Source organism: Ruditapes philippinarum, unplaced genomic scaffold (assembly GCF_026571515.1).
Source record: "Ruditapes philippinarum isolate M1 unplaced genomic scaffold, ASM2657151v2 ctg1541_1_1_1_1, whole genome shotgun sequence".
In the NCBI taxonomy this organism is placed as follows: domain Eukaryota; kingdom Metazoa; phylum Mollusca; class Bivalvia; order Venerida; family Veneridae; genus Ruditapes; species Ruditapes philippinarum.
The window spans coordinates 1-126,145 of NW_026859086.1; the positions used below are offsets into that span (position 1 = coordinate 1).

General features: G+C 33.1%; 1 protein-coding gene across 1 annotated transcript; it reads left to right on the forward strand.

The window, feature by feature from the left end:
- The first annotated feature begins 4,903 nt into the window (after positions 1-4,903).
- On the forward strand, positions 4,904-74,463 carry LOC132755153 (uncharacterized). The gene is made up of 19 exons (XM_060745961.1): positions 4,904-5,004; positions 11,683-11,889; positions 12,078-12,446; positions 16,686-16,764; positions 20,398-20,570; positions 24,267-24,359; positions 24,563-24,610; positions 25,564-25,629; positions 27,070-27,126; positions 32,470-32,544; positions 33,509-33,565; positions 45,399-45,563; positions 52,725-52,796; positions 54,587-54,670; positions 57,418-57,489; positions 64,231-64,302; positions 64,516-64,587; positions 71,804-71,890; positions 72,702-74,463. The coding sequence occupies exons 2-19, from the start codon at positions 11,793-11,795 to the stop codon at positions 72,764-72,766; spliced, it is 1,803 nt and encodes a 600-aa protein (XP_060601944.1). The 5' UTR covers positions 4,904-5,004; positions 11,683-11,792; the 3' UTR covers positions 72,767-74,463.
- Positions 74,464-126,145: the final 51,682 nt, after the last annotated feature.

A 126,145-nucleotide genomic window follows, 5' to 3' on the forward strand; every position in this document is an offset into this window, starting at 1 on the left:
TTTCGAACATGCAAACTTTACCGCCAAATTTACAGTAATGAATTATATGTTAGGAAAAGACCTCTATAATCATGGTATGCTTTCGGATCTAATCCCTTTTTCAGCATTGTTTATTATGTAACTAATGGATTGTTATGTAATAAATGTTTGTGTGGAAATGTTTGAAATTAGAATATGTTTAAACTAACTAAAACTAATTTTTTTACACCCTTAGTTTTGTTTATACATCTAAAACCGCTTTAGAGGAGCACACAGACAATGTATCAAAACGATGCAATCTGCACCTAGATATACACGTACGGATATAGCGTTTAGCTCTTTGTGAATCTACCCGGTGATGAATATAATAGCTCAGAGAGAAACTGATATTTTTGGTGTCATCTCTGTCACAGCCCATGCAAAGATTTCAAGGGGGGTTGGGTGAAACAGGTGTTTTATAAAAGATTATTTTCAGGGTAATACATAATAAAGTAGAAAAAGAATGGTTTACAAGGATAACTAACGATAGCACAATGGAAAAATATATTTGTTACATTCAAAGTATGAAAACCTAGTACCTCTAAACCACAAAGCTTCATGTACAGTATATAGCATAAACACATGGTTAGGAAATTTCGTTTCAGTACTTCTATCTGACTGGTCCGCCCAAATACATGATATTTCGTATCAATTGATTCAGGTGTGAATTACCTAGTATTTATGAGAAGTTAAATTACATGATTATTTTAACAATGTTGAAAACAAAAAGAAGATTAAAAGAAAGATTTAAAAGTTAAATAACATTTAAATCTTAAATTTAATGTTGTATTTATAATATACATTCAAGTAGTTATTCAGACCGTAATTTTGTGTGCAGTTTTCATTCAATTTATATTGGTTTTTCGTAATTGGAGAGGGATGTCCACGCTGACCCTTACTTTGTGAGTAGATTTTTGTTTTTCATATTTCACTCGCGTCATTTTGGGTTTAGCCAAACTTCATGAAAATATAACATATACATGCACTTTTAAACGAAATATTTAGTTATTACAAAGATACCGACTCACTTTTATAGGAATAATCATTTAGTGTGATACAGGATCAGGGCGTAACACACCTCTTCTATTGTTTGTAACAGGTCTATATTTTTCGGATAGACCTGTTCAAACAATAGAAAATTCACTATAAGTATTGGAGGGACTATTCGTTTGCCAAAAATCCAGCCTTTGAACAGTTTGGTACGGACAAAACAATTGTATTTTTCTTTTGTATGTAAACTCCAATGTTGCAATCTTGGATTGAGTTTGCCGATTTAACATTGAAAACATGTGATTTAAAAAAACAACAAAAAAACATTTTGTTAAACGACAAAACATTAACTGTTTTTATGACTGTAGTAATACACATGGTCAACATAACATGCGGAATACTGATTGTTCGTGTATGCGCCGACAAAACAGAAGTTACTTTCTTAGCTTAAAAATGTCAAACCATCATGATTCGGATCAGGATAATCCAGCTTTACACGTTTTTCACTTGCATGATACCATTCTATGCCTTTATTCAATCAACATCAGCGGACTTGATTCTAAATACATGTAGTCAGGGAATACACCACGTTCCTATCACCTCCGAATGATTAAAGGCATATAAGTTTTGAAACGTTGTAGATACCAAATTTCCTAGAAAAAGAAACTAAAAAAAAAACCTCACCAGGTTACTTACTGTCTGTTGTGATATTTTTTCCAAGGAAGTTAAAAAATATTTATAAAGATTCTTTTTAACGACAAATACATTTTACTTAGGGGATTCCAATTTTCATAGGAATGAGTAACATTGACAGTTAAGCTGCTATCTTACCTCTATCAAATTTTCAAGTCAACATATGATTTTTGATACGACTAAATACTAATACAGACCAAAGTCTGGCTATTGTCTTTCCTAGTAGTAGTATATAAATAACACATGGGTTTTGTGGTAACAGTAATTAATATCATCCGAGGAAAATACGCCTCGGGTAACAGTATTTTTACGAGGGATGATTTTTTTTTTATGTTACACAAAAACCATGTGTTATTTATTTTATTACCCGAAACAAATACTGTGATGCATCTGAATTTGTAAACTAAATCTACTGTAACTGTAACAAAAATAAACCAAGAGTACAGTATCAATAACTAAACTGTCCTTACCTTGCAAATTTGGTCGCGTTGGGCTTTCTTTAGGGATTCTTATTTCACTCTATTTTATCGCCACATCAGCGTTGTTTGTGTCGTGTGGAGGCTGTAAAAAGTCGCCCCTTACATTCAATCAGGGATGTTATATTTTCGATCCTTAAAGATCGTTCAGCACGTGATTATTGTTGTGCTTGTGGTATTTTAGTTTTATCTATTCGGCATCTTGCTTGTTGGGTGGTTCCAGTATTCCTCACTTGAATACTGTTGAATCACCCTTAGGATATGAGGCCTGCTTTTTAAATTTGTCTTTTGACGTTATATCTGTGATATGCAGGCTTCATAACCTCAGATCCCCTTTCAAAATTCAATTTTACTTAGTTCCCCACATTGTTTTCTCGTTTAGGGCACACGCATTTTTTTACTTGGGGACCATATGCCGCTTTTTATGGAATGGCACTAACGTGTCACATTGAAGGTTCCATGATAACCGCCATATGAACACATCTGCGGATGTTTCGAAATTCAAAATTTTACCAGTTCATGTTAAATGATGAATTCTGCTTAAGCCGGTGCTAGGGGGCGTGGACGGTAGTTTGCACTTGACTGTACCGTCCATGAACAGGCTCAATCAAACCAAGCCTGCAACAATTTCAATTTTGTCGCGTTGGGCTTTCTTTAGGGATTCTTATTTCACTCTATTTTAAGTGTACTGTAGGCCTGCTTGAGAAGCTGCTTTTTTTCTTACTGTAGGCCTACTTGAGAAGTTGTTTTTCTTTTATTCTTTAAGCAAGTGATGATATCTACCAGTCATTAACATACAATAAGCTGTGTTTTATTTAGAAAACAAAACACTAACACTAACCCATTTATAAGGTTATGAACTGTGAAATTTGATCCTTCTGTATCCAGAATATTCTTCGCATGGTTTTTGACAAAGTGCATTTACAAAATAACGATGATATCCTACAGATGTCTGTCCACCAACTCTATCTGTAACGTTTCACTGGTTAAAATTGTTAAATAATCCTTTGTTGCATGCTTTAATCGTCTGCATGTTCCAGTTTGACACAAAATTATTCACATTACAATTACTTCCGTTGAAAACGGATGTTTACTTTTTGACTATTCAACAAAAAGATATTTTATACGCGAAAAGAACTCTAGGGTGCAAAGAACTAAATTTTATGAGAGTCATAGTTACTTTGGTGATGCCCTAGGCCCTATCGTCGAAAATAAGAATGAATCGAGAGAAAAATGGCGGCCATTTTATTTCATTTTATTTAGAAAATAGACCACGTGACCAGATTTTATACTGTTAAAAAATACTGTTACCTATGTAACAGTACAAAATTCTTAGTCACGTGGTACACTTGCATTAACAGTAAGAATAACTCCCAGAGGCCTATGGGAAATTAACATTACGAAAAAAGTGAGGGGTAATAACATTTACTATTACATTAGTAACCTTAATTCTAGCGTGTGACTTCACAAGAATTTTTTTAACAATAGAAAAATTAAAACCAAAGTTGCATGTACCCTTTCGTGCTTTCCTGAAAATTGGCTCCGCCTATTTATTTTCGTCTATTTTCGTGATAATTCCATATATGGAAGTTGCAAAATCGTTTACAAATGTTAATCTCGCGTTAGAATGTAAAAGGAAAATGTGGTGTTGTCAACCTGAGAGTATCAACTGATGCAGTTACATTCTCAACGTCATGATGCACAGCATTAAATGTGTTGTGTACGTTCTTTAGTTTACATTTCTACATGTCGCAAATTTGAAGTTATACATTTCTAAGTTTAGTTTGCAATTTATCTAAGTTGCATGTTTTTAAGAATCATTTGGCGAGGCCACGAACAACAGCACGCTTATTAGCGCCCTATAACAATAAATATTTCGCTTCGCGGTCCCGCCATTTTACAATTAAATGACGACTTTTCGCCGCGCGCCCCGCTATTTAGCGCTTTTTCGCTCCGAGCCCCGCGGGGCAAAAACACGAAATGGGACAAATCAGCCACCATAATAAACAATTCGAAAATCCACATTTTCAACAAATATAGAAACATACACACAATAAAACAAAAACATTGTATAATAATCAAATGAAATATTGAAAGGTATTAAAGGTTAGCAATCTATTCCAAGTTTAAAAATAAAATATCTGAATGCATATTATTATGTTAAGGAGTACATATAACAATTTTAACAATTTTCAACATTGTTCTTGATATTATTGCTGAATATTCAAAAATATACGATTATATTATATAAAGTGAAATTTAGGCATTAATATTATCTTTTGTGACTATTATGTTCAGAGTCTTAAGTTGGTAATTCACTTTCTATTCTTAATCTAAAGTGAAATGGTAATTGTTTCTAATTTTGTATATTATCAATCAAAAGGAGTGTGTTTTCATATCAGAACTCATCCTGCCGAAAATACAATATCACTTAAATCGTTGTTTGTTGTAATGTAATGATTAGGTTGCATTTTATTCATCAAAAGTTAAATGTTTAAAATTGTTGTTAGCCAGTCAGTATATGTTTATTTCTTGAATACTATAACCTACTTCTTTATGGTAAAGTCATTGTTTACGTGCAAATATCATAATAACCAACGGCACTGTCATGTGTCAGTTCTTGTCAACAATATATTTCCCTTACAAAGAAAAAATGATACTTTAGTCTTTCAGACATTTAAGTATTTTTTGAGTTTGCATTTGATGTTGGCATTTTCTGTTTCAGATTTTGGATTTCTTATCGTTAATGGTGTCGTGCAATTCTCTACAACATTTATTATACCAAAGGAAAATGACAAACTCGAAGAATTTCGTTTTTCAAAGCATGGTAAATACATTGTATATCAATACATACACGTGTATCAATGTGAAAATTCTTCGTCTTAAATTCTATGAGACAATGCTATAATGTGACAATGCGAAAATGTCACAATATAAAAAGCAATAACATGACAAAGTTTCACCTTGTTGAGCTCTGTGTTTCACGCTATTATGCCTTCTCATTTTTAATATTACTCCTTTTGTTTCGCGTTATAACGCTTTTATTCGCGTTATAACGCTAACTTAAAAGTTAATGCTTGGTTGCTGCTCGCCAATATGCGATTATGGCTTGAAGATGTACATAATGGCATGAGGGCCGCAGGTCCAAAAGACATAATGGGTTGAGGGCAATTATCAACAACAAGTATTAATGTCTTGAATACTTATGCCGGAAATACGGCGTTTAAACATCGCAGCTAACCTTTCAAAGAAACAAACAGTGGTCAATGTAAACAAATATCTGTCATTTAATTAAACAAATTAGCAAGAAACCTCCGATTAACTAAGGAAACATGATAGATCTAACACGAAAGAAAGATGCGAAATGCTCATATTTATTTTTGAGAATAACGTTTAGTGCTAGTTTTATATTCCAAATAATAAGGCTTGTCAAAGAGAAATCGAGATATTATTTGCATGGGCGTTGTCTTTTTCCGAGTCCAACCACGAACTGCATTTTAATATACGGACACTGCCAAGTTACACGTTGATGGAACCCCATATGTATCTGTCACAAGTCAGAGATGGCCAGAGTAGGTAGTTCTATCACCAAAATAACTATTTTACAGAAATACCTTTTACATTTATATACACATTTATTTATACAATAAAATTCAATACATTTACTATAATTCTATAATTTTATCAAATAAAGTAGTACTTATTTATAGTTATGAAATTTAAGTTCAACAAAGTAGTTAAGAAATATTAAGTTTTTTTTCATTTGAAAATATTCTTAGAAAATATATCAAAAATATATCAAAACACATTTAATGTCTCTATCCCACTTATTAGTTTATTTTGCCGTTTAAAACACTGTTTAAAATGCCTTGGACTGACCTACCGTAAATTTATTCAAACGGTGTGAATCCCAAACTCTCCTGAGGAGAATCCCGATACGCAAACAACAAATGGTTAAGGTACTGTACTTATCCCAGTCCTTTGGACTATCAGTACAGTACATAATCAACATCATCTTGATTGTCCCATTCTTTCTCTCACACAAACCATTACAGATTGGGTGATATGGTGTTGTTGTCAACTGCCTGAAAGACTGAAAATACTTACCTCTTTCATCATGTCCGAAGTAAACTGTGTTCCCATGTCAGAAAGAATTTCTTCTGATACAACTATTCTACAAAACATGTCTAATAAAGCTTCTGCAACACGCTCTGTTTCAATTAACGACAATGCAGCAGCCTCTGCATATCTTGTGGCGTAATCAATCAAAATTTAAATATATCTGTTACCTTTATCTGAACGTCGTGATTGTAAAGGACCAACCAAATCTATTGTCACCCGTTTAAATGGGACATCTATTAAGGCATTTGTCCAAGTGGAGCTCTGACAACTTTACCTTTTGATACTGTACGCTGACAGACATCGCAGTGTTGACTAAACCGTTTCACATCAGATGACAATAAAATTCAGACTAAACCTTTCCAAGAGTTTTTTTTGTTGCCAAATGGCGGGACAATACTGATTCATGCGCAAACCTTATAACTGTATTACGGAACTTTTCGGCCATAACTAATTGATTTAACACCTTACCCTTTTCCACACTTGGTGACTGAAACTTTCTGAATATCAATGACCCTTTCATGAAAAAGTATGTGTTACCATCATGTTTCCCTTTTGAAATCAGCCGCTATATCTTAGCTTAAGAAGAATCAACTTGCTGTTTTCTTTGAATATTATCAGGACACGCACTATCCTTTACAACATCTAACGATACTCAACATTACCCTTTTTACGTGATTGCTTCTTGTCAGAACAGCACTTACTTGAAGTTTCCAATTAGGATCTAGAGATTCAGGATTTCGAGCACTTGAGACATTACCAATTATCAAGTCGTCATAAATTGGACTTTCCATACACCACACTTCTACTTCTATATGTACATGCAATCGGCACCTCTATCTTTGTACCATAAGCTAAACCACAAACCTGTTTTCTATCAGTAATTTGTTTTTTTCTGGATGCAACTCCTTCCTTCGGCAACACCACTACAGCCAGTATCTCTTTAAACAGTCACAATTTCATTACCTTTGATTCCATGTAAAGTTGGCATTGAAAAAAACGGCATAAAGACATTACAAACCTTAACATCCTTAAATTCTGGTGTAAGTGATCTTGATCTTGACTAACTGTGCTCTGCTTTTTCATCAAAATGTACACTTCTTTTGTATCTGATGATTGATACTTGAAGTGAAGCAATTGGTTTTCTATTGGAAAGATTAACTCTGCAATCAGAGGCAATGTTACCTGTCTTACCGCAAAGACAACATCGTCTTACGTTTGAAGGAAATCTTTGTCCTTACCATGTACTAAATGAGAATTAAACTTTCGTTCAACACTTCTGCCACGTTCAAGTGGTTTAGTATATTTGACATGTTCATTACGACAAAACACGAATAAAGAAGCAGGCAAAAAACGTGCTTCACAATAATGGTCAGCTAATTTTGCCATTTGTGCTGATGAATTTGGTATTTTCTTTAAAAGAAACAAGGTCAGTTCTTTATTACAAATATTCAAAAATTGACCCCTCACCATTAGACCAAGAAGACTGCCAAAAGACTTATCTATTTCTGCCATTTCAATCCAGCGTTTTATATACCTTTTGTAGTCTTACAACAAACTGTGAACATGTCTCACCCTTTTCAGGAACGCAATATTTTCTTAAAATCCTCTTCTGTAATTTAGCTTTCAATTCATCATAATCAAGTGCATTCTCAGCAGGCATTCTGGCATAAACGTCTTAAGCTCGACCTTTTAATATTGCACTTAAATTTGTAGCCCAAGTTTCCATTTCCCAATTAACTGCTTTGGCATACCTTTCAAATCGTTAAAGATACGAGTCCATTTCATCATGAGTTTTATCAAAAGGGTGAATTTTCAATCCTTTAGTCAGACAGAATTTGGTAGCAAAAGAAGGAGGATGCATAGTCTCACCTACCTTCTGTTGTTTGTCTAACAGTTCTAGTTTTTGATCATGTTTCATTTGAATGAGTTTCATTTTAATTTGTTCTTGCTCAATAAATGCATTGTTATCTCTTACCTTCATATCTACCTCTTTAGCTACTTCATAAGTCTTATATAATCTGGGCCATCTTCAATTCATATTCTTCTCTTTCACGCTTTACATTTTGTTCCTTTTCTCTTTCATTTCCTCTCGCTGTCTGTCTTGTTGTTTCCGTCACGAATTCTCTAAGCTGCTCTCCATCATACCCCATCTGTCGACCTAATTCTGTTATTGCTTTTAAAGATTCCATGATAATAAAAAAACACTATAACATATATACAATATATACATTGACTAATTGTAGTCAAGAGATGGCCAGAGTAGGTAGTTCTATCACCAAAATAACTGTTTTACCATAAGACCTTTTACATTTATATACACATTTATTTATACAATAAAATCCAATACATTTACTATATTTCTATAATTTTATCAAATAAAGTAGTACTTATTTGATAGTTATGAAATTTAAGTTCACTAAAGTAGTTAAGAAATATTAAGTTTTGTCATTAGAAAATATTCTTAGAAAAATATATCAAAACAAATACAATGTCTGTATCGTTCTTCCCACTTAACAGTTTATTTTGCCGTCTAAAATACTAAGTAAAATGCCACACGAAGTTATCAACTTCTCCGACCTTGAAAAGGTTAATATTCAATCTAACTTTTAAAGTCCTTTGCACTGACCATGTAAGGCCATAATAATTAAATGTCACCACCGACCTATAAAGGTCAATACTGTAACATGAAATGTCACCTCCGACCAACAAGGGTCAACGTAGAAACAGCAAAGTAAAAGGTTACGATTCTGGGTAGATGATACAATTAATGTTGACCAACTCTCAGCATAGTACAAATACTGCATGATATTCAGTTGCTGGTCCTTCACGCTAATAAAACCATAGCACCACGCACACTTGTCCTTCAACACCATGACCTATCAATGAAGACCTTTTTCTTACTAGATATTTCACACACATTTAGTTTTAGTAACAATTATATAAAAGGAAAGTATAGGAAAATAAACCCATATTAACAATTTAAATTATTCCACTTTTATCAAATAATTTTCCATGTACAAAGGAATTTAATGAAAAACATTTACAGTTTGCAAATAATTGAATAATTCGTTTATCCTGATATCTAGGTAGACAGTCACTGTTAAATAAAGCTTGTCATAAGAATGGCTTTATAAAAAAACACCATTAACATCAAATTTAAATAATGAATTCTGCCAAGCTCTAACATCATAATTCTTCATAAAATTGAGCAAAACTGACTTAGTATACACCTGTATGAACTTCAGATAACAGTATTTTTTAGAACCCTAATATTGGCCGGTGAGTGATCACTAAGGTATGAAGAAAACTATTTACACTCCTTTGTAGCTAAATCTCAATAAATGTTTAAATCAGGGTTTGTCTGAATATTAAGCATCGGTCTGTAGTGAGATTTTGTAACATCTCTTTTATTAGTCTGTTTCATACGCATTGCATGTTTTAGACACCACAGAACCCACGACGGAAAAAATATTTTGATGAAGACTGCATAGAAATCCAAAACAAAATGGGTAATATAGAGGAGAGTCAGGAGGGCAGAATCACATTTCGATTTACTAATTGAAAGAAAAAGATTGAATTTTATATAAAAAAAAATGAAAACTTACCCAGCGATTGACCTAATATTACAGTCACATCTGGTGTTATGCTTAACATCTGGAGCTGCGGAAATTCACATATACTTTTTACCGATGTTCATTTTTGAGATACATATGGGGTTCCGACCCCGTGAGTTAGAAATTGTTTGGAGAGATAACTAGCAATGAACATGAGAAACGGCCCACTTTACCTGATAGATTACTGTTTTTGAACAATTTCTAAAGATTTCCTTTTTCAATAAAGAACTGAAGACACATAATTCCACTTAATTTGTCTCTTAACGAAATCGCGTTTTAAACCTGCTATCTTCAACAGTAAACGGTAAGCATTACCCCTCTAAATTTCCGGTCTCCTTTGGTTTAGTAGCGTGCTTATATTGAAGATCAGCGAACAGCTACGCATATTTTTTATCGGCCTCTCTCATTTCTAAAGCAATTATTTCAATTGTTTCAGTAAAATAATTTTTTTCAGTCTTTATATTGTCTAGTATTTGCAGATCTGGAGAGACCGGATAAGATTGCCATATTGCATTTATCAAAAGTTAAATTGATTATTTTTTTAAGATGATGTCAAAAAATGTCCATCGAAGATATAGTTTACAATACAAATTTAAGATAAATCGCTAGTATATGTTCATAGAGCTGCTGTCATTATTTATATTTCTGACTGAGATAAGTAACAAAATATCTATTCTAATTATTTTTTGAAGAACTGAAACATTTTTTTCTGATTATAACCGTTTTATCGATTCATACTTACAGTTTTGCTGATGAAGTTTCCGTGCGTAAAAATTAGGCGTATCAGTTTAACACAGTTAGTTAAATGGGTCAAACCGTCCATGCTTAATTAATCGGGCTAGTTTTTATGAACTTGTGTGGTTTCAAATACGGCTCTGATGTTGTCAAGACACATATTAGCTCTAAATGCCACGATCATTTTCCTGTCTTGTTGATGGTTCTTGCTCTTCCTTTGATGCAAATTGTCTGGTAGTTTCTTAATCTCTATCTTTAGATGTATCCCTAAATATGTATTTATATTATATACATGACTAGATCTAAGTCTCAAGCTTAATTATTGTTTTTAAAATTTCTGCTGTATTCGTGTCTATGCAGCAGATCTACCGTCAATTTGAAATCACTTAAGGAAATTCTTAGAGTCTCGTTTGGATTTTAAGATACAATTATTTGATTTGATCTTGAGTTTATAAATCTTCTATGAAAATGTTGATTGCAATTGATCATTTTATGTAAATTATAAATTTTGTGTGCAAGTGACTACAGTTAATTCAACGACAGCAATCATCTTGACAGCCACTGAGAGTTGAATAATTAATTCTGCACAGTTTTCTAACTTAGATGTTAATCACTGTAATTCTCGAGCAGGCGCACTCAATACGAACCTATCACATTCTCATTAAGGATCGGAATCAAGACCATGATCAAAATAAAACTAAAAAAATACCCTTTGTTTATTCAAATTATATTCAATATTAATATGATAGAAATATTCTTCAAATAGAATGTTTATGAAACTCTAGAATAAATCTATTCAATTTTATCTAAAAATGGCATTGTATCTTTGCAAAGTTGCATTATTTACCACTTACTATGTACCTAATACTATCATTTGTTGTTTTATAAAGCAATGAAAATAGAGTTATGATCACTTTGATTCTGATCAAGATTTTTTCCTTAGTGAACACGGGACCTGAAGGTCCTAATAAAATCTTACATTTATTTATGTGAACACTTAGTAATCAGTTTCTTTTATTAAATATTGTATTTAGATTTAAAACGGTTTAGAAGAGAAAAATGTGAAACACTGCAATACTATGATGTTTCCTGTCATGGGCTTTGTCCATATACTGAAAAGGATTGGGAAAAGAATAAAATATACATGAATTGTACAGACGGGCTGGCCTACCATTGCGCGAGGGATAATTCAACAAACAAATATGTTGAGGCATGTGCCGAAGCAGTTTGGTGCGATCGTGGTAAATATTTGTTTCATTGTGACAATTAATTCAAACTATGCAATGTGAAAAGGTTGAAAATGATTTTATATATCATTTATATAGCCTGACAAAATAGGATTGCAATAAAAAACGAGTTAACATAGTCTGATAACAGACATATTGTGTATGCTTTCATTCTGATGACCATGTGCATACGGATATTTCAGGTAAAGAACCTAGACTCATTTTCCCACCAGGGCACAATAAGAAGGCTCGTGTGATATGTCGGTATTGTCATGACGAGGATTTTTACAACCCAATAGAATTCAGGTTATCTAGCACATACTACGAATGTACCGAATACAAAATCCCATGTAGTAGATACGGTATTGGTAAGATACGGTGTGACGAGGATGGAATCGAGCGACATTGGAAGGATAATAAATGCAGATGTAATGAACGGAACATGTACATTGAATCTAATGCTGCTTGCCCAACTGACTTTTCGTGTAAGAACAAGACAAACTTTGATTTTACATGTGAACTGTATGACTGTGGAAAGACGTCTGATGGATACTGGAGGAATTTGACGAAAGGTTTCGTTTTTTAATTGTCTTCAAAGAATGACTTGAAATATTATAAATATTACATGTTTTGGTTTTTTTTCTTTTCTTTTCTTTTTAAGCTCGACTTAAAGAAATATTATTACAGTCATGTCGGCGTTCCCGTTACTTGGTAGTTGCCGTCCTCAAACTTTAACCTGCATCCTAACTTTTAAGCTCACATGTCATAAAGTGACATGATGAGCTTTTGTGATCGTTTTTCATCTGGCGTCCGTCCGTCCGTCATTCGTTCGTTGTCCGTCCGTAGACTTTTACTCTAAACGAGCCAATTTCATCCAAATTTTACAGGAATATTCCTTTGGTAGTCACCTTTTAAAATTGTTCAAAGATTTTAATTCCATGTAGAACTCTGGTTGCCATGGCAACCGAAAGAAAAAACTTAAAACATCTTCTTTTAAAAAAACAAAGAGCGAGAGCTTATATATTTAGCATCAAACATCTTTTAGTGAGTGTCTACCACGTTTGTACAAATAAAGGCCCGGGGTCTAAATTGGCTCCGCCCTGTGGTCTATAATCAAGTGAGCGATTTCAGGGGGGCCATGATGGCCCTCTTGTTAAGCCATTGGTGTATTGTCTTTATACTCGGCCACAACAACTTTTGGGACAAGACCTTCAAGTAGACCGGACTAAACTTGACCTTTTTTATAAATGACCTTGACCTTTAAGGTTAAATGTGTAAAGTTTGCTTAATATTTGTTAATTTGTTGGTATAAGTGGCTATAAATTTATTTTTGAATGGAATGTCTTCAAACTTGAACATAACAATTTTCTATGATGGATCTTTAATTAAATAGAAAGACTTTGACGTTCACACATAAATGACCTTGGCCTTGAATTACTGAAATGTTCATTTTTATGCTGAAATTGGCAATAACGTTGTTACTGATGATTGGATTGACTTCATATGAAGACACAACACTCTTTAGGATAAGACCTTCATGTATATCAAGCCCAAATTTACTTGGTCTAATTTATGACGTTAGGGATTTAGGGATTTTATTTCTCTCTATTTCATTTGACCTTGAAGGTTAAAATATTGAATTTTCACTGAATTTTGCTATAATTGACTGTAACTTGGTAATTTTTTAACGGAATATCTTCATACATGGACACTACAAGGTCTTCGGCTAGACCTTTTAAAAGGTTGATTTGACCTTGACATTGAGCTTTAAACACTTTGACTGTCAAGGTCAAATTATTGAATTCTGGTTAAATTGTCATAATTCAGTTATTGATGCACGGATTTAATTTATACTTGTACAAAAGAAGACTTGTTACCAAATAAACATTTTAAATAATTTAGATTTGACCTTGACCTTGAACTGACCTTGACTGTTAGCAAAGTGAAACTAATGAAATTCCTTTGTTTTCCCTGTAACTGGCTATAACTTTTTATCATTTATTAATGGTCTAATTTTCATATTTAAACACACCATCGTTTAGTCAGAATATCGATATAAATCAAACTCAAATTGATGTTGACTATGTATGACCTTTACCTTGAATGTCAAATTGCTGAATTGTCACACCACATAATTGATATAATTGGCTGTAACTTGGCACATAATCAATATATTTTTTTCATCTTCATACATACACAAAACAACCGTATGGACAGCTAAAACCTTGAACTGTCCTTGACCTTGAGCTTTGAATGACATTGGCCGTAAGTGTCTCATTATTGAATTTGATAAAATTGTCTTGATCTTGTTATTTATATACGAATTTGATTCATACTTGGACAAAATCAGACTTGTAGCCAAACAGAACTGTTGAATAATCTAGATGTAAGTTTGATCTTTAATTGACCTTGACCATCAAGGTTTATTTATCAAAATCTCTTTTTATGCTTAGGCCTAGGACCTTCAAACTTGGTATGGTGATTGGTCATGACTAGCAGATGACCCCTATTGATTTTGGGGTCAAGGGGTCAAAGGTCAAGGTCACATTGACATTGTAGGTAAAAACGGTTTCCGACCAATAACTAAAAAACGCTTAGGTCTAGGAACTTCAAACTTGGTATGGTGATTGGTCATGACCAGCAGATGACCCCTATTGAATATGGGGTCAAGGAGTCAAAGGTTAAGCTCACTTTGACCTTGAAGGTAAAAACGGTTTCCGATCAATAACTAAAGAACGCTTAGGCCTAGGAACTTCAAACTTGGTATGGCGATTGGTCATGACCAGCAGATGACCCCTATTGATTTTGGGGTCAAGGGGTCAAAGGTCAAGGTCACATTGACCTTGGAGGTAAAAACGGTTTCCGATCAATAACTAAAAAACGCTTAGGCATAGGAACTTCAAACTTGGTACGGTGATTGGTCATTGGAGCATATAGTCGTCGTGTTGTCCGTCCGTCAGTCCTTCCGTCAGTCCTTCCGTACGTACGTCCCGAATTCGTGTCCGGCCCATAACTTTGTTATTTGAAGTCGGATTTTAGAACTATTTCACAGAAATGATCACCATATTTGAACGACGTGTCGCGCGCAACATTAGGGTCGCTACCTTGAAGGTCAAAGTCACAGCATGACATTGAAGCAAAATAGTATCCGGTCAATAACTTCATTATTTGAAGTCTTTTTTGAAGATTTTAAAACTATTTCACAGAAATGACTACCATATTGAGACGACGTGCCGCGCAACATTTAGGTCGTTACATTGAAGGTCAAGGTCACAGCGTGACCTTGCAGCAAATCATGTCCGGCCCATAACTTCGTTATTTGAAGTCGGATTTTAAATATATTTCACAGTAATGATCACCATGTTGAGACGACGTGTCGCGCTTAACATTTGGGTCGCTATCTTAAAGGTCAAGGTCACAGCATGACCGTGCAGCAAAATCATGTCCGGCCCATAACTTCGTTATTTGTAGTCAGATTTTAAAACTATTTCACAGTAATGATCACCATATTGAGATGACGTGGCACGCGCAACATTTGGGTCGCTACCTTGAAGGTCAAGGTCACAGCATGACCTTGCAGCAAAATCATGTCGGGCCCATAACTTCGTTACTTGAAGTCGGATTTAACAACTATGTCACAGAGATAATCGCCTTATTGAATCGACGTGTCGCGTGCAACATTTGGGTTAAAACATTTGGACCATGGGCACAATTTAAGATGTAAATTTGATCTTTGGTATCAAATTACCTAGATTTTGAAATTTGATGTACAGCTATGAAATTTAAACCATAAGCACAGTTTAAGATGTTTAACTGAAATTTGATTTTAACTGAACTAGATTTTGATGAACTGGCTGACTTTCTTGTCTTTTTAGATATAGCTATGAGATACCATATGTACAGTATTAGATGTTAAATTAAACTTTGATGTCAGCTGACTTAGATTATTTGACGAAATGATATACTTCTTGTCCTTTGATACACAGCTATGAATTTTGGACCATGTGCATAGTTTAGGATGTGAAAGTGAATTTTGACATCAGCTGACGTATATGATTTAATGAAGTGGCCTTTCTTGTCCTTTGATGTACAGCTATGAAATTTGGACCATGTGTACAGTTTCATATGTAAAAATTAACTTTAATATCAGCTGGCCTACATTTTAAAGAATTGGCCTTCTTTCTCGACCTTTGTTTTAATGTATAACTATGAAATTTGAATAATGTGCACTGTTTCAGATGTAACATTAATCTTTGATATCACCTGACCTAGATTATTTGACGAAGTGACCCACTTTATTGTCTTTCAATGCAAAGCTTTGAAATTTGGACCATGTGCACAGTTTCAGATGTAAAATTGAACTTTGATACCAGCTGACCTACCTTTTAACGAAGTGACCTTTTTCTTATACTTTGATGTACAGCTTTGAAAGAAATTTGGACTATGCGCCCAATTAAAAATGTAAATTTGAACTTAAATATCAGCTGACCTAGATTACTATGAATTGACCTCTTTTCTTGTCGTTTGATGTACAACTATGACATTTGGACCATGTGCACAGTTTTAGAAGTAAAATAGATCATTAAAATTATGGTAAGGATTCATGCTTGAAATAAACAACAAGTGTGTCTAGACCTTCCTGTTGAAATTTTAAAAAAGGAAACGTTTTCTTTTTAAAGGTTTGTTTAAATCTTTTATTTGTCTGTTTTAAGAAAATGTAATAAAGTCGAGCTTTGTCCCCACCCGGCGGCGGCTTTTGTTTTCTTTTTGGTAATCAATTGATGATATTGTGTATTATTATCTATCTTCAGATTATTGTTGTGCATGTGAGGATGGCTATATAAGAAATGAAACGTCAAACAAATGCCATAAATCTTCACATGATGTTAGGTAAGCTCTTTTAAATGCTTCCCGAAGGGTGAGCATATAGTCGCCGGTTTGTCCGTCCATCCGCACTGCCTAATATGGATAGGGGCCATCTAACTGTAAACAGAACAAAAGAGAACAATAAAATTCATTCCGTAACAATAGAATAAGGGGCCATGACCTCTATTAAACAAAAGAAAATAACAATAGAAATGGCCCTTTATCCCTGTCTGTCACCTGTCCGTCCATCCGCTATTCTTGTTCGGAACATCACTTTGAAACAATAAGAGGTATCAACATGAAACTTTGTAGGTAGATAGATATTATTGAGTAGAAGTGCAGTGCAGAGAACCCTAACTCTGTCTTGCCTAATTTTGGAGCTATTGCCCTTTGTGCATTTTTACACTTTGAACTTTGTCCGGGACATAACTCTAAAACTATAAGAGATATCAAAATGAAACTTTTTATAGGTAGATAAATCTCATTAAATTGAAGTGCATTGCAAAAGAACCTTTATTCTGTCTTGCCTAATTTTTGAGTAATTGAGTAATTGTACATTCTTACACTTTGAATTTTGTCCGGAAAATAACTAAAATAGATTTAAACATGAAACGTTGTAGGTAGATATATCTCATTTGGGAGAAGTGCATTGTTAATGAACCCTAACTCTGTCTTGCCTAATTTTTGAGTAATTGCCCTTTGTTTATTTTTACACTTTGAACTTTGTCCGGGACATAACTCTAAAACTATAAAAGATATCAACATGAAACTTTATAGGTAGATAGATCTCATTAAATAGAAGTGCAGTGCAAAAGAATAGTTACTCTGCATTGGCTTATTTTGAGTTATTGTCCTTTGTTATTTTTTCACTTTGACTTTGTCCGAGACATAGCTCTGAAACCATAAGAGGCTTGTAGGTAGATTGGTCTCATTTAATTAAGTGCAGTGCAAAAGAACCTTAACTCTGCTTTGCTTGATTTTTAAGTTATCGCCCTTGTTATTTGTCAGGGACATAACTCTCACACTTCAAAAGGTATACTTTTCTGTGTCCAAAACCTGCTCGGGGAGCATCACCCGGTTCAACCGGTTCTTGTTATGATATGGAATCATGGTGTTTGTACTTTGTTAAGTCATATATGTCGCAGATCAATTATGTAACACGTGTGTCATATCGTCACCTTAGTGCAAAAACTCAATAACTGCATATAGATAAAGAAGCAATTATTGAGTTCTTGCACTAAGGTGACGATATATTACAGCGCTAAAATCACACATTCGATGATTTGACGGATGTGATAGGACTACAAATTATAACATCGTCACATCATAGCCGACATTGTCATCATCATCGCTCTAATAATAATATTACTACTACTACTACTACTAATTATTATTATAATGATTATTATCATCATCAATCTCATTGCAATTAAGCACGTCATTACCATTATCCTCGACGCAATTATTTCAAATATTAAGAAAACCATTATCATTATAAGGAACAGCAGCATGACGAGCTTTGTCTTTCTCCTCACTATCATTAGTACCATTATCGTCATTACCAGCGCAATATAAGAACTTCTGCTTGTCATCGTCACCATTATCAACAACATAATCATCAAAATGAACACAATTATAAAAAAGCATTGAAATCATTATCATAATTGCCATTTAATCATCATCAACACCATCATCGACATCATCATCAGCATCAGCAGCATCGTTATCACCGTCTTTAATATTCCCATCAAATACTTCTTCTCATCATCATTACAATTATTAATAGCATAATCATTTCAATTATTAAAACGGACCTCATTATTATAAGGTGCAGAAGCATGACGACCATCTTCATGATCATCGTTTTTATTTTCCGTTTAAGCAATCAGTAGTTCTGCTCAAAATGATATAAATTATAATCATCAATATTATCATGATCATTATCACTATTACTGTTTTAGACAACCGTCATCATTATAAAGAATAACAACATGACCATCATCATTACAATCAATATATCACCATCGTCTTCATCATTTCATTACCATCATTAAAATCACATCACCATCGGTCTCACTTTCTCATCATCATCAGCATCATTATCATCATCATTGCAATAAACGCTTGCTCATCATGATCATCACCATCTTTATTCAAATCACCGTTTTTCACATCATTATTTCACAACTACCATGATTATTATTATAACTATCATCATCATCATGATCAGTATTTGAATTAAAAATGACTATTTGTTTTGCCATTACCAGTCATCATCATAACTAAGACCTTTTGAATCATCTTATAGTCATCAAGATCTTTATCAACAGCATCAAGATAATTTAGCTCATTTTTTCAAGCAATCATTTTAATAAGAATCAATGTTGTTGTAAATAGCCTCGTTTCAACCAGACTCATAATCTTCATAACGATGACGGAATCGCGCTAGCTTAACTGTCTCATTACAAGGGAAGAAATGAACGTGACAATACCTTCTTCAATGAACTAAAAACTTTGAGAAATTAAAAAAAACTAAACATAACTAAACTGAACTTTCGTCCACTTATGTCTACTCCCGGTGGTGCCCTGCTGTGGTAGCTTGGGTGTGTCGTGGCTGCGTCTTGTGAACGCTGCCTTTACCTTGTTGATCTTTGTTTTCGTTTTTGCTACATAGAGATAATTAAATATAAGACGATGTCATCATTATCTCTTGCATGTATTGTATTTGCACAATTGCACTTGACAACACATTTTGTCATTTATTGTCTTTGTTGCAAACAAAAAAGAATGCCACATTGACGCTTTTAACAAATATCACTACCGCAAAAAAGTAATGCAAGTTACACCAAACTAGTGACGATTATCTAGAGATTTAATAGTGCTCGCCTTAAAAATAATGATAATTTTGATGCTCGCCATAATTGGTATGATGGTGTTGATGCTAGTAATGTAATAAAGATGATGATGATGATGATGATGATGATGATAGTAAGTACCATTTTAAAGAAGATGTTCAATTAAAATTGTTTACAAAACATTTTGCTTCAAAGATGACATTTGAGATTTTTTTCCAATTTCTTTTTTCTGGCGCGTGTCATTTTCAACTGGTATTAGAGACGTGTGAAATTGCAAGCCCTTGAAAATTAAATGATTGACATAAGCATTTAAAATAGTATCGGTCATCTGATAGCAAGTCCACACTATTTCAATAAATCTTGTGTAACCTTTTGGTCCTTATCACGTCAAGACACTCCTGCGGAAAAACAAAAGCAAACTTTTGCCGCATTTGTTTTTCAATAAATGACTGTTTCTTTTGGCTAGGCCATCTCCTTGGATAAAGTTTATAAATTTAGAACCGATTACTTTATTTCTACCTCTGTTTTACATAAGAGTTAGAGTCACCCACTTTCTTTGCTTGGAGCTAAGTATTATAAGAAAGGGACTCTCTGTTTATACTCTATTTCCTACATACAGGTACTCTGGTATACGAATTATTAGTATAAGTAATATACTAGTACTAGTAAGTGTTAATGAACATTTTTGTCTTTTTTTCTGTTAAAGGCGGATAAGATAACCATTTAATCTTTTCGGAAAAACTTTGATGGTGCAAAACACCATTTTGCAGATTAGTTTTCCCTAAAATTGAATCTTTTACAGCTTGCAAACCACGAACATATCACATCATCATATCAATATAACAGCGACGACAACAATCTTGATGTCATCTGAAGTTAAAATTAATATAACAGCATTTACAAAATTAACAACACACCGGAATATTATTATATCTTACATCCAACCTACAGCAACAGCAAGACCTTCACTATCAGGTATGCCTTCGTTTTTATACATATTGTACAATTTTAGTTCGACTATTCTAATAGTTGGGCTATCACATTTATCCGGGCGTTGGCGTCAGCGTATGTGTAACACTTTGGTTCAAGATTGTTAACATCATATCTCGTCAACCACATAGGATATTGGCTTGTAATTTCACACTTCAGGATCTTAATAGAGAGTCAAAAGCGAAGCCAATAATTTTGGCGTAGGTTTTGGCAAAAATTATGGTCCTTTGCGAACTTAAAATTCTTGGTGCAAATTCTATCTCAAAATCTTCTGTAGCTTTTCACTAAAAAGTTAAAGATCCTGTAACACATTTTTTTCATGGTTTTATTTCATAAATATGATGCTAAAATTAAGATTTGTCAGTATTGTTCTAATAAGCATTATTTATAAAGATATTACCCAATTTAACATTTTATGTAAATAAAGGGAGGTAATTAGAAATTCATTTTCTATAAATTCTAAGTCAAATTTTCAATAAGAAATGAATGCATGTAATTTATTGATTAAGTATAATGTGCACAAATATTTGCAGTACACATTTTACATATTCTTCGATGTTTGAAATTTTTTTATTTGCATAACTATATACATATATAATATTTTGCAAGTGTGGTATACACACAGTAACAATATCAATCACAAAACATACAGGATCTTTAACACATGTTTCGAGATCATAATTGGAGGTCCCCTAACTCTGGTATTGATTTTGACTGCATTATGACTTTTTGTGAACTTCATTGAAAATTCAGGATTAAAGTTTTAGTATTCAATCTTCCAAACTACTGAATGATATTACTTTAATCTTAATAATGTCTTTGTAGCCATAACTTGAGGTTGCTAACCAAGGCCTAGAACTCTGACATGATTTCGACGGCCCTTTGTTTGTAATTATTATCCAAAACAATACTGCTGATATGTATTTTCACCCAATAATGGTTCTTTCAGACACAGAAAATGTTTGGTTTAAGTTTCGCATGTACCAATCATACAAACTACTCACGTATTTCATGAAAAATTTCACGTTGCCGTCAAAACGCCACAACTCTCTGAGAACCCCCCCCCCCCCCCTGTTTTCACCCTTATAGCTCTTGCCTTACGGGACCGTTTTTATTATTTCACACATAACGTATCCCGCTCTTCCTTTCGTCGCCCTTGCATCGGCTCCCGGTTTTGGTTTGGTGCCTTCCTAATGCCCTGCTGTAAAAGCTTGGGTTGGGGGGGGGGGCTGCGTCCCGTGAACGTGGCCTTGTTGATCTTTATTCTCGTTTTTTTAATGTGGCAATTTGAAGAAAAAAAACAACTTTGGTTTATATCTAATACTCAGAACTCGGAACTAAGTCATGTACTTATTAAATGATATTTTCTTTTTTTATTATTTCTTACATGATTCAGACTCGTGTTTTACTAACAAGCAATGAGAACGGTCGACGTTTTGTCCTCCTGAAAGATCTCGTTGTATAATGGTGTCGTTTAAAACTTGCATTAATTTGGATAAACTAGAGAAAAACAGAATCCCTAAAGAAAGCCCAACAAGCAAAACTGCAAAAAAATGTCGCGGGCTCTGTTTGATTGAGCCTGTTCATGGACGGTACTAGAAAGTACAAGTTACAGCTCATGCCCCCATGGTCCGGCTTAAGCAGACTTCACCATTTAAACATAAAAATGGTAAAATTTTGAATTAAGAAACACCCGCAGATGTGTTCATACGGCGGTTATAATATGACACAATAGTGCCATTCCATGAAATGTGGCGCATGGTGCCCAAGTTAAAGAGTGCATTTGCCCTTAACGAGAAAACAATGGACAGAACTAAATAAAATGGAATTTTGAATTGGGATCAGAGGTTATGAAGCCTGCATATCACAGACAAGACGTAAAAAGACATATTTAAAAAGCAGGCAACGTATCCTAACGATGATAATATAGTATTCAAGTGGGAATACTGGCAACACCCAAGTTTAAAAAGGTCAAATATAAGAAACTAAAAATACCACATAACATGTACACACAACCTTAATGTCGTACTGAACGATCTTCAAGGATCGAAAATATATTTTCTTTGATTAAATGTACGGCTAGCCCTTTTACAGCCGCTACACGGCACAAATAACACTGATGTGACAATATTATGGAAAAAAAGAAAATTCATTAAGGAAGCCCAACACGGCAAAATTGAAAATGTTGCTCGGCTCGGTTTGATTGAGCCTTTTTATGGATGGTACTGGAAAGTGCAAGTTACCGTCCACGCATGAATTCGTATTCTCAAAACTTGGTCTTAGCTGAAAAGATCTCTCCGTGAACTTGTTAGACTAAATCGAAATGTTAACTGAACTCTGGCAAGGTTTTAATATCGCCAGGTGCCGATGATATGTTAAACTTATCAGGTCGATACTATTGAAAATAATTAAGAGGTTAAAACCGGAGGGTAATAATCGGCCAACAAAGTGAATAACGACCCCGAAGGCTTTAGCCCGAGGTCATTATTTATTCAGTGTCGATTTTTACTTTCTGGTCCGTCTCTTATGTGTAATAATGTCTTTAAAACACTTGATAGGTTGAATTGTTGCACAATTTTAATTACTTTGATATTTCTTTTGTTGAAATTCATGTCTCTGTACATAGTGTACAGTAACTCAGACAAAGTTACTTCCCTTATGTGTATGCAAAATTCACTAGAATCAACAAGCTAGCAAGTTTTATTTCTAAGGTATAAAATGTTGTATTCTTTTTTTTTATTTAATTCAATAAAACTGTGATTGTACCAATTACTTTTAGGTTGTGGACAAAAATTTAAGCGATCCACGCTTAACCCTACTTTCATTTCAGAGCAAACTGCTTTGATGGCGTCAAATGTGAGGCCATATGTGACGTAATTGTTACTGTTTTTGTACGTGCTCTTGTTGGGCGGGCCGATGATTATAACATTTTTCGGCCTGAGCAACTAACTCATAACTGGTAACGTGATATTATAATCAGTCGAAATAATAGTAAAATGTTTTATTTTTTATAGTAATCTTACGGGTATTCCTTCTTAACTTATATAAATCAGGGTGCTTTAAATAATTCAATATTCAAGGTGACGTCAGCGGTCTGATAAAATGTATAGTGACAACCTGAACCAGCACTAATATCTTTTTATCGGACTGCTTAAATTAAGCATTGAATTACAAAACACGCAGTGTGTATGATAACTGCTGAACATGTTTAGAATGTAACAATTGACTTAAATGTAACTCTTTTATGAATTTCACTTCTTTTCATAAAATCTCTAAAACCATATCGATATAGCAAAGTGACCTCCAAAACGTTTAATATACCCCAGCCAATTGCTTCGGTACATAAATATGGCAATATTGATTGTTGCTTAGTGTAGCAACTCTGCACAGTCAGGCTTTCCTTTTTGTTTTTCTTCCTTGAGGGAGGTTGAACAAATCAGTTGTAACAAGAGCTGTCCTAAATTTATGTTTCAGATTGATCTTCTGTAAGTTAGTGACACACTGTCAAAGGAAGAAACTGAATTTAAGGAACATTTTTCCTTTATAATGTAGATGCTAACAGGCATAATATTTAAGTTTGATGTGTCTAATGACATTAAGATCACTGTTATAGGGTAACAATAATTGTAAGATAAAATTTTTGTGACAGGAATGTTTTGTTAAACTATATTTTCATTTTAGGTGGAAAGGATATCATTTATAAAATAACTATTGTTGTCCTGGTCATACTCATCTGTATTGTTGGTATTATCTGCTACATACGTAAAAAGAGAGGTAAAGAAAATTTGTGTCTTTATTAATATTATTATCAATAATAAGGATAAAACTTTAAAAAGTCCATAGCAAAAAGAATGATTTTTAACGTAACTCTTAAATATTATAAAATCTAAACAAAAGTAAGTGCCGGTTATGACGATGATGTTGAATATAATGAAAAACTCAAATTCCTACTTTAAACTTGTTTTGCGTTTTTATAGGTCAAGATGAACCAATTGATAGCCCGCAGATTGAAAAACTGTTGGGAGGTATGGTATTCATAACATTAAGATAAATACATAATTATTTAATAACAGAACAATTAAGGGAAACAACTTTATAATATATGCGACCAGCAATTTGCAATCGGTACTTATCTTTTATATGATATCGTAATTTTTTAAAACATTTCATGGTGGCAAGGAACACACAGTCGTAAATTATAGATGACTTTACCTATATTCCAATTATAAATGCCTTATGACATATTCTGAGTGAAACATATTGATATGCTATTAAAGGACAAATCATCTCTCAATAACAATATTATTAACACTATTAAGTTCGTGCATTTTTAAGCCACAAAAAAAATCTTACAAAGCATGGTAAGTTCGTACCTATTGGTTGCTGCAACGCATAATTTTTGTGTATAGGGGTTATTTTTGTCGGCGTCGTTGTCGGCGTCCCTAAAGCTTGTCCGGAGCATGAGTCAGTCATTATAAGTTGGATTGACTTCAAACTTGGTATGCATGCTTCTTATAATGACTCAAAGTGCAGTGCATAAGAACCGGTACACTGCACTTCTAAATTGTTGAGTTATTGCCCTTTGTTAATTTTCATACTTTTTTTATGTATAAAAGTTATGGACTTGAAACTTCAAAGGATGATAGATCTCATTAAGAAGAAGTACAGTGCACAAGAACCGGTTCTCTGCATTTCTAATTTTTTGAGTTATTGCCCTTTGTTATTTTTCATACTTTATTTTTGTCTAGGCCATTTCTCCTAAAGTATATAAGCTATGGACTTGAAACTTCATAGGATGATAGATCTCATTAAGAAAAAGTGCAGTGCACAAGAACCGGTACTCTGCATTTCTTTTTTTTGAGTGATTGCCCTTTGTTAATTTTCATACTTTATTTTTGTCCAGGCCATTTCTCTAAGAATTTCAAATATCTTATACACGTTTTACAAATTTTGTGTACAACTTATTTAAATATTTCAGATCCAAGTTCGCCCAATAACCAGACTGAAGCAAGTTCTGCTCAACCACCAACAAGTCAAAGTGAGGGTGAGCCAATAGCTCTACATGTAGCTTTTCCTTCGACTTTTCAATTGACTAAAGATTTTCCGGTTATTTAGCCTTTTTTATTTATCACAATGTTTTTTTTTAAGTCAGATGTACGATATAATGTTTATAATTGTACTTGTTCCTTGAGTATACAAAACAGAAACTTGTCTTCGTACCTTTCTTAAAAAGAAATACTTGAATAAAAAACATCTGAAACAAATAGTAAATAACTAAATAGTATTAATCGTTGGTGGCGTATGTGATACTTTTAGATGTACTTCCTGTTCGCTTTGGTAACATTGTTCGACTGAAGGAAAGTCAAATTCCTGTATAAGTATCGATATTATTAAATTGGTTGACATTTAACCACCGGTTGTCTAAACATGAAGGAACAAAATAACTGCAATGACTGGGTCGACTGTAGCTTTTGACATATTACAAGGATTACATATTTTGTTTACCTTTTTTCCGATATTTCAGAGACAGTTTCATTCGGATTATTGGCCAAACTTGATTCTGAAATTTAAAAATATATGTAAACAAATTTGTCAAATTGAAATATGTCAAATTTAATAAACGATTAAAGTATTATTTCAGTTGTGTTATGACGGGTAGTTCATTGTGTCTTTGATATAAATATTCAGTGGTTGCTTTACTTTCTTTAATAACTAACCGCAGTAACAATTATAAAGACTGTAAACCAAAGCATTCTTAAACAATGAGCGGACAAGCGTTTAAACTAAAGGCCCTGGTGACCTTGACCTTTGACCAAAAGACCTGAAAATCAATAAGAGTCATTTACTAATTATTACTTGCCTTTTTTCGGATGAACACATCTGCGAATGATCTTAATTCAAAATTTTGCAATTCGTATTTCTAAACGTTGAATTTTGCTGAAGCCGATGCTAGTGAGTGTGGAGGATAGCGTCAAGTTACCAATACTGCCCATTATAAGGCTCAATCAAACCGAGCCCGCAACATTCTCTTTTTGCCGTTTAAGGTGGTTCTATAGGTTTCCATGTGGGACCATTATAAAGAAAGTCAAACTACCACTGAATATGAGATCATAAACATACGCAATAATTTGGTCTTTATTGATTTGAAATATATCAATTTGACAAATTTATGTACCACCTTTTTATGTTTGTGTCAAATATGGCCAATAATCAGTATGAAGCTGGCTCTGCTCTACTGCCAAGAACAAGTGATCCCAAATTATCTCAAAATGAAGGTAAGCCAACAGATCTGCATGCAGCTTTTTCTCTGCAATTTGGTGTAATTTATCGGATATTAAGCCTTATTTATCACAAAAGAGTTTTAAAGTAAATGATTATCCCTTAAGAAATTAATGGTATAGGAAACAAATGTACATATATAAGAATTTTTAATATCTGATACACGTTTTACAAATTTTGTGTACAACTTATGTAAATGTTTCAGATCCAAGTTCGGCCAATATCCAGAATGAACCAAGTTCCGCTCAACAAGATACCAAAAGTAACTATTTACTTATATTGTATATTATAAGTCATGTAAATGCATATTTTCTTTCCGATATAAATATTTATTTGATATATTTAACATCTCTTCATAAAGTTGTCTTTTGGAAAATGATATAGTAATGAGGCAAGCAGTTGAAAAAATTTGATTACCTTTACCAAATTTTGGCTCATATATTTTTTTCCTTTTTTTACTAAAATACTGTCCGGTGTAAGACAACTCGTCAAGTATGTCTTTAAAACAAATACATTGTTGTAATGTAAATTCGTAACCATGAAGATTAAAACAAATATATGTAAACTGCTACAACTTCTTCGACATATTGTAATTACGATTATGAATACATGTTTCTATATAGACATACTGTACTTTTTTGATAGACTTGTTTTGATTTTGTGTGTTGTTTGTTTTTTTCTTTGTTTTGTCAAGTTTTGATCGCTTTATTTTTTTTTAAAGATGAATGTTAAAATTAGAAAAGGAAATATTGTGTATACGAATAAAGCATCCATGAATAAATTTATTAATAGATTTTACCGCTGAAGCTAAATATTCAACTTAAGGAAAATCGTACTTATTAACTTTTTGCCATTCATGTAAAAGAACAAACGGTATTTCAATATAATCTCTTTACTTATGTATTTCTATCTGCTGTTTATACATCTAAGCATGATATATAAAATGTTGATGATAAAATCATTAAAAAATGAATATTATAGACTCCAGTCGGTAAACACAAACTTACAAATGAATCTTTAGTCAATATAATATGTCTTCAACTGAAATATGTACTTTTAATGTAAAAGGTTTAGCATCGACAAACAAACGTGACCGTGTTCTGTGTTGGCTTAACCAACAAAAATTTTCAATAGCGTTATGCAAGAAATTCATTATAACTCAAACACTGATGATACAGAAAATTGGTCGGCAAAGTGGAATGGAAAATCTTACTTAAGCGGAAATAGTACAAACAGCTTAGGCGTCGGTATCTTTATTAATACGTCTTGTAATTGTAAAATTTTAGAATATCAAGAAATTATTGTGGGCAGAATGCAACGAATTAAACTAGAAATCGAGGAAAAGGTGATAAATATATTCAACGTTTATGCTCCAAATAACGACGATATCAATTTTTTCAATATATTAGAAACCAATCTTGATAAATTTAGTGACGAAATACTACTAGTTGGCGGTGATTTTAATACTGTTATTAATCATTCTTTAGACAAACTAAACGGTAAAAGTGATACAAATAAACGAACTTCTAAAAAGGTTAATGAACTAATTGATACATTTGATCTTTGTGATGTTTTTAGACTACTTAATCCAGAACAAAAACTTTTTACTTGGCACTCTCATAATAACCCACCAATTTTCTGCAGACCCGACTATTTTCTTTTTTCCACTTGTGCTCTCAATTCAGTAACATACTTTCAAATAAAAAGCGGTTATAAATCAGATCATTCTATTGTGATTATGCATCTAAAGTTTATTCAATGTAAAAAGGGCCCAGGATACTTTAAACTTAACAATTCGTTACTTTTAGACACTGATTATCAAAATAAAATAAAATCATCAATACAAGAAATAGTGTCATTTAATGACTAAGCCAATCCAAACATATTATGGGAAATAATTAAGAGCAGAATTAGAGATGAAACTATCAAATACGCTAGCATTAAAAAGAAAAATGATCTTATAAATGAGCATGAAATTAATTCTAAAATTAGGGATCTAGAAAAAGAAATTGAGTTAAATACAAGTAATAATATTTTAATAGAAAATCTTAAATCTGAAAAAGCAAAACTTAATGATCTTATTGACAAAAGAACTAAAGGTATCCTGCTAAGAAGCAAAGCTGAATGGGTGGAAGGGTCAGAGAAAAAAAAATATTTTGCAAACCTTGAAAAGAAAAATGCTGAACAAAAAATAATTAGCCAACTAAAAGATAATAGAAATAACATTGAAACGAATCAAAACAAAATTTTGACTAAGATTAAAGATTTTTATGAACGTTTATATTAAAAAGACTTACAAATAGAAGATTGCGGAGATTCTATCTTTTTAGCAAATGAAATAAATACTTTAGAACAAAATAATGAATATGTAGAAAATGGTCATCTTACAGAATACGAATGCGGAATTGCTCTTAAAGACATGAAAAATAACAAGAGTCCTGGAAGTGACGGTATAACTGCTGATTTTTACAAAATATTTTGGAATGATCTAAAACAATATCTTATTAATTCTCTAAACTACTCTTATGATAACGGAAATCTTACGGAACTTCAAAAACAAAGTATTATTACTCTTCTTCCAAAGAAAGACAAAGACATGTTATCAATAAATAATTGGCGTCCGATCTCTTTACTAAATGTAGATTACAAAATTGCGACAAAAGCAATTGCAAATAAAACAAAAACCAAACTTCAAAATATAATCAGTCCAGAGCAAACAAGCTTTATTAAAGGTAGATATATTGAGGAAAATGTTAGAATTTTACAAGAGACAATCGAATATATTAATAATTGAAATGAAAAAGGGTTAATATTTTTTTCTGATTTTAATAAAGCTTTTGATAGTCTTGACAATAACTTTATGAAAAAATGCTTATTGAAATTTAAATTTCCTCAACATATTATAAATTGGGTTGGCCTTTTTTATAAAGATGCTAAATCGTGTATACATAATAATGGTCATCTATCCAGTTTCTTTAAAATAGAAAAAGGCGTGCGACAAGGGTGCCCTTTATTCCCTTACCTATTTATTATTTGTATAGAATTACTCTCAAATGAAGTTACCAAAAATGAAGATATTAAAGGCATTAAGATAGGAAACATTGAACTAAAACATACACTTTTTGCCGATGATGCATGTTTTATAACTGATGGAGAAAAAAGATCGTTTCTAACACTTATTTCAACACTAAATTTTTTTTTCAAATATATCAGGCCTTACATTGAATAAAGATAAATGTACTGTTTTAAAACTTGGAAGTTTAAGAATTTCTGCAATGACAATAATTTTAAATGGACATCTGAAAAAGCTAGCACGCTCGGTATAACTTTCACTAATAACATAGACGAAATGCTTAATACTAATTTAACACCTAAACTGAATGAGTTCGATCAATGTTTGCATAAATGGAAACGATGGAAACTAAGTATTTTTGGAAAAATAACCGTTCGTAAAACTTTTGCAATGCCCAAACTTATTTATCCTCTCACAGTTTTACAAAACACAGACCAAGAAATCATAAATAAAATAAAAAAGCTCATGTTTAACTTTCTATGGGACAACAAACCAGACAAAATATCAAGAGATAAGATTATTCAAGATTACCAACATGGGGGCTTAAAATGTTAGACATTGAAAGTTTTATATATTCCTTAAATGCTCCTGGGTTAAACGCATTAAATTGCAGCAACATTAAAAATGGGTTAAAGTATATAAAAAAATGTTAAATAGATATGGAAAACAATTCATATTTAAATGTTATCTAAACATAAAAGATATTTAAAATTTAGATATTAGATCTACATTTTTAAAAGACGTACTCAGTGCTTGGTCGTATGCAAACTTTAATAAACAAATAACTGATGTTGGTAAAGAAATTATATGGAACAACACGAATATAAAACTAAGTAACAAACCATTTGTTTTCTGTGAATGGATGGAAAAAGGCGTAATCTTTATCGAACATATATACGATTATAGGAAAAAACAATTTTATAGCTTTAACGAAATCCAAAACCTTTATGGCATAGCCCAATCAAACTTTTTAAACTATCATCAACTCATAAAATGCATACCAAAAGAATGGAAAATAAAACTAAAATCTGAAGGGATACAATACAAAGCTAATAACTACTGAATTGATAAATTAAAACCTCAAATTAAAACCTGCCGATTTATTTATACTATGCTTATTCAAAAGAAAACAACAACAAACAATTATCAAGAAAACAAATGGGAAGCTGCACTTTCAGGCAACTTTGAATGGAAAAATATATTCCATCAAATCATAAACATAACGATTGATACCAAACTTCGAAGTTTTCAGTATAAATGTCTTATGCGTATTTTGCCAAACAATGAAAAACTCTTTAAATATAATATGGTGGAGTCAATGTTATGCGATTTTTGCAACTCGGCACCAGAATCTAATGTACATCTATATTGGGAATGCTCAAAAATTCAACCATTTTGGTGTCAAATCAGGATTTTTTACAATCAAAATATTCTACAGACACAACTTTGGTATCATACGAAACTGTCAGTTTGTGTAATGTGAATATTAAAAATAATATGAAATCAAACTGCATTAACTATATTTTACTCTTAGGTAAATATTTTATGTTTAAAAATAAATACAAGAAAACCATACCAACCTTCAGTGAATTTTTAAATTTTCTTAGATATAAACTTAGTTTAGAAAGACTCGTTGCTGAAATGAAAAATAAGGTCGATGTCCATAACAACAAATGGAGCATATTCACATCATAAACATATGCGACTGGCTGGAGTCTATTAAATATTATTTTCACGCTAACTATGAAACGCTTCTTTTTTATTAATGAAAACATAACTATAAATAATTTAAATTACATATATTATGCTCTAGATTACTTTTCCATTTTTACAATCATGTTGAATCAGTTTAAATCTACTTAGTCTTTATTAAAGTTTTTTCTGATGTAACCATTGTTTATTCTTGCAATTAAACATTTGTAATATGTTTGTAAATTTGTATAATGTATGAAATGTATTGTTTGTACGAACTGGATAATAAAGAAAATTTAATAAAAAAAAAAAAAAAGATTCCGCTCAACCACTTACAAATCAATGTGAAGGTGAGCCAATAGTTCTACATGTAGCATTTCCTACGACTCTTCAATTGACTAAACAAATTCCGGATATTAAGTCTTTTTAATTTATCACAATTGATTTTTTTTGGTCAGATGTACGATATAATGGTTATAACTGTACTTGTGCCTTGAATATACAAAAAGGAAACTTGTCTTGATACCTTTTTTAAAAAGAAATACTTGAATAAAAAACATCTGAAATAAATAGTAAATAACTAAATAGTATTAATCGTTGGTGCCATATGTGATAATTATAGATGTACTTCTTGTTCACTTTAGGAACATTGTTCGACTGACGGAAAGTACAATTCCTGAGTATCAGAAAAAGTGAATATTGATATAATTAACTCGTTGACATTTAACCACCGTTCGTCTCAACATGAAGGAACAAAATAACTGCAATGACTGGGTTATTTGTAGCTTTTGACATATTTTAAGAATTACATATTTCGTGTACCTCTTTTCGATATTTCAGAGACAAGTTTTGCCAACAATCGGAATGCAGGTGGTTCCGCTCAGCTACCAAGTGAGTCATCTGCCTCAGTTCAAGGTGAGTTAATCAATCAACATGTAGCTTTATTTTGATTCTGTCAATGACTACTATTTCTTGGATGTTAAAAATGAGAGCAAAGAAGCATATTAAATCAAAATAAGTTTTTTCAATGAGAAGAAGAAAATGAATAAATAAATATCCCTGTAGAAAATAAAAGTGCATAAACGCTTATCAGTATCTAATTTTCAAATCTCCGATGCAGGTGTGCAAAGTGGTGAACCGACTAGACTCTGTTATGTTAAAAAAAATCGTCATCATCTCGCAAAGAGATTTTGTTCATCACAATTACGGACATATAACTAAACTGTGTACTTTCCATCAGTACCCTAGGCCTAGAATTTTGCAAAATTAATAAACGAATAATGACACATATAACGAGCATATATACGCTAAGATATTCTATTGGTCTTGTTCAGTCAATTTTCACTTGATAAAATATGTAGTTAACTGAAATAAGGTATGTGTATCAACATTTTTTAAAGAAAAAATGTTATATTACGACTCACAAAAATAAGCCTGCAAATGTAAATGTATCCGATGTTAATTACATTGTCTAAGCTCTAACGAGTTTGATTGGTCGCAAACTGGTATAGTTTGTGAATTTACCATTTACCAGCTTGCTATAATAATATGAATCATGTTTTAAACAACAATATATCGATGTTTAAATACTGAAGAAACGAAATAATGATAATTTTTATAAAGCGTTTGCTGAGTTTCTGGTACCAGACTGACTTAAATCAATTCGCATATACATAGAATGAACATAATTATATGCATATGTGCTTTAATTTAATATTTACAATAAAGTCGTTTATAAATATTACATTCTGCAAGACGGAAGCTTGAAAGTTCTGAATGTTCGTAAATGAGTCAGCCCAAACCGTATTTCAAGCTTTAGTTTAAATAGATATGTTTGTCATCGTATATATGATATAATTAATTAGTTATATATTTAAAGGCAAACTGCCGGATGAACTACCAAAAACATCTGATCTACTTACAACTCAAGGTGAAGGTGAGCCAATAGATCTACATAATTATAGCATTTCCTTTGACTCTTCAATTCACTAAAAAAATCAGATATCAAGCCTTTTTATCACAATAGGATTTTCTAAATTAAAATAAATAGTGAATAATTTAATATCAATAAAGAAATCTCTGGTGTAATAAAATATATGTACACATACAAGAATTTCCAATATCTGGTGCGCTTATACACGGTCGTGAACCGGCTCAGGTTTTTTTGTATGAAACAATTGTTTTCATGCTTTTTTTTTATTCAGCAAATCACTTTTAATTAAAAGTAAACTAAATTCAAATTGATTATGGCATAACTATTCACCAAGCCACAGAAAAGTTCCATTTATATCCTATACATTCAAGCTAAAATTTCCGTAAACATTCAATCATCACATGATCAAAATAGTTCATGGAAAGTGAAAATATGTACATAATTGCTCCTATGCACGTAACATCTTCCGCTATTTACATGCAATATGATTGACGTCACATCCACTATACGTTATGCTTATATATTACAATAAAGTAACAAACTTAAAAAGGCGAATTCTTATACTTCACTATAACGATGCTCAATATTGGTGCCGTGACCAAACCTCAAGAAAATAGAGAGACTTATTTTTATCAGAGAGGGGCATAAACAGTTATTCGTCAGCAGTTGCAGAGAATTAAACCGGCTAATAAAGATCGGACGTCGACAGCGTTAAACACGATTTTTAAAAAAACATCCGTTTGAAATTGCAAGATGATGAAAACATTGATCAGAAAATTATAGAAATTATTTAGCCTTCTGATATTGAAAAAGAGATTCTGCAGACAGAGGAATAAACATTGAATGTAAACACAGATAAAGGTGGTTTGGAAGATTTCAGAAAAAAAAACAAGGCGATACAACCCAGTTAACCAAGATGGAGACTTATACCGACACACCAGCGAGCGAGGATAATCATGCAGTTTTATCCTTACAGCGATACATTGTTCGAGATGTAGTGTAAATATTATGTTCCGATGAACAGTTATTTTCAAACCTCTTTTATAAATTTCTCACTACATGCAAATGTCAAATTGTTAAGATAGAAAATATTTAATTATTATGCGAGTTTGATGAAATTTACATCAGTTTAGGAAAGGCACTCTCGAAATGTGTTTAATTTTCGGAGAAGATAATATTGTTGTTTTGAATGGAGTTTTGTTGATCTGTTGAAGTTGGTTGAATATAATTTGATCTGGGTTCATTATTAGTTATATTTAGTTGTTTTGGTTGTTGCATTATATTTGGTTGTTGAGTTATATTTGCTTGGAAAGATATATAAGGTTGATATTCAGTTGAATTGGGTGATTTGTCTTGTCAAGATTCTCATAGTTAATGCTTTGGTTTTGAAGACATATGTAGATATTTTGTGATGTTAATTTCATTTTGTGCAGTTAACATTTTGGTTGAATGTTTGATGCTGTTTACTGTATCCTAGAGTAGTAAAATTATTAATTCAAAATGCAACATCTTATTGCAAATGAAGCAAACCTTCAGTGCCTGGCTTCTGCTGTTCTGTCGGCAGTCTCTGACTAAATGTTCCGCCTTTTACAAATAAAGCATATTTTCATCGGATAATGTCTGTACTCCGTCTGTTTGTCTGATGTTTCTGGTATAATACTCCTGCCTAGCTGCCCTAATTTTAGAAGAGGAGTACCTCTGGCTTAAACGTAAGGCCCCCCTTTATGTGCTTCTATGTATCGCTCTGCAAGGCGATTTAACCCTTCTATTAAGGCCAGCACTATTTCTTTTAGGAAGATAGTCAAATCAGCGGTCAATCCCTCAATACATTGTCCCTTGATCAAGAACTCATTTATTCCATGAAAGGCCTGCTCTATTCCGGCCATACCTGCCCTTCTTGTAAAATAAGTCTCAACTTCATAATGAACTGAAAAAGAGACTCATTGGCTTCTTCAATAAACAAACTTGTAAAAACTTCAATACCTTGCCCTGATAGTAATGAGCTTTAACTCATGGCCCAATCGTCTATTTCCCAATCTTGACTGAAGCAGACTGCTCTAATCTCTCCAGGAATCTATCTCATCATTTGCTTCATTGCATTAAGGCGCTCTTTAGAATTTGCTGCGCTGCTTAGACTTACTGCACAAGAAAGACTTGTTGTGCTGCGCTACGAGGACTTGCTTCTTTCCTGGGTAGCGGACTGTTCTAATACTTGCTTCTTTTCTTGGAAGCTGACTTCTCGAAGACTTGCTTCCTTTCTGGAAAGTGGACCATTCTTAGGCTTACTTTTTTCTGGGAAGCGGACTTCTAAGGAGGGATCACTTTATTTCCAGATTTTTATACTTCACAACAGCAGGTGTCAAGTGCAGTGTGGCAGCTGTTAAAAGTTGCCCCGTACTTCACTTCAATGTTGTTTTATTTTTCTGGTCCTTCAAGAATTGAATACCGCTCAAGCCGGTGCTAGGGGGCATGTGGGATGTTGTAGTTATTCATTATCCCTCATGTACAGACTAAATCAAACCGAGTCTGCAATTCTTATGTAATTTTGTTGTGATTTATGCTTCCGAAGGATCACTTTGTTTCAAGATTTCTAAGATTTGCTTCTGTTCTATTGTTTGATTCCTTCCTTTAACTTTGAGTGATTACAAAAAGGAGGCTTGCTAAAAATAAGCTTTTTGACAATATTGAAGTTTCTTTCTAAATCATTTTTTCTCTTCTCTTTTTATTTCCAAATTCATTTCATGTAAATACACAACGCGCGAATCAGAAAGAACGCCGCAATTGTGACGTCACATCATAACAAAAAGTAACAAAAGATAGTGGATATTTTTGTTGTTTACTTTCTAAATATAATGGCTATTTTGACAGTAACAAAGCTAACATCATCCGAACCTGTTCCTACCATACCTCCCAGTTTCAATACAGAAGTTCTGAGAAAGGGCAAGTTTTGTCTTGATTTCAAACACACACTTCTATCAAAATAACATTCTTAAGAAAGTTATTTACACTATTATCATCAATGTCTGAAAACCACTTTTGTTTAAGAACATCAGAAACTCATTGTTTGGTAAAATAAAATTCTGGGCAATTTTACGATTCAGAAAATTCCCATTTAGTTCATTTACTATGAACGCCTAATTTTTGACACCATTTAAACACTGGTAGATAATTATCTTGTAAACACACACCACCATGATATAAGATTTGGGCACTTTTTACCAATATTTTATGAACGTTACATAATTATACTTAAACATTAGAAGCAACATTCTTTACCTGCTGCATTACTAAAGCTTGCTTTAAACTTAAATTTAACCTGCAAAATTTCAAATTTAATGTCTTGGTATCTTAAGACTTTGAAAAACACAAGACTAGGCATGCTTAATTTATGATAAAACCAACAAAAGGTCAATATGTTGTATCACATGAAAATAGAGAAGAAAAGAAATGGAATCCTCAACGGCATAATTCTAAATATTGCTGGCAGTACTGTTAGGTTCAAGCTACCGTTCCTGTCCCCCCTAGCGCTGGCTAAAACAGAACATGAAGTGGTACAATTTTGAATTTAGAAACATCCGAAAACGTGTTCATACGGTGATTATCACCTCCTTTGCCTTAAAATTTACCTTAAAGGCCTAGACGAACCAGAATGTAGAGACTGTTGAAAAATTGTAGGTTCAACACTGAATTTATTGAAAGAGTTTAATAAAACTATAAAATGTTAGCCTCTGACGAGCATAATATTATCTTATTCAACGATGTCAATTAATTAAGTAATGAACTTTCACGAATATTATATTCTATTTATCATGTTTCCAAAATCAGAAATATTTACAATAAAAATGAATCACTTTTTCATTGACGCGCTTATAGAAAAAATGATAGGTTGATGAGGCGATGGAGAAGGTATAATCGGTGAGCGAGAAAGTGTATACACTCCTGGTAAATGATAGAGCTCCCTCTTTCGGAGGTAAACGGTAAATTGCTCTATCGCTACTTCTGAGCTTGTGCATTTCGCTAGAATCAGCTGTCAAAAAAGTTTAGTGTTTTCTTTTTTCATATATTTTGTAAACACTACAACAAATATAAATTCTAAGAATGCTATACCATGTAAATTTGATTTAAGTTTCCTGGAAGCGTAAAGTTGATAAATTTGTGTTTGAAATGTAGTTGAAGCGGCTTTCCCAGTCAGCGAATTGAGCGTTGAAATGGACCGTTTTATCATGAAAGAGATGATTTATACTCCTATTTTCATTAATACAGAGATCCAAATTAAAATCGAATACGTTTCATGTAGATATTAGGTCTAGAATACAAAAAAAAAGTTTATCGTAACAAAATAATAGTTATTAAAGTTAATACTCGTATGTGATATTTATTCTGCGAGACAGCTCTGTCGGGAAGGAGGTAGTTCTGTCGCCAAGGAGATAGCTCCTGCACGAATTTCTCGTTTGTTTATTTTGTCCCGTTCTGATTGTATAAAAAATACACACGAAAATGATGTAATCTTGAGTTCCACATTTATCGTCCTTTTTTATGTTACAGGAATTAATAATAGTGGCATTGCATTTGTATGTGGTAGAGGATGGGAAAGCATTATAATAGCTCTTTATTCTTCTTTATCATATTTTAATGTCATTTTTATGTTGGATGATTAGCATACTTCTTTGCAGTTTCTAAGTTATTACGGCTTAATTTTAGTGGGGACAGAGTGACTTTTTCATAAGTGAAGATTTAAAAAGTATGCAATTTTTATGGATTATTTTTTTCGTTTTTGTTGAGATTTCAGTGTACTTGCTTTGAATGGTTTCTTAAGAGGCTTTCCTTTTTTATATTTTTTTAAATGTTCAGGTTGTTCCCATTTTATGCTGACATATCTACCCTGTTTTCTTCTGGTTAAAAAGCTACGTTTCTATTTTTCTTTTAAAGCAGTCATCTGAGCGAAGCAATATTTACTTAGAGTATGTATTCACTTACCAAGTTCTGCACAAAAATTGAAAATATTAACATGTTTTTAAGTCAAGATATTAAAGTTACGTTGCAACAGGAATGCAGATAAGATATTGAATGAGTGTATTTTCAATACTTAATTAAAATTTATTTTTTTAAAAGCTACAAAAATATATATAATATGATGTTTATCACATGTACAAAGTTATTGTTAACAGTAAAAAAAAATATTGGCTTGCCTTCAGTGTAACGAAGTATCGTTGTTTTATTATGCAAATGACGTCACGTCATGTAGTAATTATACTAGAATAATATTCTTTTTATTAAATTTGTGCTTCATGATTTAAGTGATGAATGAAATATATACAAACAATCGGATAATTTTAACGTAACCACAGAGCTATCTCATTGGCGACAGAACTACCTCCTTCACGACAGAGCTGTCTCGCAGAATAAATATCGTATATTTTCTTTAATAACTGTTGTTTTGTTCCGATAAAAATCTTATTTGTATTCTAGACCTAATGTGTACATGAAACGTATTCGATTTTAATTTGGATCTCTGTTTTAATGAAAAAAGAGGATAAATCATATCTTTCATGATAAAACGGTCTATTTTAACGCTCAATTTGCTGACTGGAAAACGCCTTTGATGACACCTGATTTAAGCGATAAGCACTAGCTCGGAAGTAGCGATAGAGCAAGTTACCGTATACCTTCGAAAGAGGTAGCTCTATCATTTTAGCGAGCCAAAATTCACTTTCGCAGCAAACTGGATAAACCTTCTCATATTTTTATCAATTAATTATTTAAATGGTTTTGTTCCTATTATTCCCCAATAAAACAGCATTATATATGTAGTTTTGTTTTGCTACTAACCATGTGACGTCATCATATGATGTACTGACTGTAGATAGGCAAGGCTTTATCCAGCTGATAAAATAGACAGAAACAGGATAAATAGTGTTACGTTATCATTTAGCTACAGTATGTCTAAACGATACAGTATGTTTGTATAATGCAAATGACGTTACGTCAAAATATATACATGGCCTTGCAATACCAATTTTATGGAGTCGCAAAAATCAAACTTTTGATTTTTAAGTCTGTAGTCAAATTTCTTCACACATTATTGTTCATATCAATACAACAGATAACCGCATCAGTTTACAAGGGTGCTACTTTTATGACGTTAAGATTGTTTTGGGTTAATTTATTTTGACAAAATTTCAGGTTATTTAAATGTATGAAATTGATTTATTTTAACTCCTTTCAAGAGACAATTATTATATCCTAATTTTCAACGATAAATAAAAATATATGATAAAAATCTAAAAAGCTAAATTATAGGTGAATTTCATTTTTAATTTTACATCTTAATTGTAAGAAGCCATAAAAATATCATTAACGGGATCGGTCGACAAATGTCAATAAGCGGACTGAAGAGTGGCACAATAAATTCAATGCTTTTATAGAAATCGATCTAAAACAATCTGGTCAAAACTCTTCTATATCGAAGAAACATTTTGGCGTATATTGGTATAGTTGCCTGTTCGTCCGTCTGTAATCAGGTTTCATGTCCGGTCTTGTATCTTTTGAACCGGTGGAAGGAAATTAAATTTACTGGACAGAAAAGTTTACCATAATGAGATGATTTGCGGAGGTTTGACATGTCTCAGGTCAAGGTCATACTCATTTTGCAATAATTTCAAAATCTTGTGTTGGAACTGTTTTTAACCAAAATGAAAATTAAAACTGTTCGGCAGAAATATCAATTATAATGAGACGATGTGCAGAACACAGTTTCGGGTTTCTTGAAATCAAAATTTGTCCCGGGGATTAATTTATTTGTATAGACTTATATAGGAGTTTTTGTGTTCGATCTGTATCTTGTGAAGGTCAATGTGACACTTAGACACAATGCATTTATTTCAATATTTTGTGTCCGTTCTGTATCATGTAAAGCAATTTTAGAAAATTTAACCTATTTGGCAGAAATATTTTTATTACTGTGGTGATGGAAAAAGCGCAGAATTGGGCTTCCTCGGGTGAAGGTCACAGTGTATCTTTAATTCAGTCATCAACGCTGTACAAACGTTTAAAAGAGTTGTTTACGTGACGTCACAATGTAGCGCCAAATATCGCGTGCAAACCAAGACGCATCTATAAATAATATATAACTGCTCTCTGTACAATTGCAGCAAGCAAGGTGGTTGGTAACCATTTTTCTTTGATAATGAATATAAAAGGTTATTTTTTCGTTTTTCGTAAAATATGGTGTATATTTTCACTCAACATGATAAAATGCCTCATATTTTCAAAAAAATATGTGACATTTTATCATGTTTCGTAAAAATGTATTCCATATTTCTCTCAAACGAAAAAATATCCTCTTAGTATTAAAAAACACACAATATTATGCCTAAGAATAATAAAAAATCCAAAATGTTATGCTTTCAAATAATTTTCTTTTTCTACATGTATTACACCCCTTAACATTTATAACATTAATACTCACACAAATATTTATCTTATGTTTGTTATTTGTATAAAACTGGTAACTCTACTTTAATAAAGCCAACAAAGTGACGGTACAAGCTCAAAATATATGCTCTGCAAGTTGTGGGTATGAGGAAAAAACATTGAAGACATGAATACAACATAAATATGTGTTTTAATGTATAATGAACATGTACAACATCAGTTTTAATTAAATCACATAAAACCATGATATTCTCAATAATTATAATCTAAACAGAAAACAAATCTAAGAATATATAATTTGATAAACACGCCATAACAAAATAGATTCTTGGAAATAAAGGGAGGTAGCATACATATATACTGACAGGAAACATATCAATAAATCCATTCTCCATTTGTAACATACATGCGTATAAACAAAAAAAAAAAGAATTTGAGTCACTGTGACCTTCACCCGAGGAAGCCCAATTCTGCGCTTTTACCACCACAGTAATAAAAATATTTCTGCCAAATAGGTTAAATTTTCTAAAATTGCTTTACATGATACAGAACGGACACAAAATATTGAAATAAATGCATTGTGTCTAAGTGTCAAATTGACCTTCACAAGATACAGATCGAACACAAAAACTCCTATATAAGTCTATACAAATCAATTAATCCCCGGGGCAAATTTTGATTTCAAGAAGCCCGAAACTGTGTTCTGCACATCGTCTCATTATAATTGATATTTCTGCCGAACAGTTTTAATTTTCATTTTGGTTAAATTAGTTCCAACACAAAATTTTGAAATTATTGCAAAATGACTGAGTATGACATGTCAAACCTCCGCAAATCATCTCATTATGGTAAACTTTTCTGTCCAGTAAATTTAATTTCCTTCCACCGGTTCAAAAGATACAAGACCGGACACGAAACCTGATTGCAAACGGACGGACAGGCAACTATACCAATATACGCCAAAATGTTTCTTCGATATAGAAGAGTTTTGACCAGATTGTTTTAGATCGATTTCTATAAAAGCATTGAATTTATTGTGCCACTCTTCAGTCCGCTTATTGACATTTGTCGACAGATCTCGTTAATGATATTTTATGGCTTCATATAATTAAGATGTAAAATTAAAAATGAAATTCACCTATAATTTAGCTTTTTAGATTTTTATCATATATTTTTATTTATCGTTGAAAATTAGGATATAATAATTGTCTCTTGAAAGGAGTTAAAATTTATCAATTTCATACATTTACATAACCTGAAATTTTGTCAAAATAAATTAACCCAAAAAAATCTTAACGTCATAAAAGTAGCACCCTTGTAAACTGATGCGGTTATCAGTTGTATTGATATGCACAATAATGTGTGAAGAAATTTGACTACAGACTTTAAAATCAAAAACTTGATTTTTGCGACTTGATAAAATTGGTTTTGCAAGGCCATGTATATATTTTGACGTAACGTCATTTGCATTATACAAACAAACTGTAGCGTTTAGACATACTGTAGCTAAATGATAACGTAACACTATTTATCCTGTTTCTGTCTATTTTATCAGCTGGATAAAACCTTGCCTATCTCCAGTCATTACATCGTATGATGACGTCACATGGTTAGTAGCAAAACAAAACTACATAATTATGTTTACAAGAAAATATGTGGGTATTTTTCGCTTTATTTTCGTTGTTTCCATGCACTTCGATTGATATCAACTATCTTAATTACATGGTTTTCGGTGGTTTATAGAAGTATATCATTGGAATGTAAAACTGAAATTTTACTGTTTGTAACAGTGAAAATATCAATTTGATATTTTCCACTGTTTTAAATTTAACCCGTTGCATTGTTTCAGTGATAGACCAACTTAATGATGTGACGTCGAAAATGAAGTCATGTTGTATTTTTTATTTAGTATTACGTTAAAATGTCCTAAACGTTTCTTTGCATATAATAAAAAGAAAAATTGTTAAGTGTAAGATCGAAATATTTGACATCGTGAAAACAAAAAGTTCATATTGAGTTACTCAGGGCTCAATTTTAGGACCCCTATTGTTTCTTATTTTTATAAATGATATTGTCGTTGACATTTTGCTGACGATACCAGTTTATATATTGTTGTTGAAAACCCAAATGCTGCTGCAAAACTCCTCCAATGTGATATCCTAAAAATAACAGAATGGGCCGATACGTGGTTAGTTAACTTTAATCCGAATGCCAATTGCTAAGTAGAAAAATTCATCAGCAAAACCACCCATCTCTAAACATGCATGGCCAAATTATATCGGAGGTAGAACACCACAAACATCTGGGTATCATTCTGTCAAATGACTGCTCTTGGCACGAACATATTAACTTTATAGTAAATAAAGCATGGAAACGGGTTCACATTATGCGTAGACTGAAATTTATTCTTGATAGGAAATCTCTTGAAGTAATATACACCTTTTTCATCCGACCAATTCTAGAATATGCTGATGTTATATGGAATAATTGCTCTATGGCTGAAAAGGATATGCTTGTGCTCGTATTGTATTGGGAGCAACCAAACTGGTCTCTCTCGATAATCTTCAACAGGAAGTGAATTGGTCATCCCTAGAAGAGGGACGACGCGTTCACAGGCTTATAATGTTCTATAAGATGATAAATGGTCTTGCACCAGAATATCTAACAAATCTCGTTCCCCCAAATAATGGATCAACGTCTTCGTACAACCTTCGAAACCCAGATCAGTTGAGACCTGTACATTCCCGAACTAACCAATATTACAATTCTTCTTACCCGTGACAATTCGCGATTGTAATAACCTATCAACAGATGTAAGAAATTCTCCCACTTTAAAAGTTTTTAAAAGTAAAGTTATGCCAGTCGGTGATAGTACGCTTGCTTATTTTTACAGCGGATCACGAATGGCACAGGTCTTACATGCTAGGCTTCGCATGAATTGTAGCAAACTAAATCATTACCTTTTCACTCGTAATATAGTCCATTCTCCCCTTTGCCATTGTGGACAACCTGAAAACAACTATCACTATCTTCTCGAATGCCACTTTTATAGTTGCCACCGTACATGCCTTCTTACAAAAGTGCGTCAAATCACTCAAAATGTCTCTCTTCATACTCTTCTTTTTGGGGATGTTTCTCTTTCTCAATCAGACAATACGGATTTAATTCTGGCCGTCCAAAAATACATAATGGATAGTGGGTAGTTTGCATGACGAGTAAATGTTGCAAAGTACTGTCTACGACTTAACAATTACTCTGGTAAACACTTTAAAAAATAGTTTTTATACTGTCTAAGTGCTAAAAAATCATTTGTCTCTTCATCTCTAAACGTTGGTTTTCATCTTAATATTCCTTCTTTTTTCTATTTCTTTATTTTTTTTTCTATTAATATATTATATTAAAATATCTATCAATTAAAATAATGCAAGAGCCTTACCACATAACCTAGTTTTGTGTATTTTTTCAAAAATATTTTGTATACAATCAATAGAAGCGGTTGTGGTACACATTTGTTATATGCTCTTTGCTTGCTCATCTACCAGCCATGTATTAGTTTTATTGTAATTTATCAATAATGGAGATTGACTTTAATAAGCACCTAGTGTTTCCATCAAAATCCATTGCGTGTATTATGTTAGTATGGTTATGAAACTGTATGTATAATGTATGATTAAAATATATGCAATAAATATGTTTAAACCAAAAGTTCATATTTCACTCGTGGCTGCGCAACTCATGAAATATATCTTCTGGTGCTTACTCGGTGGAATATATTTCGATCTTACACAGAACTAAAGAACGAACTATCCTGTATTTAATAAATATTCAAGACAATGAAACATATGAAAACCCATTTATTACACTCATAACTGCATGAAAACTACTGTTATTTAAAATTTCTATTTTTACGTTTCTTCAAATTTTGCGCAATTTCACCCACTGTATATACAAAAAAATCGATTTTGCAGTAATTTTTAATAAGATCTATGATTCTCTCATTATGTTTTGTTAAATTAAAGTGACATTATGTTCATATTTTCAAAGTCAAGTTGAGCTGAATTGACTTTATATTTCAAAAAGATTGACTGTCAAAATGTTGTTTGACCAACAGTTGATATTGAAAATGTTTAGGATAAAATTATAAATCTGCCTAAATTTAAAAAAGACTGCCCCACTCTTTTTATAAAATAAGCCTTAAAGGTAAATTCTAATGGATATTTACAGAAATTTTATTTGGATCTGCGCGTTATTTATTGTTCATGTGAACTTAATTATTAAATTAAAAGGAATTATGGCCAAATGAAAACTGAATTTGATATTCACCCGTTCACTCACTATAAACCTTTGGATGTGCATAATGTCACTTTAAAGAATGTAGAAATAACTTTATTTTTCATATCAGATTCTACTACGGGGACCACACAAAATATAACTAGTACAGACATTATTAAGCTTATAACAGAAATTGAAGACATCGAAGAGCAGCAAAAGCAAGCTATATATAAAAGATTGGAGGATAAGCGGACTAAAGAAATTGCGGACCTGAAGAAGTTACGACAACAAGAAGGTTTGAGCATTAGATCTACTTAATATGAAAAGTTTTCAGAATATGAAATCAACATAAATGAAACACACAGTCACGAATTAAATATAATTTTATGTTATCAGCAGTTTGGCATCTCTTTCAAATATATATTATTAGTTTTTTATTAAATGCTGTGATTTTTGGCATACTGTGTGATTCGTTAAAAAGAACTCATGATTATATTAGAATTGAATATACCAAACAAAGTATGTCATTGTCATTAAATTTCAGAGCGGGTTGGTCATTTTTTCGTCATATATATTTTACATATTGCCGATCAAAAGAGGCTTTTTTGTTCTGATGATTGAAATTTTACTAGTATAAACTAACAGTGCTATTGTAGTATCAAAAGTAAAAGTCTTGCGTTATACGAATCCGAGCAATATGTCAACTGTTTTATATTTTATATCATAGTTATAAAATCTATTGGTATAACGAAATGTTTTGTCTTGAAACTGTCCTATATGGTTGAGTAAAATATCTACACCTTTAATGTTCTTAAACATTTCACAGCAAAAAATATCTATCTATCATAAGGTAATCTTCTTTCCTTTGATATAAGGTGTTAGATGGTTGTTTCTGTTTTTATCATATGTCCAATCTTTTGTATGTTTGTCTGTGATGGGGTATACTTTGTTCGTATGTGCGGCATTATTACATACATATGACTGTTCTGCGCCTTAGGTAAATGACGGCAAGTTATAAGCCATCTATTATTTTTATAGCTTTTATTCAAAATTAAACAGTCTTAACAAACTTTGTTTCTTACACAACTTGGTATCGGGAACAATGACACCAGGGTGGGTTATGATTCTTATTGTAGCTGTCTTGATCAAAAATTATTACCCCTGACTTAAAACGTTCTACATTATGGATACTGTGCTTGCACCTTACTTTTTTATCAGACTAAAAAACCACAGTTGATGTATAAAAAATAGAGGAAAAAACAACAAAACAACAATACCGAAGCATTAAAGTATTCTTTTTATATTCTTATTATAACATACTGAAATGTTCTCCTGATACTCAAAGCCTGTCCACGAAATATCAGAAGATATGGTGACAAAATATCAATTTGTTAATCATATTCTATAATCTATTTAGGTATAAGATTCGGAACCTCTTTTCTGAAGAATATGTATTTTACTGAGGAAAAATAGTTTAAATAGAGCGTGGGTTCAACCTCACTTGGCACTGGAGGGAGCATTATTTTTTTCACTTTTTTCTTTTTAGGTTATAGTCAAATTTTAGTTTCCTTTCTTTTTCTTCTGAGAAAGAATCTTCAGTTAAGAGATACTGGCAGTTTGGTGTATACGTTTTTGTATGAACTGAGATAAAATATGGTAGCTTAAGCATTTAAAATTGTTTTATTGCCAAATCCAGATGATTATCCGCCTTCTTTTTGTGCCCCTAAAGTGTGTGTGTGTGTGTGGGGGGGGGGGCATTTAGATTTACCCTTGTCCGTTCGTCTGTCGATCCGTCCGTCTGTTCTCATTTTGTGTCGCATGTAACTCAAAAAGTATTTAACGTAGATTCATGAAACCTTCAGCAATGTTGCTCAGCATGTCTAGTTGTGCACCTGGGTATTTTGGTGTTGATCTATTTTGTATATTTTTAGAGTCACTTACTTGACTTACTAAACATTTGCCATTTTCAACTTGTGTCACACATAGCCTACAGTCATGAAACTTACAGGAATGTTGATCAGCATGTGAAGTTGTGCACCTGGGGTTTTGTATGTGAATTTATATGTTTTGTCAGAGTAATTGCCCTTGACTTAGTATAAATTTTTAATTTTCAACTTGTTCATGCTCAAAAAGTATTGACCTGTAGGCCTGAAAGTTTACAAGAATGTTGGTCAGCATGTGTACTTAAGTCCCTTGGGGTTTGCTTGTTGGTTTATTTAGTTTTTGTAAAGTTCTTGCCCTTTACTTAGTAAAAGATTTTTAGTTTTCAACTTGTGGCACATGTAGCCCAAAAATATTTGACTTTGAGTCATAAGATTGACAAAACGATGGAGTGTGGGGGCACCCGTGTCCTATGGACACATTTTTAGTTATAAAATGCTTAAAATTGTAAGTGGATGATAATAGAGATACTCCTTCAGGATGGGATGAAAAATCTGACATTGTTTGGACCAGTCTTTTTTCTATTCAATCAAAATTGACAGATACCCGTTTCAGTTTACTAAAATCAGTTTTATATTTTATTATTTCAAAACGTTTATATTTTCTAAAGGTCGATAAAAACTAAACAAGTTTAACTGATGAAAAACACATGTGTTGTTGTTGTTTATAAAATTGATACAATTTCATACTTGAACGGAAGATAGCAAGAGTACCGTAAAATAAAATAAAAGGGTGAAGTGGTTATTGTTCCTAAAAATGAGACTGAATCAGACTTAGATGTTCACCTATTAGATTGTTGCCTATAGTCTTGAAAGATCTTTCTTTTTCTGAATTTTTATTAATGCAATGAATGCGACAATTATATATAAACATGTGTTTGGGTTTATGTGTTTCTGTAATTGTGAAAAACAGTGAAGAAATAACTCTCTTAAATATTATCCTTTCCAAGGAGCAAAATCGGTTTCTGACCCTGTTGTTTTTTCGTTGTCACTCTATTATTATTATTTAAGTTTACTCATGAAATATGGTGCTATATCAACCAAATATTTATCATATTTGTGAAAAAACAAATATGAAAAATAAATATGAAAGTTGGTGGAGCCAAGACTCCTATTATATTTTGGACTTCTTTCTGATATTCAGTAGATTCAGCTATTCATTTTATCATCGGAAATTATCTGTTTATGTTTTTCAAAACTGTTCATGATGGCCATGATAAAGTGTCGTCTGCATTTGAACCATGTCAGCCACCAATAATTAATCAATGTATTACTGTGCGCTGTACAATTGCAACTTCATAGGAAATAAGTGTTTTTGTCAAGAACCTTTTTCCTTAAAGGTAAAATTGAATAACAAAGTTTTCGTTTTTCGAAAATTATGGAATATATTTTCACTTAACATGATAAAATTCTATATATTTCACTCACTGTTTCGGCCTTTGAAAATATATGGGATTTTATCATATTTCGTGAAAATATGTTCAATATTTCACTCAAAAGAAAAATATCCTTGTAATATACGTCATCAATTAACGTTCCCACATTTTCTCAATACGTTACGTCATTAAATATCTTCATAATTGTTGATTCCAACACGACAATTTTCCCTATTGAACATAGAAGGACGGCAAATGAGCGTTATTTAAGAAATAATAATAATAATTATAATCACTGTTTGAAGTTCGGATGCGAGAAATTATATCACGAGGGCGTAGCCCGAGTGATATAATGATGCACATTCGAACGACAAACAGTGATCTTATCAAACGATGAAATTACCGATTTGGATATATTATTTTGATTTACAAATAAATGCTGCATACCTGATTTTGTTACTGTACTTAATTTAAGCGCATCGAATTTTTAATGGTTACGTCAGATGTATAATGGTTACGTCACATGTCTAAATATGAAACGTCAACAGTATTTTTATTGCATAATAGCACACACTTTAGGTTTTTTATGTTCAATAGGGAAAAGTGCGGGCCGTGTTAGAATATCCAATAAATTCACTGTTGACATTCTATATTAAGACATGTGACGTAACAATTAGACATGTGACGTAACCGCTAAAAATGCGACGCGATTTGACTTGATATCAGGTACAGCAGAGTTTATTTGTTGATGTCTTGTTAGAATCGAAATAATATAGTTATAATATTTTATATATGTCGTTCGGATGCGAATCATTATATCACTCGGGTTACGCCCTTGTGATATAATTCCTCGCATCCGAACTCCAAACAGTGATTTTATTTAGTGATAAAATCACTATTTGGGATATAACTCTATTATTTCTTAATTACAATTTCGGCTGATGATATCAACAAAAGCATTGAAATGCTTCCGAAATAATTAAAATTATGGCGTTTGTTGTTATCTCTTAAATATTTGTAAGAAATAGATCTTAATTTTGAATGCTCTATGTTATAAATAGCACGGTATGGAGTTCAAATGCGCAGTAACATACTCACGATGGTCGTGATCGTTTGATAATTAAACTGATTCAAGTATTAAGCACATCTTATGATAAATTGCAATAAGAAAATTACATTCATACTCATCTTATCTATAAGATAAAGAATAAAGATAGAAATAGACGCCGCGACAATACCAACTTCCTGTACGTAACCGTTTTGCTATATCCTTTTCCCGATATGGAATTATAAATCCCGAAATGGAGTTATCAATCCCGAAATCGGATTTTCAGTGAATTTCTGTTATCTGACGGGTGGATTTTATTAAGATATCATATAAAACATGAAATGGACTATTTCGAAAGTAAAAATCTAGTAGATGACCCTTATTGCTTTCACGTCACTAGTTCGAAGGTCAAAGTCACAGGAGCCTTAAATGTCAGAATGGTTTCCCCATATTATCTTGAAAACTATTTATCACAAAGCCTTCATATTTCACATACTGATTGGTCATAACTAGTAAGTGACCCCCATTGATTTTAGGATTACTATGTCAAAGTTCAAGGTCACAGGGTCCTTGAATGGTAGTATGGTTTCCGCTCATTATCTTGAAAGCTATTTTTCACAAAGTCTTCATATTTCTTATATTTATTGGTCATAACTATTAAATGACCCTTATTGATTTTTGGTCACTAGTTCAAAGGTCAAGGTCACAGGGGCATAAAATGTCAGAATGGTTTCCGCTATTTTTCTTGAAAACTATTTCAAAGTCCTTATTATTTTTCTTTTTTTTCCATAACTGAACACTTCAATGTTTCCATTTAGGGCAAGTTTCTGTAGCAAAATAACCAATAATCTGAGTCAACAGCTAGAAAGGGGGGGCATATGTTTAGTTCGACATTTCTTGTTATAATTTCTTTCATAAGGAGCTCGCTTTGAGGCTTCGCCTTATTCATATCATTTTCAAACGAAATACAAACTATTTATAGCGAAATAAAAGTGATATTTAACTGTTTTGCAACATTGAAATAGCGTTCTTTTTTTGACGGTTATTGCACATGCTGTTTGGCACTGCATAGTAGTGACGCCACGTAAATTTAAAATATCTGTACAGTGTTAAAGACTTAATTAAAGATATTGGTGTTCGGATTTATTTTCTTAGTTAGACCGTTTTCTAATATTCTAGACAGTTTTTAGAGCAAAATTCAAAAAGAAAACCCTGTGCATTGTGGTAGTATAACGCACGTTACCGGTCTACTTTGTTAATATAGAAAATTGCCGATAGTCTTAGAAGTTTTATTTCAACACTGTGCAAGGAACGTTTATCATATTTTTAACCAGGTTTACAACGAAAATCGGGTTATTGTAATACCGAAGTCGGCGGGCGGTCGAGCTGGCAGGCGGGAGGGCGTCAACTTTTGGTTTCCGCTCAATAACTTGAGCTTGCTTTGGCCTATTGACACCAAACATGGTGTGTAGGTAGTTTATATCAAGGAGCAGCTTGGAATTGTTACCAAGGTGTCTGTGATCAAGGTCAAGGTCACTGTTACTAAAATAGAAATTTCAATTTCCGCTAATAACTTGAGTTTGCTTTGCCCTATTGAAACCAAACTTTGTGTATGAATAGCTTATATTAAGAGGCAGCTAAAAATTGCTACCCAGGTGACTGTATTCAAGGCCAAGGTCACTGTTACTAAAAATAGAAATTCAATTTCCGCTCAATAACTAGAGTTTGCTTTGGCCTATTGGCACCAAAGTTGGTGTTTAGGTAGCTTATATCAAGAGGCAGCGTGCGATTGCTACCCAAGTGTCTGTGATCAAGGTCACTGTTACTAAAATAGAAATTCAATTTCTGCTCAATAACTTGAGTTTGCTCTGGCCTTTTGTCACCAAAATTGATGTATTGGTAGCTTATATCAAGAGGCAGCTTGGGATCGATATCAAGGTGTCTGTGATTAAGGTTAATGTATACAGTTTTCACGTGATAACTTGAGTTTGTTTTGACCTTTTGACACCAAACTTGTGACTGCTTTGGATTGCCACTTAGATATCTGCGAGCAAGGTCAAGGTCATCTGCTTACAATAAAATTCTCAGCTTCTTCACAATAATTTCAGTGCACTTTGACCTATTGATTGCAATGACATCAAAACTTGGTCGTTGAAAACCTGGTTTTGGTCGTATTACGGCGCTTCTTGTAGTGATATTAACGAGGCAAAGCCTCAAAGCGAGCTCTTTGACAGAAATTATAGTACAGTCGAGACTGCCTTAGCGACCCCCTGATTTTAACGACTCCCTGTCTTATCCGACCTTGTTTGGTTTATACAAATTTATTTTAGTTTGATTGTGTTGGAAGCTGTAAGCTTATTGAAACACTCTCTACCTTGTTTCAGTCCTCCCAACATATTTTTCTATATAAATGGTCTTAATTATAGGACCTCGATGTAAAGGCTGTAGGGGCTATTTCCGGGAAACGCTGAACAACAGTGGTTATGAAAAACTGTTGTTGTTGGAGGCTGCATCTCGGCCTTACGTCTCAATATTTATTTGGTAAAGTAAGACCCTGGATGTCGCCCATGACCATTTCCCCATTACAGTCTAGTCGCTTTTCTATGAATATAATTTATATTGATTGAAAAAGATCAGTATAAAAGATGTTATTTTAGCCAAAAGCATAAAAGGACGCAATATATCAATAGAAATGCTCTTATTTGGCGACCAAGCGTCATTTCATGAACGTTATGACATTGTTATACTTAAAAGGTTTTGCGTGGGTATTAGGGTACTGTGTCGATGAGGGAGGCCTAAAATAACTTTAAACTACCATGCATAGTTTTATGCCCTTTTCGCCATAATATGAAAACAGATATTTGTCTTCATACGTTTCTTAAAAAGAAATACTTTAATCAAACAACATCTGAAATAGATATTAAATGACTTTGAAAAAAAAAACGTTAATAACATATGTGATAAATTTGTAGACAGTTAATCACTCGTTTAAACATCATTGAATAAAATAACTGCAATAACTGGGTCGTTTATATCTTTTGACATATTTCAAGACTGACACATTTCGTGTACCAATTATGTTGATATTTCAGGGTCAAGTGTGGTCAAAATTCGAAATGCAGCAAGTATCAACCAACAACGAAGTGATTCAGTTTGTTCTCAAGGTGAGCCAATCTATGTACATGTGTTTTTTTATTCTGCCAATTTCTTGGATATTAGAAATGATAGTAAATAAGCATATATAATCAAAATAAGGTTTTCCTATAAAAAAAGTGAAGGAATAAATACCCCTTGTAAGTAAACAATCGTATATGAAAAATATATTTGCTTATGAGACTCTTACTTTCAGATCTCCGATGTGATAAAAAGACTAAGACTGTTTTTGATAAAAAAAATATCGTTTTTATCCAGCAAAGGAAATTTGTTCAACACAAAAAGGGCAGATAACTAAAATGGCCTTGACATTTGCAAATTTTCTAAAATCAATTAACAATGGCACATATACACGCTTAAAGATGTCATTTATCTTGTTCTGTCAAATTTTACAGGATCAAACATGATGTAGTTAATTGAAATAAGGTATGCGGATGAATAAATCTCGCAGTACGACTAACTATACCTGCAAATGTAAACGATGTTATTAACATTGTCAAACGAGTTTTATTGGTCAGGAACTAGCAAAGTTTGTGAATTTACTAATTACCAGTTAAAATCCTGTCTTAAAAAACAATTTATCGATTTTTTTAAATACTGTAAAAACGAAATAATAATGTTTTTTAAGTTGTTGCTAAATTTCTGGCACCAGACTGACTGTAATGAATTTGTATATACATCGCATGAACGTATGCGAGTATGTTTTTAATTCAAATGTACCGTAAGGTCATAAGTAAATATTACATTCTGCTAAAGGTGGTGAAAGGAGGAAGGCGTAGACGTAATACTGGAAGCTTGAACATACCACCGCCGACTATGAACAATGTCAATAAACCGAGCCTGTAGACTTGTGGTTTTTGCCCCTTTACTAGTTCATCTTACAATCAGTCTGAAATCTCTCTCAGATCAATGTGCTTGAGACTTGCATATACTGTTATGCTTGCGTTTGCCATAACAGGCTGTTGCAGTTTGCAGTCAGTTGAGCAATATAAAGGTCATGATTTTCAAGTTGTATTTGAAGACCCTTAACTTAAGGAAATACACATCAAGATATTTGTCTACGTATATTTTATAAAAAAAAATGCTTAAATAAAAAAAAAACTTAAATAAAACATGTATTAAATAACATAAAAATACGTTGAAGGCCATTCAACACGACATCATTGTTGCGTTTATTGTATTTTTGGTTTCTTCTACAATTGTTTTTGATTTACATCTTGTTCCGTGGTTCGAGTACTTTTTACTTGAATATTGTTTAATCACCCTTAGGATATGTTGCCGGTTTTTAATCCCCTTCCGCATAGCAGAAAGGGTATTATAGGAATGGTCTCCGTATGTCTGTCCATCTTTCTGTCCGTCCGTAACACAATCGTGTCCGCTCCATAACTTTTAAACCGCTTAAGATTTTGAAATAACTTGGCACAAGTGATCACCATAATCAGACGATGTGCAGAGCGCAATAATTGAGTTGCTACCCCAAGGGTCAAGGTCACAGTCAAAGGTCAAATGTTAAGATGTCTTCATTTCATAATAAAAAGTCTACATTTCGTGTCCGCTCCATAACTTTTAAACTGTACACTTTTTTAATTACTTGGCACAAGTGATCACCATAATGAGACAATGTGCAGAGACCATTTCCGAGAAATTCAAACCACCACTGAATATGATGGGATCGTAGACAGGTGTAATAAACTACCCGTCTAAAAACGACTAAACGAAATAACTGGAATAATTTGATCTTTATTGATAATGACATATTTCAATTTAAAAAATGTATGTATCACTTATTTTAATGTTTCAGAGTCGAGTTCGGCAAATAATCAGATTGCACCTGGTCCCGCTAAACTATCAAAAACAACGGCTCTACTTAACACTGAAAGTGAAGGTGAGTCAATTGATCTACATGTAATTTTTTCTTTGAATACAATATCCCGGACATTAGCCTTTTTTCACCAAAAGTTTTGAAGTAAATAAATATCCCTAAAGAAATAAATGGTATAGTAAACGATATGTACACATATAAAAATTTCAAATATCTGATGCACGTGTGCACGGTCATGAATCGGCTCGAGCTCGTTTTTATGAAACAATCGTTTTACTATTTTTTATTCAGCTAAGCACTTTTTTTATTAAATTCACATCCAAACGGGGCAGTAAGCTAAATTCAAATTGATTATGGCATGACTATTCCGCGGAACAGTTGCATTTATATCCTAAGTATACATACAAGCTAAAATTTCCGTGTTCATTTAATATTCACATTATCAAAATAACGCATTGAAATAAAGAAACTTAAGTTAGCGCTCTTATGCACGTTACGCTTATCGTTCTTTAAACGTTTCGTTGTAAACGTCACATCCTGTTTACTTTATTTTTACATATTACAATTAAGGTACGCACCTGGAAAAATGTACATTCCTATACTACATTATTACGATTCTCGATACTGGTTCCGTGAACAAAATTCAACAAAATGGAAAGAATTAGTCTTACTAGAGAGGGGCCATATAAGATCAAACGCCGACATCATTCATCACGGTTTTACAAAACATCTGTTTGGAATTGCAAGTCAAAAATATTGATCAGAAAATTGAAGAAATTATTTTTAGCATTCTGATATTGAAAATATAATTCTGCAAACATAGGAATAAACATTGGATATAGACATAAAAATAAGTAGTCGGTAAGATTACAGAAAATCTAGGGAAACAATCCAGACAACCCAGATGGAGACTTACACCGACACACCAGCGAGCAATCCCCTCTACTGATGCCTGGTATACAGACTTTCCAACAAGTTAAATATTTCCTATGTCTAATAAACTTCCGAAATTATCGTTTCAAACAATTGCTGGGGACTTATTTCAGTGGCAGTCTTTCTGGAATTTTTATGATTCATCCGTGCATAATAACCCATCCCATAGATGTAAAGAAATTAAATATTTGAAAACTCAGATAGAGGGAACAAAAATAACATTAGGGCCACTAAAATGTCCGTCGACAATGCATTGCCAAGCGACTTACAAGTGTCAAGAAAGTTATGTACCTTATCTTTTTTTTCAAATCCTGTGGAACTGTTCTTAATTCCTGTTTCTAGAGTCCGTTCTACCACATCCAAGTTCTAGAGATATCGTGTTAAAAAGAAAATGGAAAAGTACTTCAATAAAGTTCGTCATTCGATTGGTTTGAAAGGCCTGTATTTTCTGCATGACAATGCTGCTGCACACAAAGTAGTTACTGTAATTGATTTTTTTAGGAAAACAAGGCACTGTCCTTTTACACCCATCTCATTCTTATCTTTCATTGTCTAAAACCCTTAAAGCAGTTATTGCTGCAAAGTTTGGTCGTCCTTTTTCAATTATTTAAGGGTTTATCTATGGAGGACTATGTTTAAAAATTTGTTTTGTTAACTTGGTTGCCCATACTGTATTAGATATTGACCCACACAACTCTTTTTTCTCAGCTATTATGTGCCAGCCCCTCAAAACATCGAAAACGAAAGTAAAAAGATGTAAGTAGATTTCACCCGAGGTTATGTTTCAACTTATTTCTCCATCATAACTAAATCGATTTTTCCAAACTAAACAATTTTGTAACTCAAGTTGATGGGGGAACACTCAAAAACAAATAGAGGGAAGTCTATATTTTGTATCAAAGCAGCAGTTTGATACAGAAAATGTGTTTTGGGCTTGATTTAGTGGTAAATATCAACACCGTTCGCAAATGTCAACAAATACGCTACATTCTATCACCAATTTGATAAAAAGTATTCAATTTGCAGAAAAAAGCAAATACTTCTCTAAAACCAGATGTATTCAGCTTCACAAAATTATTTAGTTTGGAAACATCGATTAAGTGATGATTGAGAAATAAGTTGAAACATTACCTCGGTTGAACTTGATGTAAACCTTATTACTTTCGAATACGTTTTATGGGCTATTTCCGGGGAATGCTGTACAACAGTGGTTATGAAGAACTTTTGTTGTGGGGGCTGCATCTCGGCCTTACGTCTCAATATTTATTTGGTAGAGTAAGACCCTGGATGTCGCCCATGACCATCATATTTCCCCTATTACAGTCTAGTCGCTATACTATAATATGAAATTATATTGATTGAGAAAGATAAGCATAAAATATGTCATTTAAGTCAAAAGCATAATAGGACGCAACATATCAATAGAAATGCTTTTATTTGGCGACCAAGCGTCATTTCATGAACGTCAGGACATTGTTATACTTAGAAGGGTTTGCTTGGGCATTAGGATACTCTGGCGATGAGGGAGGCCTAAAATAACTTTAAACTACCGTGCATAGTCTTATGCTCTTTTGCGGCATAATATGAAAAAAGATATTTGTCTTCATACGTTTATTTAAAAGAAATACATTTGGAATATATATTAAATAACTTTGAAAAAAAGGTTAATAACATATGTGATAGTTTTAAGTGTACTTCTTGTTTACTTTAAGTACATTGTTTGACTTAACGAAAGTCAAATTCATAAATATAAATTTGTAGACAGTTATCCACTCGTTTAAACATCATTAAATAAACTGCAATAACTGGGTCATTTATATCTTTTGACATATTTCAAGACTGACACATTTCGTGTACCAGTTATGTTGGTATTTCAGGGTCAAGTGCGGACTATATTCAAAATGCAGCAAGTATCGTCCAACTACGTAGTGATACAGTTTGTTCTCAAGGTGAGCCAATCTATGTACATGTGTTTTTTATTCTGCCAATGGCTACTATAGAAATGATAGTAAATAAGCATATTTAATCAAAATAAGGTTTTCGTTTATGTGGCTATTTTCTTTTGTGTGGCTAAAAAGAATAATACAGAGAGTAGCCACATAATTAATGTCCCGTTAGCACATCCGTCCGTCCGTAACACTTTCGTGTCCGCTTTATAACTTTTAAACTGCTTAAGTTTTTTAAATAACTGGGCACAAGTGATCACCATAATGAGACGATGTGCAGAGCGCAATAATTGGGTTGCTACCCCCAAGGTCAAGGTCACACTCAAAGGTCAAATGTAAAAATGTCTTTATTTCATAATAAAAAGTCTTCATTTCGTGTCCGCTTCATAACGTTTGAACTGCTACCATTTTTTTTTTAAAAAAACTTGCCACAAGTGATCACCATAATAAAATAATGTGCAGAGCGCAATAATTGGGTTGTTAACTCCAAGGTCAAGGTCAAACTTAAAGATCAAATGTTAAAAATTCTTCATTTCATAAGAAAAAGTCTCCATTATTTGTCCGCACCATAACTTTTTAACCGCTGAAGTTTTTAGAAAATAACTTGGAACAATGCATTACCATTATAAGAACATGTACAGAGCGCAATAATTAGGTTGTCACCCCCAAGGTCAAGGTCAAATTAAAGGTCAAATGTATAAAAGTCTACATTTGGTATCCTCTCCACAACTTTTAAACCTCTGGTTTTTTAAAAGCTTGGCACAAGTAATCACCATTATGAGGCAATGTGCAGAGCGCAATAATTGGGTTGCTATCCCTAAGGTCAAGGTCAGAGTTAAAGGTCAAGTGTTAAAAGGTATACATTTCGTGTCCGCTTCATAACTTAAACCACTGAAAAGTTCTTTAAATAACTTAACACAAGTGATCACCATTATGAGACGATGTACAATTGCTACACCCAAGGTCAAGGTCACACTTACAGGTCAAATGTTTGAAAGTTTACATTTCGTGTCTATCCATAACATTTAAACCGCTGCAATTTTTTTAGATAACTTGGCAGAAATGGTCAACATTATGACGCCATTAGCAGAGCACAGTAATCAAGTCACAATCCTAAAGGTCAGGGTCACACTCAAAGGTCCAATGTAAAAACATCTATTTTTCATGTCCACTCTATAACTTATTGACAATTCAAAGGTTTAAAATTACTTGGCACAAATAACCCCACCATGACACAATCTGCAGAGCTCAACATCCAGGCTTCTACCCCCAAGGTCAAGGTTATATGTTCTTCATAACTTTTTTTTACTTTATGGAAGATTTTAGATAACATGGAACAAATAATCACCATCATGTGCTTATGATATTACGGTGGCATAGAGGGGACATCAGAAATATTTTATCTATCACGTCCGCACGCGATGGGGGACATCAGAAATATTTTATCTATCATGTACGCACGCGATGGGGACATCAGAAATATTTTATCTATCACGTGCGCACGCGATTGGGACATCAGAATTATTTTATCTATCACGTGCGCACGCGATAGCTACTACGTGCGCACGCGATAGCTACTACGTGCGCATGCTACTAGCTACTACTAATACGTGTGCACGCGACAGCTACTATGTGCGCCCGCGACAGCTACTATGTGCGCACGCGTTAACTACTACGTGCGCACGCGATAACTACTACGTGCGCACGTAATACCTTCCATTTCTAAAATGGACAGGGAAGTGCTTATTCATGACTTGTTTGAAATTAAAAGCTATCGCGTGCGCACGTAATAAATTGAACGTGCGCACGTAGTAGCTATCGCGTGCCCACGTAGTAGTCATTGCGTACGCACGTGGTAGCTATCGCGTGCGCACGTGGTATTTAAATATTTTCCGATGTCCCCCATCGCGTGCGCACGTGACAGATAAAATATTTCTGATGTCTCCCATCGAGTGCGCACGTGATAGATAAAATATTTCTGACTTCCCCTCTATGCCACCGTATGATATGCATGGCATAACATCAAGGTCGTGGCTGGTAAATGGTCAAGATGTACACATTCATGCTCACTGTGGAAGGGGATTTAGCTGTCCTTCAGAATGCCTTGTTTAATTTGACTTTTGATGTCTTACATGTGATATACAGGCTTCATTACCTGTGGTCCCCTTTCAAAATCCATTTTATTTAGTTTCGTTCATCGTTTTTCTCGTTTAAAAATCCATTTACTTGAGAGACCAATCGCCGATTGTAAATGTACTGCACTTCGTGTTACATAAAACATTCCATAAAGATCGCCGTATGAACACACCATTTCTGCGAATGATCTTAATTAAGAATTTCGTTATTTCTGTTTTTAATGTTGAATTCTGATTAAGGCGATGCTAATGGGTGTGGACGGTAGCTTCCAGTTATCACTACTGCCTTTGATCAGGCTCCATCAAACCGAGCCTGCAACATTTTCAATTTTGCTGTTCCGGGCGTAATATAGGTTTCCGTTTTTGACCATTTCAGAGAAATTCAAACCACCACTGAATATGATGAGATCGTAGACAGGTACAATAAACTACCCTACTAAAAAAGACTAAACGAAATAATTGGAATAATTTGATTATCTATTGATTTTGACATTTTTCAATTTGACAAATTTATGTACCACTTATTTAAATGTTTCAAAGTCGAGTTCGACAAATAATCAAATAGTACATGGTTCCGCGCAACTAAAAACAACAACGGCCGCTCTTAACACTGAAAGTGAAGGTGAGTCAACAGATCTACATGTAACTTTTTCTTTGACTCTGAAATTGGCTACAATTTTCAGGACATGACGTTTTTTTTCACCAAAAAGGAGTTTTGAAGTAAATAAATATCCCTAAAGAAATAAATTGTATAGTAAACGATATGTACATATTTAAGAATTTCAAATATCTGACGCAAATTTGATACATTTTATGTACTACTTATAGATAGTCCTAGAGAAATCAATGGTGTATGAAAAGATATGTACACATATAAAAATTTCAAATATCTGATGCATGTGTGCACGGTCATGAATCGGCTCGGGCTCGTTTTTTTATGAAACAATCGTTTTTACTATTTTTGATTCAGCAAATAATTTTTTTATTAACTTCACCTCAACACGGGACAGTAAGCTAAATTCAAATTGATTATGGCATAGCTATTCACCAAACCGCCCGCGGAATAGTTTCATTTATATCCTATACATACAAGATGAAATTTTCGTGTACATTCAATTTTCACATGATCAAAATAACGCATTGAAATAAAAAAAAAAATTAACAATATATGTACGTTAGCGCTCTTATGCACGTTACGCCTACCGTTATTTATACGTTACGTTGTAGACGTCACATCCTGTTTACGTTATGTTTTAATATAACAAATAAGATACGAACCTGGAAAGACGTATTCCTATACTACACTATAACGGATCTCGTTACTGGTTCCGTGAACAGAAATCAACAAAATGGAAAGACATATTCTTGTTATACCTCAAAACGAAGTTTGGAGAGGGGGGTATATAGGAGTCACCCGGTGGTTGGTCGGTCGGTCGGTCCAGCTGTCCGTTGCATTTTCCTTGTCCGGAGCATAACTTGAAGACTAATGGTTGGAATTCAGTGCAACTACATACAATTGTCAAGCACATTGAGAGAAAGTGCAGTGCACAAGTACCATAACTTCGTCTTCACTAATCATAGAGTTATTGCCCTTTGTTACTTTTCCTTGTCCGGAACATAACTTGAAAACTACTGGTTGGTATTCAAAACAACTTCATACCATGGCCAAGCACAATAAGGGGAAGTGCAGTGCACAAGAACCATAACTCTATCTAAAGTTATTACAGAGTTATTGCTTTTTTGTTAATATTCCATTGCTTTCTTTTGTCCGGACCATTACTTGAAGACTAATGGTTGGAATTCAATATAACTTCATACAACGGTCAAACACATTGAGAGAAAGTGCTGTGCACAGGAACCATAACTCCATCTTCACTAATTACAGAATTGTCGCCCTTTGTTACTTTTCCTTGTCCGGAGAATAACTTGAAAACTACTTGTTGGAATTCAAAATAACTTCATACAATGGTCAAGCACAATAAGGGAAAGTGCAGTGCACAAGAACCATAACTCTATCTTAATTAATTACAGAGTTATTGCCCTTTGTTACTTTTCTTTTGCTTTATTTTGTCTGGACCATAACTTGAAGACTTATGGTTGGAATTCAATATTACTTCATACAATGGTCAAGCACTGTTCCTACATTACTATTTTAATATGGTTTTATATCATAGATCTGATGCTCTTGGACCTCTACATTTTTTTTCAAATTAAGCCCTCATGTCAAAATTGGCCCTGTCCAGGGGAACATTGATTTTCACTTTAAAGTAGCCATTTTCTTAAATATCCTGCAACTGAATATTTTATGGTTTTATATCCAAGGTCATTCAACACAACATCATTGTTGTTCTAATGGTATTTTTGGTTTCTTCTAATTGATTAATATCTTTTTTATTTACTTGAATATTGTTTATAATATGAAAAAGGCAAAGCCTCAAAGCGAGCTCGATGTACTTTTAACTTGAAATACTTCAAATGGTATGAAATAATCGCTCATTTTTTTAAATTTTCCGTTTTAAAATTGTCATTCGGTATTTTATACACTGCTTCCGTTTATTCTGGTTCCCTCCTATTAAATAAATATAATTAATGTATTTTATCATTTGCGCTACGTGAATTACCTTAATTTACAGGAAGAAAGAAGGAATCGGCTCGACTGTTGTTTCAATGTTTGTAAACAAATGCAGTGACGAGTGCGTGTGACGTAACACGTACTGTGATGGCTTTTCTGTGTTTTTTCTAACACGACAAGAAAAAATATAATTATTATTATAATGTTGGACTTTATGTTTGGGTGGTTAAATTTGTTTTCGCCTCAGAGTTTCCAATAGAAACGTTCTTTAGAGTCTCTGTTCCAGTGGTATAAAAAAGGCTGTTTCAGTGGTATGAAAAAAAACTGTCGTTAAATCTTACGTGTGTAGAATAACGAATTTTGAAAACGTTGATAAAACTTTGTTTGTTTATTTTATTTCACTCTATAATTTTTCAAGCGAAATAAAGATTATTAAAAGTGAAATAAATGTAAAACTAAACACGTTTGCGACATTAAAATAGCGTACCCGATTTGATTGTTTTGCACGTGCTGTTAGGCGCTACATTGTGACGTCACGTTAACAATACTTTAAACGTCTGTACAGCGTTAACGACTGAATAAAAGATATGAGTGTTCGGATTCATTTTCTTAATTAGTCTATTTTCTTTCATTCTAGATAGTTTTCACATCAAAATTCGACAAAAAATTGTTTGGATTTATCAGATTTTTCAAACAAAATGGCGCCCTCAATGTAGGGAGATAATAAGAACGGCGAGTGCATTGTTGTCGGGCCTTCTTTGTTTATACGATAGTGTTAGACTGTTTTGTTTGTTGAAAAAAGAGGAGGTAAATGTACATTTAATGAAATCCGGCAAAACCTATGTACGGGAAAAGTCGGTTAAAGTAATCGTTTTATTTTCATTTTACATTTTCCGTTTTAAAACTGGCATTCGATATTTTATACACAGCTTCCGTTATTCTGGTTCCCTGTCCAATTATGGTTCCCATAGAAGTGCGCGGGTGACCAGTCTACACATCCGTTTTCAGTCAGAATTCCTCAGTTTTTATCGTTATCTTTAAATTCGAAAAGTTGCGATGTGTCATATCAGTACTTCGGACGAAAGTTTTCAAAACCATCACTTAGCAGGTACTCGCGTTACCGTAAAGCTCGCTTTGCGAGCAGGCCCTTCGGGCCTGCTCTTCGAGGTCGCTATCAACCTAAGCATATGTTGCCTGCTTTTTAAACTTAATTTTCGATGTCTTATCCATGATATGCGGCGCGTCCGTGGCAGAGTGGTTAAGGTCGTTGATTTCTAACCACTTGCCACTCGCCGCTGTGGGTTCGAATTTTGACAGGGACTCTTGGATTCTTGTGAAGAAGCTATCGAGCTAGCTTACGGAACATCGGTGGTTCTACTCAGGTGCCTGCGAGAAATAATGCACAGAAGGGCACCTGAGGTCTTCCTGCACCAGTAAAGTTGGAATGTGGCCATGTGATCTGTACTGTGTCGGTGTGACGTAAAACCCAATCAAACAAAAAAATCTATGATATTGACATGCAGACTTCATAGCACCTGGTCTCCTTTCAAAATTCCATTTTATTTAGTTTCGTACATTGTTTTTCTCGTAAAGGGCAAACGTATTTATTTACTTGGAGACCAATCGCGACTTGTAAATGAATTGCACTGCATTTCACGTTAAACTTTCCATAAAAAGGCTTTATGAACATATTTGCGAGTGTTCTAAATTCAAAATTTTTCTATTTGTATTTTTATACATTGAATTCTGCTTAAGCGATGCTAGATGGTGTTGACTTCCAGTGCTTTCAGACTGAATCAAACCAAATCTGCAACATTTTCAATTTTGCCGTGTCTAGAAATTATATAGGTTTCCATGTGGGACCATTTTAAAGAAAGTCAAACCACTGAATATGAGATTGCAGACAGGTTCAATGAACTACCCGTCTAAACGAGACTAAACACAGTATCTGCAATAATTAATAATTCGATCGTTTATATATTTTGACATATTTCAAGTTTGAGAAATTGTGTGTACCAACTATTTTAATGTTTTTAGCCAATAATCAGAATGAAGCTGGTTCTGCTCAACTACCAAGTTCAACGCAACCTTTCATCGATCAAAATGAAGGTGAGCCAATAGATATAAATGTTATTTTTCTTTGACTCTGCAATTGGCTACAATTATCAAGATATTAAGCATTTTAACACAAAAGAATGTTAATGTTAACGAATATCTTTAGGGAAATTAATAGTATAGGAAACGATATGTACATATTTTAGAGTTTCAAATATCTGAAGCTAGTTTGTCAAATTTTGTGTAAAATTTACATTATTGTTTCAGACTCAAGTTTTCCAAATACTCAGAATGAAGCTGTTTCCGCTCCACTACCTCCACCTATAACTGAAAATGGCGGTGAGCCAATAGATCTACATTTTACTTTTTCGTCGCTATAACTTGCCGGATATTAAGCATTTTTCAACAGAAAAGAATGTTGAAGTAAAAAATAGCCATAAGAAAATTAATGGTATAGGAAACGATGTGTGCATATATATTATATAAGAATTTCAAATGTCTGATGCAAGGTTGACACATTTTGTGTAAAACTTATTTAATGGTTCAGACTCAAAATAGGCCAATTATCAGAATGAAGCTGCTTCCGTTCAACTGCCAAGAACACCTGATCCATTTATATCTCAGAGTGAAGGTGAGCCAATGTACATGTCCATGTACATTCAATCTTCACATGATCAAAATAACGCATTTAAATAAGGAAACTGCGTTACCATTTTTCTGATTTTGATCAGATTTAAAAATTTAAAAGAAATAATAATGTTTAGTTCATATGGCGACGCTCCAGCTTTACTAGTGCAGGTGCCCTACCATGTATTATATCAAGCACGAACTCGTATGAGTCCATCGGAGTATGTTTCTCATTCAAAGGTTTATAACATTGGTCTTACTTTTACAAAGTGTATTCATGTGCAAAACCTGTGAAATCTATGCATAACTCCCTGTTCTTAGTTTATGAATTGGTCCCTGAGACTAACAGGCGAAAATTAATTATTAAAAAAAAATAAACCAATCTGATGTTGAGATATTCAGTTCAAAGAAATGTTATTAGACAGATATAATCTTAGATAACTTAAAGAAGTTGAAGAGTTTAAGGAAAATGCAGCCCGAAAAGCAAACCTGTCACACAAGTAGGGAGGGTATTTAGAAAGTACATCAAAAGCGAGAAGGGCACAAGGGTGGAGACATGTCAATAACTATTACTAAAAACTATTTAGAAATTAGATATTAATAAGTGAAATGATAAGAACTAAAACGGCTAATACGGAAATTATAGGGACAATGCTTGAGTGTATTGAAAGGGGTGGGGCACAAAATAGAATATAAGTGAAAATGGAAAGAAAGTATTTAACGACAATGTAACAGGATAGGACACCATAGACCGTGTCAACGTACAAAACATGTAAACAAAAATACACAATTATACATAAATGTGAAGGAACAATAGAGATTTTCATTTCCGTAACAATTAAATGTCTAAACTGGGATCTTTAGAAATAATTCTGTTTTTAAGGCCAAACAGAAAAGGGGTGCGTAAATTTTAATCCATTTTAATTCAGCTATGCGTCTATGTTTTTACTTTAAAACTAGACAATTTATCAGAATCGTAAATAATTTCTTTTACTGACTTAGTTGTTACATGTTAGAAAGAATGACCAAAGTTTCTTAAGTTTTGATACAAAAGAGTAGAAAATTGGCTTAAACTATTTTTGTACGATTCTGTACGTGTTGTATTATGCCCCCGAAAGGAGGCATATTTAAATCGCACCGTCCGTCTGTCCACTCTCAATAATGAGGCTAGAGGGACTATAGGTAACTGTTCTTTCTCTTTGATGTCATTCATTCCGTAATGATTTTATGTGGCTTTTTATACCCCCGCACAACGAAGTTGTAAGGGGGGTATACTGGAATCAGCTTGTCCGTCCGGACGTCACCAGTCCGTCCGTCGGTTTTTCCTTGTCCGCCTAATAACTTGAGATTTCTTTGGCATACATTCTTCATATTTGGCAAGGAGGTTAGTCATGATTAGTAGATGACCCCTATTGATTTTGGGGTCTCTGGGTCAAAGGTCAAGGTCACAGGGGCCTTGACTTTAAAAAGCTTGTCCACCCAATAACTTTTGATTCCTTTAGCCCACATTCTTCATATTTAGCATGGAGATTAGTCATGATAAGTAGATGACCCCTATTGATTTTGAGGTCACTGGGTCAAAGGTCAAGGTCACATGGGCCTTGACTAAAACAACATTGCCCGCCAAATAACTGGAGATTCCTTTGACCCACAGTCTTCATATTTGGCATGGAGGTTAGTCATGATTAGTAGATGACTCCTATCGATTTTGGGGTCGCTGGGTGAAAGGTCAAGATCAGGGGCCTTGACTCCAAAAAGCTTGTCCGCCCAAAAACTTGAGATTCCTTTGGTCCACAGTCTTCATATTTGGCATGGAGGTTAGTCATGATTAGAAGATGACCCCTATTGATTTTGAGGTCACTGGGTCAAAGGTCAAGGTCTCAGGGACTATGACTTGAAAAACTTTGTCCGCCCTATAACTTGGGATTCCTTTGACCCACAGTCTTCATATTTAGCATAGAGGTTAGTCATGATTAGTAGATGACCCCTATTGATTTTGAGGTCACTGGGTCAAAGGTCAAGGTCACAGGGGCCTTGACTAAAAAAGAAGTTTTCCGCCCAATAACATGAGATTCCTTTGACCAACATTCTTCATATTTGTCATGGAGGTTAGTCATGATTAGTAGATGACCCCTATTGATTTTGGGGTCTCTGGGTCAAAGGTCAAGGTCACGGGGGCCTTGACTTTAAAAAGCTTGTCCGCCCAATATCTTGACATTCCTTTGACCCACAGTCTTCATATTTGGCATGGAGGTTAGTCATGTTTTAATAAATGGCCCCTATTGATTTTGAGGTCACTTGGTCAAAGGTCAAGGTCACAGGGGCCTTGACTAAAAAAACTTGATTTTAGAACTTTCACATTTGAAGCATGGAGAATACATATCTTAGCAATGCACTGGCTTAGTAACCTCAGATTTTGCAGGGTGGTTGTCCTTGAATTCTAAATGGCAACTGTTGATTATGACAAAGTGGTATGCGGGGGTATTCACGCCATGACAGTGGCAGTTCTAGTTTCTTTTGGGTGGCTAAAAAGAACAATAGAGAGAGAGAGCAATAGAGTAGCCACATTATTACTGTCCCGTTAGAACGTCAGTATGTCTGTCTGTCCGCACTACCGAATAGGGAAAGGGGGCAATCCAAGTGTAAACAGAACAAAAGAGAACAATAGAATTCATTCCGTAACAATAGAAAAAAGGGCTGTGGCCCTCTATTTAACAAAAGAAAATAACAATAGAAATGTCCCTTTATACCATTTTGGTCGGTCGGGCGTCCGTCTGTCTGTCTGTCCGTCCGTCTGTGCGTCCCCCACTTCATTCGTGTCCGGACTTTAACTTTGTCATACATTGAGGGATTTTTAAATAACTTGTTACAAATGTCTACCACATCAAGACGATGTGTCGCATCCGAGAACCACGTCCCTAGCTCAAAAGTCAAGGTCACACTATCATTTTGAAGTTTCACATGATCACAATTAGAGTAAATATGTTCACTTATTCGTGTCCGGACTGTAACTTTGGTCATGTATCGAATGATTCTAAACTTACTAGGCATAAATGTCTACCACATCAAGACGATGTGTCGCGTTCAGGAATAACATCGCTTCCTCAAAGGTCAAGGTCACACTAACATTTTGTAGTTTCACATTATAACAATTAGAATTAATAGGAACACACAACCGTGTCCTGGGTGTAATTTTGTCATGCATCGAAGGATTTTAGAATAACTTAGCATTAATGTCTACCACATAGAGACAATGTGTCGCGTCCAAAAATTATGTTCCTACCCTAAAGTCAAGGTCAATCTTACATTTTGAAGTTTCTCTTTATAACACTAATATTTTATAGGTACACACATTTGTGTCCGGACTGTAACTTTGTCATGCACGGAAGGATTTTAAAATATCTTGGCATAAATGTCTACCTCAACAAGACCAATAATCATCTCCCTACCTCAAAGTTCAGGATCACACTACCATTTTGAAGTTCACTCTATCACAATTAGAGTTTATAACAAACATTTGTGTCCGGACTGTAACTTTGTCATGCATCGAAGAATTCTAAAATAACTAGGCATAAATGTCAACCACTTCAAGACGACATGTCGGGACTAAGACCCATGTTCCTATCTTCAAGGTCAATGTCACACTAGGAGTTTGAAAGTACTCATTCTCTAGAGAAGAGTTTGATACATTCATGTCCGGACTGTAAATTTGTCTTGCATGGAAGGATTCTTTTAGTTACTTGGCACAAATGTCTACAAGACGATGTATAGCGGCTAGGGCTCATGTCGGTCTGTCCGTGCGTGTGTCCCCACTTACACAGCAATCTTGTCCATACTGTCACTTTGTCATGCATTGTGGGATTTTGAAATAACTTGTCACAAATGTCTATCTCATGACAATATTCTGTCGCGTCCAAGAACCACGTCCCTTCTTCAAAGGTCAAGGTCACTTATATTTCGAAGGTTTACGCTATCACAATTAGAGATTATAGGGACAATAATACAAAGAACAATATTAAGGAATCAGTTACTTTCATTCTCTTTTCTTTTCATAATACCTGCATGCTTGAGAAATCTGTTCACATGTGTGACAGCTCTTGTTTTCTATCTGCAAATGATCACAATAAAGGGGTACCACATTGACACGAGAAAAGCACACCATTATTTGTCTGTAATAACAAATACAGTAAGTCTATTTTAAAGTTTCAAACTGGTCCGATATCAATGTATAATACATTAGCAACTTTCTATAATAAAAAGAAACCTGTCTCAAAACACGAATTTATCGATATTTCAAAATATTTGAAGAAATGAACTATGCAAGTATGATTTTGATGAATATTTGGCATCGGAAACTTATTTTGACAAAAAGGTATTTGACCTTGAGGTTTTCGTTGGTAAGAATATGAAAGTCTCTAGTAGGAGATTGATCAAAAAGTTCTTGACCCGATGTACTTCCGGTGGTCAGAGAACCCAACTAATGGTCTAACTTTTCAATATAATCTCCCTTTTCATCAATGCACTTTGCCACCTGTTCTCCAACTTTTTTAACCCTTCAAAACATAGAACTCTCTATTTTGGTCCTCAAAGAACTAATTGACCCCCTCCATGACACCTTCATCGCTTCCAAAACGTCTTCCACGATGCTTCGTTTTCAGTTTTGGAAACAGGTAGAAGTCAGAGGGGACCAAGTCCAGAGAATATGGGGAATGCGAAAGCATTTCAAAGTCGCAGTCAGTTGCAGCAGCCATCGCAAATTGTGATGTGTGAGATGGTGCGTTGTCGTGCAGGAGCAAAACGCCTTGAGTCAGTTTGCCCATCCTTTTACGCGCGATTTCTTGATGCAGACGTCTCAATTCGTCTGCAAAGTATGTACCCTATATGGTACGACCTTGCTCAAGATGTCAATCATAATTATCCCCTGACTATCCCAAAAATTGAAGCCATCATCTTACCTACTGATGGCACCCTCTTGAATTTCTTCGGAGGGGGTGAACCAGGGTGCTTCCACTGCATGTTTTTTTTTATTCTGGATCGAAGTGATCGACCCATGTTTCATCCTGAGTTATGATTCCGTAGATAAAGTCAGATTCATTCATCCTCTGGCGAGACAAAAGCCTGGTCCGTTTCTGGTCGTCAGTCAACTGTCTTGCGACTAATCTTATGGAAACCTTTGACATGCCATAGACATCAGTTAGAATTGCCTGTCCTGAACCAAAGCTTATAACCACTTCCCTTAAAATGTTTGGTAGGTCTCTCCTTCTGACGTACATGACCAGATCGTGCACAGCTTCGGCAGTTTCATCGTTGGTGACCTCTATTGGCCGCCCATGCCGCTCATAATCTACAATGCTCTCCCTGTCCCTCTTACATTCAGCTACCCATGTTGTCACAGCGCTATAGTGAAGAGACTTCTTCCAAAGTGTATCATTGAAGTCTTCATTGATTTCCTTGGGGGCATCCCTTTCTTACAGATGTACTTAATGACGGCTCTGATTTCAACTTTCTCAATTTGGTCTAAATGACACACCCCGCTACTGATCAATGTGTGATTTGTGTTACTTAATCTGTGTAAACCCAAACAGGATCTTTAAATAAGCTTCCTTTCTACCAAGTTTGATAACATTAAATCATTTTTAAGTCTTGTTATTGTCCAGAAACCATTTTTATATTTTAGTAACAGTGACCAAATGCGATAGTGGCAAAATCAGAGGGTCCAAATGCAATACCAACCCAAGTTTTCATATAAGCTTACTTAAGAGCAAGATTGATCACAATATCTCATTCCTAACTACTCTAGTTATTGTTCAAAAACATTTTTAGTAACGGTGACCGTAACCTTTATCCGTGAAAGTACAAACACAATTTCAACCAAGGTCTTCATGTAAGCTTGCAAAATACCAAGTTTCATTACAATATCTCATTTTTGTCCCTTGGGGTCCAAATACAATACAAACCTTGGTCTTTATAAAGCTTACTATATTGCAAGTTTGATCACAATATCTCATTCCTAACTATTTTTCTACTTTCAGAAACGGTGACCTTTACCCTGACCCTAGGGGATCCGAATGCAATTACAAGTCTTCATATAAGCTTTCTAAATACCAACTTTGATTACAATATATATTCCTACGTCTATTTATTGTCCGGAAACCATTTTTCTCTTTTAGTCACCTTTACCCCAGGGGACCCAAAAGCAATACCAACCGGGGTTCCACATAAGGTTGTTATAAACAATATCTCATTCCAATCTCTAGTTGTGCATTTTAATTACATAACAATAAGTGCCCCCCCCCACACACACACACACCAGAACCCCAGACCCTGGGGCCTTGAAATTCACAATTTTGGAAAATACATCCTCTGTTACATAACTATGCATTTATTTCGTTTCCTAAATACCCAGGAGCAGAGGAAAAGATGTTTTAAGATATATTGTACTTTCACTATATATTGAATAGTTATAAAGCACCCTGCCCTAGCACCAGAATCCCTGACTCTGGGATAATGAATTTCACAATTTGGTTGAGGGCTTTATGCTAATTACGAGCATGTAAACAGTTAGACTGCTTTGTGCCCAAATTGCATTAACTTTTATGGTTTAGCCCCCCCCCCCCCCGTATGCCCCAGGGAGGCAGGGGACATTAATTTCACAATTTTTGTTTCTTTTTACCCATAAATGCTTTATGCCAAAATTGGTTGAAATTGGTTAAGTGATTAAGTGGTTCCAGAGAAGAATCTTAAAATGCTAAAATGACAACAGGCACGACTTACAACGCATGACGACAGAAAAAAAGGATAGCAATAGGTCACCTAAGTTTACTCAGGTGATCTAAAAAATGCGTGTCCCTAAACGAGAAAACAATTGGCAGAACTAAATAAAATTCAAGGTTACAAATTCTGTGTACCATCTATGTATATGTTTCAGAGTCAAGTTTGGCCGCCAATAATCATAATGAAGATTGTTCCGCTCAACCACCAAGACCAAGAATTTCAGGTGTAACTGAAAGTGAAGGTGAGTCAACAGATCTACCTGTAGCTTTTTACTTTGACTCAGCTATTGGGCACAATATTCCGGATATTAACAGTTTTTGTAGAACAAAAGAGAATTGAAAAAAATATATATTTAAGGAAATTAATGGTATAGGGAACGATATGTACATATATAAGAATTTCAATTATCTTTTGCAAGTTTGACACATTTTGTCATAACTATTACCAAGCCGCGGAATAGTGGCATTTCTATCCTATAAATGCAAGCTCAAAATTCAACATTCAATTTTCACATTATCATAATAGCGCATTGGAATAAGGAAACTGCATCACCATTTTTCTGAATATTTTGATCCAATATAAATGTTTAAGTATGAGCCCATCGGAGTATGTTTCTCATTCAACATTTTTTGACCTTTTCATGTATAGTTATTAAATTCTAGCCAATCTTGTGCTATGTGCTCGCGGTGCTGTGTGTGCATGGTCGTTGAATGCATCTTGCATTTACCATTGTCGACACCACGAGTTTTCTCAATCAAACCTAGCTTGCAAAGTTTTAATTTTGCCTGTTTTGTAAGGTTTTGTTTTCATAATTCTGCAAGTTTTTAATTACTAATTTAATTAATTTATTAATTTCAATCGAGGCTGAGATTTTCACCAATTGCAATAAGTCTTCCCATTCATTGATCCATGATAAATTGTCCGAATGGTTTAATCACTTTTCGTATTTTTTACTGAAATGCTGGATTCTAACTTTTGAAATTCAAAATATGTGAAATTTAATGTATATCAATATTTTACAAATATTGCAGTTTCATTACAATATATTTCAGGAAGTGAGACCGAACATGCAATACCACCAACAGTATCAGTTTCGAAGCGTAACAACATAAGATGAAAGAGATACTTTTTTAAATACGCATGTAACCTGTTTAAAGGCTGATGATCAATTGAAAAGCTTGTTACATTCAATCATATAGACTAGTGCAATATTTGAAAAAAAAATTTAGATTTTTTTCGTAAATACAATTTTTTTACATGTTAAGTACTTTTTTAACTTGTTCTAGTATTACTACTCAAATACTGTATAATCATTTGTAGGGTATGTTGCATGTTTTTTAAATTTGTCTTTTGAGATTTTTTTGTGATATGTAGGCGCCTGATAACCTCTGATCCTCTTTCAAAATTCCATTTTATTTTAGTTCCGCCCACCATTGATTATACGCCATTTTTTGTGCAGGGGGGGGGGGGGATGCCGCTTTTCATGAAATGGCGCCAAGGTGTCACATTTAAAGTTTCATGATGACCGCCGTGAACATCTACGAATGTTTCTAAATTCACAACTTTAACCATATCATGTTAACAGTTGAATTCTGCTTAAGCCAGTGCCAGACGGCGTGTAGATCAACATGCACTTTCCAGTCCAGTCCTTTAACAAAACAGGCTAAATCAAACCAAGTCTGGGTCATTATTAGTTTCGTCGTGTTTTTTTTTTCGTTTCTTACAGAGTCAATTTTTCTCTATTTGTACTGGATCTGAATTTTGAAGTTACATTGAAATTACATAATAGGAAATAATAGAATATGGTAAACAAGATCAACATGGAAAGGCGGCGTTCAATGAACGCATCCCCAACATAACCAAGCAACAAGAACCAGTGGCATAGCCCAGGAGGACCTCAAACAAAAACAGGACAGGGCGAAAGGCAGAGTACGGACAGGCTAATCATTTAAATGCTACTTAAAAAGAATAATAGTAACCGACAAGGAATTATAAGAAAACAATAATAAAATGATACTTCAAAAGAGATAAAAGTACTATTGGGTAGTTTAAACCGGTTAATGGTGCACCGAACCTCACTCTTAGCCCCACCATGCTGCTATAAACGAGACATTGTAAATAACACGAAAACTCGTCAAGCGAAATTCTAACAGTTGTTATGATTACAAAAGGTGAAAATAAGTAAAACACAGAAATGATCATGTAAATACATACATAGGTACATTACCATAACAAAATTACCCGATGTCTTAACGGAAGACAGAGCAACAAGAAAATCACCTACAAGGGTCCGACGAAGCAAGACAGACAACGAACATTAAGACATATCAGTCCAAAAGGGCTTGAAGTACTGTCCATCATAGTCTCCTACTTGGTCTGTCAGATGTTATCAAAAATGGAAAGCGTAGTGTCCAACTGTAAAAAGGTTGAACACTAAGTGTTACAGGTGCTTCAATTACTATAGATAATATAAATAAAATCCTGAAACAGTATTTTGTCTTGTATTTGATTTTTCCCTCAAATATATCATCCAGTCATTAAAACATCTTTGTAGCTTAACTAGACTATGTAGCTGTAGGCCGAAGCATAGTGTGTAGGATGCCGTTTCAGGTAACATTCTATTTATCTATCTCTCTAACTGTGCACTTTACACCTTATTCTATTGTTATGCTAAATATTTGACTGTATTGACCAATCGCAATGTACAATATCGATGAGACTACCATGTTATCATTGAATTGTATATCCGATTGAGAAATACATTTGAATAATTGCAAAATATATATTGTTTTATATATATTTTCCAGGTAATTTTTATAGCATTGTGTTTGAAATACATGTTTCTACAATATTGTATGTTAATATGTAAATCTGTTTCGTAAATAATGCTTTTGAAGATGTTTTTCTATGCGTCTTTGTGTAAACTATATACGTCGCCATATTTGTTCATTGTTTACATTGACAACATCGATGAGACTACCATGTTATCATTGAATTGTATATTCGGTTGAGAAATACATTTGAATAATTGCAAAATATATATTGTTTTATATATATTTTCCAGTAAATGTCCGCCGTCAGTCCAGTTTACAACCCTCACTCCTCAGTCGACGCACTTATAAACCTTATCTACAGAATCATATGACATATATATGAGACCCATACTGTAACAATTGCAGTTTGTCTTAAAATAAAAGGCTCATAACCTATTTAATAAAACGTTTAATGATTTTAGTAGAAACAGCAGGAAAATCACAATCAACCAAACTCCTACGAAATCACATCGTCATAATAATCAGGCTGGCTAGTCCCTTGTCGCAGAAGTGTTTTTAAATCACTACTGACTTTTGAAATAAAATCAAAATTACGATTGTAAAATTTTTGTATTGATGGCGGTAGTCCTGCTTTAGAAGCTTGCTTATAATGAATCGTTGAAATCCTTTACGTTTCTACAAGCTCTAGCTGAGAAACATATACCCCGTATGAAGTTGAATGGGGTACGTTTCTTAATGTGCATATTTAACTATACAAAAATCAAAGTCATCTTTTTTATCATATATTTTCGTGTGAATAGAATTGTTGTTGACGATTTGTTGATGAAGATCCAAAAATGATGTTCTAAAATTCTAAGAGTTTGTTTTATAAAGTTATAGCTCATGAGGATAAATATATGACACCATTTGATAAAAATATGAATTATCTAATTAAAAATACCATCAAGGTATCTGGAAGCATTTTTAAATGCTACTATAACATCTTGTTGTGTATCTTCAGAGGGACTCGACATAATGTCTCTTTCATAGCAGTACAAAACCAAATCGGAGACCAAAGGTGCACAATTCCTACCCATAGGAATTCCTATGATCTGTTTAAATAGGGTATTACCAAACTTGACATAAATGTTGTCTAAAAGAGAGTGCTCTACAAATTTCGTCACGAACCGACAAGAAAATTAAAGAAGGCGATTAATAAATCGGCCCTCAAAAGTAAAGGGGTGAAGGGGGGGTGGGGGTAATTGAGAGTCGGAAAGTGGGGGAGCAAATTTGAAACATTAAACAAAACTAGGGACAAAGGAAAAAGGGAATATACATACCGTAGACGAGAAAAAAACAAGGAGGGACACAAAAGTGTCACCATCATGGTTTGAAACAACAAACAAGTCATACATCTGAGAACACAGAGGGTCAGCAGCCTACGCACTGCTGGGGAGTTTAAACCTGTTACTGGTGCACCAAACCTCACTCAATATGTACTTTTTAAACAAGACAGTGGAAATAAAATGAATCCCAGCGGAGCGAAATTCTAACAGTTGTTATGGTATGGTGTATTAAGGAAAACACAGAACTGTTCGTGTACATTACCAAATAAAGTATTAGTACTCAATGTCTTAAAGGAAGACATATCAGCAAGAATATCACATACAAGAGCGCGACGAAGCAAGACAGAGGGGAATAATAAGACTATTCAGTCCACAAGGGTTTTAAGAACTGTCCATCGTTGAGTCTCCCACTTGGTCCGTCAGATGTAATCAAAAGAGGAAATCGTAGTGTCCAACTGTAAAAGGGTTGAACACTAAGAATGCGGTATGTCTTCACCTCTTTTAATAAAAACGTTCCATGAAAAGCGGAGTATGGTCCCCAAGTAATAGTAATAGATTCATGATTTGTCAGACAGGTGTAAAATTGAATATCTTAATAGAGGCAAAACCAATGTCGTTCATTTAACACTTTCCTTTTTTCGGTATTGATATTTTTTTTTTAACTTATTGCAATGATGTTTGAGTATAGATATACAAATGTAGATATTCTACTCAAAATTTGCTAAGGCTAATTATTTGTTTGTTTCGTCTTTAGATTTTTTTATTAAAAAATCCGATTGTAACCAAAGATAAAACCATAAACGGGCCTCATAAAATTGAAAGAGCAGATGGCGATTTGACATGAACACTATGCCCGGGAAGCCCGAGGAAAATCATACACATAGAAACTGACTACATGTGGCCTGATAGGCTGATACCGTCATGTACATTTTCACATTTACCATTGTTTCACTAACTCTATTGTTAAAGATCCTGTACGTTTTGGTAAACCTTTTTTTTTTTTTTTAATGCGTTTATTTAAGGTCGCCGCCGGAAAGCCCATATGGGCGACCGTACACTCAAGTCGGGTCATCCTAGAGCGTCCCGCCGAGATTTTTCGTCGATTTTTTTCCAGCTTTATTGGTGGAGGAAGACCCCAGGTGCCCCTTCGGGCATTATTTCAGGCACGAGCGGGCACCTGGGTAGAACCACCGACCTTCCGTAAGCCAGCTGGATGGCTTCCTCACATGAAAGATTTCGACCCGAGTGAGGATCGAACCTACAGCGGTGAGGGACCTGTGATCTCAAGTCAGCGACCTTAACCACTCGGCCACGGAGGCCCCCTATTGGTAAACCACACTAAGTGAAATTATATATATGTACATAATTATGCAAAATAAAACAATTTTCAAACATCGAAGAATATGTAAAACATGTACTGCAAATATTTGTGCATATTATATGTAATCATTAAAATATGTGCGTTCATTTCTTATTGTAAAATTTGACTTAAACTTTATAGAAAATAATTTTTTATAACCTCCCTTTATTTACATGAAATGTTAAATTCGATAATATCTTTATAAATAATGCTTTTTGGAACCTTCAATATTGATAAATCTTAATTTGAGCATCATAATAAAACCATACACAAATTGTGTTACAGGATCTTTAATCTTTGATGTACGTATGGCAGATTGACGGATACGAAGTTTTTAAGCGGAGCTACGATGAAGAGGGCCATTGGAATGTTTCTGGCTTGGACATCATAGCGACAAATTGCAAATATCTTTGTGTATCTCAAGAATGTTGAATCTAAATCTTACAACTGTCAATGTATTGCTTTTGCATCCCAAAGATCGAGAACGCTTAACCACTAAAGTTCAAGTCCTTTTTCTTGTCATTTAAGCATGGTGGCACAGATTTTGTAATGCAACACCGTTACAAGACGACTTGCAGAATATACCTTGTGTGCATAGAAGTACATAAAGCGTTAGAAATCGATTGCAGGAGGCAAGCTTGGGATCACAAAAGCCTGCAATGCGCATCCCATTGACATGGCAGCATGTTCAAAACCGTTTGAAATTGGCATGTAACTTCGATCCAAATTGACTGGGCTGCAATTTCTGCACTGCAGTTCCTCTCACAGATGAATCATTTTCTAAGTGGACTTCAGATGGAACAGTTTTTGGAGAATATCCCATGAGCGCTTTGCACCACTTTGTGTTTAAAACATGATCGTTTTGGTGGAGGTTCAATCATTTTATGGTAGGAAAACACGCTCTTTGGGACAACGGAGCTACGCGTGATTGAAAATGGCACACTAGCAGCTGAGAAATACGTCAATGAAATTTTGGATCATATGCAGGTGTTGTAGGTGATGATTTCATTCTAATGAAAGATAATGCCCGTGCACACAGGTCCCACATATCAAATTAATATATTAAACATGCTACAATTATTCGAATGGATTTGTCATTACCTAAATCCCAGAGAACATGCTTAGAACATGATACAGAGAGCGAATTTTTGTGTGAAAATTCTAACCAGCATCTTTTCACGAGCTCAGAAAGGCTCTCATAGAGGAATAAACTTGGAAGTTATATCAGCAGCAATGTCAGACCACAATTAATGCCTGCAGCCACCATATACGCTATTAAAATAGCTAAACTCTTAAATGTTGAATTTTGTCTGTATCCATAATTTTGGGATGTCTTCTTAAAAATGTTTATTGTCATCTGTCGCTTTCTTGATCATTTTTAACAGCAAATCAATAGCATACATACAAACGTTTCCCGCACAATAAACATTTTGCATGCACCCTCCTTAAAACCCAAAACAAATAAGTTTTAAAATGTGGTCAGCAATTTTTGAGTAGTAAGCTCATCTCTCCACAGAGTTGAGCCTGATTGCCGGCGACGTTATATTTAATTAATACTGCAAAAAGTTGTTCATTCTGATTTCAATCCTTTCAACTATAAGTTTATTATTGATTTCATGAATTTATTTCATGTTTCGAAAAATAGTATAGTCCAACAATATTGTCCTGGCACTTCATTAACTTTTCTAAAGGTCATTTAAATAAACATTGACCAGTATCTATCTAATACACATGTACATCTATTTTTATTGAATCATATTTACCTAGAAAATATTTCTGAATTTGAAATAAAAACAAGAGTACCGCAAAAGCGGGGCAATACTAAGGTATACATGTTTCAGTTATCAAAAATAATATTTCAATTAGGGAACAGACTAAAAACAGTTTACCCTAGGTGCATTGTTTATTAATCTTTTAGAGGTCTACTTAACAATGCAATATGCCAAATATAGATGCAAACAGATAAGATGTATTTTTATATGGGTTGGTCTACACAAAACAAGTGACTCCCAGGGCAGGTGGCCACTTTTACCTGAGGGTCATGGTTAATTAAACTTCTGTAGCTTATTCTGCCGACTTTAACTAGCACTGTCATATCTTCTAAGCGTACACTTCCAATCAGTTATAATCATTTTTAATCATATTTTTTTTTACTTCCGGTGATAAATTTATGGCGGTCATAACAAACATCGCTCTCGAAAAACTTCAAAGAATGTGATTTCTAAGTTAAAATTCGACTGTGTGATGAAGCCTGAATGTTTAAAAAACATTTCAGGTGACATAAATGATTTTTTGAAAACGTTGTATATTTACAAAGTTGTTATCATTTATGATGTTGAGTCGTGATAATCTTTGTATAACCGCTGATTGAAAATCGATCTATACTACTCAACAAAAAAGGCGTGATCACAAAAAAGGCGGACTATGTTATAATGTACTTATGATGTTAGAAGATAAAACCATTGAGCTTACACCTTTAACATCATCAAGTAAAAAACCTCCAGTATCTTGTCCAATTGATCTCATAGAGTTCAAAAAGCATAAACAAATTGACAATTTAACACAGTTGACGAAAACTTATCAGAACAGAATAGAACAGAATTTATTGATTTAGGCCACCAGCCCATAACATATACAATTGTAACATTGAAAAAGATACAATTTATGTGAGTACACCCATCATTTCATTATAACAATTCACACACATTACATTATTGAAGATAAAATATAGACGTAATCTTATTCAAAACTGCATAATCATCTTTTTCGAATTTTGCATGATTAAACATAACTTGGCAAGACTTTTTATAACATTTTAATTTTTACACGATAATATATAATACATCAATTTGTGAACTGTCACACAAGTATAATATTTCTTAGCAATATAGTTTGATCTTAAATCTGCATATACCGGACAGACTTGTAGAAAGTGAAATTCATTTTCAGATAATCTTAAATAATATACATTTGAGTTCATATTGTTATATGACTTTTAAGTCACTTCTAAATGTGAAAGCCCTGAACGTAACTGAGCGTAGCCATGTCTGAATTTCTTAATATTTAAAATAGATATATAAGTTCCTTGGCCATGCTTGTTTTTTTAATACGATCATACAATGAGAGATGATCACTAGAATCTAACTTGCTATACCATCCTTGCAAGTAATTATCTTTTAGTCTTTGACAAAACAAATGGAGAAACAATCTTTCATGTTGAACACCCTGGTTCAACCAAACGTGCCCAAACCCATTACTACATAAAGATGTTGAATTTCATTTGCCCAATTAAAATATTTAGCACTTGTGCTTGAAAGCATTCTATAACAAATTTTAACATATCTGTCATTAGGTAATTTCAATAATTTGAACCAGTACTTTATACAACGCTTGGCAGGTTCTAGTATGTAAATTGGATAACGACCACAGTCGCCTAATACTATGAGTTTAATACTTGGTTGCTGCTCGCCATTATGCGATAATGGCCCGAAGATGTGCATAAAAGCCTGAGGGTCGCAGGCCCGAAGGACATTATGAACTCGAGGACCATTATCGTAATGGCGAGCAGTAACCAAATATTAACGTCTTTAATACCTTTGTCCGAAATACGGCGTTAAGACATCGCCGCTTATTGGCGATGCCGGTGAGCGGCGTCGTCTCTTATGGAATGCTTTTTATTTTGGCCTATGGAAGGAGCTGTTATTATTAGCAGTTAATGCCATGTTGTGTTAATTAATTTTATTTTGATTCGTAAGAATCAAGTAAACAAATATGTTGTTACTTTTGTATTTGATAACTTTATGTAAAAAGCATGTACATTGTGATATTATTTTCACGAAATTGTAGGCTGAGTTTAACAGCTTGTCCCTTAGCTTTATTGGCAATACTAAAAATCCGGATTTCGAATATCGTTGTGGTCTACATTGATGCCGTTCATTTATGTATTTTCAAAATATTCCTACAAGAGGAACGTTCACCTGCAAATGAGTATTAGGGTAGGAATGGAACTGTTGTAAACGATTATCCTATTGATTTATTCCATATTACGTTAATCTATGGCATAGAATGATTGTTTTTACAAAGTGTACCAGTATCCGGAAGTTGATAGCTATCCGATTTTCTGCAATTACTGCTATCACATGACCATCTAACTTTTTATGAATACTTTCTACCATTCCTTTGCATGGCTTCATAAATCTGATTCTGCAACATTTCATAATTTTGCTGTTTATGGTGTTCTTTTTGGGTTTCAGGTTTTCTCTATTTTAAGGGGAAGTAACTCATGTTTACTAAATTATTTGTTCTTTTCTGTCTAACTTAGGTATTACTTACTATTTTTGTTGTATAAAATTTACCATTTGTAAGGTCATCAAAAGCAAAGAGGCCCTGAGGAGTGAATATTGATAGATTATTATTTTACTGGCTTATAGACTGGATTTATCTAGTTTGTTCAGTTAGCACATACATGTACCTACAGGTATTCTGCTACAGGTATTTTCTTATCGCTATGTGAAACTAATTATTATTTTCTTTGTGTTTGTATATAAATTGTTAATAAAATAACCCTTGGTAAAATGAAAGGTAGAAAACTAAAGCTATACATATATTAAAACAGAGAAAGGATAACATCCTGAAGTTATCAAATTTTAAACACTTGATATATATGCAGTTAGTTATATAGTAAAGTCTAATGGAAGGTTAAAAGAGGTTCAGTATTTGTTACTGTAAGAGATATGCATTTAATGTTTAGACACTCACACAACTCAATCTTTATTTTATGATATAGACTACAGTTTATATTTGAGATTTTTTTACTTTTATACTATACATTATAGTTTTCTTTCTACAAGATTATGAATTGCATCCAAGTACCAATGTTAATAGGATGTTATATTTATTTTTAATGGAAACTGGGAATTATTTATGTAATGTGCATACATGGGTATCTTATTATATGGATATAATGTGACTTACAATATTTCTGTATTCAAAGACTTACTGTTATGATGGAGGAGACTTGCATTTAAATTTATAAATGAAAATACATGTATTGATTAGTCTACAGGTTATAGATGTTTATGCCCAGTGTTAGCTGGCTAATAATAGTATCTATAATAGAGTTTATACATTATAGTTTTCTTTCTACTAGATTTTAAATTCCATCTTCTAGTACCAATGTTAATGTTAATGTTAGGATTTCATATTTATTTAATAGAAACTGGGAATTATTAATGTTATGTGTAACATGTATATCTTAGTATATTGATATGATGAGACTTATAATAATATTTCTGTATTTAAAGAGTTACAGTTATGACACTATTATTAAAGGGATGAGACTTTTATTTAAAGTTATACATGATAATACATGTATTGATTGAAAATGTCTTTAAACTTGGATCAAGCAATATAATTGATAAAGTCTCAAAAAATCATATTATGAATAGTTATTATAATTTTTTTCTAACATGTGCATAGTTTGAAAAGTACAGCTTCTGTCTTATCTATTTGTAATGGAGGGACACCGGTCTCAATCTCCAGGTCTCCAGAGTCAACCCGACAACAGACTTTTCATAGAGTAGGTTGTTACTTGCACTTAAATAAATTTGTGCACTAAATTTTATAGTGGGTGATTTGTGCCACATGAAAACCAACAAAGTATAAAAAAGTAACCGGGCGCCAGAATACAATCTACCACAAAGTGATTCGTTTGTTCATGTTTTCGCCCGGTGCCCCTGATGCAAAATACAAATCAGCCTTCATAAAATGTCTTATCATAGAATAAAGGTTAGTTTTTTATCTGTACAGTTATGTTCACTTTCAAATTGACCTGTCTTATAAATAATGGCACAACCAATAACTGTCTAAGCCCTTTTTCGTAAAAATAATTATACATTATGTAAATTGTTATTTTGATAAAGACTATGAGTATGTAAGTTTTTTTTCTTATTTGTTTAATTAAGAATTCATCTATCTGCTAATTTAAAAATCTAAAAGTATCTGTCACGGTTTAGAACTGTTCACTATTTAGGGGAGAAAATGTGTAAGCGGCCAGATAGCTTAATCGCTACAGCCGCGGTACATTATTCTGTGGGCCACAGCTAGGTTCCAGTTCTGGCCAAGCTGAAAGTTTTTCTCATCCTGTGACTGCATATCACTCTGAGTTTAATTCACTATGCTCTGTAAACATCAGAAATTTAAGGACACAAATCATTATAGTGGGGAAACATGTTGTGGTTTAGAACTGTTTCATTATTAAAGAGAAAATGTGTAGCCGTCCAGATAGCTCAGTTGGTCTTCTGACAGTCATGGGTTCGAGTAATGGTCAGGCAGTTTCAGTCAGGGTTAAGGAGTGGTTTTTCAACTGACTCATGTTTGATTCATCTAACAGATTGTATTACATTTGAAATGGACAAAGGCAATATTGCATGATACTTTTAGATCTACAAAAGGCATTTGATACAGTTGATCACACTATACTGCACATGAAGACGTTCTTCGTCTGCCTCTTCATGTTACATCAAGCATCTGCTATATGTAATGACATTCTTACATGGGTTAAGTATTATCTCTGATAGACAGCAGCTAGTGGATGTGGTTTGTACTCATTCTACTACTACTCCGAGTACTTATGGTGTCCCCCTGAGGTTCATTTTAGGTCCACTTTTATGTCTTATATATGTCAATGGCATGTCTGCAACCCCAAGCAATAAGCTTTTGTTATATGCTGATGATTCTGGTATCCTTGTATCTGGTAAAATAAATCTGAAGAAATTCTCTCTTATGGCATGAGTCTTATAAGATTAGTTAATTGATTATAAATTGTCTTTGCATCTTGGCAAGACAGAGTCTATTCTTTTGGGTACAACTTCAACTTAAACAGGATCCTAGCCTCCAGGTCACATGTAAAAGTACTGCTATAAAGTACACATCTTTTGTTAAGTATTTAGGTGCAAAACTTGATCAAATTGTTTTGGCGTCGCCTTTGATGCTCTGCATCAATGCTTTTCTTGTCTTGGTTGTCGCCCTTTCTAAGAAACGGACAGGTGTCAATGTAAACATATATCTTTCCTGTTATATAGCTTTATATGATTAGCACTCCGATTAACTTAGAAACATGATAGATCTAACACAAAATATATATGAGAAAATTTTGTTTTATTTTTGTTTTTTATCGATAAATACAATATTCTGTACATTTTAAATGATAACAAGCCAGTCTTTATGAACTTTTGTGCTTCAAAGACGAATGTCTCTAAAGGTCTAAATGCCACCGATAAGATCTTTTTCTACTGTCAATCTGAAACCTTTTTTTGGAATTTCTTAGGGTCATGTTTTGTCTCGAGTTTAAAATCTTCAATTTTAAGCTTTGATGATTGCGATTAATTATGTCCTTTTTAAAATCTTCTAAAATATTTTGTGTGCAAGTGACTGTAGTTCATTCAACCAGTTCTGAAGCCATATTGAACGTCACTGAGAGTTGATTTCGTTATTTTGAATGTGCGCTCATTCACTCGCCCAGTATGGAAAAATAATGCCGAGAAGCAAGGCGGCTTAAATCGCATAATGAACTAGATCTTGCCATAATGGCATTGAAATACCCTATATTTTGTTACTATATAATATAGTAACATAGGTATTAATACATTATTGCTAGATGTTCTATTTACGCATAAAAATCGTTTACAAGCTAATCGATGTATAAGCTGACAATTATCACGGGGTTTAAATCCCCAAAATTCGGATCCATACAGAAGGATCGGTAATATTTTTGTATCAAATAATTTAAAAAATACATTTGAAGGTAATTGTGAAAAATCATACAAAGAAGAAAGTATATAGAGAAAGAAATACTCTTAGCTGTAATTGCAAGTTCATTGCTCATAATATTTAACGACATACTGGATCCAACATATGTAAAAGAATTAACTATTTCGAGTTACTGATTGATATGATAAAAACATTCATTACGCGCTAATCGACTGTCCTTTTTAAGAACCACGACTTTTGTTTTTGATACATTTACCTGCAAACAACTAGACTTGTGAGATTTACCCATTATGATGTGATTTCATATAATTTGTTTCTATGAAATTGTTATACTGACCGTTATATCGCAATAGGGTAAGCTACCGGTTTATAACTTCTAATTGTATCATAGTTGGGGACCTTTGCTGCGGTTAACAGATGTTCATTCATTGGTTCCTTTTCGCCGGGGTTTCATATTGTGACAACAGGGAACGTGTTTTTATGTTTGACTATGAAACAAAAGATAAAGAACATCAAAACACTCGGCAATCTGATTAATACTCGGGGGCTACGCCCTCTCTCGTACAAATCAGATAGCCTCGTGTTTCGATGCTCTTTCTATTACATATCCAGTGCACGTGTTGACGGATCGAGACCGCGTATGTCTATGTTTTTTCCTAATTTATGTTTTCATCATTATTGAAGATCTGATTGGGTTTTTTTAACTTGTTCTTTTTTTTAACTTGTTCTTTTTTGTTTTGTTTTTTAAAAAAAGTTTTCGTTTGAGTGAAATATAGAATATATTTTCACAAAACATGATAAAATGCCACATATTTTCACGAGCCGGAAAGGCGTTTTATCATGTTGAGTGAAATTATATACAATATTTCACGAAAAACGAAAAAATAACCCTTTTATTTAAATTCATTATCAAAGAAATGCTACGCAACTGCAATTGTACAGCGCGCAGTAATATACATATTATATATTATTTATAGATGCGTCTTGTTTTGCACGCGATGTTTGGCGCTACATTGTGACGTCACGCAATCAAACCGAGCCTGCAACATTTTCAATTTTGCCGTGTTGGGCTTTCTTTAGGGATTCTGTATTTATCTATCTTATAAACGTGTGTACAGCGTTAATGACTGAATTAAAGATATTGGTGTTCGATATTTTTTCTTAGTTAAACCATTTCCTATCAATCTAGACAGTTTTTAAAATAAAATTCAACAAACATTTCTTTTTTATTAATCAAATTTTATAAACAAAATGGCGAAGGCAGTCCCTTAAAATAAATATGAGTTTTGACTCCGCCCACTTTCATATTTATATTTCATACATGTATTTATTTTTTACAAATATGAAATATATTTGACTGATACAGCACCATATTTCATGGGTAAAATTACATTTTCTCGTCATCTTCGTTTTCGGCAAGAGGAAGAGCCTCACACGCCATTACTATATGCCAGTCAGCGTCACTTGAATCAGCAAGGCGTATTTACTTCTGACGGTGATTTTAAATGTCAATACCTAGTGATATACTATAATATATATTTTTTCTCACCAAATTGTAACTATATATTACTATTATCCTAAAAATGTAATATAGCCGTTTTCCATTATGTATTTGTATATGTTTATGTATGTATACTGCTGATGTTTCCCGCTATTGTGGGACTTGTGCATTTTGTAAATAAATTGAATTGAATTGAGGTATTTCCATAGCAGACGAAATGGTTTCACTTTGGTGTGATCTGGCAGCATGTTGAAGATGCAAGTCTGGTTCCTTCATTTTATACTACAAAACGCATGAAATAATATAAGCTAGACTCCTAGTACATTCTTTAACCGATTTATGAACACACTAAATAAGGGACAGGACGTGAAGTGGTTGCACACTTAAGAAGTTAAGGCAGCGGAATGGATGCAAACTTGACATAGATCCCGAACTGTCCAATTACCAACAACGTATTTGTTAACAAAAGAACACATGTCAATGTTTGTGGTTAAAGATCATGTAACTCATTTTTTTTTGCTTTATATCATGAATATGATGTTCAAATTAATCAATATTGTTAGTTCTAAAAAGCACTATTTGTAAAGATATAACCGCATTTAACATTTTCATATAAAATAAAGGGAGGTAATAAAAATTTTATTTTCTATAAAGTCTAAGTCAAATTTTCAATAAGAAATGACTGAATATATTTTAATGATTACATATAATATGTACAAATATTTGCAGTACATATTTTACATATTCTTCAATGTTTGAAAATTGTTTTGTAAGCATAATATTATACATATAAATAAATTTTTTATAATTTCACTTAAGTGTGCTGTACATCCATAATTATGACAAACAGGATCTTTAAAGCAATTGTTATTCAAATGAAAGGTATCAGTGGCTACCGAGTCATGAATATGAATTTCTCTAGGTAAGTGGGATTGCATGTTATTTTTTTTTTAGGAACTGGTCATGTACTTATTTTGAGGTTTGAAAAGTGTCTTTTCTGGATGACTTTTCTACTCAAACAAGACAGAATATGTTTCTGTCAATACAGTATACCTGACTTGTTTGAATTTGCATGTCTTAAATGAAATTTCAGTATACAAAAAATCTTTTTCAAGTTCATTTTAGTTGCAAACATGTACTTCAAGTATTTCTGGTTGCAAACTTATCCGTAAATAATATTGTGTGGACAGAACTATTTTTTGATTAAATGAATATTTGTAATATTTTGGAATTTATCTATTAAGTGTAATGATAATCATATATAAAATATTTTTTTAATCTTTTTTTGGCACACAGAACAGTTATACAGTATTGACAGAAACGTATTTTGTCTTGTTGGTTCAATTTAAATAACTTAAAGATGTAAATACTAGTAAATAAATAGAAAAAAAACCCATTAGTTTCAAGGGGGTCATCAATGTGCGCGCGTCCTCAAAATTTTGATACCGCGAGTACTTTATCAACTAGTATCTTGAACAAAAACGAGTCATGTAAAACAATCAGAATAGATTGGAATTTAATTTCTTTTGCAAAGAAGATTCTTACTTCTAGTTTTAAAATTTGAAATGCCTTGACACAACTCTTCCCTTTCTCATCAGTATTTCGCTTTGAATGCGATTTGGATTCTGGGTACTGCATACACCCGGTGTTGAAATGTTACAGAAATTGAGATATTGCTATACTGCGTACACTCTGAAAATCCCAAGAAACTGCGTACACTTTCTCCGAATTGGTCTGTAATTCATAATTGGATAAAGCAGGTAGCAAGGGCAAACTAAAAAAACAATCAAATATTGTGTGTCCTCTCGGAAATAATTGTTTAAAATATACATCCAAGAAAATGTAAAAAGGTATAGACCGGAAATTAATATTTTCATACAATTTGTTTACAATGTATGTAGTTAGATCGCTTTTTCTGGGAATTAACACAATAGACGTTAATGAAGCGTCAATTTTCGCAAGAAGATGAATAAACACATAACGAATAAAAAATAGGAAGAAATTCTGGTATATCATCATTCAGGTATCATAGTGACCTGTACAGACACTCACAAATGCATATGTTATATGGTTTAAGAAAATTTATTTGGAAACAAAATAAATAACACTATATCATCTCATCATCATATTTCCGTTCCTAACCCAGTGACAAATGATTAAATGGTAAATTGAAATATACAAGTTAATAAAATTGTTTGAGACTCAAGCTAGAAGAGTCTTACATTAAGTTTTTTTCTTCAGTATGTGTCTATGTACCACGAAATTATAATTTTGTTTATTTTTCATGAGTATTTTTAGAGTTTATGCATAATTGAATAGTTTTTTTACAAACACATTGTGTAGGTGGTCTCAATAGTATAGTCCATTTATCAAATATACTGTATATACATGCAGTTTATGACTTAAGTCGGTTTTGGTCAGTAAGAATGAACATGTTCAAACAATGTGTATTATTACATTACATTAAAATACTACTATAAAATGATGATTTTAATCTGATAAGAGCAGAATATAATTCTGAAAAAATTCAATATTTAAGATTTACTTCTTAGTTAAAAAGGTTTTAACTACATAAACGTTTGTTTGTAAATAAAACCCAAACCGCCAGGCGAGGGTTATATTGCAAACAACCGTTTACTAATTGCCATATAACCCGTCAGGAATATTTATAACGAATTTATAATACTAAACACTTCATACTTTTCTAGAAAGTAAGATTTCTTCATAAATTGACATCAGCCGTATATATAAAACCATTCATTAAATTTTACCCATGAAATACGTTGCTTTATCAGTCAAATAGATTTACAGGATATTTTTTCGTTTGAGTGAAATATGGAATATATTTTCACGAAACATGATAAAATGCCACATACTTTCACGAGCCGGGGCGGCGAGTGAAAATATGTGGCATTTTATCATGTTTCGTGAAAATATATACCATATTTCATGGAAAACGAAAATATAACCTTTTTATTTAATTTCATTATCAAAGAAAAATGGTTACAAACCCCCTTGCTTGCTACGCAACTGCAATTGTACAGCGCGCAGTAATATAATTATTGTCTTGTTTTGCACGTGATATTTAGCGCTACATTGTGACGTCACGTAAACAACTCTTTAAACGTCTATACAGCGTTAATGACTGAATTAAAGATATTGGTGTGTTCGGATTTATTTTATTAGTTAGACCATCTTCTATCATTCTATACAAAATTCAACAAAAAAAATGTTTTGTATTTATCAGATTTTTCAAACAAAATGTGGAAAGAAGTCCCTTAAAATAGATATGAGTTTCGACTCCGCCCACTTTCATATTTATATTTCATATTTATTTTAAGAAAATATGAAATATATTTGACTGATATAGCACCATATATGGTGGGTAAAATTAAATAAAGCATAGTATTTGTTAAAAATAAATATGAACAAGCAAATTCGTTGAATTTATATCCCCCGCCGAGTACTGTTTATTACTTGGTTTAAACAGTATTTATTTCATATAATACAAACATATACAATTATTATACAACAACATTATATAAACAGGATTGAAAAGGAAGTCAAAGACTTATGTAGATTTCTTTCCTGTAAATTTTAAAAATAAAGCAAATTTCAATGTAACAACACGTACTTGTAAGTATACTAGTTACTAACATGAAATTATTATATAATTACGCCTAGAAAGAGTGAGATAAGTAATGAAAATACAACAAACGACGAAAAAATGAGAATTACAACAAATGTGCGATTATATATAAAGAGGGTACGGAAGGGGAAAAAAGCTCAATCTTAAGTCTGAACAAATATTTTCAACTTTTTGATATGAACACTCAAAAATTATAGTAAAGAAAAAGCATATATAGAAGGATAGTTATAGAACTCAGAGAACGAGAAGTGGCCATTGTCTTTGATTGGGATGATAGGTCAGTTTTGCACAGCAAATATCTGTGATAATTTTTATATAAGAAAAGGAAATTTTACTTATGTGTCAATATAAATTATTTGAATTATTTTTGTGGTTATCAGGAGTATTTACATCCTGGATATAAGACCTAGTATCTTATTATTATTGTTAAATAAGAGACAAATTATAAATCATAATAATATAGTATAGGATGAATTAAAAGAATGTTGAATTATGAAAGCACGTGATAAACGTTCGTAAGTACACCATTTATATTGTTTATGAATTATGTAAGGAGTTAGGCAAGACAAAACCGCTGTGTGCTAGAGATATATTCATGTACAAGATCAAATATTTTTATATTTGTTTTATCGCTGAGACCTCTATCGCCATACAGTATAGTTGACAATGTAACTGTTGTTATTTGTTGAAGCTGTTCCTTGAATATGGGTCTCTGGCGGGAAAATTGATTACAATTAAAAAAAAAGTGACATGAATCTTCAATCTCACCGCACTGACAGAAGGGGTCATCAATTATGTTTTTAGAGAAGAGATCTTCCTTTAGAATGCTGCAATGGGTTCTAAGTCGTGTGTGTAAGATTTGGGACTTACGGTTACCGTGATAATAGTATATAGGTACTTTTGAAAGTGTAGAATTTAGTTTTTTCTTAAATATGCCGATGCTTTCTGAATTTCTGACTTCCACAGGTAGTTGGTTCCATTCACTGATCGTAGCATGAAGAAAAGATTTAGAGAAGAATTGAGTATTACAATGTATGTTTCTGGTATTATGGCCATTTCTAAGATTATAAGGAGTGACATCATCAACAGATTCAGGGACTAGAGAAGATAAATATGGTGGTACCAGGAAGTTTGTCATTTTGTAGTACATTATTAATTTGTGTTTAAGCCTTCTAGATTTAAGAGTTTCAAGACCAGTTTCTTTGTACAGATTTGATAGTGAGACTAATTTGGTGGCTCCAGTTATGATTCGAGCTGCTTCCAACTGTATCTGTTCCAATTCAAGTTCCTCTTTTTGTGTCAAATTGTCCCATACGACGTTTGCATACTCTAATATTGGCCTAATAAAGGAGAAGTAAATAGTTTCTAGGGACTTTCTGTCTAGGGTAAATTTAAGTTTCCGCATGATATTGATTCTTTGCAGTTTTTGTGTTTAATATTAGAAATGTGTTCACACCAGGACCCGTTGTTGGATAACGTAACTCCAAGATGTTTATGGGATTCTACTTCAGAGATTTGAATATTATTCATAAAAAGAGGTGGATGATTATGTGAACGATGTTTTTTAGTTATAAGAATTGATTCTGTTTTGCTCGGATTGAACTTGACAAGCCAAGTATCTGCCCAATTACTTATTTTATTAAGGTCTGAGTTCATGATTTCAGCAGCGGTGATAGGGTTTTCAACGATAAGATAGAGAGATGTGTCATCAGCAAACAGTCTAATGATTGATTGTATGTCCAAGACAATGTCATTGATATAGACAATAAACAGAAGAGGTCCCAATATTGAGCCTTGAGGAACACCGGCGTTGATATTAAGTAAGTCTGAAGTAGATCCAGAAAGTACAACTCGTTGTTGTCGATCAGATAAATAGTCTTTGAACCATTCAAGAAGTTTACCAGATATACCTGTTAGAGATAATTTATGTATTAGACCTTTGTGCCAGACCCGATCAAAAGCTTTTGAAATATCACAAAATACCGCTCTAACTTTTTTGCCTTCATCAAGAGCTTGACAGAAAGTATGATAAATTGAAGTGAGTTGATTTACAGTAGAATCTTTGGCAACAAATCCAGACTGGAGTGAAGTAATAGTGTTGTTATCAAGAAAGAAGTTGTAAACATGTTTGTGAATAATTTTTTCCATTACTTTATTAAGAGTGCTAAGAAGTGAGATTGGTCTATAATTAGAAATATTTTGAGGATCTCCTTTTTTATACACAGCACATACATGGGCTAATTTCCACTGTGAAGGAACTTTACCAGACTGTAAAGAATGATTAAATAGGCAACTAAGTGGTTCAGCAAGTTCTTGAGAGAGTTCTTTTAGGATTTTATTGTTTATGAGGTCTGGACCTACCGCTTTTCCTACGCTTAGTGATTTAAGTATTGATGCGACTTCTAGTGGTGTTATATTTATGTTTTCTAAGTGATTATGAACAGTTTGTGTTGTTTCTGGGAGTTGTTTGTTGTTATCAGCAAGTACAGTTTGTGATTGAAAGAAGTTATTAAAGGCATTGGCTTTGTCAATGTTTGTTGTGTATATTTTGTCGTTGTCAGTGATAGTTGGTATGTTGCTATTTTGTGTATTTGGTTTGATAAATTGTTTCAATATTTTCCAATAATCTGATGATGTCAGGTTGTTTGATTTTAACCTTTCAGCAAGTTTGCTTGTGTGACTGGTGCGTGCATTTCTAATAAGTTGTGTTGTTTTGTTTCTTAACTGCTTATAAATAACCCAATGATGTTGATTGTTTGACTTTTTAGCTTTATCGTATGCTCTTTTGCGCTTTCTGATGTATTTTCTTATTTCATTGTGCATCCAGGGTGGATCTGTTTGTCTAATTGTAACAGTTTTGTTAGAAATTGTTTCTTGAGTAAATGTATATAGTTTCGATGTAATATTAAGTGCATATTGATTGATATCGTTATGTTTTAAAGTGTTCCAGTCAAAGGTTGATACTTTTTGTCTAAGATTATTATAATTACCCTTTTCAAATTGCCATATTATCCTTTTAAAAGTATTAAACTTACTTTTAGTATACTTAAAGCAGCAGAAAATAGGACAGTGGTAACGTATGTTTTGATCAAGGAAGGGTTCACCAACTCCACAAAAAGCAACAGATTCAGGGCAGGAAAGGAGAAAGAGATCTAGGATAGAACTTGAAGATTCGGTAAAGCGAGTTGGTTCAGTTATCAGCTGAGAAAGGCCGTTCTCCATGCAAATGTTATCAATCTTCTGTTTAGATGAGAGTTTCTGTGTATCAAGGTTAAAGTCACCTGTAACAATAATATCTATATTAGTATCTTTAGCCAATCAAATTGAGTTTTGGATTCTGTATTTATCTATTATATGTTTGTGAAAATATTTGGGGAGGAATTCGGTGGACGATAAAATGTTCCAAGGAGAATTTTTTTTGTGCTTAAGTTTAATTTCAATCCAAATGCATTCTGTGTTGGATATTTCTAAATCGAATCTTCTTATCACATTTATGCTATCTTTAACGTAAACAAGAATTCCGCCATAATTATCAGTGATTCTGTCTTTTCTGTGTGGTGATGAATAGTTTTCAAAATGTATAGTTGAAGAGTCAATGTCTGGGCTTAACCATGTTTCAGTAAAAACAAAAATGTCAACATGAGATAGCTCAGTAAGAAGGATGTCTTTTTTGCTTAGAAAACTCTGGACATTGTAATGAACAATTGTTAAATTATTAGCAAAAGTGTCATGAAAATTTGATGCGTTTGTAGATGTGGACTCAGACGTGGATGTTGTTGATTCAGGCCCTGGATTAGGATGCACATCACCACATAAGATGATCAGAAAGGATAACCACAGCAGTGTTTCAAATTTTGAAAATCGAGATAAACCTTTAAGTTTCCAGTGAAGAGCAGAGAAAAGACCTATTCTCACCCTATATACAACAATATCAATGGACATTAGGTTATTCCTGGCATGCGTAGATAATGAGGTGAGAAATCCCTACAAAGACAATGGCCGGTAAAAGAAAGAAAAAAGAATGAGAAATATTGAGAGAAAAAGTAAAGTCGGTTCCTTAGAACGTATGGGCGTGTAATACTACCAATATTGATAATGAAAAATAAATCAAGAAGTTTGTAAGATGAGATACACATATAATAATTTATATGAAAACCAGTGGTAGCCTTTTACCAGTATTTACCAGTAATATATACTCGTACATTGTATATATTTCGTATAAAAATTTCTGCTTTGAATAAACTGTGAGAGATGGATAACAGTTTTGTAATGAAAACAATTTTAAAGGGACAATTTGTAGTGTATTCATATAATGTTCATGAATAAAACATGTATTCTAAATACAATAATCTTTTTTTTTTCTTTTACTTTTTAAGTTTTATTATTTTCAAAAAGGGAGAGTAACAATGACGACCCATTACTTGTTAAAAATAAGTTGCTTCCCTTGCTTCAATGACCAATGCTGTCAATCAATACACGCCTTATAATGTCGTATTGGTTTTATTGACTATATTTAGTGCGAAATCATAAGCATTTGGACGTGAGAATGTATAAAAGATCAAAGTGAAAATATTAGATTATAGATAGGTTCATAAACAGCATTTGTGTATTTCTATCAAAAGACAATATTAGTTTGTATAATTATATGATTGACTTGATTGTAACAATCTAACCATCACACACATATAATTAATTAATCTTTATATAACTATGCATTCATTATTCACTTAGGACATTATGCAATGATACATATTATAAGAAGATAATAACACATATTTACATTATAAATGCCAAGTTATTGTACATCATCATCAAGACACAGATTATATAGTATCATATTTAGCTAGTCAAAGATATATACATGTCAACAAAATATTGCCCCAGTAAGAAAGAAAAAAAAACAAATAAACAAAACACTAACTTTCAACATCACCTAATTTTAACGATAAAAGAACATCATACCTGTGACAATAGAGTTGAGTATATCAAATGATACATCTATTATGATCTCAATACAAGATACAAAAACAAAAAACAAACAAAAACAATCCACAACAAAATGTCAGTAGTGCATTGTTAAATCATCATCAATGCATCATTTTATCATCACAGCTAGCACTTGTCTGCATTGGTCCCAACAAAATTATCTTCATTTTTACAAAACATAAGCAGAATTATTATACAAATGAGAAACATACTGCTGTACTATTCATTCAAATTTTTGTGAATATATACATGTATTATCAAATTGATAATTTCATATAATAAGTTAAAATTACAAAAATAGTGAAGATTCGGATAATGTTGCCACTGTTTGCATCAATTTATATAACCTATTGTCAGTACAATAGATTATGTAGATGTGTGCACAACGGTCGCACTATACGAAGTTTGTCACATGTTACAAAATATAACCGTACAGAGTTATCATTATCGTTCTGTCAATAATTCATATTACAATGTCAGCAAATTTGAAATACATTTTGGGAAAAATGAAACCTTTGGTTTAGTAAGATTCACAGTCTGTCAAAAATAAGAATGTTGCACTTGGTGTAGTTGGTTTATTTCGGTAAAGAAAATATGTAAAACTGCATGTGAAAAACGCTTTTTCATTGACGGCTCTTTTTACAAATGAAGATAAAAATGGGTCAGGTAAATACTCTAGATTGGTCAAATTTTACACAAGTAGAATTCACTTTTACTATGACTCAATTTACACAAATTGATAAAGGTCATGTCTTATTATCTGTGAAAGTTTTTTTTTTCAGTGAAACTTCATACAATATTGGATTAAAATATTATAATGAACATTTATACAGAATTAAGGTATGCAAATATTATATTACTATGTCCCTATAAACTTATGTTTTAATATAAACAATTAATTTTTTTATTATGCAGGTGAAAAAGTTCGGATTTGTTAAAGGTATAAATCTATGAAATACTAATAGACATTAGTCTAACACAAACTTAGTGTAGGTAGTAGGTAGAAACATTTATGTCATCATATTATAATCAAAATATATCTAATTAGTATGTAGACAGTATTTCTAATTAAGTTCTGGTTTTATTGGTCAATGTAAATATTTTTATTAGTCTACGGAGTGAAACGCTGTAAATCTGTCATACTTTGGATTTTGATGGATTCATCCTTGCCTTTCACTTGTATGTAAATGTTACCATTGAAAGTCCAAGTTTTTTCAATGACAGAGGCAGCATTCTTCTTCAAGACACGACACTTGTAGAATAATTCATTCCTGGCTTTGGTGAGATCCTCATTTATGAATATATCAGATTTACGATCACGTAGTTTCTTTCTGCATTTTAGGAACTTGACTTTAGAGTCAAGACTTTTGAACTTAACTATAATTTCTTTAGGCCTATTTTCTTTGGATTTACCAACACGATGGGATCTATCAATTTCATCAGGGCTTATACCTACTTCACACGAATTGGCGACATCCTGAACGATCTGATCAGTGTTTTCACCTGGTTCGAAAGCGTAATTGCCGATTCTTACACATAATTTTCTACTATATTGCTCCTGTCTGTCAACCCTCGTTTCTATATCAGAAATACTCTTACGAAGGGACTGGTTTTCCTCCTTAAGTAAAGATATTTCTTCTTTCAGAGGTTTTGTTTGTTCATCTACCTTTGTCTCTACCATTAGGGATATTTCATTGTGTATTATAGATTTCAGGACTGTTGCAATTCTATAAATATTATTGTCGGTTAGTGCAGTAGGGGTTGACTGTTGTGTCAGAATTGGCGATGGCATGCCAGGGACCACACAGAGTACATGTTGTGGAACCGCCATAGGTTGACCTGTGTTCAGCACAGTGGAGTTGAGAGTGTTGCAATGTTGTGATGGATTAAGTACGAACTGGTTATCACCAAATGTTATATTGTGAGAGTCAGTCATGTTCAGGTCAAAATTTAGTTTATTCAATTTATAGTCAGAATCTTCAATGTCACACCATGCACTACCTACACTACCTTCACTATCAGCAACAGATTCAGTATCTTTGTGTTTAGGCTTTTTCTCAGTTGAATTTTCTTGACCTGGAGACAACACTTTACGTTTATTTGAGGATGACCTTTGACCTTTTACCTGAATCTTTCTTTCTTCACTTCTCTTTTTTCCCATAATGTAACATAATTTTAACAATTGTTGTGATATATCTATACGTACCGTGCTTATTTATCGGAGTTCATATAGGTTTTGTCTAGTAGTCAATGACAGGTAAATATCAGGTAAATATCAGGTAAATATCCGGTACAACTCATAGGTGTTTACTTCCATGTAAATCACTTTTCTGCTTCATATATCATGGATTTCATCAATAGTTCATCTTTTTAGATTACCTGTATCTCATACTCGCAAAATCTTCTTGGATGCATGAGAAATTACATGTTTTTTATCATTTTTTTATCCGCTCGAAAAATTTGAATGTTGTTACCGGAAACGGAAATTATTATATTATGTTTATTACTTACACAATAACTTGAGACATAAGGGTTTATTTATTCATTTATTATAAAATAAACAGTAATATTCTTGTACATGATAAAAATTCAGGACAATAACAAAGGCCATCACTCCTTGTTAAAGAGCATTATCTTGACATATCAATGAGACGCAAAATGCCTTATTGTATTGATGGTTCCCATAAAGTTTTGTTGAAATCATTCCAGTAGTTGCAAAAAAAAAGCAAATAATTGCTCTATATGCATATTACATAACCATTCGAGAGCTATAAATCTGTGTTAAATAGACTGACCCGAGTTACGTTGAGTTCCTGCAAGTTGTTGCAGAGTAATAGCACGGAAACAATTTTGATCAATATGCATATCAAGGGCCAACTCTGTGTTGAAGGGTCGGACCGGAACAAGACGACAATATGCGCATCTCCTCTTAGTTTTGATGGTTCCCATAAAGTTTCATCGAATTCCTGGCAGTAGATGCAGAGAAGCAGCGCGGAAACCCTTATTGCTCTATATGCATATTGCATAACTAATAAAGGGCCATAACTCTGTGCTGAAGAATCAGACCTGAACAAGGCTATGATATGCGCATCTCCTCTTGATATTTATAATTCGCATCAAAATTCGTTGAATTCCTACCAGTTGTTGCAGAGAAGTAGCACGGACACGATTATTGCTCTATATGCATATTCAAGGGACACAACGTTGTGTCGAAGGACCGAAACAAGGCGACAAATGCGCATCTCCTCTCGGTATTGATGGTTCCCATAAAGTTTCGTTGCATTCCAGCTAATAGTTGAAGAGAACAAGCGCGGAAACGAAATTTGGACGAACGGATGGACAGAAAGACGGACGTTCTAACAGGACAGTAATAATGTGGCTTATCTATTGTTTTCTCTATTGGTCTTTTAGCCTCACAAAAGAAGATAGCCACAAAAAAGAATCACGGAATAAATGACATCAAAGAGAAAGAACAGTTACCTATTGTCCCTCTAGCCACATTTATAATGTCCCGTTAGAGCAGAAGGACGGACGGACGGACAACGCCAAAACAATATCCCCCTTCAGATTCCATTGGCGGGGGATAACAAGAGAACCAGGTGATGCTCCCCGAATAGGTTTTGGACACAGAAAAGTACACCTCTTGTAGTTTCAAATTATGTCCAAAGTTCAAAGTGCAAAAGTTCCAAAATTAGGCAAGGCAGAGTTAATGTTTTTACACTGCAATTCTACTCTATGAGATCTATCTACCTACAAAGTTTCTTGTTGATTACTCTTGTAGTTTCACAAAAATGTGCTGGACAATGTTCAAAGTGTAAAAATGAACAAAGTGCAATAACTCAAAAATAGGCAAGGCAGAGGAACGGTTCTTTTGCAATTTTTGTTTGTTTGTTTGTTTGTTTGTCTCATTTTACGCCTTTTTCAACAGTATTTCAGTCATATAGGCGGGTAGTTTCCTAACCATCGTTCCTGGAGAGTTACACCAGTACTAGACAACCTTCCTCCGCGCTAAACTACCAAAGCATCTCCCGGGGATCGAACCCACGCCAGAGAGGTACCTGGATTAGAAGTCATCGACTATAACCCCTCGACCACGGAGGCGGTATTCTTTTGCAATGCACTTCTATTTAATGAAAACAATCTATCTACAAAGTTTATTGTCGATACCTAGTATGGTTTGCAATTTTGACGTGACGTCATTTGCCCGGACAAAGTTCAAAGTATTAAAATAAACAAAGGGCAATAACTCCATATTTAGGCAAGGCAGAGTTACGGTTCTTGTGCACTGCACATCTACCTATTGAGATCTATCTCACAACAAAGTTCAATGTTGAATTCTCTTAAAGTTTAAGTCTTTTAGAGTTATGACCCGTGTAAACATGAACAAAGGGCAATAACTCAAAATATAGGCAAGGTTGAGTTTCGGGAGATAATTCATAAACGAGGCAAAACAGAGTTGTTGTTTGGCATTACATTCTACCCAATGAGATCTTTTTAGCTACAAAGTTTCATGTTGATATCTCTTATAATTTTGGAGTTTTGTCCCGGACAAAGTTCAAAGTGAAAAAAATGAGCAAAGGGCAATAAGTCCGAATTTAGGCAAGGCAGAGAGACGGCTCTTGTGTACTGCACATCTACCTATCGAGATTTACCTACCTACAAAGTTTAATATTGATATCTCTTATAGTTTAACAGTTATGTCCTGGATAAGATATTTCTAAATGGAGAGATAATTAAAATACGCGACAAAACAGAGTAATAGTTCTTTGGCACAGCACTCAGCCTCAATGCCCTCTACCACTGTGTGCAGCTTACACAAATTATGTTCAAGGGGTTTTCAGGTTATGCTCCGGATAACCGCAACGGACGGACTGACGGACAAGGCTCTCCTTTCGGAAAGTTGGCGGATTAAAACTCATATTTATTTTTTGGGACTTCTTTCTTAGATGATTTTCTGTGGCAGCCTGTAGCTACAGCTACTCATTTCATTATCAGAATTATGCTGATTAGGTTTTCTCAAGACAGTTAAAGATGGCTGTGTAATTACAACTTTGTTACAAATGGAAGTTTTCGTAAACATTTTTAATTGTTTTTTTTTTGTTTATTTCTTGAATGTATTTTTCTTCTTCTTTTTTTGTGAAATATGGTATATACATGTACATAAATTTTCACCTTACATAATTAAATCTAATATACTTCACTCGCTGTTCCGGCCTGTAAAATATATATGGAATTTTATCATGTTTCGTGAAAATATATTCCATATTTCACTCAAACGAAAAGATATCCTCTTCATAAACGTCACGTTTATCCAATGAAAAACATTATTAAAAACGTGCAGTATAAAAACGCAAATGACGTGACGTCAAAATATATCCTTCGTGATTATTTCCTACGCATTTTAACTCAAACTGTGCATTACTGTCAAAATTGATATTTTTTTTATTATTAGATGCGATTGCCGATACGTATTTGCAACCGAAAAATTTACGGCGCCATTTTGGAAACTCTGATAAAGGAAAACAACAATTGTGTTGAATTTTGCTCTGAATGACAGATCGAGAATTGTCTCAGAAAATAAATACGGACACCAATCTCTTTTATTCAAGAAATAATATATTCCTAACAGTGATTTTAAGGCTAGATAGAGATCAATGCACGACAGAGTAGAGCCGGAAGGTGATAATCGGTCCGCTAAATGAATAATGGCACAAGGGCATTCATTTATTTCATGGCCGATTATCACCTTCTGGCCTATCTATGACGTGTATTAATCACGTAATAAAATAACTTCAAACTAAAGTATCACATGATGCATCGTATGTTATTTGACATAGTATCTAATCATAGATAAATGTTACCACTAAGGACAGTAAGGTATATAAAGGGGTCCTCAAATAATAATTAAAATTGTTCTTCAAAATATTGCTATTAAACAATTAATTGAGATAAAAAAAATTAACTTCATTATACAAGTTTTTTAGAAAAAAAAGAGTTACTTCCTTTTTAAAGAACACATAGGTTTTGTTCTCCTTAATTGAACTTTTAAAAAAAATTCCAAGTGTCTGTACAATTATAATTAAAGGTGCTTGTATCCATTCTGTTATAAACTTTATGAACATGAAGCTTACTTGAACTATAGCTTTTATTATAACAATGAAAAGAGGATAGCTTTTTAAAAATATCATGAATGTAGGTAGGGCATTCATCATACAAGATTATATAAGCTTGGTACAGTCTCAGTTCATACTCTTTTCATACCAAGTTTTCCAAAATATTTACCCTTAGTGATGTTCTATGGGAGTAATCAAAAATATATCTTACATTTTGTTAATTTATCATCTGTTAGACAAGCTACAATAAATACCACGACGAGCAAGAATAATAAAATTTCATTGAAGCAAAGAATTTACTCAAGTCTTGCGTAAATTTTAAGTAAAGAACATTTTTCTTCCAATAAAGACATTTGAATCTGGAGTTAAATATTTAAAATATTTAAACAATATCATTAACAGTTGATTCACCAGATTAATCATTATAAATAATTTGAGCTGGATAGTTTACATTTTTGGGGGGGAATGAATGACATTGTCATTATGGCTAACTGGTAAAGACTTATCTATTGTTCATTTTCTTTAAGTTGCAAACAAGATAAATTTAATTTTTCTTAATTGAAGAGAAAGTTTATTGCCAATGAGCCATTTATTACAACACTGCAGAGCATATGAAGCCCTAACAATATAATCTTTTTTATGGGAAAAATGAATACACTATCATATGCATACAGTAGAAGTTTACAATCATTACGTGTCATTTACGTAACACAAAAATAAAGGGGGGGGGGGCAGGAAAAACTTCCTTGCGGCACACCGCATGTTACAGTTTTTGTCACCGAAAATGTTTCATTTACACGTACCATTTGTGTTCGACCAGACAGTTAGGAGCTAAACAACTCTCATAATTTGCAGATTCTTGCTCATTTGTGCTATTTGTAAGTCCAACATAATTATGCCTGTATAAAGTTATAATTACAAAATACGACCCGGGGAATTACTCGGGATCGGATTCTTGAAGGAGACTGATAAAATCAAATCCCTTTACTCCGCTATTCGACACTTTATTTCATAACAATCATATACATATAAAATGATGTAACATATGTATTACACAAATGATTTTAAATATGTGTTTTCAATCATTGTAAACAGAGGAAATAAGCATTAAATATTCTTATGAAATGCAAAGTTCAAATAACACAATTTATCGCTAGTTTTGTTTATAACAATTTTGTTGAAAATATATTATACTAGTAAAACAATATTATATTCTTTCCTTTGAAACATCGTAAATACATTTAAAGCAAATGATAATGTTCATTGGAGAAATAGGTGTTAACTTTTCTTATAACATAAACATTTAATTTATTTTTGTAATATATTAATCTTTTTATTTGACAATCCTATAAAACAAAATTAATAAATAATTGATAAACATGAATAATAAAAAGTGAAAACCATTAACAGATTTCGTTATAAATTTTCTAAGTATAATTTTTGCATACCTGAAATAAAAACAAATCACTAAACTCCGCTATTCGAAAGTGCCGTTTGCAGGGCGAGGGCTCTATTTATACGATTCATAGGAACTTTGTTGGCTGTTATAACGTATTTGGAAGGCTGAATGTAATGCTTGACCAATGGTCAGAGGCAAAATGCTGTGAGTAGTAGGTAGTTTAAATGTAATTGGTGGGTAGGCGATTTGTGTAGAAAAAATCATGAATGAACAGGGTACATGTTTGATAGGCTGCCAACATATAAGTTTAGGAATATTGTATTTTAAGAAAAAGATCAGTAAAGAAATAGTCCTGATGAAAAGCTGTTTGATTACGAAAGCCTAATGGTAAAAAATATAATAAAATTTCAAAATGTAAAGGCGTTACAACGCGAATAAAGACGCTATATAACGCGAATTTCAAAAAGGGTAAATTTGCGAACAAAAGGCTAAGTACTGTTTGTAAACATTTGATTAATGTTTATTTAATATTTTCATATGTTGTCATCACACAGTAGTTTCTTCTCGTTGTTCATTCCTTGATTCTACTGGAAAAAAACAAATATAGAAGATTAGTAGATATCAACATAGCTTGATGAATTGTTATTACACAGTAGTTTTCAGTTTTCTTATCGCAAAGTGAATAACTTACTTTTCCACAGAATTTAAAAGTGCTTCATTCTTTAAAATAACATGAAGCACGCCGAGCTTAAAGAAGGTCATAACTGCAAAATGCTGCTCTATAGTACCTGAATAGTGTCAGTAAAAACATGACATAATTCTGAGAATCAAAAACGAATCCCTTTTTTATCACATATGTATATGTAGTTGGGGTTTATGTTGTACCAAATATATAAAACTGTAATATTTGTGTATTTTTATTGTAAATATTTAAGAATTTTTGTACATAAGTAAATGTTTTATTCCGTATATTTTAATATTTTTGCTTCTTTATCTTAATTCTCCTTAATGTAAATTTGTCACACAATTTCGCAATCTTTCAAATTTTATCAATAAATTTCATATAAGCATTAAATTTCAAATAATTCACACTATATACAACAACCTCAGATTAACTCCCGCATATTTTTTCTCATCTTTGTGCAACTACTGCTGTCGATGTGTTCGCAAACATCTTTGTTCATATACCATATTTTGTGTAAAGAGTTTACAACTATATTAAACATATATCAACTTAGTAATCTGGATTATTATAGTAGAATTAATATCATAAATTTATTTTATGCTTTTCAATGGGTTACTGATTTATCTGTGAAAAATAATATTTGATAATTTCACAGTGAAAATTATCAAAATATAATTTCACATTTTTTAATGATGAGACTACATTCTTAAGATTTTCCCCATGTGGTACCTCAATTTTACTACTGTTAACAATTCTGACATTGTCAGGGCTGTTTAGAGAAATGCAAAGCTGAAATTTATAAACAACTGAAATTTCAAAAGTAATTAAAAGAAGAAAACTTACTTCAATTCATTCAAAATACCAATCATCACCAAATATCGTCTCTAAATTTTTGTTTAATTTTAACGGTCTAAAAAATACAATTCCTGCCAAATGCAAAACTGCTCTTGATGACATTTGGGCGTATTTAAGTATCCTACGAGCAATTACTGCCTAAAAACCTTGAAAAGCAATGACAGCCATCAGCCCAAAGAATAAACAACCCAGCGTTCGTAAGACAGCCTTTCAAAAATTCCAATTTCCTAGTCGCTTTTTGAATGTTTACACATCTGTCAACACTTATTCATTGTCTATAACAATCCTCAAATAATTTTCTTTCTTCTTAAAAGATGTATGACGATATCCCTCTAAATCAAACACAATAGGTTTCCTCCTATGATAAACACAACTTTTAAAAATGGCATTCGATTACATTTCACAGAGCCAGGTCTAATATAAATTCGCCGTAAGTAACATAAATAAGGATGGATGGTTTGACTTTTTCTCCTACTAGAATTGTTTGTTTTTATTATTTAAACAAGCGATCATTCATATTATTTGAATAAAATGAATAATATCATCGCCATTTAACCTTGTTGATTGTCGAACTTATTTTTCAGCCCAAGACGTCTTGTATTTTATGAATAATTCGACTAAATAAGGGGAAAACAAATTTAAATATTTAAATTAAAATTAAGGAAAGTTCATTTAAGCTTGTTTTTAAGCATAAAATAAAAAGAAAATTTGTTTGTTTGATGTGTAAGATGTAATTTTATTTCATCTCGTGAACTTTAAAAACAGTATTCTCACTCGTGGCTACGCGACTCATGAGCATACCTTTTTAAAGCTCACTCGATGAAATAAAATTACATCTTACACACAAACAAACAGGTATCCTCATATATTCAATAAATATTAAAAGAAATCAGGGTCTTTTATAATTTGCGTTTGCATTAAAATAAACATTACAATTTTAAAATCTATATTTTTATGTTTATGGTTTACAAGTTTCATTGTGTATTAAATATAGTGTATTTCTTTTCCTTTTTCTGTACTATTCTTTTAAATGAACACAAACCTAAAAAATTAACACTAAAAACAATTCGAGAACAAGTCATTTTTGATTTTTGTGGTTAAAAGTAAGTGCTGTTGTGTAATTTACTCGATTTGCATTTGTTTGTAAGTTATGTAATTAAATGATGTTGCAGTGTCAAATCATCTTGTATAGGAATTGGTAATAATCAGTAATTCTTCAATCAATTAATTCCTTATTTTTCCCAAACATATAAGTTTAATAAAACAATCCTTTTGAATATTATCAGTCACCCAAGTACTGGTTACATTCATTGATAGCATTGTAATTATACTACTCAAAATTTGCTGGGGATCACTTTTTCTACAGTGCGTTACTTTTGTGTATTTGTAATAAATGTGAAAATTGATTAAAAGGAATTAAATAGAATTAGTTAAAAATTCGTTTTTTATGAAAATAATGACAATGGAAGTGTTCTTTGACGTGTGCCTGTTGTGGAAAGAGTATGCTGGACGAAAACCAACATTTTGGAGATCACATAGTGGAATTAAAAAAAAATCTTGCAAATCAGGAAATGATTATTGTGGGGTGTTTAATACCGAGAATGGTGTCCGCGGGCATTAATTATGGCCTGGCATCGCCTTGTGACTTTGTGTTGAGGAATCAGGGCCCATCCTTCTATGATTGCAAATCTTAGCTCCTGAACAGTTATTGGTTGGATGTGGCATGAAGAAATGGCTTTCTGCAGCATATCCAAAAAAATTAAATTAGATTAAAATCCGGGGACCTCGCTGGCCAATCCATGCGGACTATAGTTGCCTCCTCAAGATATCGGTTTGCGATGTGGGCTCTGTGTGCACGGGCGTTGTCATCCATAGGAATGAAATCAGGGCCGACTGAGCCAGCGTACGTGCGAACATGGATGTCTAAGATTTAATTGAAGTTCCTAACTGCCGTCGGTGTACCGTTTTCAATGATATGTAGGACCGTTTTTCCCTAAGCGCTTATTCCCGCCCACACCATGACTGAACCCCCGCCAAAACGTTTGTGTTCTGCAACGCATGCTGGAGCTAAGCGTTCATTTGGACTTCTCCAAACCTATCCCGTCTGTCCGTGAAGTCCACACAAAACCTTGACTCATCAGTAAAGAGGACCGGGGTCAAATCATTAACAGTCCAATTGACATTAGTCTTCGCCCATTGCAAACGCATTTGAATATGGCGATGTGTCAAAGTAATGTAAATTGCTGGCCTTCGTGACCTCAACCCAGCAATATGCAACCTGTTTCTAACAGTTTGTGTCCTTACACGCAAGGAGGAAGGTAGTTTAGTACTGGTGTAACTCTCCAGGAACGATGGTTAGGAAACTACACGCCTAAATGACTGAACTACTGTTGTGAAAAGGCGTAAAATGAAACAAACAAACAAACAAAACCCTACACGCACACTAGTTGCATTCTCGAAGTCTTCACAAAAGGTCGTAGCGTTCGAGAACCGTTGGCGCCTGACCTTGAAGAACAATAAATCGGACCTTGGCTTGAGTCGTTGAAAGTTAACGACTTCCGGCGTGGCCCTGCAAGACATTTACAGTCATTTGGAATCGAAAAACACCTTTGGATACCCCAAGGACATGGGCACCTTTGTGAACGGCCGGCCTCCAACATTACAATACCCCTGTTTATCTCATCTTCACTTAGACGACGTCTAACCTGTCGATTTGCCATAGTTTGATAATTTCGAACACAGTTTTACAATAGACGAGAGAAATTTAGCTGCTTGTACACGTTTTAGTGAAAGCACATGCCCATAAAAGACCAGATTTCTATGGGTAAGCTTTTTCATGTGCTCATCGTGCAAGATGTACATGACACACCGATAACTTAAGTACACGATTATGAGGTCTTAATATACGATAATAAGACTGAAATATGCAATGTCAAAAATGTGATCTTTAGCAAATTTTGAGTAGTATATTATACTGCATTTTTATTCAATTGATTGTATTAACCAAAAATTATTTTAAAAGTATCTGCCCAAACATAATTTATATTATTTATATGTAATTGTTATCCTGTTAAAGCATAATGGCATTTTAGTACTGGTTAACCACAGACATTTGTAATTTTCTAGTAATACTTCGCTTAACTAACAAGCTAGTAATTAACTAATTTTAATTCAATATTATTGTTCGTCATTGCTGGTTCAAAAAAGTAACACATTAATGTGAGGGTCAAGGTAATTTAATGCTAAATGTAAAGGTCAGTTAGCTCAACCCATATGATGCTCCTGGGTCGAGATAAAGTTCTAATTTCGGTAAGATATAATGTGCAAACACATAAGTACTGTTTGTTTATCAAAAGCATGTAGAAATTAGAAATAATTCTGGTTAAAGTTATCAGGTAATTACAAGCATTTTTACTCGCTTTTCATATTACTTTTAATTATATATAGAAATTTGATTATTAATTGTAATTTAATATAAACTTCATATGTTAAGTATAATTCCCTGGTCTATTACCCTAAATATTGACTTCATTGTCTTATTTCTTTTATATTTCATTTCTTTTATTTTTCTTATTTTTTATCTTCTGTTTATTTTATCTTTTAATCAACTCATTTCCATTGTCTATTTTTTCTTCTTTCATTTTTACATTTTTTCTTATAATAAGGAGATATTCAATATCATAAAACTATTATCTAAAATGTAAAAAAGCTTTTCACAATATCTTCTGGAGACGATGAAGTAAATGTTAAAAAGATCATTGTCTGGATTTTTAACACGAAAAGAAATTCATCTACTTTTAAGATTTATATTTAAAAAAAAAACAAAGTGCATGTACATTTGTAATAAATGCACTTCATGTCAGAACTATAAGAAATTGTGATAAAACCTATTCCTCTCGCAGATTTAATTCTTAAAAAAAGAACTGTCCAAGAAGCAGCGCACTCCACATTGTTGTAGGGGAGTATAAATACCATGTTGGACATGTCACTCTCCAAAGTGAAGTATTATATCAAAATAGTATATTTATCAATAATTGATTGTTAACTTGCATTTGAAAAGAAATAGTACTACTACTTTGTTTTTAGAAAAAAATGAGTATGTAAAATAGCAAACAAGTGAGAAGCACTGTCACAGACAAAACAATGTAAGTAGTTTGGGGCTACTTAAGCGTCACGAACTATATTAACTATACTCGTAGTGTGATTGACATTTCGTAATCTACTGTTTGTTTGGTTACACAGTTTTATTAAAGTTACGTTACAGTATTATCAATAAAATAATAACAGAAGGGATTTGATAACAAATATGTTAAGCTTTGTTCATTAAGAAAGGTATTTGACTATTTAGTTGATTAAAAAACAGATAATGATAAGGTTTGATGAATAATGTTAAACAATTTATGAACATTATCTTTATGTCAATTATATGATAGATCCTTTCGTTCACATTGTCAATTTCAACAATTACCTTCGTGTACATTTTATTATGAAATTTAAGAACGAACAACCTATCTTTCCGCTTTATTTAAACAACAGTGAACACAGCAAAGCGTTACTATTATAATTAGACGAAACAAAAAGATGTTCTAAACGTTTTTGCCAAATATTCTCACATTTGTGGCGATTGCAGAAAAAATCCAATTTTACTGGGTTGCGGCGTGATTCATATAACATTCCTTACGTAACAACTCCAACAAAAATATAACTATTTGGAGCATATCTTCAAAATTAGAATTCGATTGAAATAGAATTTTGATTACAAGATTTCCAATCAAGCTCCTGTATATCACATAACAGAAATCTTCGTTTCATTCTAATAGACACAAATCCATAGGCAATAATAAGTAAATCTTTTGTAAATACTAAACAAGGTTAGCTTTAAAAAAAGCTCGTATCGACTCGCTTCGTAATTTTTTTCCAGGGGTGTGTGTTAAATGTAAAAATGACAGTTCTGTTAGCTGAAGAGACTTCTGCGAACATCAAAATAAAAGTGACATATAAAGTTATGGAAGCCAGTCCTCTCAGTTTAACAAAGAGGAATATGAGTATATATGAAGATGCATATGTAAACAGATAGAATGAAGTTTCTATGTCTATGCACATTTACTATATGGCCTGTTGACCTTGACCAAAAAAATGTTAGATAGGTAGAATTCATAAAGATGTCCCTTTATACGAAGCTAAGTTGTAATATGCTATTTAGTATTGGAATAAGTGACAGACACAAGTCCTAAAGTAAACACAAGTTGTCAATCGATTCAGCCAGAAAAGCCGGGATCGTATTAAAACATATAGGGATCCCGGAAATTGACCAGTCCAAGAAGATGTATTTCTGATAAGCCGGGATCGTATTGAAACATATAGGGATCCCGGGAATAGACCAGTTCAAGAATATAGTTTTCAGAAAAGCTGGGATCGTATTGAAACATTTGTTCCCGGGATTTGACCAATTCAAGAATATTTAAATCAATTACGCATATAATTATAAGTATTGTGATTTCCGCATTTTAAGTTTGTTAATAAATAGCTCTAAATATATCTATACCCTAAGTTAAATTAATTTAACGTTTCATTACATACAATAAAAAAAATAATAACTTTACGTTTAATGGTCTTTCATTACGACAATAATCAACACAAATATAGTTTATTAGTTTTTCCTCTATATCTAATACGATCCCGGATCCCGGGCGTCCCGGATCCCGTGACTCCCCCCCCCCCCACACACACACCAGTAAATACATACACTAAATATCAGAAAGGATAAAATGACCGGAAAAAAAGAAAAAGAAAAAATGCACAGAACCAGATGTACACTTATGTTAATTAACCAAACGAAAACTTTCTACAGAGAAAACAGGTGAAATCGCTAAATCAAAAGTCAGTGTAAATATGATTTATTGAAAAGAATTCTTGAAAACAAACAATTTCATCATCATTATATTTTTGCGCTCAAAGCAATAATTGCTGCTTTTTAAAAATGGCGTGAAAATTGAAGGTTTTTTGACGCTATGTAAGATTTAATTTGATTGGCTAAATAATTTTGGATTCCAGCCCTGAAAGATAAATTTTGTAGAAAGCTGGAAGCCAAGCTTCGATTAAATTTTGGATGGATTCGGAGTTTTAGGTTGTTTCTCAGTAAAATCCTAACGTAATACCGGCTCGCCGTGGCGAGCCGGCAACACGACGAGGCTGACCTTTTGTGGTTAGACCTCAGAATTAAGTATGTTCTCCTTTAGCATTAAATAAATAAAAGAGCCACAATTGTACCCGTTAATAACTGATTTATCATATCCAAACGATGGTTTAGTCAATTAACGTACAGTATTGGCCAACTACGAGCATCATTGCTTTCCATGGCTTTTTCCGAACGGGTGAATTATGTAGACAAAATAAATCAAATGTTACACAGACCTCCCCAGATTTATCACAATGACATTGATATTTTTACAGAGTCAGAATACAATCACATGCTTTCTTGTGCACTACGGAATTGTTTAACTTATTTCACACACGATGATTGCCCCTTTTTCATTTTGTGAACGGAGAAGCAGGGACCGCTTATTTTACGTACACACGAGAAACACCATTGCATTCCTTGGTTTCGACATTTATCAAATTAATACCAGTTCCAATCTTTTCTTATTGGCGCTGCAACTCATGCAGCAATGCAAGTCAAACGGATAAAGTTATTACAGACTAGGTCGTTGGAAATCAAATGATTCACAAAATCATATCCGCATTCAAATTCTTAGCATTCATCACATTGACATATGAAGAAACAATGTTATAAGAATATCTGTTGTAAACTCTTTTCGGCGGGGTCCTCAAAAGGCTGCTTGTAGGTTCAGTAAATGTTGTCCAATTCGATGCATTTACTGTTAAAAACATTAAGGAACATTATCTTGCATATTTTATTTTCACATGTTTTACTTTATATATACTTTGTATATGACAGCTTTAAATTACAAATTCAGTAATCTACTTAAACTTCTTTTTACTAAATGTTTAAAGTGTTAATAATGTTTGAATGTTGAATGTATTAGCATACAATCTTAGCAAGTGACCGAGAAATCATCAAAACAACCTTCCTGACAAATTTCCAGAATATTCGAATCAAAACTGCAGCCACTAGAGTGTTAACAAGCTTTTCCTATTTTAAGCTCCTGTGACCTAGTTTTTGACCTGAGATGACCCATCTTCGATCTTGACCCAGAAATCATTAAAACAACCTTCCTGACAAATTTCCAGAATATTTGAATCAATACTGCAGCCACTGGAGTGTTTACAAGCGTTTTCTATTTTTAGCTCCTGTGACCTAGTTTTTGACCGGAGATAACCCATCTTCGAACTTGACCTAGAAATCATCAAAACAACCTTCCTGACAAATTTCCAGAATATTTGAATCAATACTGCAGCCACTAGAGTATTTACAAGCTTTTTCTATTTCTAGCTCCCGTGACCTAGTTTTTGACCGGAGATAACCCATCTTCGAACTTGACCTAGAAATCATCAAAACAACCTTCCTGACAAATTTCCAGAATATTTCGATGAAAACTGCAGCCCCTTATGTGTTAACAAGCTTTTCTATTTTTAGTTCCTGTGACCTAGTTTTTGACCAGAGATGACCCATCTTCAACCTTGACTTAGAAATCATCAAACAACCTTCTTTATAAAATTTCCAGAATATTTCGATGAAAACTGCAGCCACTAGAGTGTTAACAAGCTTTTTCTATTTTTAGCTCCTGTGACCTAGTTTTTGACCGGAGATGACCCATCTTCGAACTTGACCTAGATATCATCAAAACAACCTTCCTGACAAATTTTCAGAATAATTGGATCAAAACTGCAGCCCCTAGAGTGTTAACAAGCTTTTTTTATTCTTAGCTCCTGTGACCTAGTTTTTGACCGGAGATGACCCATCTTCAAAGTTGACCTAGATATCATGAAAATAACCTTCCTGACAAATTTCCTGAATATTTGGATGAAAACTGCAGCCACTAGAGTGTTAACAAGCTTTTTCTTTTTTTGACTCTTGTGACCTTGTTTTTGACCGGAGATGACCTCCCTTCGAACTTGACCTAGAAATCATCAAAACAACCTTTCTGACAAATTTCCAGAATATTTGGATGAAAACTGCAGCCACTAGAGTGTTTACAAGCTTTTTCTATTTTTAGCTCCTGTGACCTAGTTTTTAACCTGAGATGACCCATCTTCGAACTTGACCTAGATATCATCGAAACAACCTTCCTGACAAATTTCCAGAATATTTGGATGAAAACTGCAGCCACTAGAGTGTTAACAAGCTTTTTCTATTTTTAGCTCCTGTGACCTAGTTTTTGACCGAAGATGACCCATCTTCGAACTTTACCCAGATATCATTAAAACAACCTTCCTGACAAATTTCCAGAATATTTGGATGAAAACTGCAGCCTCTAGAGTGTTAACAAGCTTTTTCTATTTTTAGTTCCTGTGACCTAGTTTTTGACCGGAGATAACCCATCTTCAAAACTGTGACTGCTAGACTGTTAGCAACCCAATTGTTGACGACGAACGACGCACGACGACGGACGCCGGACATAGCCCCATCACTATACCTCACCTTGAACACTTCGTGGTCAGGTGAGCTAAAAAAACATTGCACAATGATGCTTTATATGAGTAGACTATTGTTTTTGTACGTTTTGCCTTTTATTGATGATTTTTTTAAAGTTCCTATTCCAAAGAAATCCTTTTTATTAAATGATATATTTGCCTATAGGTAGCCAGGCACAATGTTCCTTTACATTTAAATTGAAATCGTAAGTCTTTTTAAACATTTCCCAGGTTCGTGTGGGTACGTATGAGTTGCATGTTTATGGCAGTTTAAGGTTACTACCTATATATTATAATGTGGAGCCTTTATTATTGTGATAAGTAACAGCTGTTAACTGTCCATATTCTACAAGTAACTTCGCCATTTAAAATTAAATGACAATTAAACAGATATTTTGTGAAGAAATTATTCGGAGAGATTCACAAAGAATTACAAGAGCAGATTATCTCACTATATGAAAGCATATAGCATATGCAAGCATACAGTGGATTACGTACTGTCATTTAAACTATAATCCAATATGACTACCACCATGCACAGTTGCACTAAAATGACCCCTATACCACTTACGTATATAATTAAACAGTAAATAAAATACTTACAGATTATTACATCCTGATTTTTTCAATTTTCGCCGACCAAAAAAACCTGATAAATTTTACGGCAGGGTCTTAATTGGTTATCTTTATTTTCTTGTAGTATTATTTGTATACATTTGTTTTTGAAATAAGATCGTTTGTTGTCCGTGTTTTTTGTTCAGTCCTGAAAGAAAACAATTACATGAAAGTTTAAAAAAATGTTGTGAGTAAACAAATATGAGTTTATCCTATATGTGGTAATACAACATAGCCCTACTTTAAAATGAACAGAGCTTAGTGATTTAAGAATATTGACAGACATATTTATTTCAATCTATAAGGCTTATAAGCCCATTGATGACATTGGTAATAGTATAATAACAGACAACGAAATGCACAGCTACATTACTTAAAAATTTGGTATTGGTAAAAGATTTTATTTTTGTATTTCTAAAATGGAATACACTTCATTAATATCACAGTATCCCCCTCTACTCTATTTTTTGTGACTCGATTCTGATCTTTTTATTTTCTTTTTGTATATTTTTATCCCCTTGTCCCTGCGGAATTGGTTTTAAATTTTAATATAGGCTTTGCATTTCACACTTGAATGTTCACTCCAGTTTATGACCCTTAAAATTACGTAAAAACAAATAGGTATTTATTATCTTCTTGTAAATATTTGGAAGGAATTTAAATGCATTCACAAATGAACTGTTACTACAAGAAATATGTATGTTTTACTAAAAAAAATTGTTAATATGTTTTTACAGGAGGTTTATATAACTTTAAGCGTTCTATCAATCCTGAATGCAATTTATATATTGTAATTTGTTGTAATATTGATGAAGAAATAAATATTTGTTTAAACCAAAATGGATTACTTTACAAAGCATGTTTAATATCGGAGAAGGTCATAACGCACATTTCAAGTTAAATACATTAATGTGATGTTTAACTTACATATATTGTATAGAATCATTTTTTTAACATTGTGAAATTAAATATGTTTAACAAGATAAAGATTAAATAAACATATATGGATTATATCATGTTTTTTGCCACTTTTAAGAATGAACTAGATAATTTTAATATGCTTTTAATAATTTGTAATGATAAAAACATAAAGATATCGGTCGTACTCGAAAAAAAAACTGCAGATAATTATGTTTAAATTAACCATCAGGTTCAAATATGACAACAAGAACAACAAGGAAAGCGGCGTTTAATAAACGCAACCCCCCATACGGACCCAGCAAAAGAACCAATGGGCAGGGTCCAGGCGGACGATTAGATTAATATTTACGTTTTACATACGTTTATATAAAGAGGAGATATTTCAACAAAAGAGATTATCGCATACAATGAAATAAATATGCATACAACACTAGAATATACTAATTATCTTTTGAAAAATATATATCACGTAAAGCTACATGCCTCCAGATGAGCAATATATTTCAATAAAATCAAACATAAACTAGAAATGTGTCCATAGGACACAGGTGCCCCAATTATTCACTGTTTTTTCAATCTTATGACTCTAGGTCAAATATTTTTTGTCACAAATTGAAAAATAATAATCTTTTACTAAGTCAAGGTCGTTTACTTTAGAAATACTGGATAAATCCACAAGCGAAACCCCAGGTGCACAACTATACATGCTGATCAACATTCCTGTAAAGTTTCATGACTCTAGGTTAAATACTTTTTAGCGACGCATGATACAAATTGAATATTAAAAACCTACCCTAAGTCAAGGGCAATAACTAAACAGATAAATCCACAAGCGAAACCCCAGGTGCAAAACTACACATGCTGAGCAACATTCCTGTAAAGATACATGACTCTCGGTCAAATACTTTTTAAGCTACGTGCGACACAAGTTTAAAGCTGCACATTTTTAGTAAGTCAAGGGCAAAACCTCTACACGTACTATAAACATATTCACGGAAATACCCAAGGTGCACAACTACACATGCTGAGTATCATTCCTGTAAGGTTTCATGACTCTAGGTCAATACCTTTTGAGCTTACGTGCGAACAAGTTGAAAATTGCAGATTTTTTATAAGTCAAAGCCAAAAACTTACAGGTACTATGAACATTCACACGGAAATACCCAAATGCACAACTACACATGCTGAGCAACATTCCTGTAAAGTTTCATGACTCTAGGTAAAATAATGTTTAAGCTACGTGCGACACAAGTTGAAATTGCAAATTTTTACTATGTCAAGGGCAATAACTTTACAAGTACTGAAAACAGTCAGGTGCACAACTACACATACTGAGCAACATTCCTGTAAAGTTTCATGACTCTAGGTCAAATACTTTTTGAGCTAAGTGCGACACAAAAAGAGAACGGACGGACGGAAGGACGGACGGACGGTCATTCTAAGGGACAGTTATAATGTGGTATATCTATTGTTATCTCTATCATTCTTTTTAGCCAAACAAAAGAAGATAACCACATAAAAGCATTACGTAATTAATGACATCAAAGAGAACTAATAGTTACCTATTGTCCCTAGCCACATTATTACTGTCCCGTGAGAGCGGACGGACAGACGGACGGACAAGAGTTAATCTAAATGTCACCTCCCCCCTGTAGTGGGGGCACAAAAATAGTACTTAGACTTTGTAAAAATATTAAAGATTCAAGTAATAATTTACATGTTATATGTGGTTAATGACTGGTGTTTTTTTTTCTCAGTATTATGAGTATATTTCTACAGCGTTTTCTTGCACATTTTTACCTCATTTTTTGCAATTTACTTGAATTGTAAGTAGTGCAATTGATTAATTGTAAATTGCTTCCTTTACACATAAATTAAAAACAAATCATAAAGTTAGCATAAATCTGGAGGCGTGCTGCTTTAAATAGTATGCATAGTTTATAGAAATAAGACATTTTACTTAATTTGAGAAAATTCAACCGTTAATCCTCAAGTAATGAGATCAGGGCTGCGTTTCATGGAGAGTCCTAAGTTAATCCTAAATCCTAGGACTTTTGACCAACTTTAGGAGAAAAAGTGTTTGCACTTAAGACCGTTTCAAGTAACTGTCCTATCTTTTGTCTTAAACTTAATACTTATGACCAATTCGCTCTCCTGAAAAAAGTTACAAAATACAATGGCACGCGCATAATCCCGGATTGGATTTACTATGTAATTGATTATAGCAAGTGTGGTTTTGACTTAGGAAAATCTTAAGATACCTTTAAAACACTCCTAGACTTAGGACTGTTTTTGGTCATAAATATAGGAGTCATAAGTTAGGACCTTTTTTAAGACTTTCTTTGAAACGCAAAATTATCACAATTTTTGTCTTAAGACAAACTTAAGACTTAGGACTCTCCATGAAACGCAGCCCTGTAATATAATAATATCAGTATACTAAGACACTATGATAATATTAATGACTACATGAGATTGTTTCTACTAATGGCATGAACAAAATAGTTCTAATTATAACAAACAATAAATTGATAAAATTTCTAAGTTTTCAAGCTTTTTCAACAAAACTTATTAGGTTTCTCATATTCTTTTTATTTTCTGAATTTAATAATTCTAAAATTTTAGACATATTTGGTCTGTTCAAAAACAAATTGTGTATATAAGTGTTTCTTAATTATGTATAGAAACAAAATAACATTCATCTTCAAGAGTATTGCATATGGAACATTTTCTATCGTTTAAGGGTATTCTGGTTGGTTTTGTCCATCTACCAGCGTCTACTTGTAGTCTATAAGAGGACACTCTCAAACGTGTTAAGGACTGAACAAATTTATTTGCGTAAAACAATCAAGATATGGTTAGACAAAAATTTATCATAATCACCTACACCTTGATATAACAATACATCAACAAAACCTTGTGAACATAACACATCTTTAAACATGGACCACCAATTTCGCCTATTTTCATACTGTTCAAAATCATCTTTAAACAAAGAGTAAATAATGAAGACACAACTTGTTTGTTCCCAAACCAATATTTAATTATATTTAGAAAATACACATTTTTAAATATAAACGCCCTAATTCCCCATTAATAAAGTCATTTTGTATAATTTTTAACACCAAATATTTTCTTACAAAATTATAAATGCACCTTTTCAATTGATAAATCATTTACAAAACCACACATTTTGCTGCAATTATTTAAAATCGGAGACACGAGTTTATCAAATAATTCTAATTTATGTTTGGTTGTAAATAGGTAAATTTGTATAAATATTTATTGATCTTAAATACTGCGTTTTTCTGGTCCTTTGGGATCATTGATGACAGCACTATTAATTGCTAGAAGGCGTGAGGGATGTTGCACTTATTCATTATCCCTCATATACAGACTCAATCAAACCGAATCTGCAATTTTCACGTTATTTTGTTGTGATTTATGCTTCCAAGGGATCACTTTGTTTCCAGATTTTTATACTTCACAACAGCAGGTGTCAAGTGCTGTGTGGCAGCTGTAAAAAAGTTGCAGCGTATTTCACTTAAGTTTTGTTATATTTTTCTGGTCCTTCGGGATCATTGATGCCAGCACTATTAAGTGTTGAGGATTGAGTACCACTCAAGCCGGTGCTACGGGGCGTGAGGGATGTTGCACTTATTCATAATCCCTGATGTACAGACTCAATCAAAGTGAGTATGCAATTTTCACATAATTTAGTTAATGCTTCCAATGGATCACTTTGTTTCCAGATTTTGGCCTGCTATAGTATTGTGGGCGGTACTTAATGAACCCTGTGAAAACAACACCCCAATAACAAAAAAATGTTCTCAATCTGAATAGACTGCCCATTGTATAAAAATTCTAAAATTTCATGATAAATTTCCATCTTTTTTACGAATTTTTGTTTACGAAACATTGACCTTCTACAGCTCACAATACTTGTGTAATAATTCTATACTTTTTTGAGCTCTTCAGGAGAATTCGCGAATATAACAATATCGTCTGCTATAGTAATAAAAATATTTTTAAACATGTCTACATCTAAGCTAGTCATATTACCATGTATAAAAGGTTCTTCAAGTTTATTTATGAACATAGAAAATTAGAAAGGAGATAAACATTCTCTTTCCTTTCTCCTAGTTAATGTGAGTGTTACAATGCTTAACTCTTGATTTTACAGACTCATAAATGGATTTTACAATATTAAAAACCTTTTCTCGTAAACCAAGTTTTATAAATTTGTACCTTAAATTATCTCAAATGGTTTACTAAAACCCAGTATAAAGTTACTTCCCTTGATTAAAAAAGTGTGACAATAATTCATTATTCATATATATTATCTACTGTACTCATCTTTGATCTAAACCCTCCTTGCCATTATATATAAACGTTGTAATTTTCTGCCCTAAAATTTAACTAATTACATGTACTTTACCTTGTACAAAAGTTCATTCAACAATAAATAAGGCCTGCTTGACCTATAATTCTTGAGCTCCTTTAAAGCTAATCTTATCTCCTCATTAGTGATGTTGGTATTCAATTCATTAAACATTATTTTAAATTCATTATTTTCATAGCGCTCTACAAAATGTTAAATATCGTCTGGTGAAAAAAATCTATCATCTGAGATATTTACAGCTTTTGGCAAATGTTGATAACGGTATACTCTAACATTTTCCGATACCGCCGTGCATTATTATATCATACAGATAACAGTTTATTTGTTTTTTCTTTTTCTTCTTTACCAAAATTATAGCTACATTTACGTAATACAGTTTTGTAATCAGACCTGGCTTTTACCCTGTTTACTCTATTTAAGTCATAATATGTGTTTATACATTTATAAAATATCTGCTGCTTTTCATCACTCACTATTAAACCATGGTTGTTTTACATCATTTGTTACACGCTGAAACCCTTTTGATAAATGGAGAAGCAATACTACTAAACATGTTTTCTAAATTTTGCAAACAATTATCAATGTCGATCTTTGTGGAGCTTAATAAAATATTATTTTGTAAATTATCAAAATTCCCAATATTTTCCTCTTTTGATAATAACTAAATATACTGATCTTTCAAAATTTCTTTCCATACATACGTATAATCAAAACTATCATAATACTGATTTAAATCAATATAATCATAAATACTGTCAACATAATCAGAAGATTTATTGAACATAAAATATACAGTTATAAGACAGTGATCAGACACTCAATATCAAAGGTACCAATTTTCTCGCATAAACTATTTTTACACAATAGCCAACTACACAACACCTTTATCCTGTGAAAACCGATCTAAATATCTATCTGTCTAGTAATCGTCTGGTAAAATATCACTATTAAAGGCAGTATAAGTATCATGAAAGTAACGACGTTCGGGCACTGACATCGCCAAAATTGAATAATAGCAGCCATCATTTGAAAAATTTCCTACATAAGTAACAGGGTCAACAGAATCTATCTGTCAAAAAAGTTATCATCTATTGTGGATTGTCTACTACTCTTGTCTGATATTTCATAACACAGACAAATATATATGTCTTTGTCTATTGAAAGTTTATTGTCTGAAATCTTTATCCATGTTATATCATCTTGATCTTGGGATGTGAAGTGACGCCTCATGAAAGCCTTTTGCATGTTACAGTTACTGTGTAGCAAGAAACCCAATTTCCTTCACAAGGCAAAAAGCATTTTTTTATTCAAGGACCATAACTCAGCCTAAAATCATTCAAGCAGAAACCGGTGTAATATGCATAAGAAATTGAGCTACCAATCAAATCTGTAAAAAGTTTCACTGAAATTGTCTAAGTGTTATAAGAGGAGTAGTCCAGAAACCAGTAAAGTGCAAGTACTTCAGCTACCGGTCAATCCTGTAAAGATTCAATGAAATTGCATAATAAGGGCATATTGTAGTAATATCAGCTGTTAGCTATATTTTATATATATAAATATTGCGCATGATCTGTAACATATCTAGCCAGTCCCGATATTAGGTATTTTAGGAGAATAAATTGTAGAGTATACACGAATTTGTGTTGTATCACTATCTTGTGAAGTCTTCTTGATTATTTTATCTCCAAACATCAAAACATAAATGGTACGTGATAAAGATCTAAGATTCGAACATTGATGTTTTTCACAAAATTCTTAATTGCCTTTATTATGCAACTGCTATCGCAACTGCCATGTAACACTTGATGATAACTTTTCTACACTATAGATAGTAACAAATTTGACTATGATTTTGACTGATTTTGAATGTCCCGTGACCGATTATGAGTTAGCGACCCGGGGCCTAAAATATTATAATCATAATCGGCCTGCTGAACACGAGCAAATCCATAAAAATTCACAATGACATCACATTTGACGTCTGCAAAACAGGTAGCTTTGAAGTTAAAGTATGTTTTTAGCGCGGACCGTTTATCTCTGATTAGATCCATTTGTGAGTGATAATTGAAAAGTGAAAACCCCTACAAACGTAATCTTTACTTTGAGATGGCACGATATTGGCATGAGTTCTCTAAACATCGCATGGCTTGATTCGTTCATTGAACGCCGCCTTTCCTCGTTGATCATGTTTATCATATTTTGAGTAACACTTAAAATTGAAGAGAATCCTTCAGCGAGAATAGTTTTTCAAGGCCTAACATGCGATTGTCTGACATTTGATGATCTTCTATGTAGACATTTGCCTTAAGCCAGCACAGCATTTTTAGACGTAAGATTTAAGTCAATTTTAAGAAATTCCTTCAAGATGTGGAAGATTTATAAAGTAGACACAAAATTGTCTGACATTTGACTTTTCAGAGAGGTTTGACCTTTAGCTGGCACGGCGACGGCATTGGTGCTGCACTTCGCATTTTAAGGTAATTATTACTGGCTTGAGTTGGGGGATGCGTTATTGAATCTTGTTTTTCGTGTTTTTAAGTAGTTAATATTTGAAGTTAAGACATTTTTGTCACCTTGTCATCATTCTGAACATTGACGGTCTTAACGTTGCCAGTCAATGTTCAATTTCATATTTCAACAAAACTGTGCCAAAAATGTCTGTTGGCTAAAAAGATGGCACACTTGAGATTCAATGCTGAAAACGTTATATTTACAAAGTCACTGTGTATCATCGGATATGGTCATCCATAGTAAAAATTGATCTCAATCAATAATTTTGCACGAAATCAAATTTAGTGAAAAAGTGGCCATAATTTTAAAACTGTAGATTTTATTTGTAAAATGTTACTTTGCAATCATTTCTATCATCAAAGGTCAGAGCTCCATACCTTACAAAAAAACTGGAAAAAAGAAAGAATTTGTGCAATAACTTAAAAAGTTAAAATTAGGCAGAGGAAAATATCAAGATAATACAATATTAAGTCTTATTCAACACATAAATCTCAATGTGATCTGAATTTGTATGGAATGCTTAAGAAATGTAAAAAGATGCTAAATGCTCAGACTAAGGGCTTTTGCTGATAACCAAAGATAACAATTAACAAGGCTATATTTTAGCCTAGGAAGTTATTAATATTACTTATGCAGAAAACTACTATGCATTACTTTTAAGAAGTAGATTAAGAAGTTAGTTTACTAAGCAAGTACATGTACATGCATGTGTAAAACATTCCCTAGATAGTAGAAAATTTAGAACCAGGGCATGATTTTATGATAAATATCAAAAAGGTCAATTGTGCAATGCTACAGACAAAGCATCTCAAACCACAGTAGTTTCAGAAATTGTAAGCTTTATATCTTTTGAAGAAGAGCACAAAGTATGTTACATACGAAATGTCTATGATCTAATTACAGAAGCTTGATGGGGAGACTTTTAAAAATTCAGTTTAAAACTTGATTAACAAAAGCCACGTCACTTATATACTTTTTAGCCACAAACAGGGCACATGTGGCTCAGTGTAGTACGCTTTCTATTTTTGTCTGAAAATTAACAATATTACTAACGTTTTTTATTATTGTGAAGATTGTTCTCTATTTATAGACGATTTTCTTATATGCTATTGGTCATAAAGTGTGCGAAATTGGATAACTGAACGCCAGCTTCAACACAACCAATATAAAATTCAAAAATGATTAAAAATCTTACAACTCAATGTTTTTATTTTTGTTGATTACGTAAACATCTAAATGACCCTGAGATTTGCATATCCGGTCCCAAAAACTTCCTGTCGTTATGACGAAACATTTCTTACAGTTCTATTGAAAAAAATCTAACCTTTATTCCAGATATAAAAATTAGTAATATATGTTTAAAAACGTTTGTCTAGAACAGACTAGAGATCAAATTACATTACTTTATTGAAATTATAAAGAAGTTTGAAAATCAAAGTCCGATAATTCCATGATTAAGAAACTCGTTTTGCGATTTAACGTTATTTCAAAAACCAAGACAGTCAAATTTTGTTTGAAGTCACGAATGGATTAGAGGAAATGAAGAAGAAGATGGTTTGCCATAAGACTCGCTAAATTCTCAACAAGTGGTTTTAACGTTATTAAATATTGACTTTAAACGTTCAATAAGTTAATTTATTTTTCTGCATGGATTTAACTGTGACTTCATGATATCAACCCTTTGATCTGATATATCACCATCTCTTTTCTCCTTAACCGTCATGATCAAGTTGTTTGTCCTAGATGCAGAACTGGACATACAAGATTTCTAACAAGAGAGCCATGATGGCCTTTAAATCGCTCATCTGAATAATATAACTTCCATGATAAAGAACAGTAATATTGTAAACTATAACAAAAGCAGATATAAATTTTTAATATAAAACTGATATCACAAAGTTCATATTTGTTTTTGAAATAGTGCATGTGTAAACATTACTGGTTGCTCTATGGGAAAACAACAGTTCCAAAGACGTTTACATTTAAGGAAAATCAATGACCCCTGGGGACCAATTTTGACCCAAAGCTTTTATTTGAACAAACTTGGTAGATACCCAATTAGAAGATGTTAAATATCTAAGCTATTGCTCATTTTTAAAGTTTTTTTAGTTTATAAATATAAGGAAATCAATGACCCCCGGGACGGGGTCAATTTTGACCCAAGGATTTTATTTGAAAGAACTTGGTACACATCCACATCCAGGGCTTTTGAACAATCTTGTAGACGCTCAATAGATGATGTTTCATGCTTAATGTCTAAGCTCTAGGTATTTGGGTTTTTAAAAAAGATGTTTAAAGTTTTTACTGTATACATATAAGGAAAATCAATGACACCCCAAGGTGGGGCCAAATTTGACCCCAGGGCTTTTATTTGAACAAACTTGGTAGACAGTGTGACAGGTGAGCTAACAAGTCATGATGCTTCACTTTGTAATAAATATTTTTCTGTCGCATATTTCTTCTTGAATGCTATAACATGTTCGTGATAGATCTTATCGAGTCAATTCTTTCTTATTTGCCTCAGTTACATCTTAAAATCTCGATACACTGTGATCCTCGGGAAGCATGACTTTCAACAAAATTACATGAACATTTATAGACTCGGTCGACTTTTTTTAAGGAAGACCTTCCATTCTAAGGTTAACTATCTTGTACCATCATATTTTAGGGCTACGTATTAAATATTTAATGTTCGACGTAGTATTACCCAATAATGTGTCAGTGTTGCTGTAAATCGAACAAAACAAACAAAATATCTTTAGTTGACATACACTGCGGGATGCGTGTCACATATCTGAGGCTTAAGTATTTTTAACTTTTTTTTATTTAGAGATGCTGTTTAAGTTTCAAAAAAATGATTTCCGTTTTAGTTTAGTAATGAAAATATAGACAAAAATAATTTCAATTTCTTCTCAAATGCAAGTCCATTGTAAAGTTAATGAACCAGTTTGACAACAAAACTTTGCCCTCTTTAGAATATTTCATAATAACTTTTTGAAAGGGCCCCCAGATTATGCTAAACAAAGTATTTAAGCTCGATGCATTATATTTCATCAAGCGGAAAAATGGTCATTCTCAAATTTCACGGACAAATGCAATGGTGAGAATTTGAGCTAAAACAATATTTTTACCTTTATTCTTCAAACATTTTATGCAAATATTGTGGATATTATCAAAGGATTCAATTTGCACTTACCTCTAAATCTTTTAAGTCCATTTCATCAAACACACGTTTTTTCGCGTTTATCTTTTAGCAAGTTTGGTTCCCATATTCTCTTTAAGGGAAAATAAAATTTTTCTTCCATTCTTTTCGACCAACATTTAAGAAGTGGAAAATTTTTCAAAAGATTTAAAAAAGGGCATTAAAATTTAAAATCACTCCATATTTTTTTGGGGAAAACAAAGAGACAAGTTACAATATTAAAACCAATGAATTTCATATCGGGGAATGTAATTTTAAAGTAGCAAATCCAAATTTAAAAGTTTTCCCTCCCAGTTTGTTGTCTCGAAAAAAACTTTTGTATCTTTAAGTTTTGGCCAAAATTACAAATTGTCCAATTTAAAAAGACACCTTTATTTTAGTAAGGGCCACCCCGGGAATAAATTTGTTTTACAAACCCATTTTTTGGACAAGTGGGAAAATGAAAATTAAAAAAGGGAATACATTTTTTTTGTCTTGGGGGCCCGGGGTCTTTTAAAAGATATTTTCTATTTTCGAGGAAAAAACGTTTTTTATATCTAATTAACAAGGAAAAAAAAATTTTCATATATGGGAATACATTTTGGGCCCACTTGAACCCCAAGGGAAAATTTTTAGGGGCCCTTTGCCCTTCTTTAAGAAGGGCCGGGAAAGAAATAAAAACTTTTAGATTTTTGTTTTTCTTTTTCGGGTGCTATTAAAAAAATATTTTAAAAATAGGGAAAAAATCCAATTTTTCCCTGAAAAATGTAAATAAGTTTGAAATTTTTTTTTTACAAGTAAAATGTTGAAAGTTTCCAAATCCTTTTTAAAGGGAAACTAGGGGAAAAAGTTTTGGGCGGGCAGACGGACTTTAAAGGCTTTAAAAGGAAAATTGGAAAAAATCCGGGGGTTTTTTTATAAAAAAAATTTTAAAAAAATTCCCTTTAAAAAGGGAAAATCTTTAAAAAAAGATGTGTTCCCGAACTTGTCAACCCGGTATGGTAAAAGATCACATTATCTTTTAAATTTAAAAAAAAAATCAATTTTTAACCCTTGGGGCCCTTTACCCCCAAAGCGCTCCCTGTCTAATGAATTGAAAACTAAAATGGAAATAACCAGGGCTTTTTAAATTTAATTTTCCCCCAGGGCTTAAAAAGAAAAAATTTGTGAATTTCCCGTACACAATGCTTTTGCCCAAAATATCCTTTGCCCCTACCCCCGTAAAAATTGGTAGAAGATTTCTAAATGTTACTTTTTCATTAAAAAAAAAAGGCCCTGGGGGGGAAATAACCCCAATAAATTGAAAAATTTTGGAGAGGGCCCATTTGAGAAAATTTAAAAAAATAAAAAGCTTAAGCCTTTTCCTTTAAACAAGAGGATTTAAAGTTTTTAAAATCCCCAAAGGAAAACCCAAAGACCGGGGGGGGGTTAATTTTTACCCCCGGTTTATAATTTTAACAACTTGATAGAGGCCCTTAAAATGAATTTAAAAACCAAAAACTAAATCAGGGCCTTTTTCCCTTAAACAAAAGTTTTTAAGTTTTTTATTTTTAAAAAGTGAAAACCCCAGACCCCCTGGGAAAAACAATTTTTCAAGGGTTTTAAAATTTTAACAAATTTGGTAGAGGCCCATAGTGATTCAATTTTAAAAAATTTAAAACCTTTTTCCTTTTACTTAAACAAATGTTTTTTTTTGCATTTTTTAAAACCCCTTTCTGGCCCCGGGCCCCTTTGCTCGAAAAAACTTTTAAAACGGGATGGTCCCCTAAGGATTTTTTTTGAAAGTTTTGGGTTAAATTTCAAATTGCTTTTTGGATTAGTTTTAAAAATTTTTTGACAACCAAAGAGACGAGA

Bases quoted from the DNA above. Each gene is read 5' to 3' on its own strand.
- LOC132755153 (XM_060745961.1), top strand. From the start codon at position 11,793: ATGAATTGTACAGACGGGCTGGCCTACCATTGCGCGAGGGATAATTCA. The intron at 12,447-16,685 runs GTTTCGTTTTTT...ATCTATCTTCAG, and splicing joins CTGGAGGAATTTGACGAAAG to ATTATTGTTGTGCATGTGAG. The intron at 32,545-33,508 runs GTGAGTTAATCA...ATATATTTAAAG, and splicing joins GTCATCTGCCTCAGTTCAAG to GCAAACTGCCGGATGAACTA.